Source organism: Myxine glutinosa, chromosome 1 (genome assembly GCF_964187855.1).
Source record: "Myxine glutinosa chromosome 1, kmMyxGlut1.1, whole genome shotgun sequence".
NCBI classification, from domain to species: domain Eukaryota; kingdom Metazoa; phylum Chordata; class Myxini; order Myxiniformes; family Myxinidae; genus Myxine; species Myxine glutinosa.
The window spans coordinates 206,729,752-206,873,930 of record NC_136261.1 but is presented as its reverse complement, the minus strand read 5'-3'; the positions used below and the strand labels follow the sequence as shown (position 1 = coordinate 206,873,930).

Here is a 144,179-nt window from a genome sequence, read left to right as displayed (position 1 = left end):
TTGTTGCGGTTTTGAGAACCCACACAGGTAAAATCATTAAAGGTTAAAGGTTGCACTCCATAGTTAGGCCACATGCAACACGTAGGTCACCTTAGAACGTTAGTTATTTCATAGTATGTGTTTAGGATAAGGCCATTTCCAATAGTTGCATCTGCGTTGTGTAAAACAAATAAGAGTTGGCCCCGTCCATTTTGGAGCCTCCCTCCAACCGACTGCATTGCTCACTATCCTGTCTGCACCCCATTGCCCCTCGCAGTTTGTTACGCGTTGGGCCGGTAGCGTTCGCTGCCCTTGGGCTTTTGCTCGAACCAGCCCAAAAGCCACGAGGTAAGGCCCGAAAAGGGGACGGAGCGCAAGGGTGGGGGTGTGGCCATGCCAGGCAGCCAATCAGGGCTGAGGTGACATCGCCTGACAGGGTGTGGCTAGAGGTTCGAGAGGGCTGGCGAAAGCAGCGATATATAACCGCGCACGCAAAGCCCTTTGTCAGGACTGACCGAGCTCGCTCGCATGAGAAGGACTGATGCGGAAAAGGACTTACGCAGCAGCGCTCATTACAAAGGGACTGGCGAAGAACTGGCGTGCGGCACACATTGTAGAGGACTGCAGCATTGAGAAGGACTATTGTGGAAGGCACCTGGTAAAGAAGGGCTTGTTGGAGATCGCTGGTTGGGAATTTAGCTTGGGCTTGCGGTGAGCGAATATCAAGCGCCAGCATTCCTATCACATACGCGGCCGTGAGCCAACATAACCACTAACCGCTTACAGATCCCCCGATATATAATCGTCCGCCTCGCGCCTACACCACGCGGAGAGCTGCCTGCTGTCTTCCATCGCCTGCACGGTATGAGTCGGGGACCGGACGAGCTGTGGACGCCATCCGTGGACCCTCAACCCGACCATCTACAACCCCGTGTGAGTGAGTCTGAGTGTGAACGGGCCCGTGTCCAAGGATAAGTATAAGACTGTATAAGGCTGCCCTGTGTATCTGCTTCTTCCTCTTCCCTGTACATTCTTTCTTTTTCTTCCTCTTCTTAGTGTACAAATTGTTAATAAATTCTTGTGTTATTCCTTTTCCTCTTGGTCCGACTGTTTTAGTCATTTCCTCAATTGGGTAAGCATGGCACGATTAAGAACCGCTCCAATCGGGTTTAGTACCAGTTAACGGCCCGAATCGCGGCTCGCTTCGCTCGGCGTGTCTACTAACGCCGTGGTTCGGGTGGGGTTATTTCCTTGATTCCCAGAAGGCGCTGGTACTTAGGTAATAGGACCAATTCGACCAACCACCCTATTCAGCGCTGACCGGAAGGAACGTGATAGCCCCGGGATCGCGTCGGCCAGTAAAAGGACAAGGGGATTAACCCCCCCTTGATAAGGGGAAGGCCGACGTTCGGAGATCCGCAACAATTGGTGTCGGAGAGTGGGATTTGACCTGAAGTGCGCCTAACGCACTCAAAATTCCGAGCGGCCGAAATTGTAGTAACATCTAAATTAAATCGTGCCATGGATAGCCAAGGCGGTCGGATGCCGGTGGGGGTAGAAGAGGAGGAATTAGAGTCAACCCAGGACCCCCGGGAAGAATTGGGACAATTGGGAGAAATGGTAGAGGAAATTCAGGAGGGTGCAGCATTAGGGGTGGCAGGCGAACAAAATGGCGGCGCCTCACACATGGTGACGAGGGCCGCGCCCGCTGCGCAAATGTGGGTGGTCGACATGCAAGCCTTCATGGCGCAATTCATGGCGGAAAAATTAAAAAAAGAATGACCGTATTGACAGAATGGGAGAACGATTGGAAAACCAAATTGGGGGATTAAGTAAGGAGATGGGAGAAATGAGGGCCGATAGTAAGCGAATGGAAAACAGAATGGGAGAACAATTGGAAAATCAAATTGGGGGATTAGAAAGCAAATTGGGGGGGGGGGGGGGCAATTGAAGGACGTGCGTGACCAAATGAAAGAAATGAAAGAGGGGTTAGTGGGGTTGGAAAACAGGATGGCCACCCAAGAGAACCAAATGGAAGGAATGAAGGACGGGTTAATAATGGGGTTGGAAAACAAAATGGGGGGCAATTGAGGGAAATGGGGGATCAATTAGAGGAGGTAAAGAATGGGCTGGAAAGCAAAATGGACGCCCAAAAGAATGAGTTGGAACAAATGAGGGCGGCATCTGTCTAGGAGGGAAATAGAAGAAATGGGGGAGGATATAAGGCGGGGGGTGAGCGAAGAGGTCGCGGGGGTACGTGACGAGGCAAAGCTGTGTGAGGAGCGTGTGGAGAAAGAGGTGAGAAAGAGTACGGCTAGGTTACAGGGGGGCATAGAGGAGTTGACGCAGGAGGTAGAGAAGCTGACGGTGGGACAGAAAGAGTTAGGGGAGCAAGTGGGTAAGAACATGGCCGTGATAGAGTGGCTGAAATCGGCACAGAAAGAAATCAAAAGAGAACTTATGGCGACGAAGAAAGAGTGCCAGACGGTACACGAGCGGCTGACCAAGAGGTTGGATGAGGTGGTAGAGACGTTGGGGGGCGAGAGAACGAGAAATCAGGAACCATATAGAGACGACCAAAGTTGCCTTAGAAGAAGAAATTGTGGGGGCACACCGGGAAATAGAGGGGGTGAAGCAAAAGTTGGAGGAGGTAGAAGAAGGGGTGCGTGAAATTAAAAAGAGACGAAGGGAGACTAAGAATGAAATAAAGGAGGAGGTGATAGAATTTGTACAAGGTGTGTGCTCACATCGTGATGACGTGCTTGCTAACCAAATAAAGAGTTTGCAAGTGGCGGAGGAGGAGCGAAGAGGAAGAAGCGCCGAGGTGAGTGGCGATATGGTCGGAAATGTATATGGTGTGAGGGGAGGTTCAGCGAGCTTGGGGGTTGGTATAGACCCGGGCGTTCGTGAGAGGCCAATGGTAAGGTGTGCGACTGGTCCGGAGTGTGTGGAGAGAGAGTGTGCACAGGGATGTCCGACCATGGGGAGTGTGAGAGGTGTTGGTGAGCCGGGGTGTGCGAGTATGGAATGGGTAGCGGGTTGCGACGAGGTGACCCAAGCATCGACACCGACAGGGGTAGTCTTTGGAGGGACGGGGGACGCACGCGAGCCCCCCGGGAATAGTGTACTGTGGGGGCCCGAACGGTTCGTCCTCGTGCTAACTCCACAAGGAGCGACGCACGGGGTCCGGCCTTCGGGCAGCCATAAGGTTCCACTCGCGCCGTATGACGGCAAGAGTGATTTGAGGGCGTACCTGGCGCAATTTGACCATGTGTGTAGGGGGAATGGTTTGAATTTGGACAAAGGTGGAGTACACCTCGTGGGGGCATGGCGTGGCGGCGGAGGTGCTGACAGCTTTACCACCGGGTGCTATCACCCTGCCAGCCCTCCGTGCGGCCTTAATTAATCGATTCGGAATTGAACAGCAGAGCGAGCTTGTTAAAGCTCAGCTCGCGGTGCGAAAGAGAAAGCCCCAGGAGACCATCGGGGAGCTGGCCTATGACATTCGCCGCGCCGTTGGGATTGCACACGCAGACATGGCGGCGGCCTCCCAGGAAAGCCTGGTGCTGGACCATTTCATCCAGGCCTTCCCGGACCCCGAGCTTCGGCAACAGCTCGCCATGTGGCGCCTGCGGACTTTGAGCCAGGCGGCCGACGCTGCGGCCCCTTGGGAAGCAGCGAGGCAGTGGCGGTGCGCCAGGTAGGGCCCGTGGCTGGTGGCAGCCCCCTGAGGGGGCCCGCCCCTGAAAGGGGCCCTGACCTGGAAAGCATGGTCCGAAGGCTGGTGGACCAGCGCCTGGCGGGACCTGGACCATGGCAGGCAGCTCCGGAGGTGGCCCCCGGTAGGCCATGGACAAATGCCCCAATTAGGACTTTCAGGGGGGGAAATTTGGAATTCAGGAGGCAAGCACCTTACCAGGTGAGGTGTTTTAATTGGAGCCAGCTGGGTCACCTTGCGTGGGAGTGTCGAGCTCCACGCCGGGACAGACCCCGGCAGCCGAGACCATCAAATCCACCTCGAACGGGTCGGACTAGCCGACCCCAAACACCCCCCCCCCCAACCCCCCCCCCCCCCCCCCCCCCCCGCCAGGGCCCGGGAAACTAGAAGGTGCCGAGTATACAGGGCCGTGTTCAGTAGTAGGGGATGGTGAAGCGCCCTCATTGACGCGACAGGTCATTTATTGTGGCCAAATTGGTACAGGTAGCTTGACAATTCGGTGCAAAATTGCCGTCGTGGGGGTAGACCACAGAACTCAAATAGATGTAGAAGAACTATGCCCGTTCACGACACACACACAGCGGTGGCCCCGCTCGCGCGCTCACGCCGCCATTTTAGTTAGCGCAAGAACTGAATAGGCGAACGTGTGCGCTAGCTAGGCCTAGTGGAAGTGGATGAGGTGGACGTGAATTTTTATATTGGACGGTGTTGTGTTGCTTTTAAACACTATTTTATGAATTCTATTCATAATTTAAATCTCTGTCGAAGCATTTTCCTGGCATCTTGACATAGTTTATCCGAATTCCCCGGTAGTTTTCCATTTCATCTCTAGCTGCTAATCTCTCACTCCTTACTATTTGCTGGTTCTTGTACCCCCTCTCCCTCTCTTTCTCTTTCTGCCTATTGCTCCTTTCTCATGTACTTTTTACCACTCTCTCCCTCCTTCTCTTTCCTGCTCCTCTCTTCCTCTAGTTCTCAACATAATTGTCTCTCCAGCTCTAAAAACAAACACACAACCCCCCCCCCCCCCCTCTCTCTCTCTCTCCCCCTTTCCACTCCCTTCTCATGCCAATTCTCAGTATGATAGTTTCTCCATCACAGAACTTGACTTTTTTTGCTCTCCACTACCCCCCCCTCCTCCCCCTCATTCCTGTTCCCTTCTCTCACTCTACTATCTTCCCCTTCTGGTCATGTTTTTACATCTTCCCTTCCTCTCCTCCCTCCCCCCCCCCCCCCCCCCCACACACACTCACTCTCTCTTCTCTCTCTCTTTCTCTCTCTCTCTCTCGCTCTCTCTTTCTACTATATGCTCTCTCCCTCTCTCTTTCTACTATTGTTAATTCTTTAAATCTATTCTATGATCTATAATGATGAATGCAATTTAATATGCACGTTAAAACACAAGAACAAACATGAATATTTTTCTAGTTTTCTAGTAATGTATTTTCCAATATTTCCATTCAGTCAAAATACAATACAGATACTGTATATATATTTCCCGTAGAAAAAGCATTAAAAACATATGCCATTACAATGTGTGTTACAAAGCGTCTTTGGGCTTCCTGAAAAGCGCTATATAAAATAAATGCATTATTATTATTATTATTGTAATGTAAGTGTTACATTGTAAGTGTTACAAACAATAATGATGCCATTACAAACATGTGAATGTCATTTTCACAAGCCATCGAAGAAATCTCTGTATAAAAGCTCACTGGTGTTTGAACAAGATTAATTTTGATAATTGTTTCTTACAAATGGTCCACTCAACTTCTCATTCTTCAATCGGGGCAAGATGATGCTTCGGATCTTGACGTACGATGAAGCAATACGCTTTATGAGAATGTACACATGATTCTTATCTGCCTCGCAATCAAACATATGATCGGACAGGGAACCAAAAATGGTGTGGCAATTCACTTCGCAAGAACAGCAGATGAAATGGCCTGAGTAAGACGAGACGCTTGAGGGAGTTCACCTCCAGTCACACTTAGCATCCTCTGGAAACACCTCTCTGTTGTTTTACAGACTTTCACCACGTCTGGAGAAGGGCCTCACTAGACCACCTCTGTTCTTCTTTTCCAGCAAGCTGCCGACCATCACTTCTCCAGTGGTTAACGAAGCAATACACTCTTCGCAAGAGAGATGTTTTTTCAGTCATCTTCACAACATATCCAGCAACATAACCTATCACGGAGTTTCTTGTACTCTGAAAGTGTAGAAACATTCGGAACATCCGCATAATCATGATCTGTCATTGCTGGGCTCCTCAAGTCAAGTCATACTTCCTCATCAGAAGCATGTCATCATCATTGTTAACATCAGCAGCTGTTGTTATTGCACTGGAAATATTAAGTATGCTTGTCTTGTCTTGTGCTAGGCAGTTTCCATTGACGCCTTCAATGTCATGCCGGACGAGCATCTTCCTGTACGATGTTGAGAATTCTCTGGCGGTTGATTGTTATTCCTCCCTAAGGATGACCGCATAGCACAGAAGAAAAGTTCAAGATGATCCTGACTCATCTTGTAGTGAGCAGATATTTGAGTCTGGGTTGATTTGCGGATGTTTATTGCAGCACAAGAAGGCCATATTGCTGATATTTGTTGAACATTCACACCTGCTCATGTTAACAATAGGCCTATCTGTACGCAGAAAGCGGAGGTGTCCTTGCGCTAACTAAAATGGCTGCCGCGTTGCGGCGGAGGGGCCACACAGCGGCCTGCATAGTTCTTCTACGTCTATTTGAGTTCTGTGGGTAGACGCCGTAGTGGACACAGGAGCTAGCGCCACGATCATCAGCCCTGTGATCCTCAATTCGAGTGCAGACGGCTGGGATAAAATCCAGCGTCTGGAAAATCATAGTTTGCAGCTGGCTACCGGGGTAACGGCCCCCATCATAGGGCGTGGTTTTGTAACCCTCAAGTTGGGGTCGGTGAAGAGGGAGGTAGAAGTTTGGGTGGCGGAGGTGTGCGACCCATGCTTAATAGGGTTGGATCTGTTGACTGCCAGCGGTTGTAAATCGATTTGTGCCGGGGGACCCTGCAAGTGGGAGTAGATGAGCTGCCATTAAGGGGGGTGAGCACGGCCGAAAGGACGGAGCTGGAGGCTTCTGAGGCCGTGACCATTCCCCCGAGGGCCGAGGCAATAGTGCCGGCCCGATGGCTAGCTCGCCCAACATGGAAGGAGTTCTGCGGCCTAGTCGAACCGGTGGCAGCGCAGTCCATCCCGGGTTTAGTCGTGGACCGCACCCTCATAAAAACGGACGGGTCGGTGGTGGCCGTCCGAGTAATTAATACTAGTACGGAATCACGCACTATAGGACGGGGCACGAAGATAGCCGGCTGCACCCCAGTTAACGAAGTCGCGCCAGTGAGGGACGAGAACATCCAGCCGAGCCGGCCCCAGAGGGAGTCTTCAGGAAGTACTAGGAATTGGCTGGATCCCATTTGTGAGTTGGTAAATCGAAGTAGCGTAGAGTTGGAGGGTACCCAGAGGGAGGCCTTACACAAATTAATTGAATCCCATTTGGATATCTTCTCCCTGTCCTCCGAGGATATTGGACGTACGGGCCTGGTGAAACATCAGATCCACACCGGTGAGGCCTGGCCTATTCGTCAGCCCGCCCTACGGCTCCTTTGGAGCAAGAGGGAGGAAGCTGACGAGCAGGTCGAAAAATGCTCGATGCAGGTATCATCGAGCCCTCGGGAGGTCCTTGGATGTCACCTGTTGTGCTGGTCAAAAAGAAAGATGGGACCACACGTTTCTGCGTGGACTATCGCCAGCTGAACAACGTGACACTCCATGACTCGTTTCCCCTGCCAAGAATTGACAATACCCTCGATGCCGTTGCAGGCTCAAATTGGTTCTCAACCTTGGACCTCAAGAGTGGGTATTGGCAGGTGGAGATGGATAGGGCAGGGAAGGAGAAAACGGCATTTTCCACAGGTAAGGGGCTGTATCAGTTCACTGTGATGCCGTTTGGTTTGTGTAACGCCCCCGCCACCTTTGAACGATTGATGGAGCATGTACTGGGCGGCATGCCATGGCAGTCATGCCTGGTGTACCTGGATGACGTCCTGGTACATGCTAAAACATTCCCCCAAGCCATAGCTAATTTGGACCAGGTGTTTGGGTGCCTTAGACAGGCAGGGTTGAAATTGAGCCCGAGTAAATGCACTTTGTTTGCTAGAGAGGTGGCCTATTTAGGTCACGTCATTGGTCGCGAGGGGGTAAAAACAGCCCCAGGCAAAATTACAGTGGTAGAGGAGTGGCCCGCACCACGTACCATCAAGGAGGTGCGGGGATTTTTGGGACTCTGCTCCTACTACCGGCGCTTTGTGGCAAAATTTGCAGAGTTGGCCCGGCCCCTTCACCGGCTTACGGAGAAGGGGACGAGATTTATTTGGACAAGGGAGTGCCAAGAGGCCTTCCTAGCATTGAAGGGGTGTTTGACATCCGTACCCATTCTAGCTTACCCCACTAGTGACGGGACATTTACCCTGGACATGGATGCAAGCCAGGAAGGATTGGGCACAGTTTTGTCCCAGACACAGGGGGGCATGGAGAGAGTGATCGCGTATTATAGTCGGGCCATGAGTAGGCCCGAACGAAGTTATTGCGTCACTCGTAAAGAGTTATTGGCTATGCTGGCTGCCATGAGCCATTTCCACTCGTACTTGTACGGGTGGAAATTTCTGGTTCAAACTGACCATTCCTCCTTGCAATGGCTCCTCCGGTTCAAGGAACCTGAGGGCCAAATTGCAAGGTGGTTGGAAAAGTTGCAGCAGTACGATTTCAATGTGACCCATGGGGCCGCGAAGGCCCATGGGAATGCCGATGCACTCTCTCGACGTCCTTGTTTGGGGTAAAACTGTAAATTTTGTGTGAGACGCGAGGAGAGGGAACAATTGACAGACTCCACCCATACCCTCGTAGTCCGTGCAACCCAGGTGAGAGGGCCAATTTTGCCACTAACCGCAGATGAGGAATTCGGAACATTGGCTTGGAGCACGGCCCAGCGGGAGGATCCCGTACTGGGACCCGTGTACGAATGGGTTCGATTGGGACAAAGACCTAATGTGGAAGAGGTCACCCCCCTCGGGGCACCAACAAAGGCATATTGGGCTCAGTGGCAAACCCTGGAATTGAAAGATAACATCTTGTACTGCAAATGGGTGGAGGTTCCCTCTGAGAGAACTTCCTGGCTGGTGATAGTTCCAGATAAATTTAAGACCATCATATTACAGCAGGTGCATGATACCCGCTCCGGCGGCCATTTTGGGCAGGCCAAAGACAACATCTCGGGTCCGCCGGAGGTTCTATTGGGTAAATATGGGGCGCGATATACAGGACTGGTGTCGGAGATGCGACGCCTGTACTGCTAAAAAGGGACCAGCACGGAGGATGAGGGCCCCCCTTCAATTACACCAGGTGGGGGCCCCACTTGAGCGGGTGGCTATGGATATTCTAGGACCACTAGGGGGCACCCGCCAAGGTAACAAGTACATCCTCGTTGTAATGGACTATTTCACCAAGTGGCCGGAGGCCTATGCCCTCCCCAACCAAGAAGCCGGGGTGGTGGCACAGGCCTTTGTGGAAGGATTTGTATGTCGGCATGGGATTCCGGAGGAGCTGCACACCGAACAGGGTCGAAATTTTGAGAGCCAATTATTAAAAGATGTGTGCAGACTCCTGTCAATTAGGAAGACAAGGACAACGCCCTTAAGACCTCAATCTGACGGGATGGTGGAAAGATTCAACAGAACCCTGGTTCAACAATTGGCATTGTTCACCACCACCTGTCAGGACGACTGGGACGAACATCTCCTGTATTTGTTAATGGCCTACCGAACTAGCCAGCACGGAGCCACCGCATGCAGTCCAGCGTTGCTTATGTATGGGCGGGAGTTGCGGGCTCCCGCCGACTTGCTATGCGGTCCCGTGCCAGGGTCCATGGATACACCGCCGAGGGAGGGCTATGCACGTCACTTGGAGGAGGGCATGGAGAGGGTCCATGCCTTCGCACGCCGCCAGCTTCAGCTGGCGGGTGCCAAGATGAAGCGCAGGTACGACCACCGGAGCCAGGGGAGTCAGTACGCTCCGGGGATGAAGATTTGGTTCTTCAATCCCCGGAGGTGGAAGGGTAGGTGCCCCAAACTCACTTCTCCCTGGCAAGGCCCGGGGGTCGTCCTGTCGCAAGTCTGTGACGTGGTCATTAAGATCAAGATGGGGCCACGAGCCCTCCCTCGGATCATCCACGCCGACCGGTTGAGACCCTACACCGGCGAGCACGCGCCCTCATGGATCGCCTCGGCTTTATAGGCCGATGCAGGACCCAGTACCTCACATGACGGGGGCTCATAGTGTGAGAGGACTGGGGGTGATAGTGGGAGATAATGTCCGAAGTAGAGGGATGGTAGACGTACCATCCCTTCACTTTTTGGGGGGCAGAGAAGCAGTACATTTATGGGGTTTGGCAGTATGAACTAGCCAGGGCAGGCTAGGATATTGTTAGGGATTTAGAAAAATGACAGTAGAGACATGAGAATTAAGTAGGGACATTGTACATGTAGTGGGGACGTAGAGAGATTAGTTGGTTGATAATGACGAGGGATGTGCTTAGTGTAAAGGGAAGACAGGGAAAGCACTAGTATTAGAGGGAAGGAGATAGTTAGCTAGATGATGCTGTTTGTGTGAGCTTGAGGATGCGCTTTAGGCGCAAATGAGGCATTGAATGAGAGTCTTTGTGGTGAGCGTGAGGAAATGAGGCAATGGTCGAGAATGATGTGTGTGTGTGTGTGTGTGTGTGTGTGTGAAAGTGTATGAGTAGGGTATTGTGGACAAGTGTAATGGTGTCGAGTGAATGACTTGCATGGGGTGCAAGTGAATAAATGGTGTGGAATAAATGGTGTGGAGTAGATGGTGTGTGGAATGAGTGGTGTGGAGTGCATGGTGCAAAGGAGTGGATGGGGGAAGATGGACCCCTTCACGAGTACCCGGGAAGGGTAGTTTAAAGTTAGGTAGAGGGAGTAGGTAAATTGTTTGGATATTGACATCTGTGGTGCAAGTAGTAGCAAGTTGTTGCTTTGAGGGGTGCATAAGTGAGTGGAATGGCTGGGCTGGTGGGCTTAATTGGTAAGTATGGTTATTGGGGCACTCCGCCACTGGTAGTCTGTCGGCCAGGTGAGGCTGCAGGTAGGCTCTGGGAGGGTCAGTATAGAGTTCAGTGGGGCCCGAGGATCCTAAGGGAGGACCCGGGTAGCCCAATGCCAGAGAGGGCATCATGGGGTGAGAGAGCCAGGAGGGCCTTCCCCAGGTTAGGGTAGTCGCAGGAGTAGTGTAATAATGTTGCTTCTGGGACACCTCCGTTTAACATGGGAAATCCCTATCTAATGTCATTTACCCCCTTGTCTTTTTCAAAAATCATAAACACCTCTATTTCTCCCACCCTCATCTTTATGAACCTTTTGTCTGTAGTACCTATCCTTAATGTTGTTCATTAGACCACTCAAACACTACAAATATTTGTTTTCTCTTATAGACCTATCATCCTTCTTCTACATATCATCTGGCAGATTAATCTTTGACCCACTCAAACATTGACCCATTCACTTCCATATTAATTCTTTCCCTCCCTCATTGCCCCTAAACACCTATATTTCTCTCACCCTGTTCTTTACGAACCTTCTAACCTTTTGACATGTTATCCTTATTCATTAGACCACTTAAACACCTGTGATCCTTCTGACCTCATGGACCTTTTAACCTTTTACTCTTAATATCATCTGGTGAATATAACCCACTCAAACAACGACCCTACAAATATTTGTTTATGCGTGGGAAATAATTTAATTCTCCTACAACTCTCTTCACCATCTAATATATTAACAAAAAATATGTTTGAGTTTGGTTCTTTATTAAGATATTTTAACTGAGCTAAGATAAAATGGTAAACCTCCCTCAATGTTCTTGCTTGAGCGCCTCCAGTGCCACATACCATTTTTAAATTAAAGTATATATTTTCCTGACAACCATCAAAGTTTTCCGTCCACTCAAAAATATTTCCATCTTTTTTACCCAATTCACCGGTATTTAAATTAATTCTCTTATTTGTTTTGTGAACTTTTTTACCAGTTGCCTTTTCAATTATACCTATTTGATATTTTTCACATTCATTATGTTTTCCATTTATATACCAAGGTTGATTACACCTCCACTCTTTAGTCTGGTTGATACTTGGTTCTATCATTTATATAATAGTAAAAAAGGCGGCGGTAGCCCGTTAAAATCCCCAACCCCCCCCCCCCCTTTTTAACTTATCACTTATATATATCTTATCACTTATATATATCTTATCACTTATATATATCTTATCACTTATGTATATCTTATCACTTATATATATATCTTATCACTTATATATATATCTTATCACTTATATACTTATATAACCATAAGGGAGACTATCAATTCCATTTTCTAAAATAAACCTCTTATCATCAAAAGCCCCCAATGCTTTCTTATTTATCTCTTCTGAATATAATTGATGTTTATAACTTCTTATTCCATTAATCTTTCTAAACTCTTCTTTCTTTGTTGTTAAACAGTTATAATAATCCTTAAAGTTTATTGTTTCTTTAATAACATTTTTCTTTACACCTTTTAACTTCTTATCAGTCTTTTCAACGTTATTCACAATGTATTTATAAGCATAAGCCTTTGACCTCAATCCCACAAATTCACTCATAACATTTCCTCCTAATTCATCCTTGAACTTTCCAATCACCTTTTTATTTTTAGAAGAGAACAACTCACTCTCTGGACTGTAATTACTCGTGTCATAGATATTAATGTCTCTTTTCATGTCTGAATAAACATCGTTGGTATTAATTTTCAAAATAAAACTATCTGTATCCATATAAAGTAGATTAACATCATTTTGATATTTCTTCCTCAAGTTATTATAAAAGTAATCATACATTAATGACTTTGATAAATCAAGAATTGTTGTTCCAATATAAATAGGTTTGTTCATTTCAATACTCTCTTTAATCAAATGGATCGCACAAAAGTTCTCAGTAAAGACCTCAGCTCGAGTAAAACTCGGTCTATTAATTAATTTTGATGCTTGTTCCCAAGATGTTGATAGTCTGATATTTTGTCTTTTCCTCACATTCTCCATAGTCTTACCAAAGACCGCATTATTCATCAATTTATAAAAGTCTTTCTCAAAATCTGTTTTTGACTCTGTTCTTCTTTGTGTATTAAAATCAATGTACCCCTTTAACCAATGACTTTGATTGAACTTTAGAACCCTATGGATCTTCTCTACTCTTAGACCTTTTGATAAATATTGTCGCAAATTTCTTTGGTGTAGAACATAATTTTTCTTGTTATATAATGTAGTAAGTAATTTTTCTGTTGATTCACCTATATCAAACGATCGTTGATAATCACTCAACCATTCTTTCTTTGGACTTGCTTTCTCACAAGCAAATGGGAGATCTTTGTGTAGGTTATGGAGTTCCTCTGGATATTTTAAATCAATTTCAAAATAATAACCAACTTTTTCTTCATCCAATTCTTTTTGTGTAGAGATACATACATCTTGTAAAACGTTTTTGTAGTCTTTTTCCTTTACCCATCTAAGTTTTCCATAAGGAAGAGCCTGAGACATTGCCCAGCCATACAGGTTGTTCGCGTCATAGTACATCAAGTAAGAACTCTCTTTCGTTGGATCATAATTTGGAAGATATTTGTTATTTGCTTTTGCGTATCTACTCGAGCAGACTTGTGAAATTCCACCTCTTTTTGCCTTTTCAATCATCAAAAGCATATCAACATCGGTTATCAAATCCAAATCTTGTTTTGTCATTTTCAACATCGCACTCCAGGCCAATCCAGGTGCTGTGTAGTAGTGAGCAGGATCCAATCCATATCCAGTGCGACAAACAGATCTAAAGGCTTCAAATACATCGGCCAATAAAAGCACATCAGTTTTGAGATACAAATCGTGATACTCGCCAAGATTCTTGATGTTATATTTTTCCCAAACATTTTGTGCGTGTACATAATCTTTATCAGATATATGACTATTATTTAATTTGTTATAGAAATTTTCTTTTGAAGGAAGTTGTGTTTCATTGAATCTCTCAAATGAGTCCATATAGTCATAGGGGTAAATTCCCTTTTGTGTTAGAAAATCTTTATCTAAAAAATACTCTGAAAGACATGGAAACTCTTTTAGATTTTGAACCAAGTTAACCAATGGACTTGCCATGAATTTAAATGTATCAAGAAATCTGATATGAGTAATAGGAGATGTGTGAATTGTTTTTGTGAATGAAATGTATTTCTGATCCGTGTTTGGAATTGCTGAGATACTTCCAGAAGTCTTTGAGAGTTCCTTGATAAATAGATGTGTATCATAATGAGCGTTGTTATGAAGAAAGACAGGAATGAAAGAGGGGAGTTGATAATTAATATTACAACTTTGATGAGCCGGACCTCTATATTTACCAGTGAGATGACAATGGTCTCTAACCTTTAGACCTTTACCAATTTTCTCCTCACAAATATGACAGACATTGTTTTTTATAAATTCCCTTTTTTCTTTACTTGTTAAGGACATTGGTTTATTGGTTTCTCTCATTATCTTGGTTAATCGAACACAGTCTTTTTCTAGTCGTTTCACAAACTCCTCTGGGGTATTTGAGCCTCTATACATCTCTAACTTGTTATATTTATCACCAACGGATGATTTGATATAATAACAAAAACCACAAGGAGTATGTTTTTGATATTTATTTGTGTATGATTCTTTTGGATCTTGAGAAGCAGTATCAATTTTTTCTAAAATACTTTCAAAATCAGCATATATAACAAATGGATGTTTGATCTTTTTATTTTCATCTTTGAATGTGATCTTTGAGCCTTCTTTAGGCATATTGATTACCGTTGATTTATGTTCGCCACAATAATTTGAATGTTTATCTAATCTTTCTTGTGAATTGAAGAAGTTAAGACAACGCAAACAAATATATATTTTATTTGTTCTCTTACAGACTTGTGGTTTTATTAATTTAGCAATATCTTTGATGTATGTATAATGTGAATTTTCGTCTGAATTAAAATATAGAAGATTAATATGAGTTTGTTTACAATTGTCAGAAAGCTTTAAAACCTGAATGTTGTTTGTTTCTGTTAGACCATAAACATTAACTGATAAATTATTCATCTTTTCAAATTTAGGAATATCATTTAAAGTCATCGGAAACTTTAGATCTTTCGTATTTAATGTATTCTCATATTTTTTATAATGAGATACTCTTTCATCATGAAAATGTGGAGGATGTAAGTGTGCTAAAATAGACCAGAGAAAACATTTATTGTCTTTATTTTTGATATTGATAACTGCTTTTCTATTTTTGATAACACTGGGTAAATCAATGTAAGAAGAAGCTTTTAGAGGATCTGATTTAAGAATATGAATGTCTATGTAAATAATTTTTCCTATATTGAATCCACTTCCTACGATTGAATTATCCACATCTTGCTCTTGTTTAATAAGTTCATCATAGACTCCTGATGTTTTAAAATCTTGATATGAAGATATAAAGTGTGGCTCAGTTCTCATGTATGGTGCATCTATAACTCCTTCATCCTTTGTCATTTCTAATTTTACTCCCATATAAAATTTAAGTGGTTTCATTTCCTTTAGTGTTTTTTCAATCAACGTTTGAACAGCAGGTTTAACTATTTCTACAGCATCAACTATAGACTCTGGTTCAGGAGGTTTGAAGTTAAAGACTCTTATTTTAATATGTCCTTTGAATGCTCCATCAGAGTTTTTAGTTGTGATAAAATTTGATAAATGTAGATTTGTTTTAAGATGTATTTTGAAGCCTTTCTTGAGGATATTTTTATTACATGTAGAACAGTGTTTTGTTTCAGGTGGAAGAGGGGAAAGTTTGTTTAAAATGTTGTATGTATGTTTTGCGGTGAGAATATGTTGTTTATAATATTTTACTTCCTTCTCGCAAGTATCACAATAAACCATATTTATAGCGTGAGAAAACGTGGTGTTTTATATATATCACTGTGCTTAAAATAAAACACTTTTGAGCTTTACAGCTCCGTTTTATATATATCGCTGTGCTTAAACTAAAACACTTTTTCACTCAGAATCATCTAAGTCATAACTATCACATGAATACTCAGAATCATACTCAGAGTCATCAATAAAGCTACTCTCATAACTATCATTTGAGCACAAACTATTAGTATCATAACTATCATCTGTGTTCAATAAAATACTATCATCACCATCGTCCAAGTTCAATGAAATACTATCATCACTATCGTCTGAGTTCAATGAAATAGTAAAATCTTCACTGCTGTATTGACTCATATTTAATTAGCAAGAAAAATATTCCCATCAATATCTATATACTTTCTTTCATTAACAGATTCAATCTCTACAATTTTTATATCAAAAGTTATCTTTAAATAATCTCTAACTATCATAGAACGAAATGACATTTCACCAGAAATATTAACATCATTCATTTTACTTAGATCTACACCCTTTGGATTATTAAAGAAAATACAAATGTCTCCTCTAGAATTATTAATGGTCTTATCATTCTTTTTCAAAGTATCGTGGTCAATCACTTTTTCAAGCTTTGAATAAATTGCCAGGAGTAGAGGAGAAACTTTTGTTAGATTTACTTTAATGGATGTCTTTCCAGGTATAGTTAGAGCTCTTCCTTTAAATGAAATAGAGGGGCTCATGTTATTTTCCATAACTGGTTTTACCCAAAAATTTCCATATTTATCTTTGTTCAATTTAACATCTTTGACATATTTTTCTATATCTTCCACCGAAGTAGAGATTGATTGAAATTTGTCTTTTGTGCTTTGAAACATTGTATTTATTAATGAATAAACTTGCGTTTAGTTTAAGTAAAAATTTACCACATAAATATGATAAGTTCTGAAGGATATTTAGAATTTCCAGACTCTCCATATGATAAATTAGAGAATTGTCCGGCTTGTGATAGAGTGGGGCTTAATGATGAGGATTCATATAAACAATGTATTTTCTGTGATTTAATTTTAATTAATGATAATAAGAAATATAAAAAAATATATAACTCTTTTAAATTAGAACCAAAAATGAATTACTTTACAAGATTAATAAGAGAGATGAATGTTAAGTATTGTGATGATAATACACCATTTCTTTCAAGGGAAGAGACTAATTGTATTGAGGAAATGTATAAGGGTTTAATGATATTTATTATTCAAAATAATTTTAATGGAAATGTTAATACAAGATACTATATAAATAAAATAATGGATTATTTTGAAATTAAACCCGAACTCAGGATAAAATATAGAGTTTCTCAAATAGCTCAAAAAAAGTTGGATAACTTGTTTTCCAAATATATAAATGAATGATTTTTTACCCGTTTGGGAAAATAAGATAAAATTTAATAACCATAAAAACATTCCAAATTCATTGAGATGTCTAATAGTTGGTTCAAGCGGATGTGGAAAAACCTGTTTACTTTTAAAGATGCTCCTTGGTTCTAATTTTTTAGATTATGATAATTTAATAATTTTTACAAAGTCAAGTTTTCAACCCGAGTATCAACTACTCTCACAGGGTTTTAATGCGGGTCTTAAAAAGGAAGACATTATCGGTTTATTTAAACTTCAAAACAAACTAAATGATTATAATATTGATGATATAATACAATTATTTTGTGATACACAGAAATCAAAATCGAAACCCATAACTTGTATTCTCAGTGATAATACGGATGATATACCTTCACCTCAAGATTTAGATAAATCAAAAAAGAACCTTGTCATCTTTGATGATTGTGTTAATGAGAGAAACCAAACAGTAATGGATAGCTACTATACAAGAGGGAGACATTCTTCTTGTAATTGTATATATCTTAGTCAATCATATTTTCAACTCCCTCGACGCTCAATAAGAAACAATGCCAATACTTTTATTTTATTTAAGTTAAATTCAATAGATGTAAATAATTTTTGGAGAGATAATTGCTCTACGTTATGTAGTAAAAAAGAATTTGAAAATTATATGAAACACACGATTGGAAAATATAAATATATTGTTGTGAAACAAGATGAGATACTAAATGATATTTTTCAATAAATAAATACAGAAAATGAATACTGAAGAAAGAGAAAGAAAGTTTAAGGAACATCAACAATTAGTTTCAAAAGTTGTTAAACAACAGGAAGAGATAAAGAAGAAACGGAGACAGAAACTAACTGGTGAAGAAGCCTTTGAAAGAAAACAAGAGAAATTCTTTAAACCACTTTTGAAAACTCAACACCCTACAGTTCCCACGGTAGAATTTACTCCGAAAAAACTTCAAATGCTCAAAGATTTTAGTCAGATAACAAAACAAGAACTTGGTGAATTAGAATATGATGACGAGGGATTATTTCGGAAACTTGAGCAGGTAAATCAACCCCCTAATTATGTTGTGGAAGCTCTTCAAAACAATGAATATTCTGCGGGTTCAAAAACCAGAGCAGGTCTCATTCCAACAGAAGAACCAGCAGTGTTTCATCTTGTGGAAGAAAAGGTATTGATATTTAATGATGAATTGATGTTCTTGAGTTCTACTCAACCAAATGTTAAATTAACTCCAAGATTAATGTTTCTTCTAACAAACCCCGGATTCAGCGGTTCAAAATATTTTGAGGAACCACTTGATATGGAAAGAGAGGAAGATAGGGTATATATTGAGTTGTTAAATACACTTGATTATGGAGTTTCTGTTGCTGGTAAAAGTAAGAAGAATGAGAAGGAGAAACATATTATTGATGCTTTAAGTAAGCTTGGTTCGGGTGTTAGTTTTCTTCCAAATGACCCATCACAATTAGTTAATAGGCTATTATTGTTATTAGGTAGTAAGAAGGCTGGAAACAACAATTGTTTTAATGAATCCTCAGCCATTTTAGATCAGTTGATGAACATGAAAATAATTAATAAATGTCAATACAAAGATATTTTATTAGATATTAAATAAGATGAGAAGCACAATTCTTAGTTTTAATTTCACAACGAGCGATTACACAGCTTCATTCCCTTACCCACTACAACTTGACCCCCTTACCTCATATGAGGCATCTTTGTTGTCAATGGAAACTTACAATACCCTTTTTAATATCACAGAGAAAAACAACAAGTTTAGTTATAATCCAGGCACTGCCTACAAAACTATAACTGTTTCACCTGGAGCTTACGAGATTTCTCAAATATCTTCAGAAGTCTCTCGCCTTATGAAAGAAAAAGGTGATGAACCAAAAAATATTGTAATAGATATTCAAACACACACTTCAAAATCAACTATTAAACTGAAAAATAATTATAAAGTTGATTTCACGATTGAAAATTCGTTCAGAGAGCTATTGGGTTTCTCTTCAAAAAAGATTGAAAATAACGGGACGTTTTACAGTGATAATGTTATCCAAATATCCTCCGGTATAAATTCAGTATTAATTCATTGTGATTTGATTGATGGTGCTTATAACGATGGAATAAGAACAAATACAATATTTTCATTCAGTGCATACTCAACCCCGATTGGTTATAAATTTAATATGGAACCAAAAAATCTTGTCTATTTACCTGTGTCAGGAAAAACCATATACAGAGTAAATTTTAGGATAACCGACCAAGATAATCGTATGATATCCTTTAATGATGAAATTATATCCATCAGAATTCACCTACGTGAAGTTTTTCAATAAATAAATAATGGTTATTGTAAGAAAACACGAGTTGGGAAAATATAAAATAATTACAGGGGAGGGCATGTTCCTTTCACCAGACTATACAAGGTATGTGGGTAAAGGATACTATAAACCTAAGAGACAACGGGGTGTGGGTCATCAATTTCGAAATAAAGGAGATGGGATAATTGATACTCTAATGGGTATTGGTTCAACCATTCTTAAACATAAAGACCTAATTGGTTCAACTGCTTCTCTCATGGGAAATGTAGCAGGTGTTGTAAAGAGTATAAAAGATGCTCAAAAGGAGTCCCATAAATTACAAGCAATCAAAGAAATTAAAAAAGGTAAAACTCAACTATCTTCACAAGAACGACAAAAAATCATTAAAATACTTGGGTCAGGGTTTCAACAATTTTAATACTATATAAATACAAGTATGGAAGCGATTGATAGTATCTATGATTTGGATGATACGATTATCATTTCAAACTCTACTAAAAAGGAAGACTATTTTAAGGTAAATGCTATTACAGGAACCGACTGGAATTCAAACGGAACAAAAAGTTTTGAAATAAATAATCAACAAACTTACTTGAATATAGCTGATAGTTTCTTGCTGTGTAAATTTAAATTCACTAAGGCTGCGAATAATACTAATGCTACACTCGTAAATGATTTCTTCTGGAAAATGTTTGACAGTGTTCGCCTGTATATTGGAACACAAGAGGTTGAAGCGGTTGATTATGTCTCTGCTACATCTGAAATGATGAAATTTACACTATATTCGTTTGGTGATAGAATGGGTAAGGGAGCTGTTGAAGGCTTTATTCCTGATATGTCAACGGGAACAAACACAGACCCTGGTTATAGTCAAAGGAAGTCAATGTATAATGATGACGCAAAAGCTGAGAATAGTTTTACCGTAGCAGTACCTCTTAAAGGTATATTTGGATTTTGTGATTATGATAAAGTTTTGTATGGTCTTAAAATTAGATTTCAACTACAAAGGAATGATAATGTAAATAGATTGCTTTTTGGGGCTGAAAATGCTTTTGGCGACAATAATAAATTTGTTATTAATGATTTGTGTTGGTATATCAATGAATATACTCCTAATCTTAAAACGGAGGAGATGTTAAATAGAAGACTTAACTCAAAGAAACCGCTAAATGTATCATACCTTAAAAGAAGATGTCAACACGTTAAACTGGAACACACTACCTACACTTGGAATTTGGGTGTTCTTGAAGGAAAGCCACGATACCTATGGCTCATTTTTAAAAAACCAGATGGAGAGGAGGGTACTAATAAGAATAATGCGCTGAGTGATAATGCTAAGGTGAAACAACTTCGGGTTTCTCTTGATGGCACATTTTATCCGCGAGATAGATTGGAAATTGATTGGGAAAAAAATGATTATGCGGAAGCCTACAAGTCCTACCAAAAAGTGTGTGAAAGTAATGGTAATAATGATCCTATTTTGGATATGGTTGCATTTAAAGGTTTATATACAATCTACGCAATTGACCTGAGTTCTCAAAAGGAAACTATAAAGTCTAATCGAGTGGATACTTCTCTATACATTGAAAGAGGGGAGAATGAAGAAGTTGATGCTTATTGTTTGCTTTTGGAGGAAACAGAATTACAGATTAATACAGATAATGGTGTTATGATTAATATCACATAGGTTTTTTCTCATAAATAAATGGTAGGGGTATATGTTAATCAAATCAATCTTAATAAATTAACATCTTGTATTCAAAATCAAAAGCCTTGTATTATTAATGTTAATACAATTCAAAGAAAAGGAGCTGTAAGAATTGATGTTTTACTCACACACACACAAGTAAAAACACTAAATGATGTTGGATCACTTAAAATTAAAATGACGAAACCTATGTTAAAGAAATATTCAATAGACGAGTCAAGAGGAGGATTTCTCCCGTTTCTAATTCCTTTATTTGCTGGTTTAAGTGCGGCGGGAGCATTGACTGGTGGTATTTCAGCAGCGGTAAAAACTGCTAACGAAAGGAAGGCACAACTAAAAGCTCAAAAAGAATTGGAAAGACATAACAAGGAGTTGGAGAAACAAATTAGTGGAAGTGGTGTAATTGTAGATTTTGCTCAAAAACTTGAAAGTCTACCTGATAAAGCTAGATTGTTGGTTGGTGATATGCTTTCCTCTATCGCTCAAGCGGGTGTTAAACTAACTAAACGGGGTAATGGATTGTATCTTTCTCATAAATAAATGGATAAATGGTTTAAACAATTTGGAAAGAATACAACGTCAAATATAGAACTAGCCAAGTATTGTAAAACACTAAAAATTGATAATGTGGTAATCTGTATGAGAGATGAATTAATACATATAAATAAGAATACAAAGAATATTATTATGAATTTAGACACACAGAATGGTTCTCATTGGGTTTGTATTCATAATAGTCAGGATAAATATTATTTTGATAGTTATGGTATGCCACCACCTGTTGAAGTAATACAATTCTTACAGAATGGTGTTTATCAAACATTTCAAGTTCAAGAAATTAATTCTAAATGTTGTGGTCAATTATGTTTATATGTATTATTTCAACTCAACAATAATGAAAATTTTTATGGTATCATTTTTAATCTAATATAAATGACTTATGTTGGAAAAGATGGTTCTATCTTTGGAAAATCCTCTCAGGATATTGATTTATCAAATTATTATACAAAGGCACAGGCTGAACGACAAAAATATAGTGTAAGTAAAAATATTAATATGAAGAATACTTATAAATTAATCAATTATCCAAACCCTACAGATGCGAATGACTTAATTAGATTAAGTGATTTATCACAATATATATTTTTAAAGAAAACAGCACGTTTTGTGAAAGAAGTAAAATTTACAACCACAACACCTGGTTATACTGACCATACACCTTTCCTCATTGAATTTAACTACCTGCTTACAATTGAATTTTATAAAGAAGGACATTTAGTTAATATGCGAATTAATAAATGGGGGTATGATATGCCTGATTTAGGGTATAATTGGTCTTTTTCAATAAACATAGAAGACCTACATGATTTAAATCAGTCTCGTAAAGAAGAATATTATCCACTTGGTGAGGATAAGGATTTATGTGGAAGTACAATTAGTAAACAACAAATACGTGATTTTAAGAAAAGAAAAATATATGATAGTATAGCGATGGTTCGCATGACAAAGAAGGAAGGTAATGAGATAAGGATAGAAAGCCGAGGAATACAAACCGATTTGGTAGTGGGAAGATGGGGTGGTATTACCTGTCATAATATTAATCTCACATATATTTCTGATACATAAATGGCAGGAAGAAGACTACAAGAGAATTATAATTTTTGTATTCAAGGATACCTACAAGAAAAGGGTGCTCGGTATTACATACCTTATGATTTGGAGCATATACATGGGAATTTTGTCATTAAAAACTGGCCTTATACTGATATTGTTAAACCCACAAATAGAGACTTGTTTAAAATATTAAATAAAAATGAACTTCTCAAAGTTATGAAATATAAAACTCTTTTAGAAATCGTCAACAAATCTTATTGGTATCCTATTATGAGAAAAATAATTATAGATACAAGAATATCTCAAAATCCAGATGAGTATATGTATAATATTCTTTGGGGTTCAAACTCAAGGGTAGCAAGGGATGAGGAAGGAGTTGAAGAAGAGAAGGAGGAAAGAGAGAAAAAGGAGAAGGAGGAAAGGGAGAGGGAGGAGAAGGAGGAGAGGGAGAAAAAGGAGGAGAGGGAGAAAAAGGAGGAGGAGAGGGAGAAAAAGGAGAAGGAGGAGAGGGAGGAAAGGGAGCAAAGAGAGAGGGAGGAAAAATATAAAAAGATGGAAATCAGTGAGATTTATAAAAGATTTAAGGTATTACTGCAAATAAATCAAACTCAACGCACTGAGGAGGAAAATAAAGAAATTCAAATTCTCAGGAAAATATTATTTGAAAGAATGGAAACAACCTTTACTACAATTTCAGGGAGGAGGTTTAAACGAGAAAGTGGTGATGAAGAAGAAGAAGGAAAAGATTATATAGTTGATGATGTTGGTGTAATTGACTTTAGTTAGTTTTATTTGTAAATAAATGGAGGAGAGAGTGAAGGCAATCCTTAGGATTCTTTATGTTTTAAAAATAAAGATTGAAATGTATATGTTAAAAACCAAAAAGGTTTTGATACTCTGTCGGAATTTTTCTGATAAATAAATATGAGTTATTGTCTCAAATGTAAAAAGAAAACTAAATCTAAAAATATCTCTTATGTTAAAGCTAAAAATAATAGAGTTTATCAAAAAGGAATATGTCAAGTGTGTGGCTCTAAAAAGTGCCAATTCATCTCACCTAAAAGAGGAGGAGATATACAAAAGTTTCTGTCAGGAAGTAAATTTACAACAACTGGAATTCCAGGAGAATTACACCTTCCAGGGTATTCTTTCTGTGGTCCAGGAACAAACTTGGATAAAAGATTAGATGAGGTTGACAATCCTAAACCTTGGTCCAGACCAAAAAATAGGGTTGATGAAGTGTGTATGAAGCATGATATTGCTTATGGGGATACCACCACATTGGATGAAAAACATGAAGCAGACAGAGAAATGTTGTATAATTTGTCTTTGATACGAAATCCGACATTGAGAGAGAAAGTTGATAGGTTTATTGTGAAAAAAATGATAAGTGTTAAATTGAAACTTGGTCTTGGTTATTTCCCAAAAAACTATTAAACTCCAATGATGTTATCAAGACTGAGGAGCTTTTGGCTAATGAATTACATAAACCTATAATCACAAAGTTTAAAAGAAGGAAAGTTTATTCTAAATACACTGACCACATATGGTCCGCTGATTTAATCGAACTAAATAATGATAAGGGATACAGGTATGCTTTAACCGTTATTGATTTGAGGAGTAGATTTGTCTGGGTTGTCCCTTTAAAAAATAAAAGGGGTGATACTTTAATGTTAGCCTTTAAGCTAATATTTGATAGGGATAAAAGAAAACCAAAGAAACTGTGGACCGATGAGGGAACAGAGTTCTACAACAAAATATTCATGAAATTTCTTAAGGGGAAGGGTATTAAATTATACAGCACCTTTAATGAAGGAAAGGCAGTTGTTATTGAGCGTTTTAATCGTACTTTGAAAGAGAAATTATATAAAAAATTCACACAACTCGGTTCTCAAAAATGGGTGTATTTAATTCAGGATATTGTAGATAATTACAATAATACAGTTCATTCATCAACAAAATCAAAACCATCAGAAACATTTACAAAATTAGAATATGAAAAGGAGATTAATTTGAGAAAGCCCAAGTTCAAAGTTGGTGATATGGTAAGGATATACAAATGGAAAAGCCATTTTGAGAAAGGTTATACACAAAAATGGACTCGTGAATTATTTAAAATCATTGATGTAATGGATACAGTCCCTTGGACCTACAAATTATATGATTTAAATGGAGAAGAAATCTTGGGTTCATTTTACTCGCAAGAATTACAAAAAACACAAGTAAGCAGATAATACCCTTGAAAATAATAAATAAATAAATAAAATGTAATGGGAATACGTTTTTATATCTGTGAACCCCAAACACAGAATCCCACAACTTTTTAGTTGGGGCTTAACTTTTGTGTGTGTATAATGGGGATACGTTTTTAAATCTGTGAACCCCAAACACAGAATCCCACAACTTTTTAGTTGGGGCTTAACTTTTGTGTGTGTATAATGGGGATACGTTTTTAAATCTGTGAACCCCAAACACAGAATCCCACAACTTTTTAGTTGGGGCTTAACTTTTGTGTGTGTATAATGGGGATACGTTTTTAAATCTGTGAACCCCAAACACAGAATCCCTCAACTTTCCAGTTGGGGCTTAACTTTTGTGTGTGTATAATGGGGATACGTTTTTAAATCTGTGAACCCCAAACACAGAATCCCTCAACTTTCCAGTTGGGGCTTAACTTTTGTGTGTGTATAATGGGGATACGTTTTTAAATCTGTGAACCCCAAACACAGAATCCCACAACCTTTTAGTTGGGGCTTAACTTTTGTGTGTGTGTGTATGTGCGAGTGAGTCATAATAATATACAAACCCTAACCCAACCCAAGCCCTAACCCAACCCCATCCCTAACCCAAACCCATCCCTAACCCAACCCATCCCTAACCCAACCCCATCCCTAACCCAACCCCATCCCTAACCCAACCCCATCCCTAACCCAACCCCATCCCTAACCCAACCCCATCCCTAACCCAACCCCAACCCTAACCCAACCCCATCCCTAACCCAACCCCATCCCTAACCCAACCCAACCCATCCCTAACCCTCACATTCAAAATCCCAACCCTAACCCAATCCCATCCCTAACCCAACCCCAACCCTAACCCTCACATTCAAAATCCCAACCCTAACCCAACCCATCCCTAACCCAACCCCATCCCTAACCCTCACATTCAAAATCCCACCCAAACCCTAACATAATCTTTCTTTTCTTCTTTTTTTAAATACGTATTTCTTTTTTTTCCTCTTCCTCCAATTCTGTCTTTCAAGGCTTTCAAGTTTGAAGAAGTAGAAATGGGAAGAAAGAATTTTCCAGCATTTTCTTCCTCGAACTTTCTTGATATTGCTTAAATCAAGCGTCATTAAATAAAGAACATTGTTCATTGCTTTAGAATCCAAAGAGTCTCCAAGAGGAACCCCACAGGTAGAGTCTCCAAAATAAAACCAACTTTCCAAGTTCCCAAGGTATAACCACATTCCTGTTGAGCCTCCAAGATAGGTATCACATTCCGAGTCATCAAAACAAAACCCCCATTCCGAGTCTCCAAAAATATAACCATCTTTCCAAGTCCCCAAGGTAAAACCACAATTTTCAGAAATATTGGGGGTTTCCGTGATAAGTCTCACATAGTATAACTGCGGACCATCAGGGAAAACTTCCCTTTCCCAATTTTTTAGGGTTTCTATGATGTGTCTCACATAGTATAACTGCGGACCATCAGGGAGAATTCCCATTTCACAATTTTTTAGGGTTTCTATGATGTGTCTCACATAGTATAACTGCGGACCATCAGGGAGAACTCTCCTTGCCCAATTTTTTAGGGTTTCTATGATGTGTCTCACATAGTATAACTGCGGACCATCAGGGAGAACTCTCCTTGCCCAATTTTTTAGGGTTTCTATGATGTGTCTCACATAGTATAACTGCGGACCATCAGGGAGAACTCTCCTTGCCCAATTTTTTAGGGTTTCTATGATGTGTCTCACATAGTATAACTGCGGACCATCAGGGAGAACTCTCCTTTCCCAATTTTTTAGGGTTTCTATGATGTGTCTCACATAGTATAACTGCGGACCATCAGGGAGAACTCTCCTTTCCCAATTTTCAGAAATTTGTGGGTCTCCAATGTATGACTTGTATTCTGGCTCATCAAGGTAGAACTTGTTCAGTGGGTTTTGTTTTGATAACTCACAACAAGTATCATCATGGTAAAACTCTTTTTCAGGATTTTGTGGATCTCCAAGGTATAACTCTTTGGCTGGGTCATCAAGGTAGAACTCGTTCTGGGGGTCTTGGTTGTTCAAAATGTCTTCAAACAAAAAAATAACTTCATCCCAAGTTGTGTTAAAAGCAGAATTTTCATTTCGTATCTCAGATACAATTTCCTGTGAAAGAAAATAACAATGTATTAATTTAATACAATATTTTTTATTTGTATAAATCAAGCTCTATGAATATTAAAATAAACTTTGTTAACTCTTACACGAGTCTCATCTTAAAAAAAAAAAAAATTAAATAAATAAATAAATAAATAAACAAACTTACCTCCATTGATAAGAGGTTCGAGTCCAGTTCATCAATCTGAAGGTTGAGTTCTACACAGGTAGTAGGACTCCATGGAATAGCAAAGTTATCCCATTCCATTTCGGCATAGTAGTCCATTCTCAAGTGAAGCAGAAAGCGTGTTTGAAAAAGCCTGTGTGGTCAGTGCCTTTTATAAGGACTGGGTGTGTCTTCCTGTGGAAATTCCCTGGGCGTGTCTTAACTGGAAATGATGTGATGGAAATTCCCTGAAAATGATGTAATGTATTACCTGGAAATGATACAATGCTGAAGAGTTTATAAAGTGGGTGGGACTTAGCAAAAGTGGGAGGAGCTTAGCAAAAGTGGGCGGGGCTTAGTAAAAAGTGGGCGTGGCTTAACAAAAAGTGGGCGGGCTTAGTAAAAAATGGGCGTGGTTTACCAAAAAGTGGGCGGAGCTTACCAAAAAATGGTATGTGGCACTGGAGGCGCTCAAATAAGAACATTGAGGGAGGTTTACCATTTTATCTTAGCTCAGTTAAAATATCTTAATAAAGAACCAAACTCAAACATATTTTTTGTTAATATATTAGATGGTGAAGAGAGTTGTAGGAGAATTAAATTATTTCCCACGCATAAACAAATATTTGTAGGGTCGTTGTTTGAGTGGGTTATATTCACCAGATGATATTAAGAGTAAAAGGTTAAAAGGTCCATGAGGTCAGAAGGATCACAGGTGTTTAAGTGGTCTAATGAATAAGGATAACATGTCAAAAGGTTAGAAGGTTCGTAAAGAACAGGGTGAGAGAAATATAGGTGTTTAGGGGCAATGAGGGAGGGAAAGAATTAATATGGAAGTGAATGGGTCAATGTTTGAGTGGGTCAAAGATTAATCTGCCAGATGATATGTAGAAGAAGGATGATAGGTCTATAAGAGAAAACAAATATTTGTAGTGTTTGAGTGGTCTAATGAACAACATTAAGGATAGGTACTACAGACAAAAGGTTCATAAAGATGAGGGTGGGAGAAATAGAGGTGTTTATGATTTTTGAAAAAGACAAGGGGGTAAATGACATTAGATAGGGATTTCCCATGTTAAACGGAGGTGTCCCAGAAGCAACATTATTACACTACTCGCAGGGGCTAGGCAAGCTCGGGTGGCGACTTCAGTGGCGGAGGTGCGCAGGTAGGTAGACCTGTTGGTAGAGCCACATGACCCAGCCCCGAAATTGTGCGAGGGCACAGTGAGAAACATTGGGGGAGTGAGACCCCAAATTGGTAAGGCACCACAGGATGGTCAATGGGAATTGGTTTTTAGAACCACATCGTTTAAAGATGCCAAGTGGCAGGGCATGACCCCGGGTAGTTTAAAGAGTTAATGTAATTAGAAGGATAGTTCGGAGGAAATCTCTTCACACCATACACATCCACTCACCGAGGTGACAGGGCTCCACACCAGGTTTTTGCAGATGTTTGGATGGAAAGACGCATCATGACGAGGGGGAGACATTGTGTGATATTCCATCCCTTCCTTCTTGGGAGGGATTGGGGACAAATTTGGTTTAGGGGGAGATATGGGGGACGAGACAGTAGAGACGAAATTTGTAAATACGGGGAAGGGCAAGGGTAGTGTAGATTGACATGGGGGTGACGAACGGCTAGGGACGAGCTTTCTCCGCTCGCTCTCCCGCGCCCCTCATGTCGCATTGCCTTGTATGACGTGTACCCTTGCGCCCTTTCCCCCGCTAACCTCTGCTTTGTCTTCCTCCCCACTCATGGACCCATGGTCTTTTGTTGAGGGGAGTATGCAGGTGCCCTGAGTTGTGTGGCTGCACTCTTGTGCTGCACCCTGCTGCCTGCTGCCTGCACCGGTACACCATATAGACCACACATTCTGTGGCCTGGCACCTTTGCTGGAACAGACCATTGCTGCCAGCAGCATCTTACTTGCGGACCACTGTTCTTAAGTGGCGCACATGCCATGCGGTCGGACCACCTAAGCTGGCCCTGCTGGCCAAAATAAAAAGCGGCCACGGTTTGTGCACTTTTTATTAATAATCTTTGGTGTGTCAGGAGAAGATGGTAAACTTTGATGGTGGCACACCGAAGAACATGAAGCAAGAAGATCCATCGGCCCAGCAGCCAAGCGCAAGACATCACTGATTTATTTTAAAATGTGATGATTGTGCATTTTTGGTGATGGTGCTTTTTGTGCATTTTTTTTTATTTGTGAGCATATGGGTGCATGGTGTATTGGTGCAGTGCATGGCATTTGTGTTTCCTCTTCTCAAAATTCCTTTTCTTTTCCCACAAAAGACAGGACCTGGGTTGTCGTTGTAAATAATTAGTTAGTGTCTTGTAAATAACATGCTCCCCACTGGCTTTATGTGTAGTTTGAGAATAATTCCGTAATTCGGTTAATTGTGGGCATGAGTCTGATTAGTTAGTACACAACGCAGTAGGAGGGACATATCTAGTGTTTAAAACTGTCGCACTCAGGGTGTTAGGTTAAATGTAGAGGGTAACCACACCTAAGTGTCACACTAATTGTTAAAAGGTCTCGCGAGATCTTGGAGACGGCGGCAGGGATTTTCGAAGCTCCACACGGTCTCCACGTTTTCAAAGTTAAGTCTGTTCACAATTGTATTTTGTCGAAACTGTATTTATCTTTCGGTGTGTGAAGTTATAGTGTGCACCTTGGAAGTTTCTCGGTGTTTATCTTTCATAAATTAATCGTCTGTTTGCCGCGTCGCGAGCAAGGCCTTTGCCGCGTCGTGAGCGAATTGAAATCGAAGTTAAGTAATTGTTCCCATTTGTATTTTCGTTATAACTGTAATTATTTTATGGTGGGTGTACGTATATTGTGTCCCGAGGAAGATTTTCGGTGCAAATCTTTCATACCTGTATTGAAAATCGTGTTCATTCGTGTCGTGTCTTGAGGCCTTGTACAGTGTACTGTACAACCTTGAGGCTTTGTTTTTCTCTCAGCGGTCCATCGCTTTGTGCTCCAATAACTTTCATTCTCTGTTTTCCCAGTCTTTTCACCCCATAGCCTACTTCCTTGTGTAAATCTCAACTCAAAAAACAAACAAAAAAAAACAAAAACATTTCCTTCTCTGTTCTCATTTGTTTATTCATTCTTATTCGTTCGTTCTTCGACCACGTGCTTCTCCCCCATTTCCCCAGATAGTTTTCACTGTTATTAACCTTCAATGTTTACACTTTCCCCTCAAGTTCTGTATTCCGTCATATATTATAACACCTTTTTCTTCTTCTTCTTTAAAAGGCTGCTTTCGACTTGCTCACCAAATCTATTCATCCCCCAAAAAAATTCCATCTCCTATAGTGCCTTTTTTCTACATTCCCTAAACTCTCCTGCACTCCATCCTCCATCCAGTGTCCTTAAATGTATTTTTAACTCGAAGGTCACAAGAAACTCATTTTGCAATAAATGTTCATTTCCCATTAATCGTACACTTTCTAAAATCCAATCTCACCCCTCCCCTCCAAATCTTCCCCATAACCCCTCCCCTCCAAATCTTCCCCATCACCCCTCCCCTCCAAATCTTCCCCATCACCCCTCCCCTCCAAATCTTCCCCATAACCCCTCCCCTCCAAATCTTCCCCATAACCCCTCCCCTCCAAATCTTCCCCATCACCCCTCCCCTCCAAATCTTCCCCATCACCCATCCCTTTCAAATCTTCTCCCTTTCCCCTCCCCTCCTAATCCTCCCCATCACCCATCCCTTTCAAATCTCCCCCCTTGCCCCCTCCCTCCTAAACTACCCCCTCACCCCTCCCCTCCAAGACTCCCCCTCGCCCCTCCCCTCCTAGACTCCTCCCTCACCCCTTCCCTCCAAATCTCCCCCATATCCCATCCCTTTCAAATCCCTCCCCTTGTCCCTTCCCTCCCAAACTCCCCCCTCGCCCCTCCCCTTCAAATCTCCACACCCTCATTTCTTCTCAATTTCCCCCCTCTCACTCCCCCTCCTCAAAGCGTCCTCACCACTTCTTCCCCCTTCCAACTCTCACCTCCATCTCCCCCAACCTTCTGCCTTGCTCCTCCCCCTCCTCAAATAACACCTCATTGTGCCTCACCCAATCACCATCAAACCTTTTGTCCGCCCCATCCTTCCCTTTCTCCGAGCTCTTCTGAAATCTCTGACACACCTTCAACAGCTCTCCCTACCTCTTCCACCTCTTCCACATCTTACCCTACCCCTCCTCCCCCCTGTTCTGTATCCGATGCTCCCCCTTCCTCTTCATTAACGGTATGGACCTCAAACATCCGGGGCCTTCGTTCAAACTTAACTGATCTCTCCATACAGGTTGCTTCTGTCAAACCAGACGTGATCTGCTTAACAGAAACTTTCCTCCTTCATGATGTCTCTGATTCCTTAGTATCTCTCCCGGGTTACTCCCTCCTCCGGTATGATAGACCTGAGCCTCGGCCTGGTGGTGGGGTTGCTATCTTTATCAAAAACTCTCTTCCTCACTCGCCCTGCACTGCACTCTCTCCACCTCACCCCCAGGAACACCTCTGGCTACGGCTTCCCCTTCGCTCCCACCTCTTGTTCATATGTGTGTTGTACCGTCCACCAAACAGTGATGACTCCATCTACATCTCGCTGTCTGATAATATGGACCAACTTCTATCTACTCATCCCAACTCTCTCTTCCTCATATGTGGTGATTTCAATTGTCACCATGCCAGTTGGCTGGGTGTGGGTACCTCTCTCACCAACCATGGCTCCTCAGCAAAGGACTTCTGTGACTCACTGGGACTGACACAATCTGTCAATTTCCCGACCCGGATCTCAGTCAACGGAGCATCATCTCTTCTGGACTTGGTTATGACTAACTTCCCTGAAAATGTCTGCTGCTCTTCTTCTGCTCCAATCGGATCATCTGATCATGTCCTTGTTAAAGTGGACATCTATCTGACCATTCTCAGGGAGCCTGCTCAGCGTCGACGAGTCTGGCATTTCACTCAGGCCAACTGGCACGGTCTTCAAGCAGCCATCAATCATCTGGACTGGTCTCCCAATCTCTACCACCTCTGACATCAACTCATCCTGGGAATTCTTCCAAAGTAAATTGCTCTCTCTCATGCACAGATTTATCCCATCTCGTCTTCAGTTGTCATACCCTTCCTCCCGTCCATGGTACACGGAATCTTGTGGTGAGGCTGTTGCCCAGAAACAACTTGCCTTCGTCTCCTGGAAAGCAAATCCAACGGAAGGAAATCTCATTTCCTTTCACAAAGCCCGAAACAAGTGTGTGTCCACCCTCAGGAGAGCCAGGAAACAATATCTCTCCGTTCTCAAGACCGAACTCTCTTATCTGTCTCCCTCTTCCAAATCCTGGTGGCGTCTGGTCAAATCTGTTTCTGGTGTTTGTTCCCCCTCCATCCCCTCCCTTACCTCAAACGGCTACACAGCTGACTCCGCACGTGAAAAAGCTGAATGCCTCAACTCTGTGTTTGCCTCTAAATCTTGTGTCCCAAACCCATCCCTCTCTGTACCCACCATACCCAGTCGTACCCAGCTGCTTCTGGACTCCGTGTCCTTTCCTCCTGACAAGGTGGAAAAGTTTCTGTCAAACCTCGACTCTGATTCTGCAACTGGACCAGACGGCATCAGACCACGGGTCCTAAAATCCTGCTCTGCCGCTCTTTCACTCCCTCTCTCTGTTCTCTTCACCCTCTCTTTTGCTCAAGGTCAACTGCCATCTGCTTGGAAATCGGCCAACATCACCGCTTTGCACAAAAAAGGTGCAAAAACAGATCCTAGCAACTACAGGCCAATCAGCCTTCTCCCAATTATCAGCAAAGTCATGGAATCCATCATTGCTTCGGATATGAAATCTTTCCTCTTCTTCAATGGCTTGATCTCTGATCATCAATTTGGTTTCAGACCAGGTCACTCTACTCTGGACATGCTGCTTCTGCTGTCTCAACAATGGATGGAGGTCCTCAATGCCAAACAGGAAATTAGAGCTGTCTCCCTCGACATATCACGTGCCTTCGATACGGTCTGGCACCCCGCTCTGCTCACCAAACTCTCCTCCTTTGGTATCCATGGAAATCTCCACGCATGGCTGGCGGACTTCCTCTCTAGTCGTCGTCAACGTGTGGCCCTGAATGGGTTTCTCTCATCTCCTCTGCCTGTTCAGGCTGGAGTTCCCCAAGGCAGTGTTCTGGGCCCTGTGCTTTTTCTGGTCTTCATCAATGATCTCTCTGACTCTCTTGAAAATCCTCTCTATCTCTTTGCTGATGACTCCACTCTCTGCCGCTCCATTCCTCATCCCTCAGATCGGCAGTCTGCAGCCTCCTCACTCTCTGCAGACCTGGACAAAATCACAGACTGGGCAAACAAGTGGAACATGTCTTTCAATCCTGACAAATCTCACACTCTTACGATGTCTCTCCGAAAAGACCGACTGGACAACCCTCCCATCTACTTTCTGAATAATCCTCTCCAAGAAGTTCTGTCACTCAAGCTTTTGGGTCTCACTATCTGCCATGATCTTTCCTGGGAAAACCACATTTCCAAGCTGGCCTCCAAAGCCAGTCGCCGACTGGGCATCCGCCGTCGTGCGAAGTCCTTCCTTGGCACACCTGAGCTCCTCACCACATACAAGGCTTTCATCCGCAGCTCAAAGGAGTACTGCTCTCCCCTCTGGGCTGGTGCTCCTGCCTCACACCTCGCTCGTCTTCAGGCTGTTGAAACCAAAGCGTTCAGAATCATTGGAATCTCCCGCGATGACGCTATCTCCGAGGGCCTTTCACTTAATCATCGCAGGCAGGTTGGTGGTCTTTCCGTCTTCTACCGACTCCTCTCCGGCCTTGCTCCCCCAGCTCTCTCTGGGCTCTGTCCCCCAAATATTCCTGCAGGTCGCACAAGATCTGCCTGCAACCCTCTTATGGTTAAACTGCCAAAATCAAGACTCTCTGCTCACCTCCACTCCTTCATTCCTCTTTTCTCCCGCCTCTGGAACAAACTCCCTCACTCTCTTCAAACCCACTCCTCCCTCCAGGTCTTTAAAACGGCTGTTCACCACCATCTCTTATCTTCCCCAATTGAAAACCTTGATCTTTTCTACCCCCGCTAATTTCACCCCAAATCCACTTTTTTGAGGTGACTTTTGACTTCTTTCCTGGAAGTCCTTGGTGTCCTTGCGTTTTATACCTATCCTGCCTCCCCCCAGGCCCTCTCCCTCCAAAAACATCTCCCGATGTCCCTGCTCTCAAATGTTGTGTCTGTGTGCTTCCTCCCCTTCTCTCCCCATCTTGTCGACCGCTCCCCTTTTTATATACTTTGTTTGCTTGTTTGTTTGATTTGTTTGTTTGATAAATGTTAGCTCTTTCACGAGCCTCGACTCTGTACACAAAAAAATAAAAGAAAAAAAAGAAGGTAGTCCTGACCCAGGTATCAGAACCGGTCGTCCTCACTGGTATGTGGTTCGGCTCAGGGACGAGCCTGGCGAAAGGAGGGGTGCAGTGTTGCGGTTTTGAGAACCCACACAGGTAACATCATTAAAGGTTAAAGGTTGCACTCCATAGTTAGGTCACATGCAACACGTAGGTCACCTTAGAACGTTAGTTATTTCATAGTATGTGTTTAGGATAAGGCCATTTCCAATAGTTGCATCTGCGTTGTGTAAAACAAATAAGAGTAGGCCCTGTCCATTTTGCAGCCTTCCTCCAACCGACTCCATTGCTCACTATCCTGTCTGCACCCCATTGCCCCTCGCAGTTTGTTACGCGTTGGGCCGGTAGCGTTCGCTGCCCTTGGGCTTTCGCTCGAACCAGCCCAAAAGCCACGAGGCAAGGCCCGAAAAGGGGGCGGAGCGCAAGGGTGGGTGTGTGGCCACAGGCAGCCAATCAGGGCTGAGGCGACATCGCCTGACAGGGTGTGGATAGAGGTTCAAGAGGGCTGGCTAAAGCGGCGATATATAACCACGCACGCAAAGCCCTTTGTCAGGACTGACCGAGCTCGCTCGCATGAGAAGGACTTACGCGGAGAAGGACTTACGCAGCAGCGCTCATTACAAAGGGACTAGCGATGGACTGGCACACGGCACGCATTGCAGAGGACTGCAGCGTTGCGAAGGACTATTGTGGAAGGCGCCCGGTAAAGAAGGGCTTGATGGAGATAGCTGGTTGGGAATTTAGCTTGGGCTTGTGGTGAGCGAATATCAAGCGCCAGCATTCCTATCACATACGCGGCCATGAGCCAACATAACCACTAACTGCTTACCGATCCCCCGATATATAATCGTCCGCCTCGCACCTACCCCACGCGGAGAGCTGCCTGCCATCTTCCATCGCCTGCACGGTACGAGTCGGGGACCGGACGAGCTGTAGACGCCATCGGTGGACCCTCAACCCGACCATCTACAACCACGTGTGAGTGAGTCTGAGTGTGAACGGGCCCGTGTCCAGGGATAAGTATAAGACTGTATAAGGCTGCCCTGTGTATCTGCTTCTTCCTCTTCCCTGTACATTCTTTCTTTTTCTTCCTCTTCTTAGTGTACAAATTGTTAATAAATTCTTGTGTTATTCCTTTTCCTCTTGGTCCCACCGTTTTAGTCATTTCCTCAATTGGGTAAGCGTGGCACGATTAAGAACCGCTCCAATCGGGTTTAGTACCTGTTAACGGCCCGAATCGTGGCTCGCTTCGCTCTGTGTGTCTACTAACGCCATGGTTCGGGTGGGGTTATTTCCTTGCTTCCCAGAAGGCACTGGTACTTAGGTAATAGGACCAATTCGACCAACCACCCTATTCAGCGCTGACCGGAAGGAGCGTGATAGCCCCGGGATCGCGTCGGCCAGTAAAAGGACAAGGGGATTATTCCCCCCTTGATAAGGGGAAGGCCGACGTTCGGAGATCCGAAACAATATATATATATATATATATATATATATATATATATATACACATACATGCACACGCACACACACACAAGTTAGTAGTGTAGCCATTTGAAATTGCCCACCGACACTTTGTCTTCTTTTCATTTCTTAATTTTTAAATGAATGTTTTGGTTTGAATAGTAATACAACACAAAAAAAGCATTGGAATACAACACTAGCAGCAACATGCTGTAAATACAGTGGTGAACAATAATCAGGTAAGTATCGTTGCGGATCTCCTGAAGCCCGTCCACGTTATAAAGGGGGGATTAAACCCCTTTTTCTCCTTGGGTCTTCGTGTCCACGAGGCCGAATCGCCACTTCCGCAGCAAGCATGAAAAAGGGTATCGGGTCGATGCTGCACGTACCTTTGACCCATGCTGCCACAAAAACGGGGACCGGACCTCGCACAAGCCACGCTAATCGATTACGTCCGAACGGTGTGCATATCACGTGACTCGTGCCGTTACTTTTATGGAACCCGATTCGAGTGGTTCTATTCGTACTATGCTAGGCCAATGGATGGAGAGGACGGGAACGGTCAAATCAGAGGAAGAACACGATTTATTATAATGTACAGTGATCAGGATAAAGGAAAGGGGACACAGAGCAGATGCTTAACAGTTTTAACTAACAAATCCCAGACACAGGGCCCACTCACGCACACGGGGAAATGGAGGAAGAAAGTTCGCGCGCCAAACGCGCCTTGTCGTCGGTCGCTCCCGGACAGCTCGCCCGGCGTGGCCCTCTGGTGGCCACGGCACGTACAGGGAAAACACAGGCAGGAGGTGATCGCGCGTCTGTGGCCCGGAACAGGTCGTCTTCACGAGCGCGATTAATACAGTGCAGCAGAGCGCAGGGCACAGGGAAAGTTCGTGTACAACGACGATAATAGGCAATTCAATGCAAGTACTTCGACTTGTTCAGGGGTTGGGCAATTCTCTCTCTCTCTCTCTCTCTCGTTCTGACTCGTCTCCTGCGCCTTCTCCAGCTCAACTCGCACTCCAGCTCCACTGACCTGAACTGTGGTTAGCCACTCCCCTCGAGCTCTGATTGGCGGCTCGCCCTTACCGGCCACTCCCCCTGCAGCTCCTCCCTTCGGCCTTGCCAGACTTGTTCAGGCCGAGCACGTGGCATTCCAGCGCAAAAGACACCTAAGCTCACTGGCCTACTCAACGCAAAACTAACACAGGAAAGGAGACTACCTTACATTTACTAAGAAATAACTATACTACAGCGAGGCTACATGTTGTGGTGCGTCTACCTACGAGGGGGGGTCATCCTTTATTCTCAAAACCACAACAGTATTATTATCCATAATTTCTGACAATAAACATCTTTGCCAGGTACCAAATTCTAACAAGACAGAAAAAAAACATTAACCAAAATGAAATAACATATGGAGATGGAATCCACAAAAAACAACCAAAGAATGACGGGAATGAATGACAAGGTAGGAATGACACCGCAATACAACACCACAATCCTTTTACGGATTGCCATCACGACATCTTTTGACATTTTTGTCATTATAGGTGGCAATAGTATAGGTGGCAATATTAACAATTGTATGAAGTTGTCTACGTTAGAGGTAGTTGTCGACTTGTAGTGTGGGTTGGTGTGATTGTGTTTTATTTGTTGTGGGATTGAGATGGAAAATTGTCAAAAGATGGGGAGAACCCCGACCCCACCCCCGCTCAACGATGCATCTCATACAAATCACTTGCCTCGTTCTCTTAATATCCTGCCTAATATTTCCATCGTTTCTGTCTTCACTCAGACATTTTGCTATCCTTTTGTTCATTACTTTTGGAGTCATCTATTTTGTACACCAACATGGCAGAATTTTTCTCGTTTCTCTGCTCCTTCTATTCTCTCCCTATACTCCTATACCCTCCCAATCTTCCTCCGCTTCTCTCCCAAACTCCGCTCAAATCCTTTCCTTCTCCTACCATCCGACATTCTCTTATTTTCCTCAATTTACTCTGTATACCTATACGTACACAACAAAGAGATACCTCCATTCCTATCGTCTTTCCTTCTATTAATTTCTTCAATGTTGGCATTTTCAATTTCCTCCCTCCCTACTCCTCCCTGCCTGGTGTTGGCTTAGTGGTTCGGGTGCCAGCTTGGGATCCTAGTATCCTGGGTTCTGAATCCCAGTTGATCGCTGTAATTAACACCAGGGGGGTTGACTCAGCCTGTCATCCTTTTGAGGTCTGCAAATTGAGTACCAGTTCACTGGTAATTCCCTTTGTGTCGCAAAAGGCGACTAACAGGGTTGGCTGCAGGAAGGACATCCAGCCATAAAACATTGCTTCAAAAAGGGGACCATGGTGCTCGAAAAAGGCCAACCCCTGCTCTGTGGGGAAAAATGGCCTCCAAAGGTGGTTCTAAAGGTGGTTTCAACTCCTCCCTGCACTGCCCCGTGTAAGTTTAATAAATAGATGCCTTATAACGGGGTCACATGATCACATCTATTTACATAAGGAGAAGGTACTGCATGATTTGCTTGAACAATAGTATGCATCCGGTGTATGGAAAGGTGAATTATGAATGTGAATATGAATTACGAATATATATATATACAGTCACGTGAAAAAGTAAGTACACCCCATGTAAAGTTTTGAATTTTTCAACATACAGCTATTTGATCTTCATTTCAACAATATTGAAAGATAAAGGTGATATAATATAACAAATATCATGAAACATTTACATTTTGTAGTCCATTTTATAATTTGAATAAACATGAATGCAAATGTAGCATGTGGAAAAAGTAAGTACACCCCTATATTTATCATTACTTCAAATACCTAAAAATAAAATCAGGTGCACCAGCTCAGGTGCAAATGATTAGAACATCGTGAGAGAGGATCTTGGAGGAACCTGTCTTATTTAAATCACAGACATTTAGTTTGGTTTGCTCTTTGTTGTTGAAGTGTGCGGCGTCACCATGCCTAGATCAAAAGAGCTCTATGAGGCCTTCAGAAAGAAGGTTATAGATGCCTCCGAGTCTGGGAAGGGATTTAAAAAGATCTCCAAACAATTGGAAATCAATCATTCGACTGTCCGGAAGATCATCTACAAGTGGAGAAGATTCCAAACAACAGCCAACTTGTTCAGGCCAGGCCGCCCCAGCAAGTTCAGCCCGAGAGCAGACCGCAAGATGCTGAAAGAAGTCTCGAAGAATCCCAGAATGTCATCACGGGACCTACAGGTAGCTCTTGCCACTGTTGATGTCAAAGTGCACAAGTCTACCATTAGAAAGAGGCTGCACAAATTTGATCTACATGGGAGGTGTGCCAGGAGGAAACCTTTGCTGTCCAGAAAGATCATCAGGGCAAGACTAAAGTTTGCCAATGAACACCGAGGCAAAGACCAGCACTTCTGGAACAATGTGCTCTGGACAGATGAGTCAAAGGTAAAGCTATTTGGCCACAGTACCAGAAGACATGTTTGGTGAAAACCAAAGACAGCATTTGACCACAAGAACCTGATACCAACTGTAAAGCATGGTGGTGGAAATATTATGGTTTGGGGCAGCTTTGCTGCATCAGGGCCTGGGCAGCTCACCATCATAGAATCCACTATGAATTCTTCATTGTACCAGAGGGTGCTTCAGGATAATGTGAGGCCATCTGTTGGAAAGTTGAAGCTCAACCGAAGGTGGACCTTGCAACATGACAATGACCCTAAACATACCAGTAAATCCACCAGGGAATGGCTGAAAAGAAAGAAATGAAGGGTTCTGGAATGGCCAAGTCAAAGCCCGGATCTAAATCCCATCGATATGTTGTGGGGGGATTTGAAACGAGCTGTGCATGCAAGAAACCCCTCAAACATCGCACAGGTGAAAGAATTCTGCATAGAGGAGTGGGCAAGAATTTCTCCCAGTCGATGTCAGAGACTGGTAGACAGTTATAAGAAACACCCATTTGAGGTTGTTTCTGCCAAAGGGGGCAATACCACCTATTAGAGCGAAGGGTGTACTTACTTTCTCCACATGCGAAATTTGCATTTATGTTTATTTAAATTATACAATGGACGACAAAATGTAAATGTTTCATGATATTTGTTATATTATATCACCTTTATCTGTCAATATTGTTGAAATGAAGATCAAATAGCTGTATGTTGAAATATGTTGAAAAAGACAAAACTGTGCATGGGGTGTACTTACTTTTTCACGTGACTGTATATTCATCCGCGTGCCTCTTAACAGGAGTTCTGTGCCAGCCCTAGTGAGTTTGGTGGCCTTTCGGTTCTGCTTCAACAGCATTAAAATGCCATTTTGTTATTTTGTTGACCTATCAGCTTCTTCAGAAGATCTGAACTGTCCACTACCTCTGGGGATCCCATAATTGGCACACATGTCAGCACCTTATTGTGGGAGGATGTAGCACTAGACTCTTCTTCCTCCAACTATCCATGGCCACCCGATTTAGGTCTGGAAATTATATATCTGGGGATTCTCGTAGCTTCATTTTAACTTTGTGGCAAACTGATGGATTGCAGAGACCTTCGGAGAGCTGCTCTTTAAGTGCAAGCTTTGAATCCGGTAACTTATGAACATCCTTTCACACAATCTTTTGCATGAATAGTCTCATGTGTCTTCTGCATGCGTTCGTAGAAATCTCGTAGATGACCACCAACCGGCACTTTGTCTCCATAAGCACTGTGAAACGTCTGGAAAACTGTCTCAATATTTGACCTCTCACGTTCTGGCAAGAGTTTGACAGCTTGTTTTGCTTTCCTGTCTAGGTATAATCAATCACTACATCTGATTGGTCTGCTTCAGGCATATGCCAGGTACGAAAGGCACTCTGGACAATGTCTAACAATTCCTCAACCGTAGTGCTACCGTTGTCAGTTATAGTGAAGATTGGCACTCTTCTGTCCTCAGGAATGAATATGGTAGGACTTGTGCTGGCCCGAGCCTCCTGTTGACAGATCTGTTCAGCTTGGCGTGTCACCATCAGGCTGGCTGAGCTCTTCAAACCGGGCTTCCAATCCTCCAGCCAAGCTCCCCACCTTCCAGAGACTCAGCCATTGTCGTTGGTCCACTGTTACTGCCCCAAAGAAATCCTGTCCACAACATCAAAAGAAACCTCTTGAAATTGCACACCAACACAATTTCTCTCTTCTCTTATTTATTTTTAATTGAACGTTTTGGTTTGAGTCAGAATACAACACGAAAACATAGGGGCAATACCCTGGCGCTCACCTGGTAGAATAAACAATATACTGCACTGACTAAAGGTATTTTAAACCAATTTCAATGCTTGCTAGAACACAGGGCAGCATATAGAATCATATTAACATAATCATAAGACTTTAAACAAACAAATAAAAAAATACCTATTTTGGGGGGCAACCTATCCCTCCCCCCCCTCCTCCCACCCTGTGGACCTCCTCAGACCACAATTTTTCAAATGCCTTGAACAAACATTGGTACATCACGGATGATGAAGGTTGTGGTGAAGTTTCATCAAAATTGTGTGTGTAGGTTCTGAGAAAAAAAAGCAAACACCTATTTTGGGGGGAAAGCCCCCCATAGACCACCTTAGACCCCGATTTTTTAAATGCCAGGAACATATATTGTTAAAACACATATGATTAAGGTTGTGTTCAAGTTTCAACAGAATTGCACGTGTAGTTTCTGAGAGGAAAGCAAATACCTATTTTGGGGAGCAACCTCCCCCCCCCCACCCCCCCATAAATCCTCAAAGGGGCAGATTTTTAAAATTCCCGTGCACAAAAGTTGGTACATCATGGGTGATGAAGGTTGTGGTCACGTTTCATCGAAATCGTGTGTGTGGTTTCAGAGAAGAAAGCAAATACCTATTTTGGGGGTCAAACCTGGATCCACTGTGACCCCGGTAAACCCCCATAGACCACCTTAGACCCCGATTTTTTTGCCGTGAACAAACTTTAGTCACAACACAACAAATATAATTTATGCCAAATTTGGTCGCAATCCCATCAGCGGTTTCGGAGAAGAAGTTGCAAGTGTTTACGGACGGCATGATGGACGGACTGACGGACTGACGGACAACGCACCAAAAGTCCCCAAACCATATCATATAAGCTCACCTGAACTTTGTTCCAGGTGAGATAAAAAGGGGCAGCAACATGCTATAAATACAACAGAAAACAATAATCAGGTAAGTATTATTAACCCTGACTTATGACAATAAACCTCTTTGGCAGGTACTAAATTCCAATTGTAATTCCACATGTGCCAACATTAATGGTTATGTTCATGCTATAATTTAATACAGGATCGGATGTAGGCTGGTGTCATGGATGTCCTTGATATAACTTAATAACTCAATGTCTACTAATCAGCATTAATACTTATACACGTCAATGAGTAACATCGGTTAAGTCATTTTGGTGTTTTACACTGCCTACACGACTAACGGCACAATGGTGTGTTTCCAGTTACGCAGTGTCACTGCACTCATACTTCATGAAAGGTTTAACTTTCAAAACCCCAAACACACTACAAATTATACATTCCATGAACAACAGTACTTTAGAAAGAATATTCCATTATAACAACGATTCAATCAATACAAAAATGAACTTACTTACCGCTCCAACAATGCACTGGCCAGACACAACCCCTCGACAGAAGTGAGGGTGGCAGTTCGCACCTTAAATTCCCGGGGAAGAAGATATTTAATTTCACTTTACATTTTACACTTGTCCACATATTCCAATAAGTCACATAATGACAAAATACATGTGGCAAAAATATTCCAAAGAAACAATCGCTGCAGAAATTATACATTGAACAACTCCGGTTACAGTGGTCACAAACTGACCTTAATACAGTGGTCAAAAATTAACTTGAATACAGGGGTCAAAAACCGACCTAAATCGAGAGGTCAAAAACTGAGCTAAATATAGGGGTCAATAACCGACCTAAATACAGTGGTCAAAAACTGACCAGTACAGGGGTCAAAACCGACCTAAATACAGTGGTCAAAAACGGATCAGTACAGGGGTCAAAACCGACCTAAATACAGTGGTCAAAAACTGACCAGTACAGGGATGAAAACCGACCTAAATACAGGGTCAAAAACCGACCTAAATACAGGGGTCAAAAACCGACCTAAATACAGGGGTCAAAAACCGACCTAAATACAGGGGTCAAAAACCGACCTAAATACAGTGGTCAAAAACTGACCTAAATACAGTGGTCAAAAACTAACCTAAATACAGTGGTCATAAACCGCCCTAAATAGTGGTCAAAAACTGACCGAAATACAGTGGTCAAAAACCGACCTAAATACAGTGGTCATAAACCGACCTAAATACAGTGGTCAAAAACAGACTTAAATACAGTGGTCAAAAAACAACCTAAATACAGTGGTCAAAAACCAACCTACATACAGGGGTCATAAACTGACCCAAATGGAGAGGTCAAAAACCAGACAAAATACAGTGGTCAAACTGACCGAAATACAATGGTCAAGAACCGACCTAAATACAGTGGTCAAAAACGGACCTAAATACAGTGGTCAAACGCCGACCGAAATACAGCGGTCAAACACCGACCTAAATACAGTGGTCAAACACCGACCTAAATACAGTGGACAAAAACCAGACAAAACAGTGGTCAAACACCGACCTAAATACAGTGGTCAAACACCGACCTAAATACAGTGGTCAAAAACCGACCGAAATACACTGGTCAAACACCGACCTAAATACAGTGGTCAAACACCGATCTAAATACAGTGGTCAAACACCGACCTAAATACAGTGGTCAAAAACGGACCTAAATACAGTGGTCAAACACCGACCTAAATACAGTGGTCAAACACCGACCTAAATACAGTGGTCAAACACCGACCTAAATACAGTGGACAAAAACCAGACAAAACAGTGGTCAAACACCGACCTAAATACAGTGGTCAAACACCGACCTAAATACAGTGGTCAAAAACCGACCGAAATACACTGGTCAAACACCGACCTAAATACAGCGGTCAAACACCAACCTAAATACAGCGGTCAAACACCGACCTAATTACAGCGGTCAAAAACCAGACAAAATACAGTGGTCAAACACCGAACTAAATGCAGTGGTCAAAAACCGACCTATATACACTGGTCAAACACCGACCTAAATACAGTGGTCAAACACCGACCTAAATACAGTGGTCAAAAACCGACCTAAATACAGTGGTCAAACACCGACCTAAATACAGTGGTCAAAAACCGACCAAAATACACTGGTCAAACACCGGCCTAAATACAGTGATCAAAAACCAACCTAAATACAGGGGTCAAAAACCGACCAAAGTACAATGGTCAAAAAGCAACCTAAATACAGTGGTCAAACACCGACCTAAATACAGCGGTCAAAAACCGACCTAAATACAGTGGTCAAACACCGACCTAAATACAGTGGTCAAAAACCGACCAAAATACACTGGTCAAACACCGGCCTAAATACAGTGATCAAAAACCAACCTAAATACAGGGGTCAAAAACCGACCAAAGTACAATGGTCAAAAAGCAACCTAAATACAGTGGTCAAAAACCGACATAAATACAGTTGTCCAAAACTGACCTAAATACAGTGGTCAAAACCGAGCTAAATACAGGGGTCAAAAACCGACCTAAATCCAGTGGTCAAACACCGACCTAAATACAGCGGTCAAAAACCGACCTAAATGCACTGGTTAAACACCGACCTAAATACAGGGGTCAAAAACCCACCTAAATACAGTGGTCAAAAGCCGACCTCAATACAGGGGTCAAAAACCGACCTAAATCCAGTGGTCAAAAACCGACCTAAATACAGTGGTCAAAACCCGACCTAAATCCAGTGGTCAAAAACCGACCTAAATACAGGGGTCAAAAACGGACCTAAATACAGTGGTCAAAAACCGACCTAAATACAGGGGTCAAAAACCGACCAAAGTACAATACTCAAAAAACAACCTAAATACAGTGGTCAAAAACCGACCTAAATAGAGTTGTCCAAAACTGACCTAAATACAGCGATCAAGCACCGACCTAAATACAGCGGTCAAACACCGACCTAAATACAGCGGTCAAAAACCGACCTAAGTGCACTGGTTAAACACCGACCTAAATACAGGGGTCAAAAACCCACCTAAATACAGTGGTCAAAAGCCGACCTCAATACAGGGGTAAAAAACCGACCTAAATCCAGTGGTCAAAAACCGACCTAAATACAGTGGTCAAAAACCAACCTAAATACAGTGGTCAAAAACCAACCGAAATACAGGGGTCAAAAACGGACCTAAATACAGTGGTCAAAAACCGACCTAAATACAGTGGCCAAAAACCAGACAAAATACACTGGTCAAACACCGACCTAAATACAGTGGTAAAAAACCGTCCTAAATACAGTGGTCGTAAACCGACCTAAATACAATGGTCAAAAACGGACCTAAATAAAGCGCTCAAAAATTGACCTAAACACAGTGGTCAAAAACCAACCTAAATACAGGGGTCATAAACCGACCTAAATACAGTGGTCAAAAACCGACCTAAATACAGGGGTCAAAAACGGACCTAAATACAGTGGTCAAAAACCGACCTAAATACAGTGGCCAAAAACCAGACAAAATACACTGGTCAAACACCGACCTAAATACAGTGGTAAAAAACCGTCCTAAATACAGTGGTCGTAAACCGACCTAAATACAATGGTCAAAAACGGACCTAAATAAAGCGCTCAAAAATTGACCTAAACACAGTGGTCAAAAACCAACCCAAATACAGGGGTCATAAACCGAGCTAAATACAGGGGTCAAAAACCGACCTAAATCCAGTGGTCAAACACCGACCTAAATACAGCGGTCAAAAACCGACCTAAATGCACTGGTTAAACACCGACCTAAATACAGGGGTCAAAAACCCACCTAAATACAGTGGTCAAAAGCCGACCTCAATAGAGGGGTCAAAAACCGACCTAAATCCAGTGGTCAAAAACCGACCTAAATACAGTGGTCAAAACCCGACCTAAATCCAGTGGTCAAAAACCGACCTAAATACAGGGGTCAAAAACTGACCTAAATACAGTGGTCAAAAACCGACCTAAATACAGGGGTCAAAAACCGACCAAAGTACAATGGTCAAAAAACAACCTAAATACAGTGGTCAAAAACCGACCTAAATACAGTTGTCCAAAACTGACCTAAATACAGTGATCAAAAACCGAGCTAAATACAGCGATCAAACACCGACCTAAATACAGCGGTCAAACACCGACCTAAATACAGCGGTCAAAAACCGACCTAAGTGCACTGGTTAAACACCGACATAAATACAGGGGTCAAAAACCCACCTAAATACAGTGGTCAAAAGCCGACCTCAATACAGGGGTCAAAAACCGACCTAAATCCAGTGGTCAAAAACCGACCTAAATACAGTGGTCAAAAACTGACCTAAATACAGTGGTCAAAAACCGACCTAAATACAGCGGTCAAAAACCAACCTAAATACAGTGGTCAAAAACCAACCTAAATACAGGGGTCAAAAACGGACCTAAATACAGAGGTCAAAAACCAGACAAAATACACTGGTCAAACACCGACCTAAATACAGTGGTAAAAAACCGTCCTAAATACAGTGGCCAAAAACCAGACAAAATACACTGGTCAAACACCGACCTAAATACAGTGGTAAAAACCCGTCCTAAATACAGTGGTCGTAAACCGACCTAAATGCAATGGTCAAAAACGGACCTAAATACAGTGGTCAAAAACCGACCTAAATACAGTGGCCAAAAACCAGACAAAATACACTGGTCAAACACCGACCTAAATACAGTGGTAAAAAACCGTCCTAAATACAGTGGTCGTAAACCGACCTAAATGCAATGGTCAAAAACGGACCTAAATAAAGCGCTCAAAAACTGACCTAAACACAGTGGTCAAAAACCAACCTAAATACAGGGGTCATAAACCGACCTAAATACAGTGGTCAAAAACCGACCTAAATACAGGTCCTATACAGAAAACCGACCTAAATAGTGGTCAAACATCGACCTAAATACAGGGGTAAACTAGAACAGCACTCAGTACAGAGCATACCTCCGCTCGGTGAACAGTTTACGTTTTGTTTCCCAGAGTAGACCAGAAAATCACAATACAGAATCACATTTAATCAAAATCATCCGTTCACAACTTTTTGATATATCCTGTTATATATCGGTTTTAGCCCTATCTCTGAATGGTGAAGAATCACTTTAAAAAATAAACAATTCTCACATCCGAATCCATATTCAGATCTTCACTAAAATCGAATCGAATCGTCTTTGTCAGACTCCAAACCTGTCCACCAAGTTTCGTCCAAATCCGTCCACAACTTTTTGAGATATTTTGTTCACAAGCAGGCAGACAGAGAGACAGACAGGGGTGAAAACATAACCCTCTTCCACCTTTGGTGGCGGAGGTAAAAACTGACCTAAATACAGGGGGGGAAAAGGTAAAATAAATACCATGAGAAGGGGAACAACACTATGACCAGATATTTATCTTGCACTTGGAATTTCTTTTCATGGTGTTGTTTCATATGCAGCCTGTGGCTGGTTGCATCATTTTTCTGGAAACGTGTCTGTGCAGCTCATGCAGTGCCCCTGTTATCACTAAGCTAGTACTCATTTTGCCGATCTTAGAAGGATGAACAGGCTGAGTCAACCCACCCAGCGTTATTCCAACGTAATGACAGGGGCTCAAACTCAAGACCCGAAGTTGTTAAGCCAGCCACCTTAACCGTTAAGCCAACACCAGGCTATTGTTTTTAGTTCACCTGGAACGAAGTTCAGGGGAGCTTATGCGAGGGCGCGTCGTCAGTCCGTCCGTCAGTCCGTAAACACTTGAAACTTCTTCTCCGAAACCACTGATGGGATTGTGACCAAATTTGGCACAAATGATATTTGTTGTGTTTTGACTAAAGTTTGTTTACGGCATTAAAAAAAAATCGGGATCTAAGGGGGTCTTCCGGGCGTCAACGTGCATCCAGCTTTGACACCCCCCCCCCCCCCCTTCCCCCAACATAGGAATTTGATTTTTTTTCTCTGAAACTACACAAAATGAAACCTGACTACAACTTTCATCACCTGTGATGTAACGAAGTTTGTTCACGGCATGAAGAAAATAGAAGTGTAAAAGGGTCCATGGGGAGGGGGGGGCGGGGGGGGTCAAATTGGGTCCAGTTTTGACCGCCCAAAATAGATATTTGCTTTCTTCTCTGAAACTACACACAATATTTCGATGAAACTTGACCACAACCTTCACCATCCGTGATGTACCAAAGTTTGTTCACGGCATTAAAAAAACATAGGGGAAATACCCCTGGCGCTCACCTGGTAGAATGAACAGTATATTGCATGACTAAAGGTATTTTAAACCAATTTCAATCGTTGCTAGAAGACAGTGCAGCATGTAGAATCATACTAACATAATCATAAAACTTCAAACAAACAAAGAAAAAAATACCTATTTTGGGGGGCAACCTCCCTCCCCCAACCTCATATACCTATTAAGACCCCAATTTTTCTAATGCCTGCAACAAACATTGGTACATCATGGGTGATTAAGGTTGTGGTGAAGTTTCATTGAAATTGCATGTGTAGTTTCAGAGAAGAAAGCAAATACCTATTTTGGGGGGAACCCCCCCCCCCCCACCCCTAGACCGATAAAGGGGCAGATTATTTTAATGCCGTGAACATACTTTGGTACATCACGAGTGATGAAAGTAGTGGGCAAGTTTCATCAAAATCGTCTGTGTAGTTTCTGAGAAGAAAGCAAATAGCTATTTTGGGGATCAAACCTGGACCCACTTTGACCCCTCGTACACCCCCACAGACTTTGATTTTCTTAGTGCCGTAAATAAACTTTGGTACATCATGAGTGATGAAGGTTGTGGTCAAGTTTCATAGAAATATTTTGTGTAGTTTCAGAGAAAAAAAGCAAATTCCTATTTTGGGGGGTCAAACCTGGATCCGCTTTGACCCATGTAAACCCCCATAGATCCAGATTTTTTTTAATGCCGTGAACAAACATTAGTCACAACACAACAAATATAATTTGTGCCAAATTTGGTCGCAATTCCATCAGCGGTTTCGGAGAAGAAGTTTGACTGATGGACTTGCGGACGGACTGACGGACGGACAACGCGCCATCGCATAAGCCCTCCTGAACGTCGTTCCAGGTGAACTAAAAATCGGGCCCTGAGTGGGTGTATGGGGGTGTTGTCCCCTAAAATAGGTATTTGCTTTTTCTCAGAATATACACACGCAATTCTGATGAAACTTGACCACAACCATAATCACCCGTGTTGTACCAAAGTTTGTTCAAGCCACTGGAAAAAAATCGGCCCATGAGGGGTATACTGGGGGTTGCCCCCCAAAATAGGTATTTACCCTTTTTTTCTGAAACTTCATACACAATTTCACTGAAACTTCACCACAACCTTCATCATCCGTGATGTACCAATGTTTGTTCAAGGCATTAGAAAAATTGGGGTCTGAGGAGGTGTACAGGATTGGACGAGGGGGGGGGGGGGGGTGGGTGGGGGGAGTGGTAGGGGTTACCTCCCAAAATAGGTATTTGTTTTGTTTGTTTGTTTAAAGTCTTATGATTATGTTAGTATGGTTCTACATGTTGCCCCGTCTTCGAGAAACCATTGAAATTGGTTTAAAATACCCTTCGTCAGTGCAGTATACTGTTTATTCTACCAGGTGAGTGCCAGGGGTATTGCCCCTATGTTTTCATACTATTATATTAAATAAGGGAATTCTCTGTGTGTATGTACGTGTGTGTAGGTCTGAAAATCATAGAAAAAAACAGGGCTGTGCCAATCTCCACCAGATTTTGCACACATGCTGGAGCCAGCGTCAGGTCATGGTCACAAAATAAATGGGCAAACGCCCCCCACGAGGGGGAGACGACTTGGGATTTTCAATTGTACACCTAAACAGTGCAAGTGGTTTACTGACCCCTGCTGGAGACAAGGGGGATTACTAGACATGGCACAAAATATATTTACCCCACCTCCCCCAATATCCCCCACCCCACACTCCAGTATGCTCCCAGAGGGAGTGGGTGTTTCCAGTATGCAAAAAGTTGAATTAATGTTTTATAGCCAGCGAAGCCGGTGTTGTGAATGAACGCGTACGTATTATGTTGAAAAGCCAGCTTTTGCTGAATCCTTTGAGAATTTCGAAGCTTTGACGCACCAAATCGCTCCATGGAGGCCGTCATCTTGCGGATGCAGAAGTCTGCATAAAAAATTGCGAAAAAGTTCAATATGAGCTTGTTTCACCCGTCTTTTTTTGATTCACAATCTTATGCACCTCTAATTTGTAATTAAAATACTTTAAGACCAACCTCGTTCCCTGGGCCCGCATGGGCCCTGGTTATCTTCAACGAAAATCGTCACCAAACACCGGAACCAATGAGATTCGAGCATTTGAAAAAATATTTCAAAAAAGCTTATTACCGGTACCGCGTTTCGGAGGCTGAAAACGGCGTCAAATATTCCAAAATTGACGAAGAATTATTTTTTAGAAATCTCGCGGCCGTAGGGGATAGTTTTTCACGGCCGGAAATATCCGAAGTTAAGACGGAATTCACCGAATTAATCAAGAAGGAAATTTTATAAATTTTAATCTCATCCAGAATGCAAATGGTGTCATTTTGAACGACGTACGGTACCTACTACCAACTACCTAACCTACTGATGCCATAGTGATGGGTAAAATAGTGGCAAGAGGCTTTGGCTTTGCCGGCTCATTGCGGCTTTGCAGTAGGGTACTAGTATCGTGTACCCCGCCCCAGCCCTCTCCTTTCCACAGATCTCCCGATGTCCCTGTTCTCTACTGTTGTTGTGATTTCCTCTCTCTCCTCTCCCCCTCCCTTTGTTATATGTTTCATGTGTGTTTCTGTTCATGTGTTTATGTGTTTTATGCGTTAGCTCTTACACGAACCTCGACTTTGTACACAAAAAGTAATAGTAATAAAACAAGACCGAAAGTCTAACAGCGGCGGCGTAGCCAGGCTTGTTTGATACTTTAGTTGAAGAGCATAGTATGACCTGGGTGGGGATACCTGTTAACAAATAATGTAAGTATTAAAAATTTTTTGCATTGAGACACTGGTTTTATTCTAAATGTTTCGAGTCAACAATGAACCAACCATACACCGCTACAATCTAGAAACTTTGCAATAACGACAAAGGGATTGCAGTGTTACGATTATATTTACCATATTATTAGTATTAACACTATTATTATTATTACGAAAACAATATACTACTGTATTAGTTTATTTTATGTTTCGAGTCAACAATGAACCAACCATACACCGCTTCAAACTAGAAAGTTTGCGATAACGACAAAGGGATTGCAGTGTTACGATTATATTTACTATATTATTAGTATTAACGCTATTAATATTATTACGAAAACAATACTGCTGTATTAATAAACCTGGGCTAATTTGTCCGAAGCAGCCTGAAGGTGAGGCATGAAGTCATGAAGTTTAAGGTCTATAAGTAGGCTACTGTGTTGTTGTAAGACCAGTAACGCCGTTGCTTTCAATATTTGATGGTCATTTTAACAATCGGTTTGTTTGTGTTTCACACTGCATGAAAAACGTAATGGTAGAGCCTGGCAATTGTGATATATGACAGGTTCGACGATATGTTCGGCCTGAACGAAATTGGAATCAAAATGGCGGTGTGCGGAGTCAGCCGCCGTACCGCCGTAATTAAATCACATCACCCCTTTCATGTGACCAGACCCTCAGCTCTGATTGGTGCACGTTTGAGGGGACATACGGACAGACAAACACTGCTCAAGACGGCTTTGCCTTGTGGTCTACGCTGTAAAAATTAATATGTGTCGATTTGTCTCCTGTAAGCTTATGTACTGTATTTGTAATTCATAAAAGTATCACTGATTCTTCCGCATCTTCTTATCTTGCATGGTGTGTATGTATGTATCTATGTATACATGTGGGGCATTCAAAACAAAAGGTTATACAAACAACACACAATATTCCAAGAAATGCCAAGGTCTTTCAAATATTTTAAAATGTAATTTATTTTCCTTCCTCATTAGATAGCTTCAAGTAAGGCACACTTGGATCTGAGTTGTCTTGCTTGGGTTTGAATCTCAACCCAGCTATAAACTGTTGCCCTGGTGTTTCGCACGCAGGGTGGTCCATCTGTGTATGCCATCCATCAGAAGGTCTTTAAAGCAGAGGACCTGTCTGTCAGAACTGGTTGTTGGTGGGCGTTAAAGATCTCAATGTGTCTTTTGTGAATAGGCTGCAAGTTGTCATCATAACAAAAAATTACATGCACTTACATCTTGAAAAATATTAAACATTGGCATGTATAACTTTCTGAACACCCTGCTCTACAAGTTCCTACACAAGAGTTCAACTAATGGAAATTAATAGATTAATTGCATTCGATGTGAATGCAATATAAGATTGTGTTTAATAATGCAATATAAATTAAGAATATGCCATAAGTCCTCTGTTTACGTTGGGGGTGCGTTCCTGGAAAACATGGCGTTAGGCAAAAGACGTAAAGTGAACCTTATTTTACCATTGACTTAATGATAAAAAAAAATTAGGATACGTTCCCTGGGGATTTTAGTCATGATTTGTAGAAAGAAATATTAAATTAGTATCAAAATATATTGTAACAGGTTGCAACGATGTGTACACCGTTGAAACCAACCACGGCTTGCAGAAAATTTTCCATATCTGAACCCTCACCATCATGCTCTTTCTTCAAGTCCTGAAATAGTGATTTTACTTTTTCCTGTATCATCATCAAAGTCACGGGCACCTTCTGTTTTCTCTATCTTTGATCCAAACACTTAAGAATCGCCCCATATTATCCATCACATTATCTCTGTCTTCTGCTATTCTAGCAGAACTTAATTGGGTCACACTATGAGCACATTCTCTTATTTTAGCTCCCAAAAAAAGTTTGAGCACCCATTGTTTTATTTAAATTTTATTTTCCTATTTTAAAAACAACATTGAAATTTAAAATCGAACTAGAAAGATCAATCAGATATTGCAGACTCTCGCCAGGACGTGTTTTCCGTAGTTTTTAAGGCTTTTGTGTTAAAACAAATATGGCAGCCAAACCACATGACCGATGACGTCATCATTTTTTTTTCTCCACCAGTTTATCCCTAGATGATGCTCAAGAAATTTCATCTTGATCGGATGAAGTTTTGTCGAATTATGACGTCACAATGGAGGCACCTATGACATCATCATTAACATAAGTTATTCCACATGGAGAGTTCTTTACAATGAGCCATGTCTCAATTTTTTCTGTGCAGTGCTTTCGGAGATATAGAGGTGCAATTTTTTGGGGTTTTTCCAAGATGGCGGCCGAACTACGTGACCGATGACGTCATCATTTTTTTCTCCACCAATTTATGCCTACATGACGCTTAAGAAATTTCATCTTGATCGGATGAAGTTTTGTACTTGTCGATTTATGACATCATCATTAACATATTTTATTCCCCATGGAGAGTTCTTTACAATGAGCCATCTCAATTTCTTTCTATTCAGCGCTTTTGGAGATATAGAGGTGCAAAGTTTTTCGGTTTTTCCAAGATGGCGCCAGTGCCACGTGACCTATGACGTCATACTTATCATTATAAAAATTCTACAGGTGGAGTTGCACCTATGGTGAAAATTTCCTGTCAATCGGAGCAACGGTTGCAGAGAAAATTATATTTATTCTGTGCGGACAAACAGACAGACAGACAGACAGACAGACAAACAAACGGACTCAAATGCAATACCCTCTCCTCTGGCGAAGGTAATTATGTTCACCAATTTGTGACATTCTGGCGAAACAATGTAAATAGGAGCAACGTAAATGGAGGACTTGCAGTATAAGGTCTTGTCTGAACTCTGGTGTTTGAGGGCTGTGTGAAAAGGTTATTTCTCATTGTGAAACATTTAGTTGATTTTTTTCATGCCATTAGCCTGTCACTCCAAACTCTAACAATCCACCAAACCTTCTAAGCTGTTCACATTTTCTTGAAATATGTCTCGGTGGTTTATAAACCTAAAATCACTCTTCTTGGAACAACAACGTTTTCTTTTATTGTGCGCTATCAATTTTTACACATTTTATTCCTCATCGCAGTCCAAAGAAATCTGGAACCTCTCTACCTTTCTCATCACTATTATCTATACACCTGTTCCTTCTCTTCCCAGTCTATTTGCATAACTCACTTGCACAATTATTCTTCGTGTCGTTTTTCACGGCTCTGTACAATTGACTTTAGGCGTTCTACTGTGCCCTGTCATTTTCTACTATCTATAGACAGCAAACCATCCGATGCTTGCACTCTTTTGGATATGTTATCTCTTCCTCTAGACTCGAGAGCAATAACTTCATTATGTCTCTCTGCTCATTGGGAGTACTTCCTGTACCTCTACAACCATCCTTTTTGTATTCTAATTTATTACGATGTTTGCTTCACAAATTTCAGATTTTTCAACACATAAACAAATTCAGTTTGTTCATTTATTGTTGCCTCTTTCTTACTTCCTATGGATTACCCAATTTATATTCATTCTACCAAATAAGCATTTTCCTTCTTCCTAGTGCAGTCTTCAGCTGAACTAGTATTTGGCTCTGGTCTTCTCTTCCTCTCTGATATATTTCTCAAACATTCATCTCTGGTCCACTTTTCAAGATTGTTTATTAACTCCCTGTAATCTCCTTTATCACGTTTTGTAATTGCTCACTTTTTTCTTGTATTCCTCAACTTCCCTTCAATTTTTTACTTATCACCCATTTTATTTTTTACTTTCATTTAATTGTTTTCCTCTCCTCTTCTTTGGAGCTATAATTATACTATTGTATTAAATATGCAAAAATGTGGATATTTGACCTCACCCTCCAACCCCTCCTATGAAATTTATGTTCTATATATTCCCTTTTCCTCAATCTTTTCTCAACTTCCTTTCCCTCTTCATTCCCCCTTTTTACTAAGATGCTTACCATTCATTTTTCTGTCTTATCCTTTTGTCTCTCTTATCTTTTGTAAAGAATTTTGTGATTATCCAATAAAATAGCTGGAGCAAAAAATAAAGTTAAATGTACTTTTCTCCACCCATCATCCCATGCACTTTACGAGACCAGTCATGTTAATATTCTGAGCGTCTTTTCTTTCATTACAAAATAAACAACTTCAAAAACAAAGAAAAGGAAGCAAGTTAGTGGATGATCATGGGCATGCCATGTTCTTCTGTGCATCCTTTAACCCCTGTAACTTCCAGGCTCATTAGATGTATGCACAGTCTGATAACATGGCAGATCCATATGCCAGAGGCCAAAGACATCCTGAGTTTTGTCTTTTTAATTAAAAAAAGATGCTTCAACAATCCAGGTTGGATTTATTATTATTTAGCTTTAAAAAAATCATGAGGTATTTTCTCAGGGGTATTAGATCAATTGCATGATGACACTATCACAGTACTTTTGCGTATATTTTTTAAAATAATTTTTCGAAATATAAAATCTTGGCTCAGGGAAGAGAGGTGACAGAGGAGAGAAGACAATGCAGTGACGGTGGACAGTGGGACAACATGAGGATGCAATAAGCTAGGAGATGAGCAAACAGGAGGAGGAGGAGGAAAGTGTTGGAAACATAGCAACCGACAAGTAGAAGTGGAGAGTTAATGAAGGTATAAAAGATTCCATGTAGGGATGGTGGATATCACCTGAAGTGGTGGTGTACTGCCACTTTAAAGAGATGGAGAGAAGAGTGGGATTGAACAGACTGAGGAAGGTAGCTCACCAAGGAAGAGACAAGAGGAGCAAAGGAGTGGAGGTGAGCAATAAGCCTGGATATTAGGAGTTTCACGAGGAGATTGTTGGAAGTACATTTTCCATCTGGAGGAACTAGGGATGGATGAAGAATAAAAAAGCTGAGGGAACAAGACTTAATGAGAAGTGGTAAAAAAAAAAAAAACACAGAGGCCATAAACCTGTCTGTAATGAGAGAGCAGCATGCGTTGTATTTCCACTTCTTTTTGGGAGAGATGTGAATGATGTGGAGAACTTTATTTTTTACAAGAGAGAAAAGTGTGAAGTGGGGAAATCACTTACAGGGTAGAACAGTATTCCCTTGATCTACCGACAAAGGCCTTTGGAGGCTGTGAGAAATTCTTATTTAACAAGGAAAGACCTGGCACTATAGAAGATGCCCATTCTGTGCGTCGCTTTTGAGGCCAGCTTTTGGATACGGCCTACCTAACACAGATCGTGGCAGATGGTGAGAACCAGGCAGTTAAGAAAATGAACTTATTTCAATTGTTGATTGTGTAAATTGATAGGTGGATTTGTTTGACGATTTTTTGGGGTATACAGGGAAAATAATGTCAGATTTATCTGGATCGAATGATCATTTTCAAGTATTAAGACCAGCATCTGATCTTTTCCAGTAGTCAGTAGTGAGGGAAGGATGGGTATATTTAAAAAAAAATAGAAACATTTGATAACCGGTTGATAAAATAAGCTTCTTGATGAAGCAATGGGATGACAGATTGAACTTGAACTAGATTATTAATATGAAGCAGATTTTTGTAAAGTGAAGATTATTAATTTTTTTTTTTATTATTAATAATTTTATTTAATTTAATTTTTTATAAATAATAATAATTTTTATTATTATTACATATATATATATATATATATATATATATATATATATATATATATATATATATATATATATATATATACAGACTTGGCATTTAATATGGAATATTATTTTTTTCTTGACTTGGGTTTACATTCTGAACTCGGTATACCAATCTGGTGAGTTTCTTTTACGCTTCGGTGATTTCTTTGTTAAAAGAACCATGTCACTGATTGTCTGTCGCAGCAAGAAGTCAATAACAGGATTATATCACAGGTGGCGTGACAAAATGTACGACAGGTACATTTGACGATTGGCTTCACAATCGGGTATGTGAGGGTTGTTGCGTTCTGTATTAGTGGAAAACAACTGCTGCACGTCTACAAAAGTTATTGCCGCTTCCCCTGGAGATGGTCCGTCAACTCGACAATGCTGTTTGTCATTTAGTGGTGGCTTTACGAAATTCCGGCATGAAACAGCGTGCTATTTCTCGGCAGTATGGCATCACTCAAGGTCAGGTGTCAAAGATCCTGAAACGAAATGCTCAGAGCGGTCCCTACTCCAATACCGAGGTCAGGACGTCCCCGCAGAACCACAAGGAGGGATGATCGCCAGCTGCACCGGTTAGTCCGCAATGGCCGTACCAAGTCAGCTAATCGGCTTAGGGCTGAGTGGCAGCAACTGACAAATGTGCCTGTATCCAGAAGGCTAGTCAACCAACGACTGGTTCAAGCAGACTATCGTGCCAGGCGTCCCTTGAGAAAGCCACGTCTGACCAGACAACACCGCCAGCGCCGATTGCAGTGGGCCAGAGAGCACCGTCAATGGCACCCAGGACACTGGAATCACGTGACCTTCAGTGACAAGTCCAGATTTCTGGTCTATCGTCAATATGGCCACGTCCGAGTGCACAGACAAGTGCATGAAGCCTACAACGAAGATTGTATCGTGCCAAGAGTCCAAGCTGGAAGTGGTGGGGTGACCGTTTGGGCAGCTTTTCATGCAGGGGGCAAAATTGACCTGGTTGTTCTGAATGGAAACCTGAACCAGTCCAAGCACAGGGCCATTCTGGAAGAAACATTGCTTACATTTGTTTGTGCAGCCTTTCCAGGAAACTTTGTCTTCCAAGATGACAATGCACGGCCTCATCGTGCTCGCATGATCCAACACTTTCTTGCTGACCGTGATGTAGAGCATATGGAGTGGCCTGCCATGTCCCCGGATATGAATCCGATAGAGAACTTGTGGGCAGAATTAACGCGTCAAATCGACAACTTGGACCAGCAGCCTGCCTCTGTGCGTGAATTGCGGCAGGCTATTGTAACTGCATGGCAAGCGATTCCTGTCCAAACCTTGGCAAATCTCATGAACAGCATGCCTCAACGTGTACGTGCTCTCCTGAATGCTCGTGGTGGTTACACGAAGTACTGAACTGTAACTTTACTGTCCGTAATCCCAGTCGTAATTTAACTTTTGTTTTTGTTAAAAAAAATTTTTGGCTAATATGCAAAATAAAGAGATACTTCTGGAAAACGCACAGAAGTTTAACACAGTACTGTCCGTGAATTGAGTTCGACATCAGTTTACATCACTTTCAAGGATCAATTTATTTGCTTCGAAATGTCAAATGTGGTTTTTGTTTCTTTTAAAGGTCACATTAACAAAATCTAGAATAATTTCAACATAATTCCAATGAACTTTTGGTTCCAAGTCATCTTGAAAAGTAAGTTCACCCCCACCAAAAAAATATTCCGTATTAAATGCCGTCTGTATATATATGCCTTCCGGCAATGCCGGGTACTTCTGCAATGCCGGGTACAATGCCGGATATATATATATATATATATATATATATATATATATATATATATATATATAATATATAATATATATATATATATATATATATAAATATATATATAATATATTATATATATATATATATATATATATATATATATATATATATATATATATATATATATATATATATATAATATATTATATATATATATATACAGTATATATATATATATATATATAATTATATAAGTTTAACACTCCCCCCGTTCCCCTCCCCCTCCCCTATAAGTTTATATATACATATATATATATATATATATATATATATATATATATATATATATATATATATATATATATATATAATATATATATATATATATATATATATATAAGTTTAACACAGTACTGTCCTGTATATATAATATATTACTGTATATATAATATATTATATATACATATATATATATATATATATATATATACTAGCAGAAGTACCCGGCATAGCCGGGCGGGGGAGCAGGAGGGGAGGGGGAAGAGGAGGGGAGGGGAATGGGGGGGAGGGGGAGGGGGTGGGGGGAGAGGGGGAGGGGGAGGGGGAAGATGAGGGGAGGGGAACAGGGGGGAGGGGGAGGGGAACAGGGGGGAGGGGGAGGGGGAAGGGGGGAGGGGGAGGGGGAAGGGGGGGCGGGGGAGGGGAAGGGGGGAGGGGAGGGTGTGGGGGTGCCCGGGGGGGAAGAAGGGCCCCTCCCCCCCTTCACCTCCCCCTCCCCTCCCCCCCTTGCCCCTCCCCCCTCCCCCCGTTCCCCTCCCCTCCTCTTCCCCCTCCCCTCCTCCTCCCCCTTAACGCCAGGGGGGTTGACTCAGCCTGTCATCCTACCGAGGTCAGCAAATTGAGTACCAGTTCACTGGTAATTCCCTGTGTGCCGCAAGAGGCGCCTAACAGGGTTGGCGGCACGAACCCGGAAGTCGGAACTCATTGTCGTCAAATAAATGTAGCATGTATGTTTCACTCTCTGTCACATGCCGTTGGTCCCATGTCAATCGGATGAAGTTGAAAAATTAACATTACGAAGTTTCTCTGGGACGTACTGATTCCGAATAATGAAGTTGAAAAATTAACGTTCCGAAATACGCTAATTACGCTAACAGAAGCGCTGGCGCTGCGAAGCGCTAGAGGGAGTGCTGCGCTCCCTCCCTTCGATTCCCTCCCTCTTCTGCTAGTGTTTCTGCGCTAATACGCTAATTTTAAAACCCGAAGTCCCGAAGTTTTTTTAAATTTAAGGTGTGCTGTAGTTGCTCTGAGACGTACTGTTTCCGAATATGCCTTTGGTTTTTCTCTGCGATGAGTAGTTCTCGAGTTATAAGAGGACAAACAAACAAATATACTTTACTGCTTTATATATACTAGGGCATGCCCGTACTATATCTATATCTAAAATTATATCCCCCCCCTCTATTTACATGAAATGGTTTGGTCCAAAGCGAACGGCTTGCGAGTGGTGACAATCCCCCCCCTCTATTTACATGCAATGGTTTGGTCCAAAGCGAACGGCTTCCGGAGTTTGGTAAAGAAATCGCCATCGCGTGCACAAACGCGCAGGAAAGCGAATGAATCGCAAATTCGTTTTTATTAGTTGTAAAACATAGTTTAACGCCAACATAGTTTGCAAACGTGAAATAAATGAATACGCTCTCAAATGTGCCATCCGAGGCAGAGTGTGCCCGCCACGTTCGGCACACGCGATCGTTCGCTGCTCTCTGATTGGTTGAATCGTTTTTTGGACATAGCTCGGTAAGTAATTGTCCGATTAATATGAAACCTTGAAAAGGCACATCCTCGGGTCCCCAGCAATATACCTGGCAAGTTAAAAGTATATCGGACCCGTGGTTGTCGAGAAACAGCGGTCACAGACAAACGTACAGACGTACAGACAGACAGACAGAGATTACTGGAATTATAGATAGATATATATATATATATATATATATATATATAATATATATATATATATATATATATATATACAAGCTGAATGCACCTGGCGTTGCCCGGGTTCTTTTGAATGAATTTAATCTTCTGTACATAGGTCTTACGACTACAGTCACGTGAAAAAGTAAGTACACCCCAAATAAAGTTTTGACTTTTTCAACATATTTCAACATACAGCTATTTGATCTTCATTTCAACAATATTGACAGATAAAGGTGATATAATATAACAAATATCATGAAACATTTACATTTTGTAGCCCATTGTATAATTTAAATAAACATAAATGCAAATTTCGCATGTGGAAAAAGTAAGTACACCCTTGGGTCTAATAGGTGGTATTGCCCCCCTTTGGCAGAAACAACCTCAAGCAGGCGTTTCTTATAACTGTCTACCAGTCTCTGACATCGACAGGGATAAATTTTTTCCCATTCCTCCATGCAGAATTCTTTCAGCTGTGCGATGTTTGAGGGGTTGCTTTCATGCACAGCTCGTTTCAAACCCCCCCACAACATATCGATGGGATTTAGATCCGGGCTTTGACTTGGCCATTCCAGAACCGTCCATTTCTTTCTTTTCAGCCATTCCATGGTGGATTAACTGGTATGTTTAGGGTCATTGTCATGTTGCAAGGTCCACCTTCGGTTGAGCTTCACCTTTCCGACAGATGGCCTCACATTATCCTCAAGCACCCTCTGGTGCAATGAAGAATTCATCGTGGATTCTATGATGGTGAGCTGCCCAGGCCCTGATGCAGCAAAGCTGCCCCAAACCATAATATTTCCACCACCATGCTTTACAGTTGGTATCAGGTTATTGTGGTCAAATGCTGTCTTTAGTTTTCGCCAAACGTGTCTTCTGGTACTGTGGCCAAATAGCTCTACCTTTGACTCATCTGTCCAGAGCACATTGTTCCAGAAGTGCTGGTCTTTGCCGAGGTGTTCATTGGCAAACTTTAGTCTTGCCCTGATATTCTTTCTGGACAGAAAAGGTTTCCTCCTGGCACACCTCCCATGTAGATCAAATTTGTGTAGCCTCTCTCTCATGGTAGACTCGTGCACTTTGACATCAACAGTGGCAAGAGCTACCTGTAGGTCCCGTCATGACATTCTGGGGTTCTTCGAGACTTATTTCAGCATCTTGCGGTCTGCTCTCGGGCTGAACTTGCTGGGGTGGCCTGGCCTGAACAAGTTGGCAGTTGTTTGGAATCTTCTCCACTTGTAGATGATCTTCCGGACAGTCGAATGATTGATTTCAAATTGTTTGGAGATCTTTCTAAATCCCTTCCCAGACTCGTAGGCATCTATAACCTTCTTTCTGAAGGCCTCAGAGAGCTCTTTTGATCTAGGCATGGTGACGCCGCACACTTCAACAACAAAGAGCAAACCAAACTAAATGTCTGAGGTTTAAATAAGACAGGTTCCTCCAAGATCCTCTCTAACGATGTTCTAATCATTTGCACCTCAGCTGGTGCACCTGATTCTAATTTTAGGTATTTGAAGTAGTGATAAATGTCGGGGTGTACTTACTTTTTCCACAAGCGAAATTTGCATTTATGTTTATTTAAATTACACAATGGACTACAAAATGTAAATGTTTCATGATATTTGTTATATTATATCACCTTTATCTATCAATATTGTTGAAATGAAGATCAAATAGCTGTATGTTGAAATGTGTTGAAAAAGTCAAAACTTTACATGGGGTGTCCTTACTTTTTCACGTGACTGTATAATTCAGCTTTTACTCACTGCTGTAGAAGATTGACTACTATAATTCAGCTCAGCTTTTAATTGTGAAATGGGCCCAGCCCGGCCGAGGTGGCCTCGACCGGCCTCGCCACCAAGCCTAAAACCTTCCCGTGGCCGTCCCGGCATTTTTAGTTCTTCTTGAATGAATTTACTACTATAATTCAGCTTTTACTCGCAGCCGTAGAAGATTGAATACTATAATTCAGCTCAGCTATTAATTGCGAAATGGGCCCAGCCCGGCCGAGGTGGCCTCGACCGGCCTCACCACCTAGCCTATAACCTTCCTGGGGCCCGTCCCAACATTTTTAGTTTTAGAGGTTTCCTCCTGTCTTTCACCGTTCAGGAGATTAGCGCGTGCAGACAAACAAACAAAAACTTTTTAATATATATATAGATAGATATAGATATATAGATATAGATATAGATAATCTAATATAATAAAAATAAGAATAAGAAGAAGATATGATATAAGAAGAAGAAGAAGACTATATAATAATATAATAATTTTAATAATAATAATATAATAATAATTTTATTAATAATAACTTTATTTCTTAAAAATAAAAATAAAACTAACAAAAGAAGGTTTTGTGAATAATATGAAGAACTAGATTATTAAATAAGGAAGATATTAATAAAATACCTTTGGTGTTGGAATGATTACATTTTTATTGGACGTATTTATTATATTTCAAATATATTGTTTTCCTTTGCTGGCGTTATAAACTTGTTGGTAAGCCATATTGCTGTGACAAAATTGCATCTTTCGCAGGGTAAATTCTCAGGATGGAAATCTTCACGAGACAAGCAATGGCACATAATAAAAATGAAGTTTACATGAGTTCTTAATAAAATGTCAAAGAAGAAGATGAAGAGACTAAATTTCAGAAAAAAGTAACATTTTAAATAACTTTTGAGCTGGGGGAAAAAAAGTTGTAAAAGTGACAAAGAGGAAATCAAGAACAGCAATAAGGCAGACATATTTCTTATCGACCGTTGATAGGAAAGGAAATAATCTTCTAGGAAGTATAGAAAGCATAAAGTTGGAAACAATTTGAAGACTAGGAGAATTTACACATCTTACTTGTACAGCACCTAGCAGCTGTTTTGCATCATTTCAGGGGGTGTGGTTATGCTACTGATTCACTGCTCCCTGTAGACTAGGGCAAGACTTTAAAATTTGGCCAAGATGCCAGCACACGATGGCCTACTCCTTTTGAAAAGAACACTGAGATCTTTAATGTCCACAAATGCAAGCAGGAGAGACAGTTGGACAAAGTCCCCCTCTGAAGGACACCATACTTGTGGCAATGCCCTACCTGCGAAGAACCACGATGATGGTTAATCGTTGGGTGGGTAATTGAACCCAGTCTAGACAGCTCAAAGACCCGAGTACATTAGGCAGGGGAATTGAAAAGTACAAATAATGCAGTGCTCCTTATGATTGTGCAGGTCTTGGATACTGGCCTGTGGAAATAATTTCCTGAATTGAATAGTAATTTTGGTTGAATCTCATTCCATTTGATTCAACCTTCAGCACATATAGTGATAAATCCACTCAGAGCCACTGGTAGTATTGAGTGGGGAATTAATTCATTGTTGTTGGCTTTTGTTTTTCTGATCCTTCTTTCCTTCACTTGCATTATGCATTCCTCTATTGAACAGGGCTGTACAAAGACCGATATTGATAAAACTTTTGAATAAGCGATGTGAACATAGCACACATGTCCCTTTTCTGTAGAGGTCTTTGATAATTCCCTATTAGTGGCCATTCATGTATTAGGTAACACATAAGGGTGGTTGGACCAACATTATGGAGAGTTGCATGGGGTTAGGGGGGTGTTTCATAGCCTGCATTACGTAACCCCTTCACAATTTTCTGCATAATTACTTTTTTTTGCTGCACTATCATAAGCAACTCAAGCAAGGAGGTTGGCTTCAACATTTTCCCCTTTATTCCAGCTCTGAGCTGAGGCTCCCTTTGGGCTTTAATTCTTGCTTCGCTAACATAGTCTGTCTTTGATTATATGAATAAAAAGCTTTTTCCTGTTCGTAATAACACCATTTATTATTCCTGGTGAATTTTCATAAACTTGAATTCTCTTGTGTCTTCCTTTCTGAGTGGATGGGAGAGGGGTAATGTCGCACCATGTTACCTAATTATTTTAGAGTGGAAGTGAGGGGGGGGGGGGGGTGGGGGGAGATTATTTTGACCAGCATTACTGATCGTTGGGTGGTGCAGGGGGGAGGGGTGTCTAAAATTCCAGAGAAAAAACATTCTGTAACACATGGATGCCCCCTTATAGTTCTTTATTATCAATAAATCCTTTACGAAGTCAAAACCCCAAAGATTGCACACACATTTATTACCCAGTATATGATTTTTTTCTTTTTACGGTTGCCTTATTTTCTTTTGTCAATTTCTCTTGTCAACATTCAAGCTTACTCTTCACATGCTTTCTTCATCGCCATTTCATCACTCACAACACAATCTCATTTCATAAACAATGATGAACAATGAAGCTTTGGGCATGGGGGCCTTTTATCAACATGTCAACCGCACTCCCTCCATCCCTGGAAAATATATTTAAACCTATTGCACATTGTGGTAAATGACAAATATATATATAGGCATACATATATATCTATATATACATAAATATATATATGTATATATGTGCGTATGTGTATATGTATAATGTGTATCTATATATGTGTGTGTATATATATATATATATATATATATATATATATATATATATATATATATATATATATATATACACACACATATATAGATACACATTATACATATACAGTGCATTCAGAAAGTATTCAAACCCCTTCACTTTTTTCACATTTTGTTATGTTGCAGCCTTATGCTGAAATCGTTTAAATTCATTTTTCCCTCATCAATCTGCACTCAATACCCCATAATGACAAAGACAGGATTTTAGAAAGTTTCGCAAGTTTATTAAAAATAAAAAACTGAAATATCACATTGACATAAGTATTCAGACCCTTTGCTATGACACTTGAAATTTAGCTCAGGTGCAACCCCTTTCTCTTGATCATCTTTGAGATGTTTCTACACCTTGACTGGAGTCCACCTGTGGTAAATTCAATTGATTGGACATGATTTGGAAAGGCACACACCTGTCTATATAAGGTCTCACAGCTGACAATGCATATCAGAGCAAAAACCAAGCCATGAGGTCGAAGGAACTGCCTGCAGAGCTCAGAGACAGCATTGTGTCGAGGCGCAGATTTGGGGAAGCCTACAAAAAAAATTCTGCTGCATTGAAGGTTCCCAAGAGCACAGTGGCCTCCATAATTCTTAAATGAAAGAAGTTTGGAACAACCAGGACTCTTCCTAGAGCTGGCCGCCCGGCCAAACTGAGCAATCAGGGAAGAAGGGCCTTGGTAAGAGAGGTGACCAAGAACCGGATGGTCACTCTGGCTGAGCTCCAGAGATCCTGTGTGGAGATGGAAGAAACTTCCAGAAGGACAACCATCACTGCAACACTCCACCGATCTGGGCTTTATGGCAAAGTGGCCAAACGGAAGCCTCTCCTCAGTGAAAGACACATGAAAGCTCACATAATCTTGTTTCTCACAGTCCGATAGTCCTTTAGGTGCTTTTTTGCAAACTCCAAGCGGGCTTTCATGGTTGTCCTTCATGATGGTTGTCCTTCCATGATGGAAGGAGAGCCCCGAGGTGAGTGAAAATGGCGCGAATGTGTTTGGCGCGAACGGGTGTTCGGCGCGCTTGGGAGAGAGGCGAGACCCGGGCGTTCGCGAAAGGCCCATTGTGCGGTGTGCGAGTGATACTGGTATGGAGCGCGTGGAGCGAGAGAGTGGTACGCGGTATGAGAGAGAGTGCGTACCCGAGTGTGTGGAGGAGTGCACACCAGAGTGTGAAACAGAGTGTGCACCAGAGTGTGTGAGGGTTGAGTGTGCAAAAGAGGAGTGTGCAATGGCCGAGAGTGCACCGGAGTGTGCAAGGGGCGAGTGTGTAAGAGAGAAATGCACAACCGAATGTGAAGGGGAAAAGTGTGCACCGGAGTGTGCAAAAAAAGGCTGTGCACCGGAGTGCGAGGAAGAATGCACAATGGAGTGTGTGGGGGACGCGTGTGCACCTGGTTGTGTGGTAAAGGAGTGTGTGAAAGGCACGTGTGCGCCTGGGTGTGCGAGCATGGAGTGGGTCGCACGTGGTGAGGACGCGGCTCAAGCATCGACACCGACCGGGGTAGCGCCTCGCGGGACGGGTAGCAGACGCGAGCCCCCGGTGAGTTGTGTGCAGCAGGGACCAGAGGGAATCCGTGCTGCGTCGGTCTCACAAGGACAATGGGAATTCGGGTTCTTAGAACCACATAGTTTAAAGAGGCCGATTGGCAGGGTACGACCCCGGGTAGTTTAAATGAGTAAATGTTAGTAGAGTAGTTAGGAAGAGAAATCCCTTCGCACCATCCACAGCCATTCACCAAGGAGGACGAGCTCCACACCGAGGCTCTGTAGGCCGATTGAGTGATAAGACGCATCACGACGTAAGTGAGACATTGTTGTGTTCCATCCCTTCCTTCCTGGGAGGGATTTGGAGACGGATTCAGAGATAGAGTGGGATATGGGAGACAGGACGTAGAGACGGATTGTAAATACAAGCGGGGCTAGGGTAGTATAGCCAACGGTGGGGGGTACGGACGGCTAGGGACGAGCTTGCTCTGCTCGCTCTACCGCATCTCTCGCATCGCACCAAGCATGGTGGTGCCTGGTCACCTTGTTTTTCGTGTGCCACTGTGTGCTTTCCATTTTGCTTGTTGTGCCTTGTCTTCCCTCCCTGTCCCAGGACCATTTTGGAGGCCGAACTGTGCAGCACCATCGACCTGTGCAGCATCCCTTCTGCATCTTGCTGCCATGTCCTTGCTACACCTGGGCAGCCGAACTGTGCAGCACCTTGCTGCCAGTCCTTTTGTTGCACCCTCGCTACACCTGTGCAGCCAACCTGTGCAGCACTTTGCTGCCAAACTCCTTTTGCTGCACCTTTTGTTACACTCATGGACCACAAACCTTGTGGCCTCGCACCTCTGCTGTGCAGCATCTTGCTGCAAAATCATCTTGCACCTTCGGACCACTTGTTGAGTGGCACTGATGCCACACAGTTGGACCACGTGGGAGTGGCCCTGCTGGCCAAATAAAAGCATTATTTACTATTGTGTGCTAGGGATAAAGAAGATGTGTAAGCTTAGATGGCCCTGATGCTTCAAATGGCCTGTATGCCGGTCAGGGCCAGCCGGTTTTGTTAGCTGCACACAGAAGAAGCAAGATGCAAGATGCAAGCAGCAAGTGCCACATTTATGAGTGTGTTGTGTTTTTCTCTCCTCCAATCTTCTCTTCCTAAAGTACAGGTCCTGGGTCATAGAATTGTAAATAAAGTAAGTTCCGTGCATTGTAAATATAAGAATGTTGCCCACCGGCTATGTGTGTAGTTTGAAATTCCGGAAATACTCGGGTAGTTGTGGGTGTGAATCTGTTAGAGTAGCTGCTCAACGCAATAGGGGGGACATATCTAGTGTTAAAAATGTAGCACACATGGGTCAGAGTAAATGCTAGGGGAAATTACACCAATGTGTCACATTTAAAAGTAATTTTAAATTTGCATAGGCTCTCCCGGTCGTTCCACTGTTGGGGTCGACTCGGGACGAGTCTGGTGAGAGAGGGGTGTAGTGTTATGGTTTTGTGAATAAAGGATAACCCCCCCTCGTAGGTAGTTGCACCACAACATGTAGCCTCGCGTTAGTTGTTATTTCTTATTAAATGTAAGCATAGTCTCCTTTCCTGTGTTAGTATGCGTTGAGCAGGCCAGTGAGTTAGGTGTTCTTTGGGCTGGAATGCCACGTGCAAGGCCGAAGGGAGGAGCTGCAGGGGAGTGGCCGGTAAGCGGCGAGCAGCCAATCGGAGCTCAAGGGGAGTGGCTAACAACGGCAGCGAGAGGAGGGGCTTGGAACATTCGGGTAAGGCTGGGGAGGGGCTATATAAAACCCTGCCCCGGTGACCCAAGATGAGAGAAGAGAGAGGAGAGAGGTGAGAGTGCGCCCTAGAAGTTGTGGTGGTCAGAGTCAACCTGAGCGAGCTGTGAGAAAAGAGACATTGTAGCCAAGAGTGGATTCGGTTGCTTGTTGTAAGCTCTCTCTGTACATGAACTCTCCCTGTGCCCTGCGCTCTGCTGCTGCCTGTGAATAACGTACTTGTGAAGACTATCCATTCCGGGGCCACAGACGCACGATCTCCCTGCCTGCACTCCCAGCACACGTGCCGCGAACATCCGAGGGCCATGCCCGGCGAGCTGTCCCGGAGTGAACGGCGCCAAGGCGCGTTTGGAGCGCGAACTGTCCTTCCTCCTTTTCCCTGCGTGAGTGAGTGGGCCCTTGTCTGGGAAATAAGTTAAGACTGATTAAGCCTGCTCTGTGTCTCTTCGCCTTGTATAGTTGTAAATAAACCTGTTCTTTCTTCCATTTGATCGTGCCCGTCATTTCACCATTGGCCTAGCATCGCACGAATAAAACCGCTCAATTGGGTTCAGTAAAGGTAACGGCACGAGTCACGTGATACGCAAACCGCTCGGGCGTATTCGATTAGCCTGGCTTGTGCGAGGTCCAGTCCCCGTTTTCGTGGCGGCGTGGGTACCGAAGGTACGTGTGGAATTGACCCGATACCCTTCCGCACGCTCGCTACGGGAGTGGCGGTTTGGCCTCGCGGACTCGAAGACCCGAGGGGGAAAAGGAGTTGAATCCCCCCCCTCCCCCCGCACTGTACGTCGACCGGCTTCGAGAGATCCGCAACTATATATATATATATATATATATATATATATATATATATATATATATATATATATATATATATATATATATACAGTCACGTGAAAAAGTAAGTACACCCCATGTAAAGTTTTGACTTTTTCAACATATTTCAACATACAGCTATTTGATCTTCATTTCAACAATATTGAAAGATAAAGGCGATGTTATACAACAAATATCATGAAACATTTACATTTTGTAGTCCATTGTATAATTTAAATAAACAAAAATGCAAATTTCGCATGTGGAAAAAGTAAGTACACCCTTGGCTCGAATAGGTGGTATTGCCCCCTTTGGCAGAAACAACCTCAAGTAGGCGTTTCTTTTAACTGTCTACCAGTCTCTGACATCGACTGGCAGAAATTTTTTCCCACTCCTCCATGCAGAATTCTTTCAGCTGTACGATGATTGAAGGGTTTCTTGCATGCACAGCTCGTTTAAAATCCCCCCACAACATCTCGATGGGATTTAGATCCGGGCTTTGACTTGGCCATTCCAGAACCCTCCATTTCTTTCTTTTCAGCCATTCCTTGGTGGATTTACTGGTATGTTTAGGGTCATTGTCATGTTGCAAGGTCCACCTTCGGTTGAGCTTCAAATTTCCGACAGATGACCTCACATTATCCTCAAGCACCCTCTGGTACAATGAAGAATTCATAGTGGATTATATGATGGTGAGCTGCCAAGGCCCTGATGCAGCAAAGCTGCCCCAAACCATAATATTTCCACCACCATGCTTTACAGTTGGTATCAGGTTCTTGTTGTCAAATGCTGTCTTTGGTTTTCGCCAAACACGTCTTCTGGTACTGTGGCCAAATAGTTCTACCTTTGACTCATCTGTCCAGAGCACATTGTTCCAGAAGTGCTGGTCTGTGCCTACGTGTTCATTGGCAAACTTTAGTCTTGCCCTGGTGTTCTTTCTGGACAGCAAAGGTTTCCTCCTGGCACACCTCTCATGTAGATCAAATTTGTGCAGCCTCTTTCTCATGGGAGACTCGTGCACTTTGACATCAACAGTGGCAAGAGCTACCTGTAGGTCCCGTGATGACATTCTGGGGTTCTTAGAGACTTCTTTCAGCATCTTGCAGTCTGCTCTCGGGCTGAACTTGCTGGAGCGGCCTGGCCTGAACAAGTTGGCAGTTGTTTGGAATCTTCTCCACTTGTAGATGATCTTCCGGACAGTCGAATGATTGATTTCAAATTGTTTGGAGATCTTTTTAATTCCCTTCCCAGACTCGTCATATATAACCTTCTTTCTGAAGGCCTCAGAGAGCTCTTTCGAAGATCAAATAGCTGTATGTTGAAATGTGTTGAGAAGGTCAAAACTTTACATGGTGTGTACTTACTTTTTCATGTGACTGTGTGTATATATATATATATATATATATATATATATATATATATATATATATATATATATATATATATATATATATATATATGTACATACAGACTTCGCATTTAATATGGTTTTTTTTTTTTCTTGACTTGGGTTTACTTTCTTAACTCAGTATATCAATCTGGTGAGTTTCTTTTACACTTTGGTGATTTATTTGTTCAAAGAACCATGTCACTGATTGTCTGTCGCAGCAAGTAGTCAACAACAGGATTATATCACAGGTGGCGTGGCAAAATGTACTGACAGGTGCATTTGATGATTGGCTTCACAGTCGGGTATACAAGGGTTGTTGCGTTCTGTATTAGTGGAAAACAACTGCTGCACGTCTCCAAAAGTTATTGCCGCTTCCTCTGGAGATGGTCCGTCAACTCGACAATGCTGTTTGTCATGGAGTGGTGGCTTTACGAAATTAAGGCATGAAACAGCGTGCTATCGCTCGGCAGTATGGCATCACTCAAGGTCAGGTGTCAAAGATCCTGAAACGAAATGCTCAGAGGGGTGTCCATACTCCAATACCGAGGCCAGGACGTCCCCGCAGAACCACAAGGAGGGATGATCGCCAGCTGCACCTGTTAGTTCGCAATGGCCGTACCAAGTCAGCTAATCAGCTTAGAGCTGAGTGGCAGCAACTGACAAATGTACCTGTATCCAGAAGGCTAGTCAACCAACAACTGGTTCAAGCAGGCTATCGTGCCAGGCGTCCCCTGAGAAAGCCACGCCTGACCAGACAACAACGCCAGCGCCGATTGCAGTGGGCCAGAGAGCACCGTCAATGGCAGCCAGGACACTGGAATCACGTGATCTTCAGTGACGAGTCTAGATTTCTGGTCTATCGTCAAGATGGCCGTGTCCGAGTGCGCAGACAAGTGCATGAAGCCTACAACAAAGATTGTATAGTGCCAAGAGTCCAAGCTGGAGGTGGTGGGGTGACCGTTTGGGCTGCTTTTCATGCAGGCGGCAAAACTGACCTGGTTGTTCTGAATGGAAACCTGAACCAGTTCAAGTACAGGGCCATTCTGGAAGAAACATTGCTTCCATTTGCTCGTGCAGCCTTTCGAGGAAACTTTGTCTTCCAAGATGACAATGCACGGACTCATCGTGCTCGCATGATCCAACACTTTCTTGCTGAACGTGGTGTCGTGCATATGGAGTGGCCTGCCATTTCCCCGGATATGAATCCGATAGAGAACTTGTGGGCAGAATTAACAAGTCAAATCGACCACTTGGACCAGCAGCCGACCTCTGTGCGTGAATTGCAGCAGGCTATTGTCACTGCATGGCATGCGATTCCTGTCCAAACCTTGGCAAATCTCATGAACAGCATGCCTCAACGTGTACGTGCTCTCCTGAATGCTCGTGGGGGTTACATGAAGTACTGAACTGTAATTTTTCTGTCCGTAATCCCAGTCATAATTCAACTTTTGTTTTTGTTAAAAAAATTTTTGGCTAATGTGCAAAATAAAGAGATACTTCTGGAAAACGTACAGAAGTTTAACACAGTACTGTCCATGAATTGAGTTCGATATCAGTTTACATCACTTTCAAGGATCAATTTATTTGTTTTGAAATGTCAAATGTGGTTTTTGTTTCTTTTAAAGGTCACATGAACAAAATCTACAATAATTTCAACATAATTCCAATGAACTTTTGGTTCTAAGACATCTTGAAAAGTAAGTGCACCCCCACAAAAAAAAAATTCCATATTAATTGCCAAGTCTGTATATATATATATATATATATATATATATATATATATATATATATATATATATATATATATATATATATTATATATATATATATATATATATATATATATATATTTATATATATATATATATATATATATATATGTATATATATATATATATACATATATATATATATATATATATATATATATATATATATATGTATATATATATATATATACATATATATATATACATACATATATATATATATATATATATATATATATATATATATTGTTGCGGATCTCGGTTTACGGCGCTCCCCTTACCGAGGAGGGGGTTAATCACCTCGTCTATTAAGCTGGCAGTCCGAGTCCTAGAAGATATCGCGTTCCTTTGCGGGGTTGAGATTGACCAGGGTGACTGGTCAATGGGTTCCCAGATACCTTTGCCAACCTCGCCGCAAAGCAGGGCGCTACTTCTGCCCGAGCCACGGACAAGGTGGAATTTTGCCGAGCGGTTTAGCAATCCGAAGCTCAAGCCGTTAGCAGAAAGACTAACCCGATTCTGAGCGGTTCCTATATCGTGCCACCGATACTCAATTGGGGATAGGACACAAGCGATCGGATGAGAGGAACCAAAGTAAAGCAAGAACAAATATAATTTATTAATTATGTACAAGAAACCCGAAGAGGAAATGAAAGAAGGGAATATACAAGAAGAAGAAGAAGCATTGACACAGGGCAGCCTTAAACAGTCTTTTATTATCACACGCCCAGGACAATACAAACACACTTACACGAATGGGGTGGTGGTGGTGGGAAGGAAGAGAAGGGTCCAAGCAGATGGTTCCAGGCGCCGGGTCCACCGCGAGGAATGGCAGGCAGCTTCGCATGTCGTTGGCGCACGACCGGACCTTATAATTATGCAGGGGGACTGGGATGCCGCGTACGTAATCTCCGTGCCAACTCTCTCTCTCGCCAAACGTTCATCTCAGAGGGTACCCTCGCGCAGGTCGCTCCAACAACGTGACAATCAATCCAGCGCTCCCCGCGCAGTTCGTTCACAATCAGCATCCCCCGGCGCAGTCCGTCATCAATGGCCTCCCCTCGCGCATCTCCGTAAAAGGGCTTCGCGCTCGCGCTTATATGACCGCGCGTTGGAAATCAAGCTGCCTTCATAGGGCTACGCCTACTAACGAGCTCACCTCAGCCCTGGTTGGCTGGTGGGGGCTTACCGGCCACGCCCTGGTGGTGTATTGACGTGGCCACACCTCGTTCTTGCCGCCCCGCCCCCTTCTTCTCCAAGCCTGACCTCGTGTTCAATGGCGGCTGAGCCAGGCAGCGAACACTACTGGCAAGCCCAGGAACACAATTTGGAGGAAGGCTACGCCGCAATATGAATTGACAAGGGGGCCTACTCTTATTTAATTAATACAACGCAGATTCAACTATTTGGAACAGATCCTTACCTGAAACACATACTAATGAAATAACTAAAGAAGAAGCCTATGGTGTGCTACGTGTTGCTCGTGGCCTAACGACGGGTGCGACCTTTGACCTTTACACCAAAAATGGGAGTATTTACAGGGGATTATTTATAGGGGAATATTACAAATATTTACAAAGTGGAGGGTTCTAAAAACCATAACACTGCACCCTCATCACCTCCAGGGCCGTCCCGGCCCGACAGAACTTTAACTTAGTGTGACACTCAGATCTGGTAACCCTCTACTATTAACTTCACCCTGAGTGCGACATTTTAAAACAACTAAGTATGTCCCGCCTGCTGCGTTGCATTCTATCTATCAGACTCACGCCCACAGAATAACCGAATCACGGAATTAATTCCAAAACTACACATGGACGGTGGGGAGCATTATTTACAAAGACACTATTTGGTATTTACAAACGAACCCAGGACCTGTCCTTTGGGAAACAAAAGAAGAACTTTTGAGAAGAGTAAAGGCATACACTGCACTGCACCGATACCACCAGCACCAATAAGCACCAATTTGCAAAAAGCACCAAAGCACCAATATGCACCAAAAAGCACCAAAATGTAAAAAGCACCATCCGGTGCACAGTCATACATTGCAATAAATGATGCATTACGACGTCTTCTCTGCTGGGCCGATGGTTCTGGACGACTTCTTGCTTGCTGCCTAGTTGGTACTAAAAAGAAGGCACAAAACGTGTCCATTTCTTTAATTATGGCCAGCAGGGGCCAACTAAGGTGGTCCACCTGCATGGCTTAGGTGCCACCTTTACCGTGGTCCACAAGCAATATCTCCCTGGCCACAATGGCCGGTCCCCAGCAGAGGTGCCAGGCCCCAAAACGTGGGGTCCATGAATGTGGTGCTCGGCCACAACAACGTGCGGTCCATAAGTGTGGTACCGGTCCAGGCAGGCAGCAGCGAGGGTGCGGGTACACAACTGCGGGAACCTGCGCACTCCCCCCGGGCCCAAAATAAACAAATCCATGAGTGGGGGAAGGAGGACAAGCAAGCAGCGGGGCAAGATCGCAAGGGTACACATCAACACAAGGTAATGCAGAGGTGAGGTGCACAGGAGAGTGAGCCGAGAAAGCTCGCCCCTACCGTACATCCCCCCCCCCCCCCCCTGTCACCTAATCTACCCTTGCCATTACCCCGTATTTACACAATTTACAAATCCATCGCTAACGTCCTGTCTTCCCCATATCTCCCCTCTCTACCAAATTCATCGTCAATCCCAATTTCTCGTTAATCCCTCTATGCCGAATTTACCATCAATCCCTCATAAGGAGGAAGAGATGGATCAATGAGCACAATGTCACCCCCACGTCATGATGCGTCTTACATCCCAGACACTTGCACAAAAAAAACGGTGGTGTGAGAGTCCTGTCACCCCGGTGAGTGGATGCGGATGGTGCGAAGAGACTTTCGATCCTAACTATACTCTAAATGACTAACACTTTTACTCTACCCGGGTCTTTTCCCTGCCAAACCATTGGCCATTTTACACTATGTGGTTCTAAAAACCAATTCCAATTGACCAAACTGTGGTGCTCACCAATTTGGGGTCTCACTCCCCCGATTCTTCACCCTGTGCCCTCGCACAATTTCTGGGCTGGGTCGTGAGGCGCACCCAGCAGGTCCGCTCACCTGCACACCTCCGCCACTGCAGTTGTCTCCCGAGCTTACCTGCTCCTTACCCTAACCGACCTGGGGAAGGCCCTCTGGCGCTCTCACCCCACCACCGCCCTCTCTGGCGTCGGGCTACCCGGGTCTGTCCTCCAGATCCTCGGGCCCCATTGAACTCTACTGGCTCCCAGAGCCTACCTGCGGCCTCACCTGGCCGACAGACTAACAGTGGCGGAGTGCCCATTTAACCATACGTACTAACAGCCACACGCCCAGCCAATTTACTCCACTAATGCACCCAACACAACACTTCTGTGCAACTACCCGCACCACAGATGCCAATATCCAACCACAATTTACCTACTCCCTCTACCTACTTTTAAACTACCCTCCCCGGGTACTCGTGAAGGGGTCCATCCTTCCCCATCCACTCTTTTCGCACCAACCACTCCACTCCACATATTCCACACTACTCACTCCACACCATCCATTCCATACTCCATTTACTCCATGCTCCATACACTCCAGACCATCTATTCCATCCAACCATTCTTCATTCACCTGTACTTTCACTTGCACACCTTGTGCCCACACACCTGGTGGCACTTGCACACCTGGTGGCACCTGCACACCTGGTGGCACTTGCACACCTGGGAGCACCTGCACACCTGGTGGCACTTGCACCCTCCTTCCCTCCAGGACCATTCACTCAATACAATACACTCAACTCAATGCACAATCACACCTTTCACAATACTCTGCTCAATCACTTCCTGCACACACACTGCATCATCTGATCTACCTGGTTTTCCCTCTAACTTAGTGCTTCCCGTCTTCCCTTATACTATTGCACATCCCACGTCGATAACATCCAAACTAATCTACCTACGTCCCCTACTACAGGTATCCTGTCACGACTTAACTCTACAGTTACCTATTGTCATCTCTAAATCCCTAATCATTATAACCTAACCCTCCCGGGCTAGTTTTCACAGCCATACCCCATAAATCCTATTGCTCCTTTGCCCCCAAAAGATGTGAGGCGAATGGTAAAACTACCATTCGCCATCACTATCACTACTACGATCAGTCCATTAAACTACGAGCCACGGTGCGCCGTTACATCATTAAAGCTCGGCTTCGCAAAGCCGAGCAATGAATACGGGTGGTTTGGTCTCCTGCGGTTGGGTCCATCGGCACTCGATTCAGGGGAGGTTTCGTAGGGCCAAGGCTCAAGGCACTATCCCTACGCAAGGCCTTGCGCTGCCAAGCGCGATGGCCCAGCTTTGCCCGGGTGGAGCGCCGCCACCACAAGGGGGCCGGCCCCTCCTACCTTCCCTCGAACCGGGCCGGTGGCCTTGCCTGGCAAAGCGCGGAACCGACCGTGCAGGGCGGGGCCCGGCCCGAATCGTGCACGACGCTCCGAGCAGGAGCGATGCGACACTGATCCCTGCCGGTCCCCGCAGGACACAACGAACACCGCGCACCGAGGGCTCGCGTCGGCTCTACGTCGGGCTAGACGCTGCCCCGGACAACGTCGATGCTCGGCTTGTATGCTCACACGCATACACGACCCGCTCTATACTCACGTTCGCACACCAAGCTGTCCTCTCGCCTTCCATACACTTCATGCATTCCAGGCATTCCTCTCGCGCATCCATTCTCCTCGCGCACTCTGTTATCACACACTCCGTAACACATTCCGTCATCGCACTCTCTCCCCGTGCACACTCTTGCGCACACTCCCCCAGAACGTACTCCGTACCACTCACGGGTGTGTACTCCTTCATACACCCACTCAGCGCACACTTACCCAGGGGTGTGCAATCTGTTGCACACCCAATAACGCGCTCCACAACCAACTCGGGTGTGCATCCCCGCACACTCTCTCCATCCATCTCACTCTCCGTGTCACTCTCATCACACATACACTCCGACGTGCATTCTCCCTCGCACCCGGTATCACACTCTCGCTCCGGCGCCGTTCGCACACGCGCGCCATTGCCATTCACACAGCGCACCACGGACCTCCCACAAACGCCCGGGTTACGCCTGCATCCCACGCGCACGAAAATTCTTTTTGCACCAACCACAGCCCGACTCACCTGGGCGCTTCCTCTTCCTCCTCGCTCCAACACCTGCAAATCTTTATAAGGATTAAGCACGGCATCATGATGCGAGCACGGACTTTGCACATTTTCCATCTCTGCCTTCTGCGAGTGCTTTTCTACGTCCGCTGTCTCTCCAATTTCCATTTCCACTATTGGTTCGGTTTCTTTGCCAATTTGAATTAATTCTTTTCCTTTATCTTCTTTTCCCTCGACGACCGCTGGCTCTAATAAAATTTTCTCTTCTACCTCGGCGGTCGCCGGCTTCCCCATACCCCGGGTCGCGATCTCTACCCCGGTCCACGTGACTTTGCCTTGCTCAGCCTCGCTTTTCCCGCGCTCCTCAAGCCGCGCTACCTCGTCGCGTACCCCCGCAACCTTTCCGCCCGATCTGCGGTCTATGTCTCTCCCTAATGCTTTTATCTGGCCACCTATTCGGGTTCTAAACCCTTCAATTTGATTTCCCATGTCATTTCTTAATTCACCAATTTGGCTTCCCATATCATTTCTCAATTCCCCAATTTGGTTTTCTAATCGCTCTCCCATTCTATCTTCCAAATTACTCAACCCGTCTCTCAATCCCCCAATTTGGTTTTCTAATCCCCCAAATTTGACTTCTAGGCCCCCAATTTGGTCTCCCATATCATTCCTCAATTCATTTCTCAATCCCATATTCCCCATTTGTATGGCTGCATGAATCTGCGCCATGAGGTCCTGCACATTCATCCCCCAGATTTGTGCGGCGGGCGCGGCCCTCGCCGCCGCCATGTGCGAGGCGCTGCCATTTTGTGCTCCTGCAACCTCGTGCAAGGCGCCGCCATTTTGCGCGCCTGCAACCCCCTCTACCACACCTTCTTCAACCCCCTCTTCCATTACCCCCAATTGTTCCCTGGGGTCCTGGGTCGACTCTAACCCCTCTTCTATCTCCCCTACCGGCATCCGATCGCCTTGACCATCCATGGCACGATATAATTTGGTTTTTAATACTAAATTTCGGCCGCTCCTAATTTTGACCAAATTTTTCAGATGGATTTAAAAAATTTGGTTCGGGTCCAATCCCACTCCCCGACACCAATTGTTGCGGCCAATAGCACAATTGGTGTCCAAAATTTGGTCTAAATAAATTTCGTCCCAGGTTCCAGATCCCAGGCTGATTTGTTGATTTGTAATACTCAGTTCCAGAAAGAGGATAATAAGCTTGTTACATACACGTCAGGTGGGTCGACGACAACCGTTGACTACCTGATGGTGCGTAGGCGAGATAGGGGGCACCTCCGGGACACAAAGGTGATCCCGGGGGAGGAGGCTGTTTCACAGCACCACTTGGTTGTCTGCGACGTAAGGGTGAAAGGTGCGAGGAGAGCTCGGCGGGTGAAGTACCAACCGAGAATGAAGGTGTGGAGGTTGAAAGAGGTGACAGTAAGGGAGGCATTAAAAGAGAGGCTGAGTAGGGTCGAGGATGATGTGGTTGAGCTTGAAAGTGGTTGGATGTCAATGAAAGCTTGTCTGTTGGGAGCCGTTGGTGAGGTATGTGGATGGACAAAAGGACCACCGAGGCACTCGGAAACATGGTGGTGGGATGATGAAGTTGGAAAGAGGATTGACGAGAAGAGGAAGAAGTTCAAGGAGTGGCAGAAGGCGAAGGGTACGGGAGCAGAAACAGCAGAGCATGAAAGTTATAAGGCAGCCAGGAAGGCTGCAAAGAAAGAGGTAGCAAAGGCGCAGGAGGCATGTAGGAAAATGTTCGGAGAACGCTTGGATTCGGACGAGGGTCAGAAAGCAGTATTCAGGATTGCAAAGCAGATAGCGAAAGAGAGGTGTGATGTGATGGGGGTGAGTTGCTTGAAGGATGAAGTGGGACAAATCGTTGTCGACCCAGATGGAATTAAAGGAAGATGGAAAAGATATATGGCCATGCTGTTGAATACAGAGAATGAATGGGATGGCAACATAGAAAGTAACCCTGTTTTAGGACCGGCAGAGAAGATAACTGAGAAGGAAGTTGAGGAAGCGATAAAAGCAATGAAGGGTAGAAAAGCGGGAGGGCCGACGGGAGTTGTGGGAGATATGTTGAAGGCAGCAGGAAGTTGGGGTGTGAAGAGAATGACAGAGATCTGTAATCTGGTGGTGAAAGAAGGCCGCATTCCAGTGGATTGGGAACTGAGTACCCTCATCCCTCTATACAAGGGGAAAGGTGACCCTCTGGAGTGTGGCTCGTACCGAGCGATAAAGTTATTGGAGCATGGAATGAAGGTATTGGAAAGGGTGTTGGAGAGGAGGATAAGGAAGAAAGTGAAGATCGACGAAATGCAGTTTGGATTCATGCCAGGAAGAGGAACGACAGACGCGCTTTTCATTGTGAGGCAGTTGCAGGAGAAGTACATGGAGAAGAGGAAGAAGTTGTTTCTTGGGTTTGTTGATCTGGAGAAAGCATTCGATAGGGTACCACGCAAAGTATTGACATGGGCATTGAGGAAGTTAGGAGTGGAGGAATGGTTGATCAGAGTAGTGATGGCAATGTACAAAAGAGCGCGCACAGCTGTAAGGACGAAGGACGGGAACAGTGGTGAGTTTGAGGTGAAGGTGGGAGTGCATCAGGGGTCGGTACTAAGTCCATTATTATTTGTAGCTGTGATGGAGGTGCTGGCTCAGAACGTAAAGGAGGGTTTACCGTGGGAGTTGTTGTATGCAGATGATCTGGTGTTGATTGCGGAAAGTATGGATGGACTGAAGGAAAAGATGACCACGTGGAAGGAATGTATGGAGACAAAAGGTCTGAAGGTGAATATCGGAAAGACGAAGGTGATGGCAAGTGGTAAAGCATGTGGTGAGGTGGAAAGAACTGGGAAGTGGCCCTGTGCTGTGTGTAGGAAGGGTGTCGGAGTGAACTCCATTCAATGTACAATGTGCGCTGAGTGGGTTCATCAAAAATGTAGTGGTCTGAGAGGGTCATTAACCAGTGTGGCAGCTACATTCAAATGTAAGGTGTGCACAGAGGGAGCTGCAGATGGAGGAAATGTTGAGTTGGATCTTGGAGATGGCGTGAAGCTGGAAGGTGTGAAAACATTTTGCTACCTCGGAGACATGCTGACTGGAGAAGGTGGATCAGACTCGGCAACGGTTGCTCGAGTGAGATGTGCATGGAAGAAGTTTCGGGAACTGGGTGGCGTGCTGATGATGAGGGGAGTGTCGTTGAAGCTGAAGGGAAAGGTGTATGCTGCATGTGTGAGAAGTGTTATGATTTATGGGAGCGAGACATGGGTAATAAACGTAGAGCAGCAACGAAGGTTGGAAAGGGTGGAAATGCGAATGGTTCGGTGGATGTGTGGAGTATCGTTGAGAGAGAGGAAGACAAATGATGAATTGCGAAAGATGATGGGAATAGAGCCTGTGATTGATGCTGTGAAGAGGAACAGGTTGAGATGGTTTGGTCATGTGTTGAGGAAGGATGAAAGTGACTGGTTGAGAAGAGTGATGGAAATGAATGTAGAAGGAAGCAGAGGACGGGGAAGACCGAAAAAGACTTGGCTAAAGATGGTGGAAGAAGAAATGCGGGCAAGGGGGTTAACAAGGAAAGATGCAGTAAATAGGGCAAGATGGAGAAGATTGTCATGGGGACCGCAAGGCTAACCCCCGCTCTAGCAGGGAAAATGGCCTTTAAAATGCATGTTGTTGTTGTTGTTGTTCCAGATCCCAACTCCTGACTACCAATTGTTGCGGATCTCGGATTATGGTGCTCCCCTTAACGAGGGGGGGTTAATCCCCTCGTCTATTAAGCTGGCCGTCCGAGTCCTAGAAGATGTCGCGCTCCTTTGCAGGGTTGAGATTGACCAGAGTGACTGGTCAATGGGTTCCCAGATACCTTCGCCAACCTCGCCGCAAAGCAGGGCGCTACTTCTGCCCGAGCCACGGACAAGATGGAATTTTGCTGAGCGGTTTAGCAATCCGAAGCTCGAGCCGTTAGCAGAAAGACTAACCCGATTCTGAGCGGTTCCTATATCGTGCCACCGATACTCAATTGGGGACAGGACGCAAGCGATCGGATGAGAGGAACCAAAGTAAAGCAAGAACAAATATAATTTATTAATTATGTACAAGAAACCCGAAGAGGAAATGAAAGAAGGGAATATACAAGAAGAAGAAGAAGCAGTGACACAGGGCAGCCTTAAACAGTTTTATATTATCACACGCCCAGGACAATACAAACACACTTACGTGAATGGGGTGGTGGTGGTGGGAAGGAAGAGAAGGGTCCAAGCAGATGGTTCCAGGCTCCAGGTCCGCCGCGAAGAATGGCAGGCAGCTTCGCGTGTCGTTGGCGCGCGACCGGACCTTATAATTATGCGGGGGGATTGAGATGCCGCATACGTAATCTCCGTGCCAACTCTCTCTCGCCCAACGTTCGTCTCAGAGGGTACCCTCGCGCAGGTCGCTCCAACAACGTGACAATCAATCGAGCGCTCCCCGCGTAGTTCATTCACAATCAGCATCCCCCGGCACAGTCCGTCATCAATGGCCTCCCCTCACGCATCTCCGTAAAAGGGCTTCACGCTCGCGCTTATATGACCGCGCGTTGGAAATCAAGCCGCCTTCATAGGGCTACGCCTACTAACGAGCTCACCTCAGCCCTGGTTGGCTGGTGGGGGCTTACCGGCCACGCCCTGGTGGTGAGTTGACGTGGCCTCACCTCGTTCTTGCCGCCCCGCCCCCTTCTTCTCCAAGCCTGACCTCGTGTTCAATGGCGGTTGAGCCAGGCAGCGAACGCTACTGGCAAGCCCAAGAACACAATTTGGAGGAAGGCTACGCCGCAATATGAATTGACAAGGGGACCTACTCTTATTTAATTAATACAACGCAGATTCAACTATTGGGAACAGATCCTTACCTGAAACACATACTAATGAAATAACTAAAGAAGAAGCCTATGGTGTGCTACGTGTTGCTCGTGGCCTGACTAGGGTGCGACCTTTGACCTTTACACCAAAAATTGGAGTATTTACAGGGGATTATTTATAAGGGAATATTACAAATCTATCTATAATTCCAGTAATCTCTGTCTGTACGTTTGTACGTTTGTCTGTGACCGCTGTTTCTCGACAACCACGGGTCCGATATACTTTTAACTTGCCAGGTATATTGCTGGGGACCCGAGGATGTGCCTTTTCAAGGTTTCATATTAATCGGACAATTACTTACCGAGCTATGTCCAAAAAACGATTCAACCAATCAGAGAGCAGCGAACTATCGCGTGTGCCGAACGTGGCGGGCACACTCTGCCTCGGATGGCACATTTGAGAGCGTATTCATTTATTTCACGTTTGCAAACTATGTTGGCGTTAAACTATGTTTTACAACTAATAAAAACGAATTTGCGATTCATTCGCTTTCCTGCGCGTTTGTGCACGCGATGGCGATTTCTTTACCAAACTCCGGAAGCCGTTCGCTTTGGACCAAACCATTGCATGTAAATAGAGGGGGGGGATTGTCACCACTCGCAAGCCGTTCGCTTTGGACCAAACCATTTCATGTAAATAGAGGGGGGGGATATAATTTTAGATATAGATATAGTACGGGCATGCCCTAGTATTTACAAAGTGGAGGGTTCTAAAACCCACAACAATATATATATATATATATATATATATATATATATATATATATATATATATATACCATATAGTCTGGCCAAAGTATTGTACTTAATCAGAGTAATCTGTATACTCTTGACATGTTACAACTGCACTCGATTTTTCTCTTTGTGGGAAATGCAAAGCAGGGTTATTTGTTCCACTGTCGTTTGATTTGTGCTGGAGTGTTCCTTCTTTGGTAACAAGCATTGCTTGATCCTGATCACATGCTTTTTACACAATACAGGTGGACATCAGGCATAATGTTGTTCTTCCTATGTTCTCCCCTGTCATAAGCACCAACGAAATCCTTAATATCTTTCTTCTGAATATGATGTAGTTGTGGTTATCACATCACTTTCTAATGTACAGGTCTCCTTTTGTGCGTATCGGTTTTCTTAATTTTGTGCATATCTGATTTCTGAAATTCTGGGGTGAGTATATAACAGTGATGAGTTGAGATGGCACAGGAATCAGGAATGATGAGCATTATACCCGTGTTTTTGTTAATTGTTTATTATATTTTTTGTCACGTCTCTCTTTTATTTGTTGTTTAATGTTGGTGAATGGTCAACAGAATCTGTAGTGTACAATGTTTTGACACCAGCAAAAGCATATGTATCCACAAATATATGATTTTATATATCCTTATTGTTATTATTTCTCTCATTTTTACGCTCTGCTATCCTAAAATTTATGATTCTTCCTTCTCTTTTATTTCATTATTTATTGCAGCAAATTTGCAACCCTTTAACCGTTTTGAACCCTTGGCCCAAATTGATAAAGCATTCCAAACCAATCGCTTGACCTTATGTGGTTTCACAACTAATAACGCCATCAGTGAGCAGCGTTTTGAAAATTATATCTCACAACGATAGCTTGAGATTCTTGCCCAATATATTTATACACAGGTATATATATTTTTTCTGTATCTCGCCCATTTATGCCATGGTACTTTTCAGCCTTGCAACGTTACTATTTGTCCATTACTCGGCCTACATGAGTGTGTTTTCAACTATCTTTTAATTGCTGAAAATAGGTTATCGGAAACAGCTATACGAAAACAGTTGAGATAAGCATTTGGTAACCAACGTGACCAATTGCAAGCTGCTACTTTTGTGTGGTGGTTCTTGGTACTGGCCTGTACAGATCTCTCTCACCCTCACTTCTTTCTCTCTCTCTCTCTCTCTCTCCTCCCTTTTCCAAACCTCTCCCTCCCCCGCTCCAGCTCCACAAGACCAGAGGCTCAAGTGGGGGATGGGAAGGCATTTGGTTGGATGGAAAATCTGGCCCGGCTTCCTGTACCCTGGAATATGTGCGCACACCGTGATGGAGATACAATTAGAGCAGATGCTTGGGTTAGGTTTTAGGTCATGTTTCAGAATCAGAAACAATTCTGCCAAATCTCGATCATCATTCCATTGATCCTGACCATGCAGACAAGCTAATGTTTCAATGTTGGTTTTGAAGTTGGCTTATTTAATGGTGAAACAATTAAGTGTGTTAGTGGATTTTAATTCTGCATTTCGGGTATTTCCATGGAGAAACAGTTATTTAACTTGTACTGAATTAAGGTTCGTGTTCTCGACCATGAAACATGAACTTGAGGTACGATTCGACTCTGGATGAGTGTCGTCGTGCTCTGCAGGTCGAGATTACAAAGCACTGTGGGTGTAGAGTCCGAGCCATTTTTGCCCACTTTTAACCAGAAAACAGACTATCTCTCAATGTCTTTTCTGAGTCATAACTAACTATATTCCACCTGCCTTTCCCCCAACATAACCCCCCCCCCCCCCCTCCATACCCCTCATATTAATGTGCAGTACCCATTGTTGTTTTCAGCCTATTTAACATCATTGTCTATTCTCCATATCACCCTCCTCTTTGCCACAAACTCCCCAAGCTCATCATCTTCTTTCCCAAACCCACCAACCTTTTACATATAATCATCGTTAGTGAAATGATTTAGCTGCCCTGCAATCGGGTAAAACCTCCACCATGTCTTCCCACCCCCCTCCCCATCTTCCATCACAGCTCTAAACCTCCAAACCCTCCCCTTGGACCCCCAAGTCGAAGCGAAGACCCGACAAGGAGCTTATACAAACACAGATCGGATCGGAATGCGTAAGCTTGCGAATACCTGCCTTGGCAAGGAAATGATTTCATTGTGTGAAACGAATGTGAAAGTATTGAGTTAACCACTCGCCCAGATAATCTAGCACGTCTGATTAGTAGGCAGCAAACAACTTGCCAAGCTAACTCACAAATCTAAGACGTATAGGCTGCACAACATATTTCTTCACATATAAGGGCCTTTTGTAATGATGGAAGCAAGACCCAGGTAATAGTCTGGTGGGTTTTCTCGTTGGTTGGTTGGTGAAGGGCAAAAGGTGATTAAACTCGAACTGCGGAGCCAATATGAGGTGACAAGAGATGCAGGGGATGAGTAAAGTAGGCATTTGGATACCTGTTGGGACGGTATAGTACATGTGTAAGGATTGGGTAGAGTGGGCATGATGTTTGGAAGCCAGGGGAAAGCAGGGAATGCTGCTTGGTAGAAAGTAGGCAGTGAGAGACATGGAGAGTCCATTGCTCCGATCGATTGTGTAAATTGATAGGTGGATTTGTTTGACGATTTTTTGGGGTAGACAGGGTAAATAATGTGAGATTTACCTGGATCGAATGATCATTTCCAAGTGTTAAGACCAGCATCTGATCTTTTGCAGTAGTCAATAGTGAGGGGTATAATGATATAATAGTATAGGCATATAATGCCATAAAGCAGAAATACATACGCAGTCCTGTCCTGATCCTCCTCCCACCCTCCAAAAATGAAGGTGTGGTAGGAAGTATGAAATAGTGGATAATTACATCTTTTATTCAAATGGAGATTTCAGTAAACCTAACTTACAATAATTGGCTAAATTACTCCGAATCATCTCCACTTTCTCACCATATCCCGTTAATCAGTGTCGGTGGCTCCTGGTCTTTGTCTACAAAGCGTTCAACAATTCCTGAAGAGCACGTTAAATTAGTACGTACAACGTTTCGCACACCAGTTTGCTGTGCGTACAACGTTCCGCACACCAGTTTGCTAGGCCTGGCTTCCGTGGAAAGGTTTTGGCAGGATTTTTGGATTTGGCTAGGGAACCGTCACACAATGGCCTCCTCTTTTCAAGAGGCACCCGGGGCTCTCGAACCCCACTAGCAAATGCTCTATTAATCCCTGAACACAATGAGTGTAATTGTTCCCGAGAAGAAAGGTTAGAAATGAATGCCATGATTGTGTCATTTCAAAGTATCTCAGATGAAGTGTAAGATCTTCTTTCTTTTTTTTTAGTGGATGATTGTGCTTTAATGGAGTCTGGTTGTTGAGAAAAAGGCATCAGATCGAGACACCGGCTAAACATCACAACGCATGCTTTATACCATCATACTACCTCCATAATGTTTGATCATAGGGATGCGCTACAAGGTGCTGAACTTCCTGGAATATCTTTGATACGTGAAACTTTCTATATTTTGCAAATACAAAATGAAATCCAATATCTCAGGCAACACATGACCTTCTTACATTGGTTCATTCTTGCAGATCAATGACCTCAACACCACAGTAGGACAAATGATGTAACATGTACTGCAATGTATGTATATATATATATATAATATAGTGCGTATCAAAAGAAAGGTAATCCGAATTCAAGGGGTTAATATGCAAAGGTTATTTATTTTGACAATTTACATGTGGGTTACTAATTAAGAGGAGATCCTCAGCTTTCCATTGATGCCTTTCATGCATCATTGCTGTCACACATGTCCGAGTACATGTTCATTGAAAATGACAAGTTAAAATCACATTTTTATAAGTTTGGCTAATCGATGCAAGTCAGAAAAATTGGTGCAAAATGAACATCAGATGTGAACTTTTCTCATGAATGATTGGCCTTTATGCACCCACACCTTCAACATGTCCACATCCCCTTTCAACACAAAGCTCACAGCGGCGGAGCATGCCCTGAACTGCTCGTCTCACCATAGCCGGGTCATTGCGCAAAGCATCCACTTCATGTCGAATACGGCCCTGCAATTCGTCAAGATCACGGGGAGGAGTTACAAACACCTTGTTCTTTAAATGTCCCCAAAGGAAATAATCACATGGTGTGAGGTCAGGTGATCTTGGCGGCCATTCCACTGCATGGTTGAGGGCGATGACTCGGTCTCCAAAGTGTTCCCTCAGTCGATCTCGGACAGCGATAAGACGATGTGCTGGGGCGCCGTCTTGGGCCCACCAGAGATATCTGAAGACACCACGAACCTGTCGCTCAAAGCTGCGGTAATACCTCCAGCTGCGGTAAAACTTCATCATTGATCATGTGCAGATACCTGTTACCATTGACATTCCTTTGAAAGAAAAATGGTCCGATCACCTGAACACTTCCACAAAGTCCCAACCAAACAGTCCACTTTTGTCGATTCATGTTGGTGTCAAAATTAAATTCTGAGGGTCGTCCTGTCGGTGCATATTCAAGAACATTATGGGTATTGACCTTGCCGTCCATGGCGAAAGCAGCTTCGTCGCCGATAACGAGATACCGCCGGAAATTGACATCTGCTTCGCAACATGCTATCAACCATCTGGCAAGCACCAGCCTCCTGGCAAAATCCCTTGGTGTAAGTTGATGCCGGATGTGAATCCGATATGGATGTTGGTGGAGGTCCAGTCTTGTGATTCGGTTGAATGTTGCCTAAGGCAATCCCGTCCCATTTTGTCTTGCGCTGGTATCCCTAGGATGCTCCAAAACTTGCTGCCTTACTGCTGCAATATACATTTCCAATCGTCCAGTGCGCCTCCTTCCAGAATACCACTTGTTGCGGTTGAGGCTAGTGCCATGCTCTTCCTATTTTCTAGCATTCGCCCAGATGGTTTTGGCTGCTGGAGGCTCCCGTTCTGGGAAACGTTCCCTGAACGCATCACGAGTTCGCTGCAAACTTCCAGTTTGGTGAAAGGTTGTAACCACGGAGGTCTGCTGTTCAATCGTAAATTGAACCATCTTTTCAATGACTCAGACTGTCTCTAAACCCATACACTGTAGGCCCTTCTTAAATACCCATCTTAAACAAAGGATGACGCAACCGACGATTACCAGACCAGCTTAACAATTTTACATAATCAACTTGGCAGTCGACAAGTAATGCGTCCATTTAAAACTGTCTTGCACCGACTAGCCAAACTTGTAAAAATGCGATTTGAACTTGTCATTTTCAATGAACATGTACTCGGTCATGTGTGACAGCAATGATGCATGAAAGGCATCAATGGAAAGCTGAGGATCTCCTCATAATTGGTAAACCACATGTAAATTGTCAAACTAAATAACCTTTGCATATTAACCCCATGAATTCGGATTACCTTTTTTTTGATACGCACTGTATATATATTGTTGCGGATTTCCGACGTCGGCTCTCCCCTTATCAAGAGGGGGTTAATCCCCATGTCTTTTTATCTGGCCGACGGTATCCGGAGTTATGACGTTCCTTCCGGACGGTGTTAACTAGGGTTGAAAGCCGACTTCTTATGACCTACTTACTAACGCCACCCAGGAAGCAAGGAGATAACTCCCGCCCGAATCACGGATATTGTTGGAATATTGCCGAGCGGATAACAATGACTAGACCCGTTTCTAAGCGGTTCCTAATCGTGCCACGCTTACCCAATTGAGAAGAGACTGATACGATCGGATTGAGAGGAAACCAGGAAAATAGGAAGAACAGATTGGTTTATTAGTTATGTACAAATGAGAAGAGGAAAAGAAAGAATGTACAAGAAAGAAAGAGGAAGGAAAAGTACACAGGGCAGTCTTAACTACAGTCTTAACTTATTCCCTGGACTCGGGCCCGCTCGCTCAGATTCGGTCTCAGACTTCAGACTCACACGGGGATGCAGATGGTAGGGTGGAAGGTCCGGCGATGGTGTCCAGGCTCCGGTCCGGCTCCGGTCCTTGATCCATACCAGCAGATGAAACCTGGCAGGCAGCTCTCCGCGTAGCGTAGCGCGAGCGGGCAATTATCGTGACGGGGAAAGGTAAGCTTGGGCTATCGGCGTACGTAATTTGTGTACCGGCGCTTTTGTACTCGCGCTACCGGTCTTACTCGCTCCAAGCGCCCCTCCCCAATGTCCTGCACGCTGCAGTTCTCAGTAATGCGTGCCACGCGCTCGCCCAGTCAGCCTTCTCGTGAAGCGCAATTCCTTCCAATACCAATCTTTGGCTTCAGTTCTCTCGTAAAGCGCACGTCCCAGGTCAAGCGCCTCTCTTTCCCCGATGTCCTTTTGCAATGAGCGCTGCTACGTAAGTTCTTATCACACTGCACTTTCCTCACGAGTCCTTCGTAATCGCATCAGTCCTTCCAAGTCCTTTCAACCACGATAAGTCCTTTTGAGGGCTTTGCGTGCGCGCTTTTATAACCAAGCCAGCGAACGCTCTCGGAGCCCAAAACCACGCCGAGTCAGGCGACCTCACCTCAGTCCTGGTTGGCTGGTGTTGGCTTACTGGCCCCGCCTTGATGGCTGGTTGACGTGGCTGCACCTTCATCCTGGCGCTCCGCCCCTTTTCGGGCCTTACCTCGTGGGTTTCTGGGCTGGTTTGAGCGGAAGCCCAGCGAGGTTGCGAACGCTGCTGGCAAAGGCACGTAACCAATTGGGAGGGGCCATGGGGCACAGACTGGGGAGCGCTTAATGGCGTCGCTTGGAAGGGAGGCTGCCAAAATGAATGGATGGGGACCTATTCTTATTTGATTGACGCAACGCAGATGCAACTATTGGAAAATGGCCTTATCTAAACACAGACTATGAAATAACTGACGTCCTATGGTGACCTACGTGTTGCTTGTGGCCTACCTATGGGGTGCTACCTTTAACCTTTAATGATGTTATCTTTATTTACAAGTGTGGGTTCTCAAAACCGCAACAATATATATATATACTGAAACGCAAAAGAAACTTACCACCTTTGAAACCTTTAAATATCAACAATAACGCTGCGTGTAGTAAATGTGTGAACTTATTTGTGGACAATAGTGTCCTCACTGTCAGACAAAACGGTCTCGGATGGTCACTTGAACCTTCAATGGTCACTTCATAGCACAGCTGTTGAACAGCCATTTTGACTGTCAGTGATTAGCCAAGGGGTACGGGATGATTTTAATGAGCTGCACGTGATGTCTTGATATTGGCTTTAAAAAGGCCAATGCAAAATGGGCATTTCAATCAACATGCCACGATTGTCAAGGGATCAACGGCAGCGTGCCCTGGGCATGCTGCAAGGCGGACTGAGCTACCGTGAGGTGGCACGTCGCCTTGGCTGTTCACGCCAGACGATATCGGCCCTGGTGGACAGAGACACCCTCCACAACTCTGCAGGTGACAGACCTCGATCAGGGAGGCCAAGAGTCACCACTGCAAGGCAGATGGTCCGAAGTCACCTGCGGGATCGATTCCGTCCAGCATCCCGCACTGCGGCAGAAACTCCGGGGCGTGCAAACCCATGGATCTCCAATGATACTGCACGAAGACGACTGCATGACTATGGTCTGACTGCCAGAAGACCATACAGAGGCCCCGTGATGACGGCTGCCCATCGCCGCAACCGACAGAGATGGTGCCAGCAGCATCAGCGGTGGACCTTGGCACAGTGGAACGAGGTCGCTTTCAGTGATGAGTCAAGGTTCTGTGTGGACAGTCCTGATGGGCGCGAGCGTGTCTGGAGAAGAACTGGCGAGCGATATGCCGATTGTTGCGTGCGTCAAGCCAACAGGTGGGGTGGCCCAAGTGTGATGGTGTGGGCCGCCATATCAGGCGGTACAGGACGCCACTGGTGGTTGTGGATGGGAATCTTAATGCCCAGCGGTATGTGGATAACATCCTGTGACCTCATCTGCTGCCATTCCTGCTAGACCACCCAGAACTGAGAACCTTTCAGCATGAAAACGCTCGTCCCCATGCTGCTCGCTTTACCACTGCATTTCTCCAAGGCGAGAACATCAACACCATGCAGTGGCCTGCGCTCTCCCCCGACCTGAATCCCATCGAGCACCTGTGGGATGAGCTTGGGAGACGCGTAGTTGGCAGGGCCAGGACACGGGCAGAGCTGCTTCAGACATTGAGGACTGAGTGGGACAGAATCCAGCAGCAATCCATCCAAAGACTGGTAGGCAGTATACACCGACGATGCACTGCCTGTATCCAAAACAATGGTGGCCACACACACTATTGAAAGGGGATTGACATTGCACCCTGTGCTGTTCTGTACTGTAGAACAAACTGATGAGATGGTGTATCTTGGTCCTTGACATGTCATCAATAAAATGCCAATGTTTCAATTAGCAATTGTTGGTTTGTTTTATTTTGAACTGTTACAATTTTATTACATTTCAAACAAGTGGTAAGTTTCTTGCATGACTGCAATAGTCATGCAGTCATCTTCGTGCGGTATCATTGGAGATCCGTGGGTTTGCACGCCCCGGAGTTTCTGCCGCAGTGCGGGATGCTGGACGGAATCGATCCCGCAGGTGACTTCGGACCATCTGCCTGTCCTGCCTTGCAGTGGTGACTCTTGGCCTCCCTGATCGAGGTCTGTCATCTGCAGAGTTGTGGAGGGTGTCTCTGTCCACCAGGGCCGATATCGTCTGGTGTGAACAGCCAAGGCGACGTGCCACCTCATGGTAGCTCAGTCGGCCTTGCAGCATGCCCAGGGCATGCTGCCGTTGATCCCTTGACAATCGTGGCATGTTGATTGAAATGCCCATTTTGCACTGGCCTTTTTAAAGCCAATATCAAGACATCACGTGCAGCTCATTAAAATCATCCCGTACCCCTTGGCTAATCACTGACAGTCAAAACGGCTGTTCAACAGCTGTGCTATGAAGTGACCATTGAAGGTTCAAGTGACCATCCGTGACCGTTTTGTCTGACAGCGAGGACACTATTGTCCACAAATAAGTTCACACATTTACTACACGCAGTGTTATTGTTGATATTTAAAGGTTTCAAAGGTGGTAAGTTTCTTTTGCGTTTCAGTATATATACAGTCATGTGAAAAAGTAAGTACACCCCATGTAAAGTTTTGACTTTTTCAACATATTTCAACATACAACTGTTTGATCTTCATTTCAACAATATTGATAGATAAAGGTGATATAATATAACAAATATCATGAAACATTTACATTTTGTAGTCCATTGTTTAATTTAAATAAACATAAATGCAAATTTCGCATGTGGAAAAAGTAAGTACACCCCTACATTTATCACTACTTCAAATACCTAAAATTAGAATCAGGTGCACCAGCTCAGGTGCAAATGATTAGAACATCCTTAGAGAGGATCTTGGTGGAACCTGTCTTATTTAAACCTCAGACATTCAGTTTGGTTTGCTCTTTGTTGTTGAAGTGTGTGGCATCACCATGCCTATATCAAAAGAGCTCTCTGAGGCCTTCAGCAAGAAGGTTATAGATGCCTATGAGTCTGGGAAGGGATTTAAAAAGATTTCCAAACAATTTGAAATCAATCATTTGACTGTCCGGAAGATCATCTACAAGTGGAGAAGATTCCAAACAACTGCCAACTTGTTCAGGCCAGGCCGCCCCAGCAAGTTCAGCCCGAGAGCAGACCGCAAGATGCTGAAAGAAGTCTCGAAGAACCCCAGAATGTCATCACGGGACCTACAGGTAGCTCTTGCCACTGGTGATGTCAAAGTGCACGAGTCTACCATTAGAAAGAGGCTGCACAAATTTGATCTACATGGGAGGTGTGCCAGGAGGAAACCTTTGCTGTCCAGAAAGAACATCAGGGCAAGACTAAAGTTTGCCAATGAACACCGAGGCAAAGAACAGCACTTCTGGAACAATGTGCTCTGGACAGATGAGTCAAAGGTAGAGCTATTTGGCCACAGTACCAAAAGACATGTTTGGTGAAAACCAAAGACAGCATTTGACCACAAGAACCTGATACCAACTGTAAAGCATGGTGGTGGAAATATTATGGTTTGGGGCAGCTTTGCTGCATCAGGGCCTGGGCAGCTCACCATCATAGAATCCACTAGGAATTCTTCATTGTACCAGAGGGTGCTTGAGGATAATGTGAGGCCATCTGTGGGAAAGTTGAAGCTCAACCGAAGGTGGACCTTGCAACATGACAATGACCCTAAACATACCAGTAAATCCACGAAGGAATGGCTGAAAAGAAAGAAATGGAGGGTTCTGGAATGGCCAAGTCAAAGCCCGGATCTAAATCCCATCGAGATGTTGTGGGGGGATTTGAAACGAGCTGGGCATGCAAGAAACCCCTCAAACATCGCACAGCTGAAAGAATTCTGCATGGAGGAGTGGGCAAAAATTTCTCCCAGTCGATGTCAGAGACTGGTAGACAGTCATAAGAAACGCCGACTTGAGGTTGTTTCTGCCAAAGGGGGCAGTATCACCTGTTAGAGCCAAGGGTGTACTTACTTTTTCCACATGCGAAATTTGCATTGATGTTTATTTGAATTATACAATGGACTACAATTTTAAATGTTTCATGATATTTGTTATATTATATCACCTTTATCTACCAATATTGTTGAAATGAAGATCAAATAGCTGTATGGTGAAATATGTTGAAAAAGTCAAAACTTTACATGGGGTGTACTTACTTTTACACGTGACTGTGTATGTATATATATATACAGATATATATACAATATATATATATATATATATATATATACACACACACACACACACACACACACACACACACACACACACACACACACACAGATATATATATATATATATATATATATATATATATATATATATATATATATATATATATTTATATATATAATATATATGCAGTTTATATATATATATATATATATATATATACACAAAGGATACACAGGATCAGGATTTTGCAGTGCCTTTGAAAAGGGGACACGTAAGACGGCCGGGAGAAACAGCCAGGTGGCAAGCCACGGTGTTGTATGTCCTGGGGTTGTACTTCAGCAGGGAAAGGATGTGAGGAGGAGAGTGAAATGGCCAGGTATGCGAGAAAGGGAAGTTTAAAGGTGGGTGTTTGAGTGTTCCACCATGTTTGTTTGGTGCTGTGGATTCTGGATGTGGAGGCGATTTTGTTGTTGTAGTCTGCATTCGCACTGGCTGGGGGTGGGGGTATGTATGCATCCAGGTGTAGTTGCTGCATGTGGATGTGTATGTGCCCCTGCTGGCCCACCTTAGCTGACCGCATCGAGGTTGAAGGGCCGAAACGGGATGACGCTAAGGACCTCGATTGAGGACAACGTCAGTGCGGCACACTTGTAACCAGGTGTGTTTTGAACTTTTATATATATATATATATATATATATATATATATATACATATATATATATATATATATATATATATATATATATATATATATATGTATATATATATATATATATATATATATATATATATATATATATATATATATATATATATATATATAGAGTGTATTTTTTGTATACAAAGTCAAGGCATAAGGAAGAGCTAGATCAGGATACACAGATCGGATCAGGACGCAACAGAACAAAAGGAACAGTACAAAGAAGGATGAAACACTAACAGCAGGGTGGAAGGCCAAAATAGAGGGAGATTTGGACAAATGAGGGATGTGAGGAGGAATGAGGATATGGGAGGATGGACAATGTGGATACAGAAGCAAACTCAAGGTGGACAAGATAGAAAGAGGCAAACTCTCAGGAAGAAAAAAACTGGAAATGTAAGAGTTGGGCTTATCGGGTGGCGGGGGAGTGTGGGATGAGGAGGCAAACGGGGGTAGAAAAGATCATGCACATGGATGGGGGATGTAAAGATTCGAGATGGTGGTGAACAGCTGTCATGAAGACGTGGAGGGATGGGTGAGATTGAAGAGAATGTGGACAGGGAAAAAAAGAGGAAGAAATGAATGGATGTGATTCGTGATTCTGAAATTTGGGAATTTACCAGAAGGAGGTTGATGGTAGACCGCGCGCACTCTCCAGAAACCTGGGGAGGACAAAGCAGGGAAAGAACAGAGGGCGCAAGACCAGTAAGGAGATGGTAGAAGACAGAGAGACTACGACCAACCTGCGATGGCAGAGTGATAAACCCATAGACTCAGTTTCATCACGGGATATTCCAATAATCTTGAAGGCCTTAGTTTCTACTATGTAAAGCTGAGTAAGAGGTGAGGCAGGGCAGCTAGCCCAGAGGGGAGATCAGTATTCCATCAAGCTGAGGATGAAGGCCTGTAGGTGGATAAGAGTTAATGTGCCAAGGAAAGACTTTGTTCAATGGAGGATTCCCAGTCGGCAACTAGCTTTGATGGTCAACTTAGAAATGTGGCTTGCCCAAAAAATATGATGGCTGATAGTATTGACTGAAGTTATGGTTTTCTGTGGTGCTTATTGACAAATGTAGCAACTTCAAGATGCTTGTAAAGACTATCTTTTCCATTTTACCTGCCACATGTCACAGGTCTACAAGAGCTTTGCATTACTGTTGTTTGGGTTTTTATTGTGAGTCGATTTTTGAAATGTGCACCCATTGGTGGGACAGCTGCCAGACCATACCCACATCTGTCACTTGACTCCACCCACCATAGTACTGAGACAAAATGACATGGCCGCCATCTTGTTTCCTGAAGGTCCTAGCACAATAGGCCAACAGGCCTCTGTTGATTATAAATTGCCCGGGTTTGTTGCATGAGATTTCCATTGGCTTTGTTTGGGTCGGGTGTTATTGATGATGAGGGAATTTATATGTGAAAGGAAAAAAGATGTCAAAGGCATTTGGAATTGTAGTCAATCCTTTATTCTAACCGCAACCAACCAAACCTGCTCGTCTCACTTCCAGTTGCATCCGGTTTCAGAAAACCCTCAATTAACCCAAAATATCTAATCACATGTCCAATAATAGTAAGGTTTAAGAAAGCCTGTCAGAATGTACGGTATGTCAGAAGCACGGTGAGGTTTCTAGTTAATTTTTCAATAGCACATTCAATGTATTGTAGCGTAATTCCCCTCGGTTAATACCGGGAAATCACGAATGGCAATCGAGCGTTAATGAGGCGACGATCAATGACGGATTTGACTGTATATATATATATATATATATATATATATATATATATATACTGTATATATATATATATATATATATATATATATATATATATATATATATATATATATATATATTGTTGCGGATTTGAGAATCCTGTGTTTTTTTTGTAAATATCACCCTCTGTAAGTAGTGTAATGATTCCTTGTAAATACCTCTGTTTTGTGTGTAAAGGTCAAAGGTCGTCCCCTTAGTTAATCCATCACATGCACGTAGAGAATCATATACCCTTCTAAATAGTTATTTCTTATTCTATGTAGTTTAAGGCTCTGTTTCCCACTAGTTGACACTGCATTGCACCAAATCAGATAAGATAGAATCCCCTGTCAATTGCCACCCATAAAACGCCATTGCCGGCAGCGTTCGCTGCACTTTGGGTGGGGTTATTGGCCTCACCATCGCCCCAAACTCCATTACGCACGCGGTCAAGCCCACGAACAAGGGCGTTGCCCGCCCCTCGTCATCAGAAGGTGGAGCCAGCGAGCCCCCACCAGCCAATCAGGGCTGGTGAGATACCATCACGGGCGTGGCGCGCATTGATCTCGAAGCGCGTTATAAAAGGGCCCGCGCAAGTCTATTAGAGAGATGCGCGTAAGAGTTCAGTTGAGGCAGTCTACCGGAGCCCAGTTGAGTCGAGTCCAGTTGGAGCCGAGGACCGAGGAAGCCCCCCACAGCAGATGAGTAAGGAGTCAACCGCAGCTGAACCAACCGCAGCTGGGTGGGGTTGAGCTTTAACGGCGGTTCGACCCGTGGCCGCGAAGCAACGCCGCCGTGCGAACGGAAGTGTGGAGAGTCGGCGGCTGCTCACTCCCGGCCCGGCCGTTCTCCTGCGTCCAGCTGAACCTTCCAGCCCTGTGGTCCCACCTCCTCATCCGCCCAGCCATCCACCTCCTGCCATTCCTGTCATCATCTCCGTGTAAGTCTGACTGTCGTCTGTTTGTCCGTGTTGTCCCTGGGAATAAGTTAAGCTTGTATAAGTAGAATTGCACTGTGTCTTCTTCTGTAAATTATTTTCGTATTTTTCCTTCTTCCTTGGTTTCTTTGGTCTTGTAAATATTAGTAATAAATTATATTTGTTCTTCCTTACCTTCTGGTTTCCTCACATCCGATCGTCTTTGTGATTTCCCCATTGAGTACCTGTGGCGCGATTTTGGCCAACATTCAGAATCGGGTTTAGTACTTGCTAACGGTTCAAGCCGCGGGCTGCCATCCGCTCGGCAAAATAACATCTTGTCCGCGGTCTCGAACGAGGTTGCTCACCTGCCTCTCTGGAGGGAGCGGGGCAGCTTCAGGACTCACGTCGGTCAGTCGCAGACAAGGGGATTAATCCCCCCTTGGTAAGGGGAAAAAGGGCCTATGGTGAGATCCGCAACAATATATATGTATATATATATACACAAAGAATTAAGTTAAGCACCCCCCCGTTTTTTTACAACCTCGCACATTACAAGTTTGTTGTCGTCAAAACAGTGTAATATACCCATGATATTGCTATATTTTCTGGAGAAGTGATATTATGGTCACATAAAAACATAACAATCATGCCGTTTTCAATATTTTATTCTGAATAATTTAAGGTGAAATTTTTTGGGAATTTTAGGCATATTTTCACCTCAATTTAAGTATGGAGCTATAGGTCCATCACGGACAGTGTGGATGACGTTTATGTTTTCTAACGTACAGTCATTGTTCTGAGAAGACCTCTAGCGATCTTTGCGTCAATAACGTGTGTAGGACCCACGTGATCGGATCACTGACTCAACCCTACGTCTCATAGACCCTGTAAGCCGTCGTATGCGTTGCTGTGGCAGGTTGTTCCATTCCCGATGTAATGCACGTTCCAATTCATCCAGATTGGCTATTGGAGGGACCATCTTCGCAATTTGTCGTCCCAACATGTCCCAAACGTGCTCGAGGGGGTTCAGGTCAGGACTGTACGCAGGCCAGGGGATGGTTGTCACAGCACCTTGCTCCAGCAAGGCTCGGACGCGTCTCGCACGGTGAGGCCTGGCGTTGTCATCCATGAAGATGGGTCTGCTGGCGAGGGTGTGGTCATCGAAGTGCGGGATTACGGTGGTATTCAGGATTTCCTCGGCATATCGCTCTCCGTTGAGGTTACCTCGCACAGTTATCAGGTCCAATTTACAGTCATGGGAGAAGCATCCCCAGACCATAATCGAGCCACCACCAAAGGGTACCGTTGGTTGAATGTTTTTAGGTGCATACGCGGTGTTTTTGTGGCGCCACACCCGAACACGCCCATCTGTCACGTACAGCAAGAACCGGCTTTCATCCGACCAATGAACTCGCCTCCAAGACCGGATGTTCCATCCACGTCGTGCTAGGCACCATGCCAAACGCTCCCTCTGATGTCGTTCGAGTAGCCTTGGACGCTTGATCACTCGTCTTGACCTTAAACCGGCCGATTTCAGGCGGTTCCTCACGGTACGGTGACATAGCCTTCTGTTGGGCAGCCAGTTGTCCTTCAGGAAATGGCTCGAGGCGAAGGGATATCGTCGCACCAGTCTCAAAAGCGCTCTATCTTGGCGGACTGTTGTCACGCGAGGTCTTCCAGACCTTGGGCGGTCCTTCACCGCATCCGTTTCCTGGTGTTTCTGCACCAACCGACTGATCACCGAATGGTGGTAACCAAACGTTCGAGCTACAGCTTTTCTGGACATTCCGGACTCGATCATGCCTATTATCCGCCATCTTTCTCCGTCCGACAACCGTCTACGAGCCACCATTACGAGAAAATGACCATGTAACCCCCACACGAGCTCAGGCGTGACTTGCAATAACCCGTGATGATAGTGCATTTTCAGAAAATCACGACCACGTGGATGATAACACGTGCTGCACGAGCGATGGGCGTCACAGATGAGTGCACTCATCTGCATTTCATCAATGGATAATTGCTAATGTCATACCAATCATTATTTGATCTCACATACCTTAGAATATATGCCAATGTATACATATACACAAAGAATATATATTAGGGGGTGCTTAACTTAATTCTTTGTGTAGGGGTGCTTAACTTAATTCTTTGTGTATATATATATATATATATATATATATATATATATATATATATATATATATATATATATATATGCGTGGGGGAGGAAAGATAGAGGAAGAAGAAGCGGCAGATTTACCTGTCAGTCCCGCGCGCAGTCTTGAAACCTGCAAAGTAATAAATCCAACCAAAATCGGAATTGCTGTACAAAATAACAGGGCTTTATTGCTGGACCCCGAGAACAATGGACGCGCCGGTAAATAAATAATGTTCCTAAATCGGGACGTGCCCACCACCAGACTTCTAAAAGAAACACAAAGGAGAATTTACAAAAGGAACCGAGTCGTGTGGTGTGAGCTTATCTCTGTCGGGTTGGATGTCAGGGATCGTCAGGGATTGTCGGCTTCAAGCGCACTAGCCCACCGCGGTTCCGATGTTGGGGGTAAGTAGGCCTCGATACGCCCCCGTCCGTGCGCTGCTGGGCCAACGTACGCCGCTGCGCGGCAAGCCTCGCATCCCCACGCGATCGCTCGCGAGGTCCCGTGCGTGAATGCAGGGTAAGAGGATCGTCAGCGCTCCAACGTCCAACAAGCAAGGGTCCAGGGTCAGAGAGCAATGGCGGAGGGCAAGAAAAGAAGAAAGTCCAGGGCAAGCCGAATGTCCAAACGCAAGGGAGCAGTCCAACATGAGAGGTCAGAAGGAAGAGAGCAAAATGCCGGCGAGCGAGTGGTTTTACCGGCCGTCTCGTGACGTCAGCCCTCTTTCCCTCCAATCAGTGCGTCGCTGCCTCTCCTCCCTTGACCAATCACGAGCTCTTCCTTACTCTGCCAATTGGCAGCCTGCTTCTTACTCAGCCTGCCTCGATCAACCCGTCGACCAATCCTTCGCATGGTGGGCGTGGCCTCAGCCTGGCTTGCTTGATGTTCCATCGCCATGGTGCGCAGTGCGCACCTGCTTCCTGACTGTTCTTCAGGTGGATTTTGTTGTGAGAGGGGAATTAATTAGTGTGTATGCGCTAATGGGGATGGATTCCTAATCTACGTGTCTATGAGCATTGCCATATGGGACAAATGGATGACCACAGAGGGAACGACACACCGGGGAATTAGCATAATCCCTACAACTACTTAACATGCCCCGCCCCCTCATAGCGGGGACACATCCAACTTATCCGACATCTGGGCTCGACAGGTCTCCTACTTATTTACATCGAGATGGTTCTTGCTACCCACGATCATCGGAGCACCTACCTATGCAGATCTACCTAAATCTATATATGCCCCTACCCCAAAATTCATAATAGTATGTTTCCCAATCGCACTGTTCATCTTTTAAAAGAGCTTTAAATGTGCGTTTTCCAATCGGCTCGTTACCGGATTTTGTTGTAGGTTGTGACCACAGTGTGGTCATTCTTGTTTTCTTTATAGGAACAAGGTTCATGGAAGAGCAAGGTAGAATTGACAATGGGACAAATATCAAGGGAATGAACGAACAAGAAAGAAGAAGCGGAGGATGGGAAAAAACACTGAAACTAGCAAGTACAATGCTTGGGTTAGGAAATATATGTGGGGTTAATAAAGGTAATGGGTCAGAATTGGGAATGAGAAGAGGTGGCAGTGCACTGCATGGCTAGAAGCCCTGGACGGAAGAGTGAGAAAGAACAACCTATGAAAGGTGGTTCCATAGACGGGAGAAGTGAGGAACAAAAGAGTTGAGGTGTATAGTCAGTCTGGATTTTGGAAGTTTTACCAGAAGGCAGTTATGGAAGAACATGTGCATCCTGAAGTATATAGGGAGGGATGGAGGACTGAGAGAGCAGAGGAAGCAATACTGGAGAATAATGGTAGAAATTAGACTTTACCTGCCGGCAATGTGAGAGCAACAGATCACTTTGCTTCAGCAATTTTGAGAGCTTTATATCGCACAGAATCCAGGAAAGGCAGATGTGATGCTGGGGCACCAGCCTTTGGTGGAGAGCTATACTCAATTGGGCTACAGAGGCCTTGTAGATTGTGAGTAAGTCAAATTTCTCAAAGAAAGGCTTTGATTGAGGATGCCCAGTCTGTGGCTACTGTTATGGGGTCCTCCCCTATCCTCTGGTCTCGGTAAACCTCCGAACCCCGAGAGGGTCCCCGGCAGAAAGATATGTTATCCTTGGTTGAAATCAATCAAATCAATAATGAAACCACACCAATGGTTATGAACAAACAATAATGTATTATAAATCACACCGGAATCACTACACAAATAATAATAGCAATTCGCCCTACAATCACTATTTTTAAGATGGTACCACCTTATCTATTCCTTTAACCCAAACTCACAGCACTCCCCCAATGTCTCTGTACCTCTCCAAGGCGAAGTCGATTCGCTCCAGCGATCGTTGGATCAATGTCCGATCACAATCACTTGAGGCGTGGACGATCGAAGCAACCCATAGGTCACGTGGTCCAACACCCCGCATAACAGCGGTGGAATGGGAAACCTCCCAAAGACGCGCTCCAACGTACATGTTTGCGGTTCAATCAGCGAGTCTCCTTATAATCCTCAAAAGCCACTTTCTTGCACAGCCGTCCCCGGCAACCCACCGGGGAATAATGCCCGGCCGACGCGACAAAAACCTGGTCACTGAAGGTTGCGCGCGTGGTGAAAATGGCGGACGGCTTTCCCTCAAACCGGGGCTTTGAGGCAAGGATACTCCGGAACCTCAATGAGGATACCCGACTACGCAGGCTCCACAGCACTCTGGCGATATCTCCTATCGCACGAACTTCCTTTCAAGGACGCAAAGTTCACTCGCACTGTACGCTCGACCGCTCGGTCCGGAGCTTCAACAAAAACGTATTTTCACGATCTCCCCACGCCTCTTCTTCTTCGCACACTTTTCTTCCGGGTCACGATCCGATTTCCGGCCACATTTTACCAGGAGTGCTTTTAAACCTTTTAACCACAATAACCCTTTCCCTTAAGCCACAATAAGCATAATATCTAGAACCAACAATGATAACAATAACAACCATAATTAGGGCCGAATCCGTAACACTACTTTGGAGGCCAGCTTTGCTATGTGGTTGGCCCAGGAAAGGTCATGGCTGATAGTGACGTAGAGAAGGTTGGCTGGGTTTTAAATGGTGCCAGGCTCATTCAGAAGGAGCCCATAATGACCAAAATTGTTAATTTTTTAAAGACAAACTTCATGAAAGGTTTTTTTTTTTTAAGGTTTGTTTTTTAAGTTCACATAATCATGTTACCGTATTGTTGTTTATATTTTATTTCCAGTGCACAGTGTTTCAAGCACGGGTGAGAGGCAGAGTGGGATAGATGGTACAGAGGAGAACTGGAGACTAAAATGATGAAAACAAAACAATTAAGCAGCGCTCATAAATGCAAGTGTGAAGCACAATTGGATGAAAACAAAGCAAAACTGCCTCATATAAGCAGTTACTTCAGTAACAATGCTTCGACTTTGACTGTTAATGAAATAGTAACTGAGCCTTCGACCTTGAGTGTGTAATTGAAACTGGTGGATTTAGCCTAAACTGAGTGCTCCGACGAACATGCTGTTTCTGATGAGATCTTTAGTTTCTGATGACAAGAAAATAGAAATGTGTGTTTGTTTGACGATCCTTCTGGACTATCCAGGATTGAAGGACATGTTCTATTTATCAGATTAGTGTCGAATCATTGCCAGATCAGCAGAGATAGACGCAGCTGTTATCTGCCGAGCAGAAGGGTAGGGGTACTGTTCAACACAATGTGGAGTTGTCTGGAAAAAGGAAGAGAGGATTTACTAGAGTATCAGGGATGCAATTTATATAGATAAGGAATAACACTGGGCCCAGAATCGCCTTTGGGAAGTCCAACCTGCACTTGGAGTGGGGAGGAGAAGGTTTGGGAAGCGTAGTGAGGGGGATGAGAGAGTAGAATTGGCAGCAGGAGCAGGACGTGTGGCGGGGAGTGGGAGTGATCAGGATTTGCGGCGGGTAGATGGAGTGGAAGGCAGGGGTAGGGGGAGCGGGGTAGGAGGAGTGGGAAATGTGGCGGGTGTAAGGGATCATGAAACGCGATGTGGTTAGGTGGAGTCGGGAGGGTATGGTGAGCGGGAAGCATGGCAGGGATAAGGGTGAGCAGGTTGTGTGGTGGAGGGGACAGAGACACATGGCTGGGGCAAGGGGGACATGCGGCTGTGCGGTAGGGGGGAATGCGCTGCGGGGCAGGGGGGCATGCAGCTATGTGGTAGGGAGTGTGCGACTATGGGGTAGAGGCAGGGTTGTGGTGAGGAGGCCACTCGGCTGTTGCGGAGAGGACGCTGCTGTGGGGGAGGAAGGCATGAGGCTGTGGGGAAGGGGCACACCACTGTGGGGGAGGGGACACATTGCTGTGGCGAAGGGGGAGGAGGAGTGGGGAAGACACGTAGCTGTGGTGGAGGGGGATGTGCGCCTGTGGGGGAGAGGGACACATGCAGAATATAGACTGGGAGGCATATTAATGGTGGTGTACTGGCATTCTCTGCAAACTGGACTTCTTGTGATCACTAATTCTGATAAACAAAGTCAGACAGTGTGATGGGGTTGAAATTGAAGGGTTGTTGAAAGCACGAAAGGAAGTCATGCTATAAGTTTGGAGCCATGGTCCATGGACGAGTGTTTGCATGACAGACAGATTTGGAAAATAAATTGTGTGAAAAATAAGAGGAAGAAATCAAGATGTAGTAGAAGAAGAAAAAAAGTGTGGTGTTGTCAGAGATTCGGGAAATGGAACATTTTAAAATGTCATTAAAAGCTTTTAAAGCAAAAAGCATTTTTTTGTATTTCATTTCATTTTTGGTAAAGAAGAGCTGGCAATAAAATAGAGTGTTGAGAAGCATGGAAGGAGTACACCCAGGATAAAAAAAGAACACGTGTCAATTACAGTGCCCTCCATCTATATAATAATAGCGTAAGGACTCGACTTTGTTATCCCTTTTACGCCGCACCCAGTGACCCGATGCCCACGGCACTAATGGATTTACGATATACGAACCGCGCTCTTTGTTTATCACGTACAGCCATACTCGAAAAATCTGAATAGCCGACGTTGGGGCCCAAAAGCATCCGATTAACTGCCGATACGACGCCATCTTACGACGCCATCGTATTGGCGTCTGCTGGGCAAAGGCGAAGCAAGCAGTCTGCTGATTGGACAGGCGAAGGCGAAAGCAAGCTGTCCACTGAGTGGACAATCCAGAGCATGCATTTGTGCCGGTGTCGGCGATCGTTGTTCATATACGCACTCTTCATTCTCATCATTCTTCCTAACTCTTACTCGGACAAGCAAATCCCCTATGCCATCCATAATGGTACACTCTATCCATACACCACATCCTCCCTTCCGTGGATGTTCCACGGGTTTCGGCTAGTTATAAGTATTGCAGCAGTGAAGTCGAATTTGTTATTATTGCTATATACTCAAGAAATTTGGATTTGAGATAAAAAGATGAATATGAGGTAAAAGGACAGAAAGTCCGTTTTTATTTAATGGTATTTCTATGTGTTTATGTTTTACCATTGCAGAACAATATCACTTTTTATGCTGCAGAACAATAGCACTTAATAGCCCCCCATTTTAGTTAAGCGTTCTGTATTGGAACACATTAACTTAAAGTCAATGAAAGTAGTATCATAGTTAGTATTTGGTTGCATATCCCTTGCATGTAATAGCTACATCGAGCCTGTGACTCATCGACATCACCAAACTCTTGGTATGTTCAAATGAGATGTTTTGGCAGGACTTTACTGCAGCCATTTTCAGTTGTTGGTTGTTTTGGGGGATTTCTGACTTTAGTCTCCTCTTCAGCAACTGAAATGCATGTTCTATTGGATTTAAATCAGGAGATTGACTTGGCCAATCTGTAACCTTCCACTTTCCCCCTGATGAACTCCTTGGTTGCATTGGCTGTGTGTTTTGGGTCATTCTCTTGCTGCATAGTGAAGCGCTGTCCAATGAGTTTGGAGGCATTTTCTTGTACAAAGGCAGACAAAATGTTTCTGTACACTTCTGAATTCATTCTGATGCTGCCATCATTAGTTACATCATCAATAAAGATGAGTGAACCAATTCCAGAGACAGCCATGCTAGCCCAAGCCATGACACTACCTGCACCATGCTTCACAGATGAGGTAGTATGGTTTGGATCATATGCAGTTCCTTCCTTTCTCCATACTTGCGCCTTTCCATCACTTTGTTAAATGTTTATCTTCTTCTCTTCATCTGTTCATAAAACCTTGTTCCAGAACACTACTGGCTCACCTCTGTACCGGTACTTCTTGGAAAATTATAATCTGGCCTTTCTATGTTGGTGCTGATTAGTGGTTTGCATCTTGCGGTGTAGATTTTGTAATTCTACTGTCGAAGTCTTCGGCAAACGGTAGATTGTGATACTTTCACCCTTGCACTCTCGACGTTGTTGATGATGTCACTGACAGTTGTTTTAGAGTTTTTCTTCACAGCTCTGAAGATTTTTCCATCATCAGCTGCAGTTGTTTTCCTTGGCCGACCTGGTCGTTGTCTATTGCTAAGTACACTTGTGGTTTCTTTCTTTTTCAAGATATTCCAAATTATTGTATTTGCTATTCCCCAATTTGTGTGCTGTGGTTCTAATTGAATTCTTCTGTTCTTTCAGCTTCCAAATCGCTTGCTTTTCTTTCATGGACAGTTCCTTGGTCTTCATGTTGGTTTATGCATACAGACTCTCAAGACAAAAGCAAAGACTAAAACCAAGACTAGACATTCACAGCTCTTTTAGGGTAAACAATCCATGCAACAAGAAACAACTGTCAGTCACTTGTTCCAATACTTATGCTTAACTAAAATAGGGGGGACTGCACATAAAAAGTGCTATTGTTCTACAATGGCAAAACATAATTATATATATGCAGATAAATACCAAGAAATAAAAGCTGATCTTTTGTACTCTTGCCTCATATTCATCTTTTGATCTCAAATCCAAATTTCTTGAGTATATAGCAATAATAACAAATTTGACTTCACTGTTCCAATACTTACGGAGGGCACTGCAAGTCCAATGAGGAACACTTTCTAGCTGAGTCTTGAAGAGTTAAGCCAGAGACACACGATCTTGATGAGCATGTTACTCATGATATTGCATATTGTACTCACGATGGTCATGATATTGCAATATGAGAAAGTTTTACAACATGCACTCTCATACCAAATGACGTGAGATTTTGAAAAAAAGATTCCGTTTTACCTGAAATCAAACTTAATTACTGTGGTGTACTAGTATCTTGCTACAATTATAATTAATGTCAATCATGATTAGGGAGACTATAAATACACACCAACAACTTAGTACAAAGAAAGCTTTGCAGATTCTCCTCTACAGTTCATGGGTAGACACCTTCAAGTGAATAATTATTGCAATCGGCCTCTTGAAGACCAAATACCTCTGCAATAGGAGACTTTCTTTACTAAAAGGATTGCAAATTTCCTACCTTTCCTATATGAAATTTCAAAGGTTCAAATTACAACCACCAAATGGCATTGCTGCCTCTATTTGGATATCTGCTTGCAAAAGGCCCACACACCAACCTAAACGATCAAACACTACCCTAAACCAATTTTACATATTTCATCAGTGAAGATAATTTTATTTTTACAAGAACCAAATACTTGTGTGCAAGGTTTGTTGTATACAAAGTCTAGGCTTGTGGAAGAATAAGATAACGGAGGGTAGAAGGCAACACACTGACAGTCGGGCAGTGGAACATGTGGAATCAACTAAGGGGTGAATGGTGGAGGCGATACAAGAGAAAATAAACCATAGTAACCTGCAAATGGAGGGGATAGAATGAGCTTAGAAAATGATAAAACGAGGTGAAGAATAAGGATTGACAAGCGTTACGCCTAGGTCCCCCGTCGGTGAAGCGATGTGAGTTGACAAAGTGGAAGAAGCAAGGTGGCCATCTTGGATTTTGACGTGGCGACCCAATTTTCAATAGCGTTCTTCCTTATGCGTAGATACACCCACACACCGGATTAGAAGTTAGTAGTTCATTTATTTTTCAAGATATTCCGCTCACAAGGTTCAGACATTTACTTTTCAAGATATCGTGCTCACAAGGTTTCGATATGGTGCCAGCCATCTTGGATTTTGACGTGGCGACCTAATTTTCAATAGGGTTCTTCCATATGCCTAGTTGCACCCACACACCAAATTAGAATTCGGTCCTTCGCTTACTTTTATAAAGATATTGCAGTGCACGTACGCACGGACGCACAGATGCACGGATGCACACACGGACGGAGGGGAAAACCATAGTGCCCCTTTCGCTCCGCGGTGCGACGGGGGACAAAACTATCATGCATAGGGATAGAGAATGGACCAAGTGGTGGCCTACGGACAACTTGTAGCTCTGGAGTGAGGAGTAGGATTGAACAGACTGAGGAAGGAGGTTTCCTTAGGCAAAATAATAAAGGAATGGAAGTGATCAGTGAGCGTGAATATTGGAAGTTGCATGAGTGGGGAGGGAAGTCTGGAAGACCATGGTTAACTTAGAGGCAAGGGAGGGACAGAGTTATGAATGAGCAGAGGAGGCAAAATCTGAGGAAAGGCGATCGTAAACTTCCAACCTGTGTGATAGTCTGGGGATGAGCAGACCTTGTGCTTCTGCTTCTTTGGAGAGGATGCCAATGATGTTTGGAGATTAGGTTTCCAAAGCATTCTGGAGAGACAGGTATTTCTCTCCATGAGCCTCTTGAAGACCAAATACATCTGCCTCTTGAAGGTGAGTTCACCAGAATATAACCTACTCCTTTGAGCACATAGAGCAGTGCTTAATTGAGCTTTGGACAAAGATCTTTATAGTTTGAGAAGTTGTGATTTACATAGGAATTGGCATAATGGAGGATGCCCAGTCTGCAGCTGGCTCTGTTTGCCAGCTTTAATAGACGGTCTGGCCAGAAAAGGTGAGACACAAAAGATCAAGACACTGAACTTCTTCCATCTTCCATAGAAAGCTGCCTTAATTCCTGGATTTCTTACTTCCTCCACTCACGGTCAACCTGTAGTCAACTCCCCTCCCGCAGTGGAGGCTGGATTTCCCCAAGGCTGTGTTTTAGGCCCATTCTTGTTCCTCATCTATATTTTTGATATCTTCTACTCTTTTTGGCAGATGACACCAAATTGCGTCATACAGTACCCCCATCCCTCTCCGAGGAAGGCAGTAGCTACCTCTCTCCCTTTACTGACCTGAAAATGATTAGACTGTGGTATGATAAATGGAACATGTGCTTCAATCCTGAAAAATCCCACAGATCCACCTTATTACTTCGGAATGATCATCAGACGAATCCACCTATTTCCTTGGTCATCCGCTGGAAGAGGTCGTTTCTCTTCAACTTCTAGGCCTCACCATCAGATATAACCTTTATTGAGCTGCTGACCCCATAGTGCTTACAAAGGTGAGACACAAGACACTGAACTTCTTACATCTTCCATAGAAGGCCGCCTTTCATTTTTTTGTCTAACTTGAGAACAAACATAACAGTGGATTGCCATCTAACGTGAGCGGAGGCATATCCATCGATGCATTCACATCAAATTATATTTTCTGGTATTTGGTAGGTGGGTGAAGGGGAGAGAGAAACGGGAATATTAATAAAGGAGAGAAAGAGACACAGACACACAGATACAATAGCTGCAGGGATTAATGGCTGAGGCCTATATATGCACTGTGCTTACATAAATGGAACCAACACACATGAAATCTATAGAGGGTTTTGCCGCCATGCCGCCATGTTGGTTGCATTCACATCCTTGGCAACGATAGCATCAGTAGCTCCACAATCTAGCTCGTTTATCTCGTTATACTGACTTACTGCAATGGAAGGTTACGCTAATTATTTGGCCGTGTTCGATCTTGTTTACCTTTTCTCGCATGTTTAGCTTTTCAACCAATATTTCACCAGCACACTGCATCATGGTGGTACTGAAACCCCTCTATACTAATAAAAGAGCAGGTGTATGTATGTGTGTTCGTCAGAACCATACATCCTTGACAATGACAGCTGGAAGCTTGATACCTTGTATGCACACTAAGGGGACCCCAAGGGTGTGCACCTGGGTCTGATTTCAAGGTCATCTCATCTCGATTGTCGAAGAGATGAACTTATAAAATGGGTCGTGATGTCCGGATTTCTGTTCGTCCATCCGTCCATTAACATTTTGCCATTTTTGCTACTCCTCCAATTATCACCTGGCTGATTGTTCTAAAACTTGACACATTTATACAAGATAGTAGCTCGCACAATCTCTCAGACTATGATTTCGATTTCGGATCATGGGCGCTTCCAGAGGGGGTTACCCCCTGAAACATTGGATTCCTACTCGTCCCTCATCTACCAACTGTTTGGTCTAAAACCCGATACAGCCCTTCCACTCAATGGTCCACAGGATCACTTTGTCTTGGATAAATAGATTTCGGATCAGGGACTTGGCTCCTATGGGTGGTTTCCCCCAAATCAGCAGAGGTTTACCCCCAAATGATCAACCTCAAGAGATGACCATCAACCCACTCGGGGGTAGGAAGGGGGGAGGGTGAGAGCGGAGGCCTATTTTTTTTTAAAGTTTTAATTTTTTTAATTGTTTGCTTTTCCTGTCACTGGAGATGGGTACTTTTGCTACTCAATAATAAAAATCCATGAGAAGGCACAGAGACAGACACATGGGATGTTTAACAGTGCAGGTAGCAATCGACAACTTTTTGAGGAGACAAATGCGGGACGATATCCTTGGCATTATACAGACTTGGCATTTAATATGGAATCTTTTTTTTGTGGGGGTGAACTTACTTTTCAAGATGTCTTAGAACCAAAGGTTCATTGGAATTATGTTGAAATTATTCTAGATTTTGTTAATGTGACCTTTAAAAGAAACAAAAACCACATTTGACATTTGGAAACAAATAAATTGATCCTTGAAAGTGATGCAAACTGATATCGAACTCAATTCATGGACAGTACTGTGTTAAACTTCTGTACGTTTACCAGAAGTATCTCTATTTTGCACATGAGCCAAAATTTTTTTTAACAAAAACAAAAGTTAAATTACGACTGGGATTACGGACAGTAAAATTACAGTTCAGTACTTCGTGTAACCCCCACGAGCATTCAGGAGAGCACGTACACGTTGAGGCATGCTGTTCACGAGATTTGCCAAGGTTTGGACAGGAATCGCTTGCCATGCAGTGACAATAGCCTGCTGCAATTCACACACAGAGGTCGGCTGCTGGTCCAAGTGGTCGATTTGATGCGTTAATTCTGCCCACAAGTTCTCTATCGGATTCATATCCGGGGACATGGCAGGCCACTCCATATGCTCTACACCACGGTCAGTAAGAAAGTGTTGGATCATGCGAGCACGATGAGGCCGTGCATTGTCATCTTGGAAGACAAAGTTTCCTCGAAAGGCTGCACGAGCAAATGGAAGCAATGTTTCTTCCAGAATGGCCCTGTACTTGAACTGGTTCAGGTTTCCATTCAGAACAACCTGGTCAGTTTTGCCCCCTGCATGAAAAGCAGCCCAAACGGTCACCCCACCACCTCCAGCTTGGACTCTTGGCACTATACAATCTTTGTTGTAGGCTTCATGCACTTGTCTGCGCACTCGGACGTGGCCATCTTGACGATAGACCAGAAAACTAGACTCGTCACTGAAGATCACGTGATTCCAGTGTCCTGGCTGCCATTGACGGTGCTCTCTGGCCCACTGCAATCGGCGCTGGGGGTGTTGTCTGGTCAGGCGTGGCTTTCTCAGGGGACGCCTGACACTATAGCGTGCTTGAACCAGTCGTTGGTTGACTAGCCTTCTGGATACAGGCACATTTGTCCGTTGCTGCCACTCAGCCCTAAGCCGATTAGCTGACTTGGTACAGCCATTGCAGACTAACCGGTGCAGCTGGCGATCATCCCTCCTTGTGGTTCTGCGGGAACGTCCTGGCCTAGGTATTGGAGTAGGGACACCCCTCTGAGCATTTCGTTTCAGGATCTTTGACACCTGACCTTGAGTGATGCCATACTGCCGAGCAATATCACGCTGTTTCATGCCGTAATTTCGTAAAGCCACCACTCCATGGCAAACAGCATTGTCGAGTTGACGGACCATCTCCAGAGGAAGCGGCAATACCTTTTGGAGACATGCAGCAGTTGTTTTCCACTAATACAGAACACAACAACCCTTGTATACCCGACTGTGAAGCCAATCATCAAATGCACCTGTCCGTACATTTTGCCACGCCACCTGTGATATAATCCTGTTGTTGACTTCTTGCTGCGACAGACAATCAGTGACATGGTTCTTTTAACAAATAAATCACCAAACTGTAAAAGAAACTCACCAGATTGATATACTGAGTTAAGAAAGTAAACCCAAGTCAAGAAAAAAAAAATATTCCATATTAAATGCCAAGTCTGTAGTTTATTCTTGTGTCCCAAACCCATCCCTCTCTGTACCCACCATACCCAGTCGTACCCAGCTGCTCCTGGTCTCTGTGTCCTTCCCTCCTGACAAGGTGGGAAAGTTTCTGTCAACCCTCGAATCTGATTCTGCAACTGGACCTGACGGCATCAGCCCACGGGTCCTAAAATCCTGTTCTTCCGCTCTTTCACACCCTCTTTCTGTTCTCTTCACCCTCTCTTTTGCTCAAGGTCATCTGCCATCTGCCATCTGCTTGAAAATCAGCCAACATCACCGCTTTGCACAAAAAGGTGCAAAAACAGATCCTAGCAACTACAGACCAATCAGCCTTCTCCCAATTATCAGCAAAGTCATGGAATCCATCATTGCTTCGGATATGAAATCTTTCCTCTTCTCCAATGGCTTGATCTCTGATCATCAATTTGGTTTCAGACCAGGTCACTCTACTCTGGACATGCTGCTTCTGCTTTCTCAACAATGGATGAAGGTCTTCAATGCCAAACAGGAAATTAGAGCTGTCTCCCTTGACATATCACGTGCCTTCGATACAGTCTGGCACCCCGCTCTGCTCACCAAACTCTCCTCTTTTGGTATCCATAGAAATCTCCACACATGGCTGGCGGACTTCCTCTCAAGTCGTAGTCAACGTGTGGCCCTGAATGGGTTTCTCTCATCTCCACTTCCTGTTCAGGCTGGAGTTCCCCAAGGCCGTGTTCTGGGCCCTGTGCTTTTTCTGGTCTTCATCAATGATCTCTCTGACTCTCTTGAAAATCCTCTGTCTCTTTGCTGATGACTCGACTCTCTGCCGCTCCATTCCTCATCCCTCAGATTGGCAGTCTGCAGCCTCCTCACTCTCTGCAGACCTGGACAAAGTCACAGACTGGGCAAACAAGTGGAACATGTCTTTCAATCCTGACACATCTCACATCTCTTACGATGTCTCTCCGAAAAGACCGACTGGACAACCCTCCCATCCGCTTACTGAATAATCCTCTCTAGGAAGTTCTGTCACTCAAGCTTTTGGGTCTCACTATCTGCCATGATCTTTCCTGGGAAAACCACATTTCAAATTTGGCCTCCAAAGCCAGTCGCCGACTGGGCATCCTCCGTCGTGCGAAGTCCTTCCTTGGCACACCTGAGCTCCTCAGAACATACAAGGCTTTCATCCGCAGCTCAATGGAATACTGCTCTCCCCTCTAGGCTGGTGCTCCTGCCTCACACCTAGCTCGTCTTCCCGCTGTTGAAACCAAAGCGTTCAGAATCATTGGAATCTCCCGCGATGAAGCTAACTCCGAGGGCCGTTCACTCACTCACCGCACGCAGGTTGGTGGTCTTTCCGTCTTCTACCGACTCCTCTCCGGCCTTGCCCTCCCAGCTCTCTCTGTGCTCTGTCCCCCAAATATCCATACAGGTCGCACAAGATCTGCCTGCAACCCTCTTATGGTGAAACTGCCATAATCAAGACTCTCTGCTCACCTTCACTGCTTCATTCCTCTTTTCTCCCACCTCTGGAACAAACTCCCTCACTCTCTTCAATCCCACTCCTCCCTCCAGGTCTTTAAATCAGCTGTTCACCACCATCTCTTATCTTCCCCCATCCAAAACCTTGATCTTTTCTACCCCCGCTAATTTCACCCCAAATGCACTTTTTTGAAATACCAACTTCTTTCCTGGAAGTCCTTGGTGTCCTTGTGTTTTATACTTCTCCCACCTCCCCCCAAGCCCTCCCCCTCCCACATTTCTCCCGATGTTCCTGCTCTCAAATGTGTTTGTGTCCTTCCCCCTCTCTCCCCATCTTGTCTACCGCTCCCCTTATGTATGTGTTTTATGTGTCGGTTTGACTTTTTATGTGATTAGTGTTCACGAGCCTCGATCTTGTATACAAAACCAAAAAAAAAAGAAGTCATCATTGTTGAAAAGGTGACGTCTGGTTTCGGGAGAGATTTTTTTTTTTTTTTTTTTTTGTATACAGAATCGAGGCTCGTGAAAGAGCTAACATTTATCACACAAACAAATCAAACAGACAAACAAAATATATTTAAAAAGAGGGAGCGGTACACAAGATGGGGAGAGAAGGGGAAGCACACAAACACATTTGAGAGCAGGGACATCGGGAGATGTGTGAGAGGGAGAGGGTTTGGGGGGGGGAGGAGGCGTGGGAAGGGGGGGGGGGAAATAATTACATTTCAACCAGGTGATTCTCCTTTACTTTGGAATTGAACTCACCTGTGGTGACTTTCAGGTGCCTGCAATATAAAAATCACTCATTCAACCAGTTTGAATGGAGAGAAGGAGTCATTCTGCTGTTTTGTGTCAGTGTGTACCACAATGAGCATGGAGAAAAGAAAGAAAACCAGAGAATTGTCTGAGGAGGTCAGACACAAGATTGTCGCCAAGCTTGGACATTCTCAAGGCTACAAGTCCATCTCCAGAAAACTTGATGTTCCTGTGTCCACCGTATGCAATGTTATCAGGAGGTTTAAGGCCCATGGAACTGCAGCCAACCTCCCTGGACGTGGCCGCAAGAGAAAACTTGATCGAAGATTGCAGTGAATGATTGTTCAAATGGTGAAGAAAGCACCTCAATCAACTGCCAAACAGATTCAAGCTAACATTCAGACACAAGGTACGACAGTCTCAACTCACACCATCCATTGCCAACTCAATGAAAGGGGGTTCTATGGTAGGAGACCCCAGGCGAACCCCACTGCTGCGAAAGCCCGACTGGAGTTTGCCAAAACACACCTGAACAAGCCAAAATCCTTCTGGGAAAATGTCCTGTGGACAGATGAGACCAAATTAGTGCATTTTGGTAAAGCACACATCATCTCTATGTTTACAGAAAACAAAATGAAACCTTCAAAGAAAAGAACACCTTCCCTACAGTCAAACATGGAGGAGATTCGGTGATGTTTTGGGGTTTCTGTGCTGCCTCTGGCACTGGGTGCCTTGAATGTGTGCATAGCATCATGAAATCAGGAGATTGCCAAGGCATTTTGGGTCGCAATGTTCAACCTAGTGTCAGAAAGCTGGGCCTCCGTCGAAGGTCATGGGTCTTGCAGCAGGACAATGACATCAAAACACACTTCAAAAAGCACCCAGGAATGGTTCAAGACAAAACGCTGGACTGTTCTGAACTGGCCAGCAATGAGTCAGATCGAAATCCCATTGAACACCTGTGGGGAGATCTGAAAAAAGCAGTTGGGAGAAGGCACCCTTCATATTTGGGAGATCTGGAGCAATTTGCACAAGAAGAGTGGGCCAAACTGCCAGTAGAGAGGTGTAGGAAGCTCATTCATGGCCATAGGAAGCGCTTGACTGCAGTTATTTTGTCCAAAGGCGGTGCTACTAAATATTAAGCCGAGGGTGTCAATAATTTTGTCAATGTCATTTCTTTTTATTTTGTGATTTAAAGGGATATATTAAGTTCTGAATCAAAAACAAAGGTTCTGTAATATTAACAGTGAAATAAAGAATTGTGGAGACCAAATACTTTCGTCAATTTCAACTTATTTTTAGAGAAAATTGTGAGTTATTTGAAAAAAGTGCAAGGGTGCCAATATTTTTGGCCACGACTGTATTGTCACTTCTTAGGCCCCCGTCAACACAGAAACCTCAGCGCCGAGACCTTAGTCTCGGGAAATGGACCAAACGATGTTTTATTGCACTGCGTTCAATTAATTGATTTTAACTTCACTGTTCTCAATGAATCTTGGCGTCAGGAAGGGCATCCGGCCATAAAAACATTGCCTCAAAAAGAGAACCATGACAATTACAACTACATATGGGCAGGGTACAACCCGAAGTGGAGATCAGTTTCTGATGTTTGGGACATGGAATGTAGCGACAATGACAGTGAGATCAGGAGAAGTGGTGGAAGTATTGGTCAGAAAAAGAGTGGACATATGTTGTGTGCAAGAGACGAGATGGAAGGGAAGTGGTGTGAGAATGGTGAAGGGTAGGCAGGGACAGAAATACAAGTTTGTGTGGCAAGGGTGCCCGGAGGGCGTGAATGGTGTTGGTGTCCTGTTTTCTGAGGAGTTTGTAGACAGTGTGGTGAGTGTGACTAGAGTGAGTGATAGGTTGATGATGGTGAAAATGATGATTGGAAAGCTCTTGGTGAACGTCATCTCGGGATATGCTCCGCAGGTTGGTCGGAGCGATGAAGAGAAGGACAAGTTCTGGTGTGCGATGGAGAAGCTGATGGAAAACGTGAAAGATGAGGAAGTTGTTGTGAAGGAGGAGACCTAAATGGGCATGTGGGAAGGAGTATGGACTGTTTTGAGGGAGTTCATAGGGGTTACGGATATGGTGTGAGAAATGGAGAAGGTGAAATGATTTTGGAGTTTGCTGATGGAGCTGATTTGCTGATTTGTAATACTCAGTTCCAGAAAGGGGATAATAAGCTTGTTACATACACGTCAGGTGGGTCTACGACAACCGTTGACTACCTGATGGTGCGCAGGCGAGATAGGGGGCACCTCCGGGACACAAAGGTGATCCCGGGGGAGGAGGCTGTTTCACAGCACCACTTGGTTGTCTGCGACATAAGGGTGAAAGGTGTGAGGAGAGCTCGGCGGGTGAAGTACCAACCGAGAATGAAGGTGTGGAGGTTGAAAGAGGTGATAGTAAGGGAGGCATTAAAAGAGAGGCTGAGTAGGGTAAAGGATGATGTGGTTGAGCTTGAACGTGGTTGGATGTCAATGAAAGATAGTCCGTTGGAAGCCGTTGGTGAGGTATGTGGATGGACAAAAGGACCACCGAGGCACTCGGAAACATGGTGGTGGGATGATGAAGTTAGAAAGAGGATTGACGAGAAGAGGAAGAAGTTCAAGGAGTGGCAGAAGGCGAAGGGTACGAGAGCAGAAAAAGCAGAGCATGAAAGTTATAAGGCAGCCAAGAAGGCTGCAAAGAAAGAGGTAGCAAAGGCGCAGGAGGCATGTAGGAAAATGTTCGGAGATCGCTTGGATTCGGAAGAGGGTCAGAGATCGGTATTCAGGATTTGCAAAGCAGATAGCGAAAGAGAGGTGTGATGTGATGGGGGTGAGTTGCTTGAAGGATGAAGTGGGACAGATCGTTGTGGACCCAGATGGAATTAAAGGAAGCTGGAAATGATATATGGAAATGCTGTTTAATACAGAGAATGAATGGGATGGCAACATAGAGAGTAACCCAGTTTTAGGACCGGCAGAGAAGATAACTGAGAAGGAAGTCGAGGAAGCGATAAAGGCAATGAAGAGTAGAAAAGCGGAAGGGCCGACGGGAGTTGTGGGAGATATGTTGAAGGCAGCAGGAAGTTGGGGTGTGAAGAGAATGACAGAGATCTGTAATCTGGTGGTGAAAGAAGGCCACATTCCAGTGGCTTGGGAACTGAGTACACTCGTCCCTCTATACAAGGGGAAAGGTGACCCTCTGGAGTGTGGCTCGTACCGAGCAATAAGTTATTGGAGCATGGAATGAAGGTATTGGAAAGGGTGTTGGAGAGGAGGATAAGGAAGAAGGTGAAGATCGATGAAATGCAGTTTGGATTTATGCCAGGAAGAGGAACGACAGACGTGCTCTTTATTGTGAGGCAGTTGCAGGAGAAGTACATGGAGAAGAGGAAGAAGTTGTTCTTGGGTTTGTTGATCTGGAGAAAGCATTCGATAGGGTTCCACGCGAAGTATTGACATGGGCATTGAGGAAGTTAGAAGTGGAGGAATGGTTGATCAGAGTAATGATGGCAATGTACAAAAGAGCGCGCACAGCTGTAAGGACGAAGGACGGGAACAGTGGTGAGTTTGAGGTGAAGGTGGGAGTGCATCAGGGGTCGGTACTAAGTCCACAACTATTTGTAGCTGTGATGGAGGTGCTGGCTCAGAACGTAAAGGAGGGTTTATCGTGGGAGTTGTTGTTTGCAGATGATCTGGTGTTGATTGCGGAAAGTATGGATGGACTGAAGGAAAAGATGAACAAATGGAAGGAATGTATGGAGACAAAAGGTCTGAAGGTGAATATAGGAAAGATGAAGGTGATGGCAAGTGGTAAAGCATGTGGTGAGGTGGAAAGAACTGGGAAGTGGCCATGTGCTGTGTGCAGGAAGGGTGTCGGAGTGAACTTCATTCAATGTACAATGTGCGCTGTGCGCTGAGTGGGTTCATCAAAAAAGTAGCGGTCTGAGGGTCATTAACCAGTGTGGCAGCTACATTCAAATACCAGTGTGGCAGCTACATTCAAATGTAAGGTGTGCACAGAGGGAGCTGCAGATGGAGGAAATGTTGAGTTGGATGTTGGAGACGGCGTGAAGCTGGAAGGTGTGAAAACATTTTGCTACCTCGGAGACATGCTGAATGGAGAAGGTGGATCAGACTAGGCAACGGTTGCTAGAGTGAGATGTGCATGGAAGAAGTTTCGGGAACTGAGTGGTGTGCTGATGAGGAGGGGAGTGTCGTTGAAGCTGAAGGGAAAGGTGTATGCTGCATGTGTGAGAAGTGTTATGATTTATGGGAGCGAGACATGGGTCATGAATGTAGAGCAGCAACGAAGGCTGGAAAGGGTGGAAATGCGAATGGTTCGGTGGATGTGCGGAGTATCGTTGAGCGAGAGGAAGACAAATGATGAATTGCGAAAGATGATGGGAATAGAGCCTGTGATTGATGCTGTGAAGAGGAACAGGTTGAGATGGTTTGGTCATGTGTTGAGGAAGGATGAAAGTGACTGGTTGAGAAGAGTGATGGAAATGAATGTAGAAGGAAGTAGAGGACGGGGAAGACCGAGAAAGACTTGGCTAAAGACGGTGGAAGAAGAAATGCGGGCAAGGGGGTTAACAAGGAGAGATGCAGAAAATAGGGCAAAATGGAGAAGATTGTCATGGGGACCGCAAGGCTAACCCCCGCTCTAGCAGGGAAAATGGCCTTAAAATGCATGTTGTTGTTGTTGTTGTTGTTGTTGTTCTCAATGAATCATTCAATTGGGTCGAAATAATGGCAGCAAATGCACAAGAAAGCAATATTTTGGTTAAACACGTTTTCTTACCTTTTAAAGGATTTATTTGTGAAGTAAATAGGGAAGAAGGTAAGAAGACGCTATGAACAGAGACAGAACGAGCCAAGCGAGTCAAATGGACACAAAGGTAAATGGCAATATTCAAACTTCTATGCAATGATTGGAAAGTAAAGCAATTCCTAACTAACATGCTAGGCGCATATATCACACTCAGGCAACCAGACAATTGAAGGCAAGACTTTCCTTTTTCTGATGTGCAGGGTGGGTGCCAGACTCAAAATAGATCACTTTGGGAACCAGATGTGAGACGACAGCTACCAAGAGCCAAAACGAGCACGATGAAGATATGTGGTGTGGAATGCCAGCGATGAACCACCTCCTCAACCAGGCCTCGTGGACTCTTTTGTCCTTTAAGCATGACCTCCTAGCGGTGCCCTCTGTCCTCTTCCTCCAGGAACACAGGGTGAACCCAGCTTTGGTCAATCAAAGAGTCAAAGCCATGCTTAGTCCACTCCAAAACTCCATGATAAGTTTTGCTTCTCCTTTTCCCAAACAAGGCTTTTATGATCTCCTCTCTCAACAATGAGGCCTCTTCTTCTTCGTCTCCAGGTCTCTCCTGTTTCCTCCTTCCTCAAGTGAGGCCTCTCCCGTTCTCCGTTTCATGGGCGGAGTTCTCTGCTCTGGCTGTCTTGCCCACGGGAGCGGAACCTATAAAATAATTGCAGGATGGCACTTCCGTTTCTACAGCACATTATGCTGCCATGACTGACACACACTGGTCAGATGGATGTGTGCCTCTCTCATGAGAGATTTTCGCCTACTAGCCCCGCCTACCACATAAGGTGTTCACGCCCACAAATTAAGGTCTAACTTGTCTATAAATTACATACACTGCCTCCTCAGCGTCACGTTTAATAAACGACTTAATATGACAGGTCCCCGTTACATGGCAATCTAACTGTCACTCGAAACACACGGACCATACTACACTTACTCCAGTCTAGCTATGGATTTCCCCCTTCCACGTAACAATATTTTTTGACGTAGAATAAGTCTGCTTAATATCTGCTCCTCAATGAGGACATGTTGCACCCATAATGCTATTACTCATACTGCCTTCCACCCACCACAAAATGATTTTTGCGAATGTGATGCAATGTTGACATAAGTATTGTTATGTTTTTGGGGTATGGATGAAAAACCTTAATGTGTAGATTTCAGAACATGTAGATTAACATGCTCCGAGTATCGCGAAGAAGAAGAACCCACCTCAATGTATCTAAGTCGTGCTGATTGTCCGGGTAAGATCGTAATGTGTCTCCATACGAGGGGTGGAGCTATGCTAATTAGGTAGGACTTAAGGATAAACCCCAGTGTGTAATTGCCCTGTGATTTTTCCCTACGTTGGTATTGCATCAAAAAGGGCCGCCATTATAACAACTATAACAAATGGACTGAGTCGCTCAACGCCGCCAGGCCCAACAAACCCAGCACATTTGCCGATCGTGCCAGTTAAGCCCCACCTCACGGCCTTCAACGTCATTTCCGAAAGAGATTGGACTCCGCCCCCCGACGACTCGTAAAGAAGAGGCCACACCTGGCCCTCGTAATTGATGTAGGCATGATGGGATGATCGAGTAGAACTCGGTGATTGGACAGAGAGTGTGACGTCATCGTGGAACATTCGGGAGAGCAGGAAAAAAAGAAGGCAGTCTCGCCATTTTGTCTCTCTCTTTCTGTCCTGGCGCTGGTTGGAGGTAGTCGCATTTCCTCCTTGTTCTGGCTTGGTCACGGGCGTGTGGTCTTTGGTTCGTGTGCTCTCTTAGGAAAGGGCTGGTGATAAACAGTGGTTCGGAACAGTCGGAACTACAAGGCACAGGATCGACGTCGGCAGTGAACTGGGTCCACATCGTGTTTCCTCTGGACGTCGAAGAGCGCACTCCACGCCATTTTTTAAATTTCCCGTGCGGTGGTTTGGAGGCGACAAGCGACCGGCAAGCCTTACCAGCCATTTGGGGACGCAAAGCTGAGTGCCGGCCGATTACCACAGCATCATTTATTTTCTTTTACTTTCATTCTCCCCGTCCCGTGTTTGTATACGAGTTTGAGTGGAGACGTCTCAATTCGGAATTTTAGTTTTTACCTCAACTTTCATTACCCTCGCTAGAGGAGAGGGTATTAAATTTGAGTCCGCTTGTCTGTTTGTTTGTTTGTCTGCACAGAAGAAATATGATTTTCTCTGCAACCGTTGGTCCGATTGACAGGAAATTTTCACCATAGGTGCAACTCCACCTGTAGAATTTTTTAATGATAATTATGACGTCACAGGTCACGTGGTTTGGCCGCCATCTTGGAAAAATCGAAAAACTTTGCACCTCTATATCTCGGAAAGCGCTGAATAGAAAAAATTGAGACATGGCTCATTGTAAAGAACTCTCCATGGGGAATATAATATGTTAAAGATGATGTCATAGGTGCCTTCATTTAAAAAAAAAAAACCACCTTTAGAGGCCATTTTTCCCCGCAAGCAGGGGTTGGCCTTTTTCGGGAACTGTGGTTGTTGTTTTTCGGTCCCCTTTTTGAAGCAATGTTTTACGGCCGGATGCCCTTCCTGACGCCAACCCTTTTTGCCGCCTTTAACGACAAGCAGGGAATTACCAGTGAACTGGTACTCAATTTGCCGACCTCGGAAGGATGACAGGCTGAGTCAACCCCCCTGGCGTTAATTCAGCGATTGACCGGGATTCGAACCCAGGATCCTAGGATCCTAAGCCGGCACCCTAGCCGCTAGCCCAACACCAGGCCTTCATTATGACATCATTATTCGACAAGTACAAAACTTCATCCTATCAAGATGAAATTTCTTGAGCGCCATGTCGGCATAAACTCGTGGAGAAAAAAATAATAATGATGACGTCATCGGTCACGTGGTTTGGCCGCCATCTTGGAAAACCCCCAAAAAAATTGCACCTCCATATCTCCAAAAGTGGTGAATAGAAAAAATTGAGACATGGCTCATTGTAAAGAACTCTCCATGGGGAATAAAATATGTTAATGATGATGTCATAGGTGCCTCCATTATGACGTCATAATTCGACAAGTACAAAACTTCATCCAATCAAGATGAAATTTCTTGAGCATAATCTAGGAATAAATTTGTTTATAATAAAAATAATGATGACGACATCGGTCATGTGGTTCGGCCGCCATATTTGTTTTAACACAAAAGCATTAAAAACCACTGAAAATACATCCTGGTGAGGGTTTGCAATCTCTGATTGCTCTTTTACTTGTTGTTATTTGCATTTACATTCATTTAATCATTATTTGTCGAATTTTACTTTTCTTGTATTGTGGATTTTGCTGTCCCGTCTTTGTGATTGTGGGTTCAGATTAACCCCTGTGTGTGTTCCAATCAGATAAGGCCTCAAACTTTCCCGCGCGCGCAAAAAGATAATACCGCCAAGTTGGGTATATGGCTCTGAGTAAAGCTCGTTTCGGCCATTTGTCCTCTTGGGGTCTTAACTCCGGGGACACGACAGTATGTTCCCAAATATGTTACAGCTCCTTGAGCTGTAATAGGCTGAGCTAAAGGCAAGAGTTCATCGATAATGGTGACTCTTCAGATCCACCAGTGGAAGAATTGTTGAATGCAGTTCATTGCATATTTACATATGCCACTGATGGTGGACGGAGGTTAGGTTTTCATGTCTGTCTGTTGTTTCTGTCTGTCTATTTGTCTTTCTGTCTGTGAATAGGATATCTCAAACAGTTGTAGGACAGATTCGGCCGAAATTTACTGGACAGGTTGGGTGTGTTATAAGGACAAAATGATTATATTTTGGTGAAGATCCGGATCCGGATACTAGAATTTTAAAGTGATTTTTCACCATTGAGAGATGGGGCTAAAAACGATATATAGCACGATATCATATAAAGTTGTGGACAGATTCGGACAAAACTGGGTGGACATGTTGCGTGTGTAACAAGGCCGAATTGATTCAATTTTGGTGAAGATCCAGATCCAGATCCAGATAGAGAATTTTTTAATTTTATATTTGATTCTTCATCATTGAGAGATGGGGCAAAAATCATATATAACATGATATTTTTAAAAGTTGTAGATTAGTCATGAGAACTAGGTGGATGAGTTGAGTATGTGACAAAAAGAAGACGATTCGATTTTGGTTTAGGTTCAGATCCAAATCCGGCATATCAGTGGGATACACCACATAAACTGGCTTGTTGTTGTTACCTAACCAACTCATCCACCAATTCTTGTTAATATAATAATAATAATACATTTATTTTATATAGCACTTTTCAAGAAGCCCAAAGGCGCTTTGACAGAGTACAAAAAACAAGTGCAAAAAGACAAAAATCAATAGGTAAATAAATCAAAGCAAAAGGAAGGAGAAGGAGAAGAGATAGTCAGGGGTTAAATGATGTGGGTTAAATGTTGAATGCAGTGTTGAACAGGTGGGTCTTGAGTGATGTTTTGAATGTGGTGAGTGAGGAGGAGTCTCTGATGGTGTGAGATAGTGAGTTCCAGAGGGTGGGAGCAGCGATGGAGAAGGCCCTGTCCCCCCCAGGATCTGAATTTGGTCCGGATGGGGGGGGGGGGGTCAGGAGGTTGGTACCAGCAGGGAGGTTACGGGTGGGAGTGTGTCTGGAGAGGAGGTCAGCCAGGTAGGATGGGGCCAGGTTAGGGAGGGCTTTGTAGGTCAAGAGGAGGATTTTGTAATGGATTCTCTGGGGGATGGGGAGCCAGTGAAGCTTGTAAAGGACGGGGGTGATGTGGTCACGGGTCCGGGAATGGGTGAGTAGACGGGCAGCGGAGTTCTGAATGTATTGGAGTTTATTGGTGATTATTGAGGGTGAACCAAAGAGGAGGCTGTTGCAGTAGTCCAGACGGGAGGTGATGAAGGCGTGGATGAGGGTTTCTGCAGCCACGGAGGAGAGGGATGGACGGAGACGGGCGATGTTTTTCAGGTGAAAGAAGGCTGTCTTTGTGATGTGTTTCGTGTATTTGTCGAAGGAGAGGGTTTGGTCAAAGATGATGCCAAGATTCCGGATGTGAGGGGAGGTGGATACTGGGAAACAAAATATGTCAAAAAAGAGTACAAGTTACAAGTACATGACCTTTGCCTACCTGCACAGACAGATTGGTGGCTTTGTGGTCTACACACACTTACCAGTAACCCATTCCTTTTTACCCTTTACTCGTATTTGTCGAATTACCTTCATTAGTCGGTGTGACTGTGTATTCCCACTCATTCAAGACTGAAGTCCATTTTCATCTTCCTTTCTTGTCTCCCACATCAACCCATAAGAAATACTGATGTTAACCCTTCCACTTCTCATAGTTGGTCTTCACATACAAATGTTTTCTTGGTTTATGTTAACTAGAATAGAACATTTCCTTACAGACAGGATAATGCCCCCAGAAATGGTGTATTTTACAATGACTTGTTCTTCCCCCACAAGAAGAACAGCTACGTCATACATATTTACATACAGATAATTGGGGTCCTCCTCATTCCCTATTCAATTGGAGCCCTCCTCTTTAAACTCCTTCCGTCCATTGGTTCGAGAATGCAAATAATGCAATCACCCCCCCCCCCCCCTCTCCTTCCTCCCACCCCACCCCCTCCACACACAAATAAACACTTCTCGATTTATAGTATGATAATTATAGTATGATGATATGATGTCCTTTCTCTTGGACAATATTTTGTTCTGCTTCATAAGCCCGTCCCCTGCGCAGCGTGTGTGTGTGTGTGTGTGTGTGTGTGTGTGTGTGTGTGTGTGTGTATGTGTGTGTGTGTGTGTGTGTGTGTCTGTGTGTGTGTGTGTGTCTGGGCCGTAACTTTTTTTCACCAAAGCTTTATTATGAAAATACAGAGAAGGCAAATTTATAATTTTGTCAAAAGGTCAAAAGATCAAAGGTCAGCGTCACATAAAATCATAAATTTTCATCCAATTAACCTGAAATTTAAATTTACCATTTGAGTTTTGTCATCAAATTTTCAACAAACCTTTATTATGAGAATATAGAGAAGGCAAATTAATAACTTGGTCAAAAGGTCAAAGGTCAGCATCACATAAAATCATCAATTTTCATCCGATTGACCTGAAATTTTAAGAATTTGTACATTGGATCACTGAATTGGTTCACCAATCAAAACCTAGAAGCTGATTGTTTTTTAGATTAAAAGGTCAAAGGTCAAGGTTGCATAAAATCGTCAATTTTAATGAGATTGACCTGAAATTTAAAGAATTTGCATATTGGGTCACTGAATTGGTTCACCAATCAAAAGCTAGAAGCTGATTGTTTTTTAGATTAAAAGGTCAAAGGTCAAGGTTGCATAAAATTGTCAACTTTAATCAGATTGACCTGAAATTTAAAGAATTTGCATATTGGGTCACTGAATTGGTCCACCAATCAAAAGCTACAAGCCGATTGTTTTGTTTTTTTAGATCAAAAGGTCAGAGGTCAAGATTGTGTAAAATCACCAATTTCCCCTGATTGACCTGAAATTTAAAGAATTTGCAAATCGGGTCACTGAATTGGTTTACTAATGAAAAGGTAGGACTCTATTGTGGTTTTTTTTAAGATTAAAAGGTCAAAGGTGAAGGCTGCATAAAATCATCAATTTTCATCCGATTGACCTTAAATTTAAAGAATTTGCATATTGGGTCACTGAATTGGTCCACCAATCAAAAGCTACAAGCCGATTGTTTTGTTTTTTTAGATCAAAAGGTCAGAGGTCAAGATTGTGTAAAATCACCAATTTCCCCTGATTGACCTGAAATTTAAAGAATTTGCAAATCGGGTCACTGAATTGGTTCACTAATGAAAAGGTAGGACTCTATTGTGGTTTTTTTTAAGATTAAAAGGTCAAAGGTGAAGGCTGCATAAAATCATCAATTTTCATCCGATTGACCTGAAATTTAAAGAATTTGCATATTGGGTCACTGAATTGGTTCACCAATCAAAAGCTAGAAGCTGATTGTTTTTTTAGATTAAAAGGTCAAAGGTCAAGGTTGCATAAAATTGCCAATTTTAATCAGATTGACCTGAAATTTAAAGAATTTGCATATTGGGTCACTGAATTGGTCCACCAATCAAAAGCTACAAGCCGATTGTTTTGTTTTTTTAGATCAAAAGGTCAGAGGTCAAGATTGTGTAAAATCACCAATTTTCCCTGATTGACCTGAAATTTAAAGGATTTGCAAATCGGGTCACTGAATTGGATTACTAATGAAAAGGTAGGACTCTATTGTGGGGTTTTTTAAGATTAAAAGGTCAAAGGTCAAGGCTGCATAAAATCATCAATTTTCATCTTGTATTTTTTAAACTGTTTTTGTTATTTTGAGCATACGGCAGAATAAGTAGTCTGAATACAAACAGACGTGAACATGCTTTGCCTTTTCAGATGCTTTCTAGTTGGTAATTGCACTCGACAAGACTACATCATGTGCCAAGACAAACAAGCACCAGCCACATTCTCTGTCTGCTGACTTGGAGAATATTAGATGGTCTGCACCACTTGGAATCTTCTCAGATTCAAGAATTGCATATCATTCGTTAGTCTCCGCAAATTGATCATAGTATCATACTGAACTGGCATAGGTCTTACATCATTTGTATCAATAATTTGTCTCTTTATTGGATTTTTCCCCACTTTATTGATGACTCCACTCTACCAGATCCAAAAAATAATAAAAACAACAAGCAGTAATCGCTGACCATATCAGCATTCATAGCCCAGTTTATTGGAGTGACCAAATGTCCAAGTTGACCTTCAAAGTCAGATGCTGCACAAACATTCAACACGGTGCCAAGTCTTTTCTTGGCACGCCAGCTACAGACACACACACAGTTTACAATGCATTTCTATGGAGTGATCTTGCTCAAGCTGCTATATGCACTACCTCGCAACTTCAAATTGTCCACACACATTCATTCATTAACAGGCTATCTGCCTGCTAACAAATAATCTGTCTGCCTCATCTGCATTTATCAGTTCTCGTCTTTCCTTCCCACCGAGCTGGGTTGTTTTCGTTCTCTTTCTCTTTCTCTTTCTCTTTCTCTTTCTCTTTCTCTCTCTCTCTCTCTCTCTCTCTCTCTCTCTCTCTCTCTCTCTCTCTCTCTCTCTCTCTCTCTCTCTCTCTCTCTCTCGAACATATAGCTCCTTTAATAGTGTGCTTGCCTCTAGGTTCAATTCAAAGTGGAGTCAAATTTGAATAAAACTGCCATTCTGCTGCAGTTATAGTAAGGAATGCTATTTTTTGGAGCGTGCCCTCCTGCGAAGGAGATGTTAATCTGCCTGATCTGTCCATAGTCTTGAAGATGTAAAATATCTCCTGATGTCCTTTATAGAATAAGCCTCTGGACAGCTAAACAGAAATTACCATCGATTCGATATTAAGTGTGTTAATAAAATAAAAATTACACTAATTGGAGTCTAAAATATAAAGAAGAAAATGTGCTTTTGTGTGTGTGTGTGTGTTGTTGGTATCTCCACATGTGGGTTTGAGAAGGTGAAATAATGGAGCCCTCCCACGTCTCAAAGTATCCACCTTCGTTTGTATATATATGTGTGTGTGTGTGTGTGTGTGTGTGTGTGTGTATGTGTGAGTGTGAGTGTGAGTGTGTGTGTGTGTGTGTATGTATGTGTGAGTGCGTGTGTAACTGTGTATATGTATATGTGTGTGTGTGTGTATGTGTGTGTATGTGTGTGTGTGTGTGTGTGTGTATGTGTGTGTATATGTGTGAGTGTGTGTGTGTGTGTGTGTGTGTGTGTGTGTGTATGTGTGTGTATATGTGTGAGTGTGTGTATGTGTGTGTGTATGTGTGTGTGTGTGTATGTGTGTGTATGTGTGTGTGTGTGTGTGTATGTGTGTGTATATGTGTGAGTGTGTGTATGTGTGTGTGTGTGTGTATGTGTGTGTGTGTGTGTGTATGTGTGTGTATATGTGTGTGTGTGTGTGTGTGTGTGTGTGTGTGTGTGTGTGTGTGTGTGTGTGTGTATGTGTGTGTGTGTGTGTGTATATGTGTGTATATGTGTGAGTGTGTGTGTATATGTATATGTGTGAGTGTGAGTGTGAGTGTGTGTGTGTGTGTGTGTGTATGTATGTATGTGTGAGTGTGTGTGTAACTGTGTATATGTATATGTGAGTGTGTATGTATATGTATATGTGTGAGTGTGTGTGTGTGTGAATCTCTAAAATTATACTGCTCTCGCACCTTCTTGCCATGTGGTGATCACAACAACCAGGTTTGGTGAATTTCTGCACAACTTCTAGGAGAAGATAGCGTGACAGACGGACAGACAGGCAGAGCCGATTACAATATCAAGCCGCCCCCATTTTTTTTAACGTGGAGATAAAAAAAAGAAGTATTTGACACAGTAGAGATGTAGATTAACACCAAGCTCATGAAAAGGTGACAATATTTTCCAGATGTGACCACAGGATATTTGACACATTCCATGATCTGGTGGAGTATCTGGTCGGTATCACAGAAGTGAAGGATTTTCCACATGTTCAGATATTACCTCATCTTTCCATATTTAGCTTTGATAAATTATTCTTGTTTCTATTATTTTTACACATGAGGTTCGGTGTCACGGATCGACTCAAGAACCATATCGTAAACATTTTCTGGGATCACAGTGTGTAGTTATTAATTTAAATTGTACAGCATTTTTTTCTTTTAATATTAGTGTGAAGACGGTCACTTTAGGCAATCTTTTTTAAAAATAATCTAAAGATCCTTGAGGTAACTAACCAAGCAACCCGACTTGTTATCACCATAGCTGGTGCATTGTTGTCGACTTGCTCATTGGCATGAATTCCTGTCCTAATGGCTTCAAATTCAAGTTACTGCCACTGTCCATATTATAGATTTGCGAGTGCACGTCCACCATCCCAATCGAGTCATGCCATTCCACTTGCTTCTAGATTTTCCAACATCATATTATATCCATATAGTCGAGCTAGTAGGCCTTTTTTATGTCCGCACCATGGCCAAATTCCACATTCCCATCTGGGCCGGGTATGTAGCCTTGACCAAGCTGCCCTGTAAGGACGCGAAAATCTGGAATGTCGAGATTTTTCAGCCGAGGCATCCGATGAAAATGGCGCTGCGAATCTCCAACAGGAATATATTACATTAGATAAATTGTTTTTACGCCATAGGCACGTGACTGAATAACAAAACGGCGCGAGATAAAATGCAGCAAAAAATACGTTTCGCAAAAAATATCTCTTGGCTTTAAACAACGTGAATCATTTTCCATTTTCGGCCTTGCTCACCAAATATAATGTACAGTTTGTCCGGAGGTTGCGATCCATCGTTTGCGATAATTGATCTCCGGGTTTTCCTTGGTGCCGGTGACCCGGCGGGGCTGAGCTCTGGGCCTCGCCTCCTGGCGGCTAAGGTCGGTCCGGAAACCAGGCATGGAGTCTCCGCGTTTGCCTGGATCGGACTTGTTTGTGCCTGTTTATGGGGTTCATTTGGCTATTTCCGTATGTTGCAATGCCATTAAATAAATATATGCAAAACAAGAAACGATTACTGGGTTTACTTTAATTAAGTTCTGCAACAATTAACATCAAACGTATTTACTTCATTATTATCATTATAATTTCTAATTTTGTCATTATTAATGTTATTCGTCTATTTTAAGCACACGTCACTGTTTACTTCTGCCACCATCCTCTGAATGCGACGTCGAGGTGGGGATCTCGCTCTCGCTCTCGCGAGAGCTGACTACATCAAACCGGATATCCGGTCTGCTGCCATTACTCCTGGGAAATGGGCATTAAAGACAATATGGTGACTTTCGACTAAGAGTAGAAAAGTTATTGCTGGAAACCTGAACAGATTCCAAATTCGTGCCTGAAGCAGCTCCTGAACCCAGAGAAGAGACGGATGTCGTATCCAGGTCGATTTGCCAATAGAAACGCCAATATGGCGTCGCTGTGATCTTCAAGGTAATTAGACAAATTAGGTCATATTATCCAATAACCACGTTGACACCATACCCAGATATTAGCATCACGTCTCCATACACTTTAAAACAGCAAATGCACATGCATGTGGGTTTGTGGATGTAGTTCCAGATGCTTAATGTCTCACATGAATTCAAAGCAGGTAGATGTTGAGTCATGATACAGAAAATGAGAACATGCATCAACCTTCATCATGTCCAGATTGTGATGAGGCTTCAATAAGACAGCAATTAGTGTTCCAGAAGATAAGATTTCTGTGGTGATAGGTGATTTATAGAACCAGGCCTCCTCTCCCTCCACGAGACAAGGAATCCTGAAAACAAGAATCCGTTTCACTTTATGTTACAATTATGCGATGCAATAAAACACCAGAGCCAGTGTTCATTTGGTGTACAGTTCTGCAGGAGATTCATCACGGATTAGAATGTTACTACCAATCACAGTTCTCACAATGACATTGGTCCATAGCAGGTGATGGAGAGCCATAGGCCCGACTGAGGAGTTGGATCTTTTTGAATGACTTTTGGCAGGAATTTGGACAGCTCGGGTGCCAGCCACAATCACCTACTCTTTGTGAAGGCCGAGTGGGATATTTAATGTTTATTAGCAATCGTTGCTATCGGACAAGTCCGCAACATACATTTGCATCCGATGGATGACACGTTCGTGGAACTGGTGTCTTGCTGCATATGAAACACCAATCCACAAGTTTATGATGGATGAAACTAACAGGATGTTGATTGAGGTTTGCACACCACCATGGGAAGCAGGGAGAAACTGATGTTTTGGCTATTAACCCTTCGTTGGAGCTCTTTTGCTTTGATGAAAAATCAATGCCGGGAACGTCAGCTTCTCCCTGCTTCCCATTGTGGTGTGCAAACTTCAATCAACATCCTGTTAGTTTAATCCATTGTTCTACCTGTCCACCTGTTAGCGTCATCCATTGTTCTACCTGTCCACCCTGTAAGTTTCATCCATTGTTCTACCTGTCCCCCCTGTTTGTTTCATCCATTGTTCTGCCTGTCCCCCCTGTAAGTTTCATCCATTGTTCTACCTGTCCCCCCTGTTTGTTTCATCCATTGTTCTACCTGTCCCCCCTGTTAGTTTCATCCATTGTTCTACCTGTCCCCTCTGTTAGTTTCATCCATTGTTCTACCTGTCCCCCCTGTTAGTTTCATCCATTGTTCTACCTGTCCCCCCTGTATCATCCATTGTTCTACCTGTTCCCCATGTTAGTTTCATCCATTGTTCTACCTGTACCCCATGTTAGTATCATCCATTGTTCTACCTGTCCACCCTGTTAGTTTCATCCATTGTTCTACCTGTCCATAACCACCCTCTTAGTTTCATCCATTGTTCTACCTGTCCATAACCACCCTCTTAGTTTCATCCATTGTTCTACCTCTCCCCCCTGTAAGTTTCATCCATTGTTCTACCTGTCTGTTTCATCCATTGTTCTACCTGTCTGTTTCATCAATTGTTCTACCTGTCCCCCCTGTTTGTTTCATCCATTGTTCTGCCTGCCCCCCCTGTAAGTTTCATCCATTGTTCTACCTGTCCCCCCTGTTTGTTTCATCCATTGTTCTACCTGTACCCCATGTTAGTATCATCCATTGTTCTACCTGTCCCCCTTGTTAGTATAATTCATTGTTCTACCTGTCCATAACCACCCTCTTAGTTTCATCCATTGTTCTACCTCTCCACCCTGTAAGTTTCATCCATTGTTCTACCTGTCCCCACTGTTTGTTTCATCCATTGTTCTGCCTGTCCCCCCTGTAAGTTTCATCCATTGTTCTACCTGTCTGTTTCATCCATTGTTCTACCTGTCTGTTTCATCCATTGTTCTACCTGTCCCCCCTGTTAGTATCATCCATTGTTCTACCTGTCCACCCTGTTAGTTTCATCCATTGTTCTACCTGTCCACCTGTTATCTTCATCCATTGTTCTACCTGTCCACCCTGTAAGTTTCATCCATTGTTCTACCTGTCCTCCATGTTTGTCTCATCCATTGTTCTGCCTGTCCCCCCTGTTTGTTTCATCCATTGTTCTACCTGTCCCCCCTGTTTGTTTCATCCATTGTTCTACCTGTCCCCCCTGTTAGTTTCATCCATTGTTCTACCTGTCCCCCCTGTTAGTATCATCCATTGTTCTACCTGTCCACCCTGTTAGTTTCATCCATTGTTCTACCTGTCCACCTGGTATCTTCATCCATTGTTCTACCTGTCCACCCTGTAAGTTTCATCCATTGTTCAACCTGTCCCCCCTGTTTGTTTCATCCATTGTTCTGCCTGTCCCCCCTGTTAGTTTCATCCATTGTTCTACCTGTCCCCCCTGTATCATACATTGCTCTACCTGTCCCCCCTGTTAGTTTCATCCATTGTTCTACTTGTCCCCCCTGGTAGTATCATCCATTGTTCTACTTCTCCCCTCTGATGTTTTGGCTATTAACCCTTCGTTGGAGCTGTTAGTTTCATCCATTGTTCTACCTGTCCACCTGGTATCTTCATCCATTGTTCTACCTGTCCACCCTGTAAGTTTCATCCATTGTTCAACCTGTCCCCCCTGTTTGTTTCATCCATTGTTCTGCCTGTCCCCCCTGTTAGTTTCATCCATTGTTCTACCTGTCCCCCCTGTATCATACATTGCTCTACCTGTCCCCCCTGTTAGTTTCATCCATTGTTCTACTTGTCCCCCCTGGTAGTATCATCCATTGTTCTACTTCTCCCCTCTGTTAATTTCATCCATTGTTCTACCTGTCCATAACCACCCTCTTAGTTTCATCCATTGTTCGACCTCTCCACCCTGTAAGTTTCATCCATTGTTCTACCTCTCCAGCCTGTAAGTTTTATCCATTGTTCTACCTGTCCCCTCTGTTAGTTTCATCCATTGTTCTACTTGTCCCCCCTGGTAGTATCATCCATTGTTCTACTTCTCCCCTCTGTTAATTTCATCCATTGTTCTACCTGTCCATAACCACCCTCTTAGTTTCATCCATTGTTCGACCTCTCCACCCTGTAAGTTTCATCCATTGTTCTACCTCTCCAGCCTGTAAGTTTTATCCATTGTTCTACCTGTCCACCCTGTTAGTTTTATCCATTGTTCTACCTGTCCACCCTGTGAGTTTCATCCATTGTTCTACCTGTCCACCTGTTAGCTTCACCCATTGTTCTACATGTCCACCCTGTTAGTTTCATCCATTGGTCTACCTGTCCACCCTGTAAGTTTCATCCATTGTTCTACTTGTCCACCCTGTTAGTTTCATCCATTGTTCTACCTATCCCCCTTGTTAGTATCATCCATTGTTCTACCTGTCCACCCTGTTAGTTTTATCCATTGTTCTACCTGTCCACCCTGTTAGTTCCATCCATTGTTCTACCTGTCCCCCTGTTAATTTCATCCATTGTTCTAACTATCCACTATGTTGATTTAATTAATTGTTTTACTTGTTCCCTCTATTAGTTTCATCCATTGTTCTACCTGTCCACCCTGTAAGTTTCATCCATTGTTCTACCTGTCCACCCTGTTAGTTTCATCCATTGTTCTACCTATCCCCCCTGTTAGTATCATCCATTGTTCTACCTGTCCACCCTGTTAGTTTTATCCATTGTTCTACCTGTCCACCCTGTTAGTTCCATCCATTGTTCTACCTGTCCCCCTGTTAATTTCATCCATTGTTCTCACTATCCACTATGTTGATTTAATTAATTGTTTTACTTGTTCCCTCTATTAATTTCATCCATTGTTTTACCTGACCCCATGTTAATTTCATCCATTGTTCTGCCTATCCCCTTTGTTCGTTTCATCCATTGTTTTACCTGTCCCCTCTGTTAGTTCCATCCATTGTTCTACCTGTCCACATCCACCCTGTTAGTTTCATCCATTGTTTTACCTGTCCGCCCCTGTTAGTTTCATCCATTGTTCTGCCTGTCCACCCCTGTTAGTTTCATCCATTGTTCTGCCTATCCCCTTTGTTAGTTTCATCCATTGTTTTACCTGTCCCCTCTGTTAGTTCCATCCATTGTTCTACCTGTCCACATTCACCCTGTAAGTTTCATCCATTGTTCTAACTATCCACTATGTTGGTTTAATTAATTGTTTTACTTGTTCCATCTATTAATTTCATCCATTGTTTTACCTGTCCACCCTTTTAGTTTCATCCATTGTTTTACCTGACCCCCTGTTAATTTCATCCATTGTTCTGCCTATCCCCTTTGTTAGTTTCATCCATTGTTTTACCTGTCCCCTCTGTTAGTTCCATCCATTGTTCTACCTGTCCACATCCACCCTGTTAGTTTCATCCATTGTTCTACCTGTCCGCCCCTGTGAGTTTCATCCATTGTTCTACCTGTCCACCAACGCAGATCGACACTAGCCTTCAACAGCAAGACTGGTTTGTAATCCTACAACAGTTGTAGTTGGATCAAGAATCAAACCCATATTAAATGGCTCAAAGGCAAGTGCACCACCTTTTTGTCAGACTCATTACATGGCACTCACGTCACAATGGCATTGTCAAAATGAAGACGACAATTCAATTGTACAAGTTGGCTTGAAGGCATTTAATGTCACGTGGGGTACTTCGAAGATAGGCCAAAGTTTGTTCGGCCCACTACCATTTACTTCTCATTGGAATCTGAGCTCACTCTGCAGGTAATTCTGCCTTTTCCAGTGAATGACCTTTCCTGGAAGTTCAAAAATCTAGCATAATTAAATTATGATGATTATCATAATCATCATTATTAGTAGTTTAATCAATCGTTTAGAGTGCGATTAGTAATAAATATTTATTTTCTGCGATTAGCTCAACAATCATTGTAAGACAAAAGGTGGTTTGATAACTTACAGAGCATATACCTCAATTTTCTAACTCAGGACCTTGCTATGAATGAATGTGTATGTTCTAAACCCAAATGGCAAAGCGAAAGTGGACAATGAGTTGTTTGGATGGCAGTTTTGGACCAATGGTTGACTGTGCTGGAGTTTAAGATGAACTTAATGGAATCCAGGTTTCCAGTGGATTTTTTGTTTTTTTAACATCAGCGCCTCGTTTACTTCCTTCCTCTATATTGTATATCACTATAGTTTGACCAGAAATGCTAAGTTATTTTCATTACCTGTGCATTATACCTTTATTTCACAACAGCCATCCCCAACCCTCCTTCCCACCCCCACTTCTCCCACACCTCCCCCACACATCTCTACCACTGTCTTCCCATCTCACATTCCCATGAATCCCCAAAAAGCAAAAAGCTAGGACACATTACCACGATAGAAAGGAGACTACGTCTGCCCAGGATTAGAATGTGCATTTCAGTTTTAGTGCAACCTCTTGCTATCCCCCCTCCACCCTCACATGCTCTCTTATAGCTCTATTTCCCTCCCACTCACAACCGGCCGAGCAACATTCCAATGTGGAGCCATGCTCACAGACGACCTGCCCTGCACCCCCAATGGCAAACCAGTTCCTTAGACTCAACTCACAGCTCATAACTCCCATGGCTCTCATTTCCCTACCTCCCTCCCACCAAACATTTCTCACCGAACCACCCCGCTCCCTCCCCCACACTCCGTGAATCTTCACTGCTTGCTTTTACCAATTGCTCACCATCTTCTTAGTTCCTGTTATCCAGAGCTACTCTTTCCCTGGCTTTGCCCTCCAGCTCAACACCCACAATTCTAACAGTCTCAGACTTGCAGATGCCATTTCATTCTTTCTCTTCTTGAAACTGCGAATATACCTTCCCCATTTTCATTTTCCAGCAATAATCCTCAACGTGCACTCGATGTCAAATCTCTTCTTTTCAGGCACCTCATAAACAAACAAGCAATTGTAGGAAGGAGGGATAAAAACAGAGGGATCTCAGCAAGTCAATACCATGCATGACAACACTAAACGAAAGTGTAGTCGTCATGGTTTGAAATGGTCTTCATCAACAACCAGATTTGAGCAAATGTTGTCATTACTAATCCCAGCCGTGCGTTAGTCTCTGCCATAGACCATGGTCTGTGGTGGGTAATGGGTTGTCTGCGGAGCCCCAGCTCAGAGATTGAACTTCGTGGAGTGAGGTATTGCAGGAATTTGGCCAGGAGGCAGACAATACCTCTCCTACTCTCCACGAAAGACGCCGTGGGATCTTTAATGTCTACGAGCATTGTTGGTAGGATGACAAGCTCAATGCCCCCATCCAACGGACTACGATAATTTTGATGCAATGCCTCGCCAGTGAAGCACCAATCCAACAGTTTGTGTTCACTTCGAGAATAAAATCCAGACATAACAGCTAAAAAACAAATGCGTTACCTCTATGCCAATTCGGTCAGGCTTCTCAGCAAATGTTTCTGATTTGAGCTATTTTTGCCATGTCAAAGTGGTTGATATATGGTGGATAGAATGAACAGAACGTTATATTCTAAGTATGTTAACTGCCATGGGAAGCAAAGTGAAGTTGATGTTTCAGGCATTAACCCTCCGTCAGAGCAAAAAGGTGTTACAGCCCGAAACCTCAGCTTATCCTTGTGTCTCATGGCGGTAAAGATACTTCAATCAACGTTATGTTGATTCCATCCATTGTTCTACTGAGGATCTTTTTTCTGCTTCACATGGGAGTTTATCTCAAGCGGTCTCACGTTGCTCAAGACAGTGGAGGCACCCCACTATGTAGCGATTCCACGGGCGCTAAGGTTAGATTTTATCAATTCCATTGCGCAGCAGCCTCAGCGTGTGTGTGTGCGCAGTTTTACAGGGAATTAAATTATGCTGGAAGACGATACCATGGCTCAACATGGATAGCAACTCACTTTAACCATATGGAGTTTCATAAATAATGGGGGTGGGGCACAGGAAGCAGAACAAGAATAATAAATAGCCCAGAGTAGGTTGTTTGTAGTTCAGACCTCTGCAGATTTGCCCCATCCCCTGGGAGCCCACCTGACCCCCTGGGAGCCCCCCATGATCCGAAATGGAAAATTCTGAAATCAAGCAATCCTGCAAACCATCGAGTAGAATGGCTGTATCAGGTTTCAGAGTAACCAGGGGGTAAACCCCCCAACCCCTACCCTGGGAGCTCCCATGATCCAAAGTCTAGAAATTGAAGCCCGAGCGATTGTGTGGGCTACTGTCCTATCGGCTAATGTGGCCGGTTTCAGAGCAATCAGCTGGGTGATAAGGTAGGAGTAGCAAAAATAGTAAAAAGTTAACAGACGGATGGACGTTTGATGGGCTGGATGAAATCATAAAGTGCTGTCACGTCTGAGATTCCGTTAACACAGTATGCCTCAGTGCCAGGAGCTTTAGTCTCGGGATATGGCCAAGCAGTCTCTTATTCAATAAATTCTACAACTTTACCGTTTCCCAAGAATCATTTAATTTGGCCAAAATCGATGCCAAATGCACACGAAAAGCAGATGACTCAAACACGTTTTCTTACCTTTGAAAGTAAAGTATATTTTGTATAGCAAAATACAGGGAAGAGGGAAGACAAGACACTGCTAATAAACAGTATGAAACGAATCGAAAAGGACACAGAGGTCAATGGCAATATGCACCAAACTTGTATTCAGTGATAAGAAATAAAGCTCAAATCCTAACCCACGAGACATCAGAGATAACACTTCTACAACAAAATAAGAATGCAGGTGGGGACTTCCCTTTTCTATATGATGTGCAAGGTGGACACAGGACTTAATGTAGCCCGTTTTGGAAACCAGGTGTGAGACGAGAGCCAGAGACGAAGTTGGTCCAAAGACGAAGTAAAACTGCCATGAGCAGCACCAGCGACGAGTAGCACCCACGATTCAGAAAGCCAAACAGAGCACGATGAAAATCAGCCACGAGGAAGGCCAACGACGATCAGCTCCTCAACCAGGCATCGTGGCCACCTTTGTCCTTTTCAGACGAAGCCCCCTAGTCTGCCCTCTCTACAGGCACTTCTTCTTCACACCTCTATAGGCCATGTGGCTCCTTCCTTTTTCCAAAAACAGGGTGATACCAGCTTGGGTCAATCCCAAAACGTATATCGAGGGAATGGCAATGTATGTGATGCCCTGCACCATGAGCTCCTTCGTGCATCACTTGTTTGTGCTCCATTCACCACGATAGTCTCCGCTTCCTCCTGGTCGCAGTTCTCATCCTCTGCCTCCTAAGTGGAGCTCTCCTCTGGCCAACCTGCTCATGCTCATGGGGTGGCCCCAGTAAAAATAAATGCACATTGGCACTTCCAGCACCAGAGCACACTGCACCATCATGGTTGGCACACACTGGCCAGATAGATCGTGAAGGCCTTGCAGCACACGTGACACATGTATGTGCCTCTGATGGGAAATCTCCACTTAGCCCTGCCCACAAACAAGAGGTGTTCACACACAAAGTTAATATGTCTACCACCTTGTCTTTTAATTACATGTGCAGTGTTCTCCATTCAATTCCATTTACCTGTATGTGGCAAGGAATGTAGATGTCTGTGGTTGAAATTTGGGTGAGTTGTCGAAAAACTTCCAGCAGGTTATGAGAAGATCCTCTACTCCTTTAAGATATGCGCTCTCATCTGTCGAATCTGTGCAGGCCAGCGCAAGTCTATGGCAAATGCAGTGAATGCTGATCATCCGTGGATTTGTTGATCTTTTCAATCGTGCAGCGACACCCGTGTTTTTTCCCGTCATGACACTGGCTCCATCACTGCCAAATGATGCCAGGCATCGACTTTCTAGGGCCAAATCCTGGAGAGTTTGCGTGATGACTACATGGAGGGATTCTGCAGCCGGGCTTGTGAATTGGTCCAAAACATCTCTCACAGCTAGGAACTTCGTTTGGACAGTGGCATCTTGAGAAACGTATTGGACAAAGAGCAGGAGTTGTTCTTTAATTGCAATGTCCGTGACTTCATCAGCTAGCAATCCGAACGAAGGAGACTTCTGAACCGAATCCAGAACGTCTAGTTGAATGGTCTGTCCAATGGCAAGAAATGTTTCTTGCACTGACCTGGCGGAACGGTGTGCAAAGTATTTCATATCCTTGAGACCAGCTGTCTGTAGAAGTTCCAGAAGCGATGGCAGCTTTCTGTTACTGACCTCTTCTTTCGCCATCCAGTAAGCACTAAGAAATGCATTAAACAGGACTTCGACTTTTACCCGATCTTTCTTCTCTTTCTCCATGTGGAAGAAACTCACACGTTGATTCAATGCTGCAGATATAGAATTCTGGTGTTGCCGAGAGTTGTTATGGAGGTCCAGTTGGCTACGTTTATATCTGACAGAAGCTTCCACATTCCACTTCTTTTGATGATTGTGCCTGTTCTTAGCATCATGCTTCTGACAGAGAAAACAGAACATCCCCCGTCCCTCCTCATACAAAAGCCACCATGACTGGGGTCTTCTCACAAAATGTTACTTTCTTCATGAGCCAATTATGCTGAAATCGATCTGGTAACTTAGACATCCTTGTCTGTTCTGTGCTGGACACTGCACAGCAGTTCTCTTGGATGCATCTATGATGAGAATGGATGATCGTACGATCACTTGAAGTTGGTATGGATGCATTTGGTGTTAATCTGTGTTCAGTTTCATTTTCCAGCTGATCATAGATGATCTCAGCAGTTTCTGTGGGGAAAAAATAAAAAATTAAAAAAAAGTTTCTGTGGAAAGAAATAATAAATTGTTTTAAAAGTACACAGAGAATTGTGTTATTGTTATTAATTATTCATAAGAACAACTATGCTCAAGTCAACGATGTGAATTGAATAATTATCAGTTCACAATTCACAGACCACCCCCCACCCCCAAACAAAACCCATCCCATCCATTGGACTGATATTTATGCTTAGCATTGTGGATACTATTACTAAGTAATGATACAATGAAATTAGGAAATGAAATAATAGGAAGTAACAAAATTTGTGCAACCCATGCATTGGACAACAAATAATAATATATTACGAATGGAAAATGAACTCGTATAGTAACTGACCAACTTCGGATCAAAAGGCTTACCTCCAAGTTCTACTTCATCAACGTCTGTTGTTGTTGTTGTTGTTGTTGCTGCTGTTGTAGGCATGTCGTCGTCATGCACATCATGTTTCGTTGTAATTTGTCCCTCGACTTTCATTGTGAAGTCTTTTACTTTGGGTGAAGGCTTCCGCCAAGCTGATTTGTCTAACTCATTTCATAATACATTTGTTTTGTTGTAACGAATATGACAGTCACCAGTACACAGACCATGTGCGTTTGGAGTGAACCGTGACCTAATTGTATCACGCTCGCTGATTGGCTACATTTCCAGTATCCGCCAACCAATAGAAGCGTAATGAAACGGAACAGGAAATCGTTCCTATTGGAAAGTGATCAGATTTCGACGGCATTTCGACAACGATCTTTTTTACAGATCTGGTTCGTACAAAGTACTAGTACCGACTGCAAAGCCGCAATGAGCCGGCGAAGCCAAAGCCTCTTGCCACTATTTTACCCATCACTATGGTATCAGTAGGTTAGGTAGTTGGTAGTAGGTAGGTGTAGTAGGTACCGTACCTGGTAAGACTTGGTAAAAGAGAAGAGCAGACAGTCCTCCCCAATACCTGCATACCTCTTGCCACTATTTTACCCATCACCATGGCATCAGTAGGTTAGGTAGTTGGTAGTAGGTAGGTAGGTAGTTGGTAGTAGGTAGGTGTAGTAGGTACCGTACCTGGTAAGACTTGGTAAAAGAGAAGAGTTATCACGAATTCGCTTGGGTACCCAAGACTTGGGTACATTTATGTCGTGGTTAAGCATAAGCGTCGTCCTTCATGCCACATCTGATAGGTCAGTGTGGCGATGAAGAATGGAGGCGAAACATTGTTCCTCGTTTTGGCTTTGACCGAGTGACATGGCGTTTTGCAGAATCGAGTCGAAAAACACGTTGTTCAAGTGCTCGTACTTTTTCGCTGTGCAGTAAGCGAGTGACTTGATACGTTTCACAGTGCCCAAAGCAATGACGATTTAGCTTAGGAAATTTGAGCATATGATGAGAACTATTTCGAGCAGCATATGCTTACGCGTGATTCGGTTGTTTTGCACCAACCTCATTCCCGGCATCGCAGACGTCGCAGTGATTCCCGTCACAGTTCCCGGCGTCGCAGTGATTAATTCGGTGAAGAATTCCGTCTCAACTTCGGATATTTCCGGCCGTGAAAAACTATCCGTATTTCTAAACTAATATGTAAACCGCTTATACCGTATTTCTGGCTGTGAAAAACAATCGCCGACGGCCACGAGATTTCTAAAAAATAATTTTTCGTCAATGTGAGAATATTTGACGCCGTTTTCACCGTCCAAAACGCGTAATAAGCTTGTAAAAATTTTTTTTTCAAATGCTCGAATCTCATTGGTTCTGGTCTTTGATGACGATTTTCGTTGAAGATAACGAGGTTGGTCTTAACGTATTTTAATTACTAATGAGAGGTTTCATTAGATTATGAATCAAAGAACGACGGGTGAAACAAAGTCCTATTGAACTTTTTCGCAATTGTTTTATGCAAACTTCCGCATCCGGTCGATGGCGCCCATCATTGAGCGCTTTCATTTTAGAAATATTTTTGCAAATGCTCGACTCTCATTGGGTCCGGTGTTTGTGACGCGTTTTGTTGAAGATAACCAGGCTCGTGCGGGCCGATGTTGGTCTTAAATTATTTTACTAGTACCGACTGCAAAGCCGCAATGAGCCGGCGAAGCCAAAGCCTCTTGCCACTATTTTACCCATCACTATGGCATCAGTAGGTTAGGTAGTTGGTAGTAGGTAGGTGTAGTAGGTACCGTACCTGGTAAGACTTGGTAGGTAGTTGGTAGTAGGTAGGTAGGTAGTTGGTAGTAGGTAGGTGTAGTAGGTACCGTACCTGGTAAGACTTGGTAAAAGAGAACAGCAGACAGTCCTCCCCAATACCTGCATACAATAAATGTCACAAGAAGCTTAAGGAAATAACTATACGATGTGCTAGCTTAAGGCCTATTTTAAGAAATTTTAACTAGGCTTAACATACGTTTTCACAGTATGTATGTAGTCTTCTAACTTCAGTCGCTGGCAGGACTGGTTCTCTCCGGGCACGGCGGCTTCGTCCACCAGAAGTTAGCTTGCAGTGATTAATTCGGTGAATTCTGTCTCAACTTCGGATATTTCCGGCCGTGAAAAACTATCCGTATTTCTAAACTAAATATGTAAACCGCTTATACCGTATTTCTGGCCGTGAAAAACTATCCCATACGGCCGCGAGATTTCTAAAAAATAATTCTTCGTCAATGTTAGAATATTTGACGCCGTTTTCACCCTCCGAAACGCGTAATAAGCTTTAAAAAAAATATATTTTCCAAATGCTCGAATCTCATTGGTTCTGGTGTTTGATGACGATTTTCGTTGAAGAAAACGAGGTTGGTCTTAACGGATTTTAATTACTAATGAGAGGTTGCATTAGATTGTGAATCAAAGAACGACGGGTGAAACAAACTCCTATTGAACTTTTTCGCAATTGTTTTATGCAAACTTCCGCATCCGGTCGATGGCACCCACCATTGAGCGCTTTCATTTTAGAAATATTTTTGCAAATGCTCGACTCTCATTGGGTCCGGTGTTTGGTGACGCGTTTTGTTGAAGATAACCAGGCCCATGCGGGCCGATGTTGGTCTTAAATTATTTTATTAATACATCGGAGGTGCATAAGATTGTGAATCAAACGACGACGGGTGATAGAAACTCCTAATGAACGTTTTAAATTTGTTATGCATACTTCCGCCTCCGCAAGATGGCTGCGCCCACTGCGCTTCGGATTCTCGAGCCAAGCCATAATCAGGTTTTCAACATAATACGTACTCGTTTATTGACAACACCGGCTTCGCCGGCTATTAATACATCGGAGGTGCATAAGATTGTGAATCAAACGACGACGGGTGAAAGAAACTCCTAATGAACGTTTTAAATTTGTTATGCATACTTCCGCCCACGCAAGATGGCTGCGCCCACTGCGCTTCGGATTCTCGAGCCAAGGCATAATCAGGTTTTCAACATAATACGTACTCGTTTATTGACAACACCGGCTTCGCCGGCTATAATGTGAATGGAGATTTAGTTCCAGTGGAGAGGGAAGTAACAACAAACATTGTACGAATGTATAGTTACCCAAAAATCCGTTTTATTTTTTGCCAATTTATCCAAAACAGTCGGCGGTACTGTCTCCAACAGGTGTACGTATACCGCCGGCCGCCGGCCTTTATGGAGAACAATGCATATGCTGCTTCCTCAGCGTCATGTGTAGCAACCAACTTGCTCTGACAGGTCCCTGTTACATGGCAATCTAACCTACTAAAAACACATGGATCACACTACACTTACCACATTCTATATGTATATGGATCCACCCTTCCACGTAGGTAACAGTACTTTCTGGAAAGGGCACATGAGCGTGGATGGAAGATACGTGATATTCATTGACGAAATGGTGGATGCTTTATCGAGAGCACTAAGCTGTGTTGAGGCATCCAATAAAAGGTGATGTTTGACTTCTATGAGAAGATTGAAATGACACAAAAAAATCCATACTTGGAATGGAGTATCTGGTGTTGGCATTAGTAAACACCCATGTAAATGAGCGATGTAAATCCAAATCAAGGTGGAGGAGTCGTTCTCCAAAAGTAGTAATAGCATTGTTGTTAGCCATATGTAATGAATATTCCTGTCAATTTTTATGTTCGGTGGTAGATGGCAACACAATGCTCACCTCTGCACCTGCATAAACAAGAAAATGAAGTCTGCTAGTATGATCTATGAGGAAGAGAAGGCGACTGACTTTGGCACAGGTGAACTCATTGCCCCTAGTTGTGGGCCTCGTCATTTCCCTGTGGCGGTAGGTCACCTTCACCTGAACGCGAGTAGCGTGAGGTATGCCATTTCTCTGTCCTTACAAAGGGTACGCGGAGATGGACATGATTGGTGTTGCGCAGCATGGAGCTCCAGCCCGAGATTCTTCAGGTAGAACATTTCAGATTGTAGCTGTGTGACATGCTGTGGTGGAGGTGTCACATTAGCCACGATCAGTGTAACAGTTTCAATGAGATGATCAGCCAGATCCACAGCGGCGAGTAGTGCCAGCTCTGCATTAGCTGCAAGTATCATGTGGATGTGTGGTGGTAAACATTGCAAGAACAACTCACAAAATAGCAACTGGTTGAAAGGAAACTATCAG

General features: G+C 43.5%; 1 long non-coding RNA gene across 1 annotated transcript; it reads right to left on the bottom strand.

Annotated features, from left to right (window-relative positions):
• Nucleotides 1-36,784: 36,784 nt before the first annotated feature.
• Nucleotides 36,785-129,316, bottom strand: LOC137419330 (uncharacterized). The gene is made up of 4 exons (XR_010982831.2): nucleotides 129,283-129,316; nucleotides 42,839-42,900; nucleotides 42,335-42,376; nucleotides 36,785-41,326 (listed from the first exon to the last, which is right to left on the bottom strand). It is a non-coding gene; the product is annotated as an uncharacterized LOC137419330 (long non-coding RNA).
• Between the last annotated feature and the right edge of the window lie 14,863 nt (nucleotides 129,317-144,179).